The following is a 123,179-nucleotide window of genomic DNA, read 5'->3' on the forward strand; positions in this document are numbered from 1 at the left end:
CTCTCCATTCCCAATAACTCATGTGTTTAACTCTTGAATGCCAATGAGATCCACCAAAAAATAAAAAATAACTTAGGCTGATTCCTTGGGATAAAAATTCCCCTTATCTCTCTTCTTTAATCTCTCCTGGAATGTAGCAAAATCTTAACTGCTTATTAAAAGTGCATATGGACATAAAGCAATCAATATGCAAAACAGCTGAACACATGGTTAGGAATGTTGGAAGCTCGAGTCTATTTGTCCTCCATTCCTCTTGACCTAAGATGCTGATTTTATCAGCACTGGGATATTAAAAACACTGTGCGTAAATCAAACCATAAAGCCTACTCCTTAGGCTGAACTGTGTGCATCTGCCCAGCCACATGTGGGGAGAAAGGTCCTCAGACACAATCAGCAGAGAGTCACAAGGTCATCTTGGATGTGGGCAAATCTCTTTTTAATTGCAAAAGACTTCATTTATAGCACATTCAATAATGAACCAACAGGAGAGTTGCTGACTTTGGAAGAGATGAATATATAAAAATCCCTCACCGTTCCGGTAGTCAACAAGCGCATATAAGGAAAGCAACCTTCAATTTTCTGAAAACGTTTACATTTTAAAAGGACACTGGGTATACTTGGAAGTTCAAAGCGGTAGAATGTACCTGGGAGGGAAAGGAGGAGGAAAACCCTTTTCCGTGTTGTCAGGCAAATGTATATGAAATATATCCCAGTTCCGCTTGGTAAAGTCAGCTGGACGACCTCCTTGAACCAGGCTGGGGCAGAACACTTAGTGAAAGCGGGACCCTGGGTCGGGATGTGAATCCAGGAGAGGAGCAGCAGATCCCGTGCAGCGCCAAACACACCCGTCCCACCCTCTAACACAGACCAGGCACGTCACCCCATGTCCCTGGACCCAGATGCACGAGAACAGTCATCAGATGGTTACTGCTCCCACGGCCTAGCGCTTTCTAATGGTCTTGATTTAGGCCATGGAGAAAAATCCTTTACCACCAAGTGCAAATCGTCATTGAACTTAAGCCATAAGGGATGCTGTGGGGCAAATTCTTGTGATACATATATAAGGACTTCTATTTACCTAATTAGACCAATGATTACACAATTGACATTCCTGTTTTCATAAGGGTTTGTTCTCTACACTGGAATGGCTTAAGAAAAAGTTGTCGGCTGGGCGCAGTGGCTCATGCCTGTAATCCCAGCACTTTGGGAGGTCGAGGCGGGTAGATCACGAGGTCAAGAGATCGAGACCATCCTGGTCAACATGGTGAAACCCCCATCTCTACAAAAAATACAAAAAATTAGCTGGGCATGGTGGTGCATACCTGTTATCCTAGCTACCTGGGAGACTGAGGCAGGAGAATTGCCTCAGAACCCAGGAGGCGGAGGTTGCAGTGAGCAGAGATCGTGCCATTGCACCCCAGCCTGGGTAACAAGAGCGAAACTCCATCTCAAAAAAAAAAAAAAGAAAAAGTTGTCTACTTTTGGTTTTATTTCACACTTTCAAAATAGAGGGAGTAGAGAGAAAAAGTGTGACTAACTGCCTAACTTTGGAGCCCAGCAGGTACAAAAGCGAACTTCTCTGACTTTCGGTCCATCAGATTTGGGGGAAGTTTCAGTGCTTGGGGAAGGTTAGTGAAGCCCATTACACCCCGAATCCTACAGAAAGAACTCTACAGCTCATCTATCACAGTGTTCTAGCAAAAGATATGCTGAAAAGTACAGGTTTCAACCTAACATCTAAACTTTTTTTTTTTTTTTTTTGAGATGGAGTTTTGCTCTTGTTACCCAGGCTGGAGTGCAATGGCGCGATCTCGGCTCACCGCAACCTCCGCCTCCTGGGTTCAGGTAATTCTCCTACCTCAGCCTCCTGAGTAGCTGGTATTACAGGCACGCACCAGCATGCCCAGCTGATTTTTTTGTATTTTTAGTAGAGACGGGGTTTCACCATGTTGACCAGTATGGTCATGATCTCTTGACCTTGTGATCCACCCGCCTCGGCCTCCCAAAGTGCTGGGATTACAGGCTTGAGCCACCGTGCCCGGCCGACATCTAAATTTTTAAAAGTAGCATTTCAGCAACTAACAAGCTCAGAGAGCTCATTGCAAAAGTGAAATAACAGAACTACTGCTCAGATGTCAAAAAAGTCAAGCTGCTGCCCTCAGCTCCGCTTAGGCAGACACGTAAGGTGGTGGCGGCTCCTTGGCAGCACCATTCACAGTGGCATCATCATACGGGGGTAGCAGCACCTGAGAAGAAAGAGGGACGGTAAGTTAGCGTTTAAAGAGCACGCACGTTCCCCAAGGTTTAGCTGTCACTGAACTTTTACCCAACTAAACACGTTCCACAACTTGTACCAAGTTCAATTTTCTAGTAAGTGGATACACTTCGTTAAACGACTTTCTGAAACCTTCAAGAAACAAACGAAGAGAGACTCTCAAGCCCTGAGTTTTTCTAACCTTGTCCATGCGTACCTGGATGGCCAGAGGGCTTTGACTCTAGGAATAAAGAAATGGTCATGGCTCTGAAGAGGAAAAAGGACCCCTAGGTGAGTGTCAGTGTACACACACAAACAGGACAGGCACTTGACCGACCACCGGCAAACACTCATGGCGAGAGCTGCAAAATGTAGTGAAAACACCAAGCTTTTGGCGTCAGCCTGGAACCAAAGCCGGGGTCAATCACATATTATCAGCGCACTCTTGGGTAAGTTACTTAACATCAGTTTCCATGACTATGAAATAGGGATACCTGAGAGTTAGCGGTCTATACACTGGCAGATTTGGGCTTTCTTGGAGTAGAAAATGGAACACAGAATAGATCAAGTCAATCTAATCACCATTCAGTTGTGGGGGACATTCCCGTGTGAGACCCCCAAAAGGCGTGGGTCTCACCATACAGTGAGTTTGATCCCAAACACAGTTTCCTACTGGAGGCAGTCAAGCTATCGGGAAGAAGGAACTGAAAGATGGATGATCAGTTTCTAATATCAACCACGATATCGTTTGGGCCTAAACTATGCGGTGCTGCTAGACCAAGTGACTCCCTACCAGCAACCAGTTTCCGCTTTTAATCTTTATGACTCTTTCTTTAAGTATAGCTCTAATCTTTTCTTTACTTGCATGACTGCCTTGTAGCCTAGATAATGGTTTAACTGTGGGGATACTGGCAAAGCAAATGCCACCTTACGGATGGCTTTGATCCCAGACTCAGAGACTCCTGAATGGGGAAGTTGAGATAAGTTGAGTCAGGAGCAGACAAAGGAGAATCTGGTTAAAAGATATTCTGATGAGCAAAACCAGAAAACCTTTTCACATTTGAGTTCTAAAACAGGATCAAACCAAAAATACCTGCAGCCATGAGGAATAATGTCTGGATGTAAATAAGCTTTGTGATCATAGGAAATTCTATTACTTTTTACAACCACTGATTGTGTATCTGACATCTCTATTGTATAGGCCATGTAAGGTACAGATTTGCATTTCCTGTAGCAACCACTCATTGTGTATCTGACTTCTCTATTGTATAGGCCATGTAAGGTATAGATTCGCATTTCCTCTTGCAATGACGTAAACCAGAGCAAACAAAGTGTATTTATTCCTGGCCTTTGAAAAATAAAGGCTGCTGTTTAGGCACAGCCTATCCAGCCCTCCAGACCCCTGCACTTCCTGTCTTTCTTTATTTCTTTAAGCGCATGCTCTCTTCCAGGTTTTGAGACCCTCTTGCAGGTCAAGAGACCCCCAGCAGACGTGCCGTCCCGGACCGTCCCCGACATTGAGTAAACTAACATTTATTATGCCTCCAGTATATAACAATCATTGTGGGTACAAGATAATTAAGGTAAAAGACAGTCCCTGCCCTTTAGGAGTTCAGAGATGAGAAGACTAAATAAAACCTCACCTACCTCAAGTGATTGGTGGAAAGGGAAAGACTAGTCACAAGCCGGGCGCGGTGGCTCAAGCCTGTAATCCCAGCACTTTGGGAGGCTGAGGCGGGTGGATCACGAGGTCAAGAGATCGAGACCATCCTGGTCAACATGGTGAAACCCCGTCTCTACTAAAAATACAAAAAATTAGCTGGGCATAGTGGCGCCTGCCTGTAATCCCAGCTACTCAGGAGGCTGAGGCAGGAGAATTGCCTGAACCCAGGAGGCGGAGGTTGCGGTGAGCCGAGATCGCGCCATTGCACTCCAGCCTGGGTAACAAGAGTGAAACTCCGTCTCAAAAAAAAAAAAAAAAAGACTAGTCACAAACAAAACCACACCTGGTTAGATTTTCTATTAGGGACATCACTTATGCTCAGAGCGGTATTCATCAATTTCATGAATTCTCATTTATCTGTCCCTTTAGCTCCTACAAGAACACTAAAATTTTAAGTTTCTGTTTCCAGTTTCTGTCACACTGCACTCTCCCAAACACACACCCGCCTCCTCTCTAGCTCTGCACACTTCATTACCGCTCTCCTCCCAGTCCTGGAGCTCCTGTGGGGCTGAAGCTGGGTCTCACTTCCCTGAGGGTGGTCCAGTGCCTCTTTGACAGCAGGAACTCAGATGTTTGCCGAGTGACAGAAGTGCCATTTAGGCTGGCCCCTGAAAAGCCTGGATGGTTCCTTCAGCCAACTAGGCAGAGGGCATCTGTGTCAGCTGGGGTCCAATCAGAACACAGAGGCCACACAGTGATGTGAATGAAGTTTAATGAAGAATTAACAGGGGCCTGAGGAACAGGGAACTGACTAATGGGCGGAAGAGAGCACTAATGGGTATGAGGATTGAAGGAGGGCACCAGGGGGGCTAGGACGGAGGTCCCCAAGGCTGGGCTGAGACACGGCGGGGGAAGGTGTGGCTGAAGCCCCCTGGACGTGGAGAAGCCTCCTGCTGACCCAGGTGCGCACAGAAGCATCGGCAGGAAGCCACCCGAGAGGCAGGGGGTGCTGGCAGGCCTGTCACGAAAAGGTGCTGCCGCCACTGTCCCCACTTGCACTGGGCCCTGGGGGGCACTGCCAACAAGGTCCGAACACCACAGAAGCACACAGGAACGGGAGAGCGGCTTCCTCCTGCAGCGACCCCTGCTGGCCTGGCTGAGCAGGGTCAGGAGGTAAAGGAGCAGCATCCGCAAGGCCCAGCCCCAGTCAAGCTAAATGGGACTCTGGAACTGTGATGCAAGAAGCAGATACACAGCCGGCAACACACAGGCAAAGGAATGCGCTAGAGTCACGCCCGGCAGCAGCTCCCTAGCCTTTGTCCCTGAAAGAGGTAGTGGCCTTTGCCTATGTGCTAAATACTTTATACTTCAGGTACTACCCAAGGTACAGACGCTGGGGTAATGTTCAGCATTGCCCACGTGGAAAAGGAATGGAGATACGCTCCATGTCCTGAGCAAGATACGCTCAGGACAGAACACACGCTCAGGACAGAACACACGCCGGAGGCAGGGAGGCACAACAGGAAACCACGCCCAACAAACCAGCACCCCCTGAGCACCTACATGTCCAGGGCACTCACTCACAGCGACTCAACCCTGAAGGCATGTCTCTGTCTGCTCAGGGACCTGCAGTCTAGCGGAAGGCAGACACTGTAAGACTGAACATGAGCCCTGTGTGGATATAGACAAGATATTAACCAAGGAGACAGGGACGACCAACATAGGCTGCAGAGTCGAGGAAGGGTGCTCAGTAGGATGAGAAGGAGGTTACCTGGTGTGGCGCGGCGTAAGGAGGATGACATTGCAGTAGGGAATTAAGAGGGAAGCACACGACGAGGCACTTTCTGGGAACTGCAAGGGGTATGCTACAGTGAACACTGAAGGGAGAATGTGGCAGAGATGAAGCTGGAAAGACGGGCTCTCTCAGCACATGAGAGAGCCTCACGGACGAGCTTGACAAGTTCTAGCCAGTATCTAACAAGAGCATCTCCACTAGCAGTTCCACAGGGTCAGCTTGAGCTGAGGGAAGAAAAAAGTCTTCTCTAAAACTAAGCAACAGCTCTCTTCTTTGCGTCTGCTTATCTGACTTTAGGACTGAGCTTCCAGCCCATATACATGTATGTACATTAGATACAGCAAATTATAACAAGTAGAAACAGCTGTGTCCAGCACCAGAAATTAAATTTAGCATGACTGAGCTTCAGCACAATGCCCCACCACTGCGTTAAACAATTAACTGACTCATATACTTACTATTAGATAAATTATCCTAAAACACAGTAGAGCTACTTAAACGTTTAACACATAGAAATGGGGTCTTCCCTGTTGCCCAGGCTGGTCTAGAACTCCTGGCCTCAAGTGATCCTCCCACCTCAGCTTCCCAAAGTGTTGGGATTACAGGCATGAGCGACTTTACCCAGCCTTTAAAGCCACTTAAAAGGTAAAAATCAGCCATCATACCCACCATTTTTTTCTGAGCAAAACACAATATTCAAATTTAAATCTCCAAAATGTTCACAGCACATAAAATATTCTTAAAAAGAAAAAAAAAAGTGCTGGAAATCTGCCTTTTGTCAAAATAAAACTTTCACATTTCATTTGGCAGTCTGCCACTATTTCTTGTTACTCATCTTCAAACTTGTTTTAAAGTTTCATTTTAAATCAATACTTTAACATCTTTTTTTGGTGGGGGGCTGGGGGGAGACAGAGCCTCCTGAGTAGCTGGGATTACAAGCATGAGCCACCACGACTGGCTAATTTTTGTACATTGTGGTAGTTTTAGTAGAGATGGGGTTTCGCCACATTCGCCAGGCTGGTCCCAAACTCCTGACCTCACGTGATCCTTCCTTCTCAGCCTCCCAAAGTTCTGGGATTACAGGCGTGGGCCACCGCACCCAGCAAATACTTTAACATCTTGATAATCTTTTCTTTCAAATATTCTGTTGCCTTGGACCCGTAATCCAAAACTCAAGAGGCCTGGAGAAGAATTTCTCCTTTCATGAAAGTTTCTGACACCCTCCCTTGTTTTCACTTTTCCTTCAACACGTACTAAATACTGATTGCAAAATATTCCCCAGATGACGCCTTTGGACTAGTTTCAAAAGGTCTCCACATGGAATTGGCTTTAACTCCTTGTAGGGGCAGCATCATCTTTTTATCTAAGTGATGCTGATACTAGTGATGATAAAAGCGAAGGGCTGGTGAAGGAAGCATTGCCACAGTTTCCACTGCAGTCTATTGACTAAAAGCACTTGCTATTTCTCTTTACTACAAGGATCTGTAAAGTACTCCAAAATCTGAGAAAATAACTATAGGATCAATGAACACAGAATGTGCCCATTAAGATGCCGTATGGCTGGGACCAGGGGTTCACACCTGTAATCCTAGCACTTTGGGAGGCAGAGGCAGGCAGATCACTTGTGGTCAGGAGTTCGAGACCAGACTGGCTAACATGGTAAAACCCTGTTTCTACTAAAAATACAAAAACGTAGCTGGGCATGGTGGCGGGCACCTGTAATCCCAGCTCCTCAGGAGGCTGAGGCAGGAGAATCACTTAAACCCGGGAGAGGGAGGTTGCAGTGAGCCAAGACTGCACCATTAAACTCCAGCTTGGGCAACAAGGGCAAAACTCTGTCTCGGGGGGAAAAAAAAAAAAAAAAGATGCCGTATAAGAAAACTGGCGACAACTCCATTATTTCAACATTTGTGGAATCTGGTGTTACTTAAAACCATTCTTTTTAATTTTATTTTTAAAAACTTAATCATTCACAATCAATGGCCAAAAATAATTTCTGAGAACTAAGAATACAGGGCATGTCCTACTCCTGAAGTCACATCCTGACAAGCAGCATCTACTCAAGGGGCATCCAGATAAACATACTCATGAGCTTAATACCACAACCACAGACCTCTTTAGGTCAAGCAGTGCTCAATACAATCAAATGCTAATCTAAGCTCAGTTTCTTGGACTTGATCTTAACATGAGTTCAGTCATGGAATGGCTGGATGATAGTGGAACTCTCTTCCACACAAAAGGGAAAATCCCTCCTGCTAATAATCTAAGAAGTTCATTAGAAAGACTACCCTCCACTTTGGGAGGCCGAGACAGGTGGATCACGAGGTCGAGAGATCGAGACCATCCTGGTCAACATGGTGAAACCCTGTCTCTACTAAAAATACAAAAAACTAGCTGGGCCTGGTGGCGCGTGCCTGTAATCCCAGCTACTTAGGAGGCTGAGGCAGGAGAATTGCCTGAACCCAGGAGGCGGAGGTTGCGGTGAACCGAGATCGCGCCATTGCACTCCAGCCTGGGTAACAAGAGCGAAACTCCGTCTCAAAAAAAAAAAAAAAAAAAAAAAAGAAAGAAAGAAAGACTACCCTCTATCTGTACATAATGCCTCTTCTATTGAAGTTGTCATGCTAGGTGACAGCCTGCTGGTGGGAAAGAAACTCATCATCCATTTCAATTTAACTCAACAGAGATTCAGAGTGTTACCAGAGGTAACTTCACACTCCTCAGTTACATCAACATATACAACAGTTGGAGAGAGAAATAAGTCAAAGTCAAAGGTTGCAAAATCTGACATCCTAGAATCAAAGTGATTCTAACTAGGCAAAAATCCACAAGATATTAATAATTTGAGGGAACTGGCTGGGTATGGTGGCTCATGCCTGTAATCCCAGGAGTCTGGGAGGTTGAGTCAGGTGGGTATATGTTTGAGCTCACGAGTTCAAGACCACCCTGGGCAAAATAGCAAGACTCCATCTCTATTTAAATTGTAAAACATTTTTGGGAAAACGAATTCACTCCATCAAATAATAATAAATAACAACATGCTCAGGAGGAAAGAACTATTTACTGGTAAAAATAGAAAATGTTTGGATACTATGGTTGGAACTGGACTTTTCCTTTAATATTAGTTAAGTCACTAAGGGCTTATTCGGAATTCTACAGTTGCTAGCATTACATTCCCCAAAGTATGGAGTTTAAGTTACATAAGGGTAGGGCCAGGCACGGTGGCTCAGGCCTGTAATCCCAGCCATTTGGGAGGCCGAGGCAGGTGGATCACGATGTCAAGAGATTGAGACCATCCTGGTCAACATGGTGAAACCCCGTCTCTACTACTAAAAATACAAAAAATTAGCTGGGCATGGTGGCACATGCCTGTAATCCCAGCTACTCAGAAGGCTAAGGCAGGAGAATTGCCTAAACCCAGGAGGCAGAGGTTGTGGTGAGCCAAGATCGCGCCATTGCACTCCAGCCTGGGTAACAAAAGCGAAACTCCGTCTCAAAAAAAAAAAAAATGTTACACAAGGGTCTTCACACATTCGTAAGAATATATCACAAAACGTTAAAAGATATGATTGTGTTAGTGTGGTAGCTCACACCTGTAACTCCAACACTTTGAGAGGCCAAAGCAGGAGGACTCCTTGAGCTCAGGAGTTCCAGACCAGTATGGACAATATAGAAGACCCAGTCTCTACAAAAAATACAAAAATTAGCCTCAGGAGGCTGAGGTGGGAGAATTGTTTGAGCCCAACGGGTTGAGCCTGCAATGAACCATGATTGTACCACTGCTCTCCAACCTGGGTAACAGAGCAAGACCCTGCCTCAAAAAAAAAAAAAAGAAGCCGGGCGCGGTGGCTCAAGCCTGTAATCCCAGCACTTTGGGAGGCCGAGGCGGGTGGATCACGAGGTCAAGAGATCGAGACCATCCTGGTCAACATGGTGAAACCCCATCTCTACTAAAAATACAAAAAATTAGCTGGGCATGGTGGCGTGTGCCTGTAATCCCAGCTACCCAGGAGGCTGAGGCAGGAGAATTGCCTGAACCCAGGAGGCGGAGGTTGCGGTGAGCCGAGATCGCGCCATTGCACTCCAGCCTGGGTAACAAGAGCGAAACTCCGTCTCAAAAAAAAAAAAAAAAAAGAAAAAGAAAGAGATGCTGATTGTGATCATGGATTCTTGGGGATCCACAAATGGACTGCAAGGAATCTACGAGTCCCCTGAAATTGCAGGCCAAATTTTCCATCTACATGTTTATTTTCCCGGGGAGGGTGTCTAGAGTTTTCATCAGACTTTCAAAGAACCACCTTGGAGATTCCGAGGTCTAACACTGGGTGTGGGGGCAGTATAAAGCACAAGGTAATTGCACCGAAAGTCTGCTCACTGGTCCCCACATCCTGGTAAGGGTGAGGTAAAGCTATAACAAAATCAATGCCCAGCTGACAACCGTGTGGCCCCTCACCTGGTCTGGAACAGGGTGAGGCGAAGCCTCGGGAAACAGAACTGACAAAGTGTCTTACAGATCAAACCTTTGGAAAACAATATTAATAGGTAACTCACAGCTCTGAGAGCCACCTAGAAAAGTCTGGGGCTAGATAAAAGGTAAAAATAAAAAATAAAAAAAATCTTAGGATTGAAAAAAACAAGGCAAATGATAGTCTTGGAAAACCGAGAGTTGTATGAGGAAGGAAATGTACACTGCAGAGCTCTGCGCTGAAGGATATTCACATATTCACAGAGGCAAAATGAGCACTAGCTGATGACGCAGGCAAAGCATGAGATGAAACTAAACGAGGAGATGAGAAGAATGAGAGTTACATCCTATTCAAAAGGCATCTCACATTGATCATCAGCAACTAGCAAAGGAGACGATTTTAAACTATGGAGGTAAGTACAGAAGAAATGCATGAAAGAGTTTTCTGCTGGGTTCAAAAAGTGGAGGATGGGGGAAGGAGTGACGGGCGATTAAAAAGGAAATATTTTGATTCTGTGATTTTTAGGAATGTGTGTGCAATATGGCATTAAAAGCAACATTTTCTTTGGTTTTCTTTTCTTTTTTTTTGAGACAAGAGTCTTGCCCTGTCACCCAGGCTGGAGTGTAGTGGCGTGATATCAGCTCACTGTAACCTCTGCCCCTCGGGTTCAAGCAATTCTCCTGCCTCAGCCTCCTGAGTAACTGGGATTACAGGCACCCACCACCACACCTGGCTAATTTTTTTTGTTTATTTTGTTTTGTTTTGTTTTGTTTTTGAGATGGAGTTTTGCTCTTGTTACCCAGGCTGGAGTGCGATGGCGCGATCTCAGCTCACCGCAACCTCCACTTCCTGGGTTCAAACAATTCTCCTGCCTCAGCCTCCTGAGTAGCTGGGATTACAAGCACGCGCCACCATGCCCAGCTAATTTTCTGTATTTTAAGTAGAGACAGGGTTTCACCATGTTGACCAGGATGGTCTCGATCTCCTGACATTGTGATCCACCCGCCTCGGCCTCCCAAAGTGCTGGGATTACAGGCTTGAGCCACCGTGCCCGGCCCTAATTTTTGTATTTTTAGTAGAGACAGTGTTTCACCATGTTGGTCAGGCTGGTCTCAAACTCCTGATCTCTTAATCCACCTGTCTCAGCCTCCCAAAGTGCTGGGATTACAGGGGGGAGCCACTGTGCCCAGTCTTAAGTATCGTTAATAAATGTATTTATGTGGCTCACACCTGTAATTCTAGCACTTTGGGAGGCCAAGGCGGGCAGATCATCTGAGGTGGGGAGTTCGAGACCAGCCTGGCCAACATGGCAAAACCCCGTTTCTACTAAAATTACAAAAGTTAGCCAGGCATGGTAGCAGTTACCTGTAATCCCAGCTACTGGGGAGGCTGAGGCAGGAGAACTGATTGAAACCCGGGGGCAGAGGTTGCAGTGAGCTGAGACTGTGCCACTTCACTCCAGCCTGAGCAAACAAGCAAGACTGTGTCTCAAAAAAGAAAAAAAAAAATTTACATTGGTTATACCACATTTGCCTATTTTGATGTGAGATTCCATTACTCAAGCGAAACAGGAAAGGGGAGGTAAGTATATAATGTCTGGGCTTATCTTTATGATATCTGGTTGAAGTAGCTCACACCTCTAATCCCAACACTTTGGGAGGCCAAGGCAAGTGGATCACCTAAGGTCAGAAGTTTTGTTTTGTTTTTTGTTTTTTTGAGACGAAGTTTCACTCTTGTTACCCAGGCTGGAGTGCAATGGTGAGATCTCGGCTCACCACAACCTCCACCTCATGGGTTCAGGCAATTCTCCCGCCTCAGCCTCCTGAGTAGCTGAGATTACAGGCATGCGCCACCATGCCCAGCTAATTTTTTGTATTTTTAGTAGAGACAGGGTTTCACCATGTTGACCAGGATGGTCTCAATCTCTTGACCTCGTGATCTACCCACCTCGGCCTCCCAAAGTGCTGGGATTACAGGCGTGAGCCACCGCGCCCGGCAGGTAAGAAGTTTAAGACCAGCCTGGCCAACGCGGTGAAACCCCGTCTGTACCAAAACTACAAAAATTTTGGTACATGCCTGTAATCCCAGCAACTCGGGAGGCTGAGGCAGGAGAATCACTTGAACCCAACAGGGAGAGGTCGCAGCAAGCCAATACTGCGCCACTGAACTCTAGCCTAGGCAACAAGAGTGAAATTCTGTCTCAAAAAATAATAATAATAAGATATCTAGAATAAGCCAGGCACGGTGGCTCACACCTGTAATCCCAGCACTTCGGGAGGCTGAGGCGGGTAGATCACGAGGTCAGAGGTTCGAGACCAGCCTGACCAACATGACGAAACCCCATCTCTACTTAAAAATACAAAAATTAACTGGATGTGATGGCAGGCGCCTGTAATCCCAGCTACTTGGGAGGCTGAGGCAGGAGAATTGCTTGAACCTGGGAGGCGGAGGTTGCGGTGAGCCAAGAGTGCACCACTGCACTCCAGCCTGGGTGACAGAGTGAGACTCCGTCTCACAAAACAAACAAACAAAAAATGATATCTAGAATAAGGTTTCCAAACTTTTTGAATGCCCCTACCTATGATAGACACTGTAAGTAAATACAAACAACTCCGTATTTTTTATTCTAAGGTATACATTTTTGTACATCTTAACATCTCAGAATTTTGGCTGTGCCTTGCAACTGACAGCACCTCACAGTTAGAAGCACCTAAAATAACAGTGCTATTGACAACTGATAACACCTTGTATTCAATGAATCTAAGACACCAGGAGATGAGAATATAAACACATTCTGGGGAGTTCTTTTTTTTTTTTTTTTTTGAGACGGAGTTTCGCTCTTGTTACCCAGGCTGGAGTGCAATGGCGCGATCTCAGCTCACCGCAACCTCCACCTCCTGGGTTCAGGCAATTCTCCTGCCTCAGCCTCCTAAGTAGCTGCGATTACAGGCACGCACCACCACGCCCAGCTAGTTTTTTGTATTTTTAGTAGAGACGGGGTTTCACCATGTTGACCAGGATGGTCTCGATCTCTCGACCTCGTGATCCACCCGCCTCGGCCTCCCAAAGTGCTGGGATTACAGGCTTGAGCCACCGCGCCCGGCCTCTGGGGAGTTCTAATGAGAAACTCTCCTCTCATTTGAGTAAAGAGTCATTTCCAGAGGCAAACAAGACAGAAGTTGATTTTATCCTCAATTTACTGTAAAACTACTGTTTTCTTCACTTCATAATAGGAGGCAGCCTATTAAATCTAAATGTAGGGAACTTTAATTCACAGCAAAGGCGCTATCCAAATTATTTGATACAGATTGTACCCAAAATATAGAATTCACATTGCAAATATTTTCAATTGGCTCCAAAAATTAGAAAATACCAAAATAATAGTGGCCCAAACTGAAAGGTAAAATGGTTCTGCACACTTAAGTATTTTAACAGTTAAGTAAACATTGGATATTTAAATATTGAGGAAATGGAATGAGCAGTGCGCTATCACCTCGGGAACCCTATCAGAGGCATCCCAGCAGCTGCCTCTCCATGTTCCCGAAGCCCGAATGCACGACGCCACCTACTGTACGTGACAACAGCCGTTCCAGGGGACTCCAATCCCAGGACACCCAGTTGCTGGTGCAAAACGTTGGCTGGAAAAGGAGGGGTGCAGGGACTGCTCAGAACCTTGGATATCAGACTCCCATTTCACCTGCCTCCCCGCCCCACATCCTTCCCTGCCACCTCCCTTGCAGTAATGGAAAGGGAAATACATTCCCAGAAACCTTTCCTAAACTGTAAAAAGATAAAATGCCATGCCTCATTTGTCCCTACAGTAAAATCAATATGGACTCTGAGGCACCTTATGAAATATGTTCTGTGTATGTTTTATAGTAAAACGGTTCACAACGAAAACTAAGTTTATTTCAAGTTCCAGAACTTTAAGTTTCAAACATCCATGTGTTGATCTGACTGCTCCAGATATCTTCTCTAACACACTGGGATCCCCCAGATGCAAAGCCTCCTGATGTTTACAAGGGCTCATGTAGTTTTCTCTAATGCCGCTCTGAGATGAAATAATTGGAAAGTTATATGGCTCGGAGATAATTTCCAGCAGACCAGGATTTTAAAAAATTTTATTGTTGGAAGAACATTATGCAGAAGGAAAGAAATGGAAGCCGAGTTAACATCACATGCGCTTGAATCTCGGAATTACAGCCAAGGAAAGGGTTTTGGGAGAAAAATCTCGGGCATGTAGTCCAATCTCACCCATGAGATGCTTTGATACTGGAACCAATAGGTAAGTCTATCTGAAGCTGTGTGTATGACAACGTCAGGAAATGGAGGGGTTGGGGTGTGGGAGGCAGGACTGTGGACAACAACTATATAGATAAGAAAGCTGCCCTGGTATGCAAAATTGACATACATTGACTTATTTACTTAACCTCCAAGGTTCAAGCGATTTTCCTGCCTCAGCTGTAGCTGGGATTACAGGCGCCCACCACCACACTCAGCTAATTTTTTGTAATTTTAGTAGAGACAGGGTTTCACCATGTTGGTCAGGCTGGTCTTGAACTCCTGACCTCATGATCCACCTGCCTCAGTCTCCCAAACTGCTGGGATAACAGATGTGAGCCACCACACCTGGCCGCAAAATTGACTTTCAACTTTTCTTTTTCTTCCAACTCTTTTCTCTGAGTCACCCATGCCTCCCTTCTACCGTGTGAAAAGTTAAAAACTAGGAAACAAACAAAATCCAGAAAACTCCACTGCTTCAACTGTCTAAATGAATAAGTGTCCACATGTTTCGCTTCTCATCCTGGGCAATACAGCCAGACACTGCGGTGAGAACACGTGGCCCCAGCTGCAGCCCCAACTAGACAACAGGAGGAGGTGAGTGGGTCAGAACAGCCTGCAGCCAGGCTGCTAAGGTGGCAGTCCCCCTCCTGCCACTCAAGTAGCAGAGTGACCTGAGGAAGTTACCCTCTTGGTGCTTCAGTTTCCTCTTGTGCAACGCAGGAATAGGACCTAGTCTGTGAGGGACTCTTGTGTGACTGAGTTAATGCACGTAAAGCACTCGGCACAGGGCCTGGCGGGCAGCACCCCCATGTCTGTGGAGAAACCTACGATACAAACGCTAGAGCAGGGAGGTCTAAGAGATGCAGGGAGGAGCGGAGTATCACTGCCGTCACTCAGCCCTCGCTGGATGGCACCAGTGGGCACACTGTTGAGGAGGGGAGGGCATCAAAAAGTGGCTGGAGGTCGGGCCTAGTGGCTCACACCTGTAATCCCAGAGCTTTGGGAGGCTAAGGGAGGCAGATCACCTGATGTTACGAGTTCAAGACCAGGCTGATCAATATGGAGAAACCCTGTCTCTACTAAAAACACAAAATTAAGGCCAGGCGCAGTGGCTCACATCTGTAATCCCAGCACTTTGGGAGGCTGAGGAGGGTGGATCACAAAGTCAAGAGATTGAGACCATCCTGGTCAACACGGTGAAACCCCGTCTCTACTACTAAAAATACAAAAAATTAGCTGGGCATGGTGGCGCATGCCTGTAATCCCAGCTACTCAGGAGGCTGAGGCAGGAGAATTGCCTGAACCCAGGAGGCGGAGGTTGTGGTGAGCCGAGTTTGCGCCATTGCACTCTAGCCTGGGTAACAAGAGTGAAACTCCGTCTCAAAAAAAACAAAACAAAATTAGCCAGGCACGGTTGTGCATGCCTGTAATTCCAGGTACTTGGGAGGCTGAGGCAGGAGAATTGCTTGAACTCAGGAGGTGTAGGTTATGGTGAGCCAAGATCATGCCATTGCACTCCAGCCTGGACAACAAAAGCAAAACTCCATCTCAAAAAAAGATGGCTGGGTCAGATGACGTTCAAGGTGTTACCCTACCCTGCAAGTGCCTGATTCTATTTTAAGTGACAGTCACACATAAGACAGCTCCTGTCACTCCAGTTCCCTCAATGATCAACTATTAACTACTTCCGACAGCTCTCCCATCTGCCCGCCTCACTCCCCGCACTCTTGCCCTGGGCCACACCTTCACCGCCTCTAACCCTGCCTCTGAAAACAGTCTCCTAGTGCTCTCTCAGCTTATTTGGGATTTTACCAAATCTATTCCATATCAACCTGTCACTTTTGTTTTGGGCTTTTAAAATCAAAAGAAAAGAAAATGCTTGTAGAGATTACATTACTAAATTACAAGGAAAAAGTAATACCTAAAATTGAGATATTGGTAATTAGATCTCTCTTCTGTATTACAGTACTTAGTAGGCAAGAAGCCTGAAAGGCAATAATGATGGGCTAGAGTTTCAAACTCTTCCAGTCCAATTCCTGAAGAATCTTCTTTCTCTTCCCGCTCCCCTCACTGTCCCCCGGGCCCTCTGGTTCATTTACACAGATGACAGTGGTAAAACTCTGTCTCTTTGTGAGCTGTTTTTAATGTGCATGAATTTTGTGTGTACGAGACTGAAAGGCATGTTAAATTAATAGACAACCCAGTAACCACTCTTAGGCAAAGCCTTCAAACCATTTTAGAAAGTTAATTATGACTTTTATGAAGTGAAAAAAATAAACAGAACTCATTATGCAGTCAAGAACTTGTTTCTAACCATATCCAACCTATACTAGGAAGTAAAAACCTGCTATTAAAAGTGGCAGGAGTGCTTTGGGAGGCCAAGTTGGGCAGATCACCTTAGGTCAGGAGTTTGATACCAGCCTGGTCAACGTGGTGAAACCTTGTCTCTACTAAACATACAAAAATTACCTAGGCATGGTGGTGTGCACCTGTAATCCCAGCTAATCAGTGGCTGAGGCAGGAGAACAGTGTGAACTCAGGAGGCAGAGGCTGCAGTGAGCTAAGAACGCACCAATGCACTCCAGACTGAGCGACAGAGTAAGACTCTTATCTCAAAAAAAATAAAAAAATGAGGCCGGGTGCGGTGGCTCAAGCCTGTAATCCCAGCACTTTGGGAGGCCGAGGCGGGTGGATCACGAGGTCGAGAGATCGAGACCATCCTGGTCAACATGGCGAAACCCTGTCTCTACTGAAAATACTAAAAAAAAATTAGCTGGGCATGGTGGCGCGTGCCTGTAATCCCAGCTACTCAGGAGGCTGAGGCAGGAGAATTGCCTGAACCCAGGAGGCGGAGGTTGCGGTGAGCCGAGATCGCACCATTGCACTCCAGCCTGGGCAACAAGAGCGAAACTCTGTCTCAAAAAAAAAAAATGTGGCAGGAGGGAAAACATCAAATTTTTCATGCACAATTTTTGAAAGTCATGGCAACCACTGTTAAATCCAACTCCACTCCCATTCCGCTTAGTCAGGCAACACCTTGTTCTGTGGTTTTTGACAGCCCAAGGTCAGCCTTAATTAATCTCAGGTGCATCAAAGAGAATTTATTGGGAAATGGATACTGGGAAGATAAACTGGCCTTTGCCCCAGTCACCACTCACCGTGTGTGTGTGTGTGTGTGTGTGTGTGTGTGTGTGTGTATTCTTTATATTTATGAAACCAAAGCAGTCACACTCACCTTTTTTCAATTGTGTTTTTCAAGCAGTTAGACTCAAAAGAAGGCCCCTATGTATTGAAGGGGCCTTTGAATTCAAGGTTGAATTAAATTATTTTGATTTTTGAAGTCAAAACAATACATTTGCATGTAATGTTAATCTGGATAAGTGCCTACAATATGACATGGCATAATAAATACCATAAAGTTAAAAATTTTTCTGTTTTTCCCTAAATAGGAATTTTCCTGCATTACCCAAGACTATGATTCTTTTATGCAGAATCAGAATTCTTTTTTTTTTTTTGAGACGGAGTTTCACTCGTTACCCAGGCTGGAGTGCAATGGCGCGATCTCGGCTCACCGCAACCTCCGCCTCCTGGGCTCAGGCAATTCTTCTGCCTCAGCCTCCTAAGTAGCTGGGATTACAGGCATGCGCCACCATGCCCAGCTAGTTTTTTGTATTTTTAGTAGAGACGGGGTTTCACCACGTTGACCAGGATGGTCTCAATCTCTCGACCTTGTGATCCACCCGCCTCGGCCTCCCAAAGTGCTGGGATTACAGGCTTGAGCCACCGTGCCTGGCCCAGAATCAGAATTCTTATACCATCTTGGCTAAATATCAATCTCACTGCTTTTTCAGCACCACAATTCCAGAGGAATCAGGGTCCCTACATTTAGATTTAACATAATACTGAAGAAGATAATTAATAGCAGCAATAGTAAAAATAAACCTTATAATTTGTAATTGCTATATAATAAATTTTGCTGTGCAGTGTATTGTTTAATAGAAAACCTAACCCCCAACTCTGCTTAAAATTAACTAATTCCCTGTAAAACCTCCCTTATCTATTCTCCCCACATTCTCAGCAAAGTTCCCAGACAACTCAAGACTCCAGGTTTTCTTGCTCACCAGCTGCAAGGTCACAGGGCAAGATAACACCCAAAGAATATACAGTGCATTTGTAAACATGCTATTTTTCTTTTCTTTTTTTTTTTTTTTTTTTTTTGAGACGGAGTTTCGCTCTTGTTACCCAGGCTGGAGTGCAATGGCGTGATCAGCTCACCGCAACCTCCGCCTCCTGGGTTCAGGCAATTCTCCTGCCTCAGCCTCCTGAGTAGCTGGGATTACAGGCACGCACCACCATGCCCAGCTAATTTTTTGTATTTTTAGTAGAGACGGGGTTTCACCATGTTGACCAGGGTGGTCTCGATCTCTTGACCTTGTGATCCACCTGCCTCGGCCTCCCAAAGTGCTGGGATTACAGGCTTGAGCCACCACGCCCGGCCTTCAACATGCTATTTTTCAAATGTACACCACAAGACATGTTACAAATTACTTAACTGTTCTCTGTTCTGGCTTCTGTAAACCTGTTAGTGGCTACATCATCCTGGATGTATAAAAAGTACCCCATTTTCTTTCTTGGGGCTCAGCCTTGGGATGCTAATCTGCTGAGCCATCGGCCACCTTAATAAAACCCTACTGCTTCACCCATTGGTCTCTCCAGTCTCCTGGATATTCTATAACAGTATTGAATGTCACCACTATCTAGGCCTTTTATTAGTGTTAGTAAATAAGGTTGCACAGGTTTTAAGAAACAGTTTTAGAAACGTTCATTTGTATCCGGGCACAGGTAGCTCACGCCAGTAATCCCAGCACTTCAGGAGGCCAAGGCAGGTAGATCATCTGAGGTCAGGAGTTTGAGAACAGCCTGACCAATATGGTGAAACCTCGTCTCTATTAAAAATACAAAAATTAGCCGGGCATGGTGGTGGCATGTCTGTAGTCCCAGCTACTCAGGAGGCTGGGGCCAGAGAATTGCTTGAACTTGGGAGGCGGAGGTGGCAGTGAGCGGAGATCGTGCCTCTGTACTCCAGCCTTACAGAGCAAGACTCAAACAAAACAAAACCCCAAAAAACTTAATTTGCATAAAATTAAGTTACCATAATCTACATCAGCAGTCCTCAACTTTCTGGCACCAGGGACTGGTTTCATCGTAGACAAGTTTTCCAAGGGGTTGTTTGGGAGAGGGCGTGATGCTAGTTTCGAGATGAAACTGTTCCACCTCACACCAAGCATTAGCTTCTCATAAGGAGTGTGCAGCCTAGATCCTTGCATGTGCGGTTCACGATATGGTCTGTGCTCCTATGAGAATCTAATGCTGCTGCTAATCTGATATAGGTGGCCCTCAGGTTGTAATGCTCGCTGGCCCACTGCTCACCTCCTGCTGTGAGGGGGCCCGGACTTGAGGGCCCCTGATCTATACGATTTGTATATAAATGTTTTTCCTTCTATGGCCAAATTTTGGTAGCAGTAGAGAGTGTGGTATTACACAATATACACCCACCATGTCATTTCCATAACACTTCCCTAAGAGAAAGGGTCCTCCAAGGCACTGCTGAGGCCACAGGGAGCTGCAGGAACTCAAAGGGCACCTTGGTATACTTAAAATGTTCAAGGAAAATGTGCCAGTGCTTGTTAGGTACTGTCCCAATGACTACTATTAAGTCATCTGGAGATGATTACTCAATAAAATGAATAGTTACATATTTATTTCAAAGGCCTAAAGGTGCTAGGGGGCAGTTGTCAGGGGATGACTCTAAAGCATCATAAACAGTTTGTGACCTTCTGTCTTAGGCATTTCTTTCAAAACATGTGGTTTGGTTTAGCTGGAAAACTGGAGGAGACATTAACCCAGGGAATGACCTCTGATATCTAGTAACTCTTCTCTATCCTCCCTCTGAGAAGAATTTGGGAAAGAACACATCTGGATAATAACATGCATACTGCTTTAGAGAAGAGGAGAAAAAAAGCACTTTTATTTTCTACCGGCAAAAGCCCCAGTATCTTTCCACAGAGGTCAACCTGAAACTGTTCAGCCTGGGAGAAAAGCTATCTGGCCTAATATTTAAAAGTAAGTGAAAGCAAGGCATGGCATGTTACCACATAACTGTGGATTCCCAACAAAGATGTGAACAAACATTATTACACATGGTGAGGTTCTTCACATAGCTATGGAGACCAGGAAAAACGACAGATCTAGATCATTCCAGCCCCCATTAGTGTCTCAGGGGGAGGCTTCAGTAACTTTGGTTTTCTTAATTGATAATACTAACACTAACTGCTTTAGTTCTAAGCAATCTTTAAACATGCAGAGCCCTGCTTTAAAAAGCCAAAACAGCCGGGCGCGGTGGCTCACGCCTGTAATCCCAGCACTTTGGGAGGCCGAGGCGGGTGGATCACGAGGTCGAGAGATCGAGACCATCCTGGTCAACATGGTGAAACACCGTCTCTACTAAAAATACAAAAAAATTAGCTGGGCATGGTGGCGCGTGCCTGGAATCCCAGCTACTCAGGAGGCTGAGGCAGGAGAATTGCCTGAACCCAGGAGGCGGAGGTTGCGGTGAGCCGAGATCGCGCCATTGCACTCCAGCCTGGGTAACAAGAGCGAAACTCCGTCTCAAAAACAAAAAAAAAACAAAACAAAAAAACAAACAAAAAAAAAAACGCCTGTCCTCTAATCCTAGAAATCCAGATTATGGTCTACAGAGGTCATTTCTTATGAAACATAGGCAGGGCTGCCTGGAGAAATGGTTCATTCCATGTCTGGGGCAAGAAATATACAAGATGAGCCTAGAGCATCTTGTCATACCAGACAGTAAGAAAGTGATCACAGACTGGCTGGGCACAGTGGCTCACGCCTGTAATCCCAGCACTTTGGGAGGCTGAGGTGGGTGGATCATGAGGTGAGGAGTTTGAGACCAGCCTGACAAACATGGTGAAACCCCCATCTCTACTAAAAATACAAAAATCGCTGGGTGTGGTGGCATGTGCCTGTAGTCTCAACTACAACGGAGGCTGAGGCAGGAGAGTAACTTGAACCCGGGACGTGGAGGTTGCAGTGAGCTGAGATCATGCCACTGCACCTCCAACAAGCAGCGGACACCAACTGGGTCTATCTACCTGGAGATAGAGTCAGATTCCACAGGTTAAGGGCTCAATCTGCAAAAGTGTCCCCTCCCTACTCAGACACACTCCAAGTCCAGGCCTCAGGAGCTTCTGACCAACCAGCCTTCAAGCTGAGGTTCCCATGACATTTTGGACTCTTTGGATCCGATTACCTTGCTACAGCAGCTCACAGAACTCAGAGAAACCATTACTAAGGTTTACTGGTTTATTGTAAAGGATACTGTTATGGGGGAACGGTATGGAGTTTCTATACCCTTCCTGGGTGTACCACCCTCAAGGAACCTCCAGGTTCCTAAGGATGGTCAGCTTTCCTTCCCTGAGGGTATGAGGCTGGACTGTCTCTAGGCAAGGTCTTAAGACTCATATTTAGAAAGGAAAGGGGAGATTAGAATCCTGCCTTAGGGTAGGAGTAAGTCAGAGATTCTTTGGGGCCTGATGCACCTAGGGTAATAACCAAAGACTAACAATGGCTATGAAGTTGTGAGTTAGGAACTGTGGATGAATCTCCTTCCCTTTCATAACACTACAGTATCAAAACAAGCACCTGCAATATGGACATTATTCTCTGCTCTGAGATATTTCTAAAAGATGGTGATATTATAAGCCCCATGCACCATGAAACTTACAAAGAAGTTCTGATGTATTTTGTTTCACAACTTCATTGGTTCCTCAAACTTAAAAATCTCAAACCTTGCTTACATTTTTTTTATTAGTTCAGTAGGACACTAATTATGGAGGTTTTTTGTTTTTGTTTTTGTTTTTTTTGAGACGGAGTTTCGCTCTTGTTGCCCAGGCTGGAGTGCAATGGCGCGATCTCGGCTCACTGCAACCTCCACCTCCTGGGTTCAGGCAATTCTCCTGCCTCAGCCTCCTGAGTAGCTGGGATTACAGGCACGCGCCACCATGCCCAGCTAATTTTTTTGTATTTTTAGTAGAGACAGGGTTTCACCATGTTGACCAGGATGGTCTCGATCTCTTGACATCGTGATCCACCTGCCTCGGCCTCCCAAAGTGCTGGGATTACAGGCGTGAGCCACCGCGCCCGGCTTTTTTTTTTTTTTTTTTAAGAAAAAGCAGGAAAAAAATACATAGATAAACACCAACAATTTGCCTTCTGCAAAAATTAATGGGTAAAATAGGCCAGCCATAGTGTCACGCCTGTAATCCTAGCACTTTGGGAGGCCATGGCAGGTACATCACCTGAGGTCAGGAGTTTGAGACCAACCTGGCCTAATTGGCAAAAGCCTGTCTTTACTAAAAATACAAAAATTAGCCAGGCATGGTGGCAGGCACCTATAATCCCAGCTACTTGGCAGGCTGAGGCAGGAGAGAATCACCTGAATCAGCAGGGGCGGGGGGGGGTGGGGTCACTGAGGAGGCTGCAGTGAGCCGAGTTCATGCTACCTAAGTCCAGCCTGGGTGAAACTCAAAAACAGTTAATGGGTAAAACAAACAAACAAAAATATTCGACAACTCAGAGAAAAGGGGAAACATTCCTAAACCAGTAATTTAATCAAAATCATACCAAAAATTTTGAGCAGATATTTCTTTGAAGAGAGTTACAGACCCAGGAGTGATTTTTTAAAGGGGTTGAATGGAACACGTGATTACTGTAATTAATACACAGAACTCTGCAGACTCCCAATCCGAGCCTCCTCAGCATCTGGGTATGCCAGGTTTTGTGAATCTGGTCACGGCTGTCCATTAAACCATTGCTCATGTGTATTTGATTGAACTCAAGAAATGTGTGGTGAGCATAAAGGAAAACTGTTCATGCATAACATGCTTTAAAAATCCCACAGAGTTCTCAGTAATACAGCAGCTTATGCCCATATATTTAATACAAAGTCTGTAACTGTTTTATTCTCATTTTATACACAAGAAAGTAAAGCGAGGAACAGGCTGAATGATGTTGGTAAGGTCAGAGTGAGCAAGTCACCAGAGAAAACAAAAACACAAAACTCTGCTCTAGAATGAATGTGACCTCCTACCATCTGTGTTCCTTTCACATGTCCAGTCCATTCTGTCCTGTCTGATCCTATCCATTTTGACCCACCCATCTTGTCCCGTGCCACACAGTGACAAGTCATCCATTGCCATCATTGTCACTAACCTCGCATGGAGCACTTCCTGGTACTGAGCATGACATCAGGCCCTGTGCTGAAAACACTGATGATGGAGACACCCTAAGGACTTATACCTTCATCTCAGCACGAACCAGAAAATTCAAGATAATTTACATGAAGTCCGTATGTTTTCATGGACTCTTCCAGTGAAGACACATTTTCAAAGATCTTTTATGACAGGATTGTCATTTTAAGCTATGAACAACTAGTAGCAGAACAGAGATCATTTAAATTCTTTTACTAAGAATATATACATAGGGTAAGTTATGAAGACATAATAACCTTGTAGTTTTTTTTACCTACCTGTAAACATCACATTTCAGTTTATCTTCACATATAAAGTGAGATAACATAATGCCATACAATACAGAAGCGATATCTAGAATTATATACCATGGTTTAGTAATGTAAGTTTAAGATACATAATTATGGTAAGGTACACACACTATCTATCTGTAATATGTTTTAAAATAAACCAGGGTTGAGCCACCTACATGTTACTGTCCTGTAAGAAAAACAAAATACATTTCATTTCACTTTAAAGTTAAATGAATGTTTTGATAATGAAGATGAATCTTTTCATAACTAAGCAGCTCATGAGTATGTTTCAATAACACTGAAAATATAGCAGACCCTAGAAACATTTAAAGATCATCATACAGTAGAGGTGTGGGCGAGAGCTCTACCATAAGTGACATCATACCTACCGTATTGTCATTGCTGGTAACGTAAACCAGGACATCGGAGGAGTTCCTGCCGTTGATGTATCGGTAGCAGTTCCAAACACAGCTAATCAAGTAACCCTGAAAATGAGGAGTGATTATCAGATTTTTAATTTTCAAACTGCAGGTGATTTCAAATACCACACAGATGAAGCCATATCATAAAACTTTTATTGACATAAGCAATAAATTCACATACTCTAACAACTCTACTCAACCAAAAGTCCTTAAAAGCACACATGTTGTGTACAGTAACTTCTTGGCACTGTGCTACTGGAGCCGTATTCTATCACACAATGGGGGTGTCCGGGTGGTACTGCGGGAAGGTGGCAGGGAGAGGGGTTGAGAGTTGAACAAGAAATTTCTAAGACTAGGTGTCTGGAAAGAACAAGCACACAATTAACATTTATTGCCCCTGAATTCACAGAACCATCAAATGTATTAATCCATTTATCACCATACATTAACTGCTTCTTTGGAAATTTTTATTCTGTATGATCATCTGCAATTTTATTACACAACCAATTTTTGTTTTTAAAATTTCATAGCATATAAATTTATCTCAGTCAATAAAATACACTAAAACATTTCCCTTTCATTAATAAAATATCTGACAAAGATACTTAAAAATAATTACCAAAATAAACACTGCTTAGAAATAAAACATGAGTTCATGGGAGATGCTTAAGCTATGAACTCTGTACTTTCATTTCATCATTTGTAATTGGATTATCTAAATACCTTAACATTAAAATTCTCTGATTAAAAGAAGTTCAAACACATAGAGAAACTAGATTGCTAAAATCCAGGAAATACACTGCTTATGAGAATGTAAAATGGTTGTAGCCACTCTGGAAAAGTCCAGCAGTTCCTCAAAAGGTTAAACAGAGTAGCCGGGCGCGGTGGCTCAAGCCTGTAATCCCAGCACTTTGGGAGGCCGAGGCGGGTGGATCTGAGGTCGAGAGATCGAGACCATCCTGGTCAACACGGCGAAACCCCGTCTCTACTAAAAATACAAAAAACTAGCTGGGTGTGGTGGTGTGTGCCTGTAATCCCAGCTACTTAGGAGGCTGAGGCAGGAGAATTGCCTGAGCCCAGGAGGTGGAGGTTGCGGTGAGCCGAGATCGCGCCATTGCACTCCAGCCTGGGTAACAAGAGCAAAACTCCGTCTCAAAAAAAAAAAAAAAATTTAAACAGTTACAACATGACCTAGCAATTCCACTCCTAGGTATTACATATGTAGTACATATATAGATACACAAATATATATAATATACATATATACATTATATACCCAAGAAAATGAAAATATACATCCCCACAAAACTTGAACATTCACAGCAGCATGATTCATAAAAGCCAAAAAGTAGAAGCAACCCAAATGCGCCTCAACTGATGAATGGATAGACAAAATGTGGCACCATCCATACAATGCAGTATAACAGCAATAAAATAAACGGGTCGGGTACAGTGGCTCACACCTGTAATCCCAGCACTTTCCGAGGCCGAGGTGGGTGGATCACTTGAGCCCAGGAGTTCTAGACCAGCCTGGCCAGCATAGTGAAACCCCGTCTCTAACGAAAATACAATAATGAGCTGGGCATGCCTGTAATCCCAGCTACTTGGGAGGCTGAGGAAGGAGAATCAATTGAACCCTGGAGGCAGAGATTGCAGTGAGCCAAGATCATGCCACTGCACCTCACTCCAGCCTGGGTGACAGAGAGGCTCTGTCTCAAAAACGAAATAATAAAGTGAAAAAGACAACATATTGTATCTGCATGAAATGCCCAGAATAGGCATTCTCAAGGGCCTTTGCAAGGCCACATGCATTCACTTACTACACACTCCGAAGGGGGAAAAATGTTGACCTGCTGTCTTTAAAAGCCTAGGTACTTCTTTCAATAACCTGATTTCTTTTTTTTTTTTTTTTTTTTTTTTTTTGAGATGGAGTTTTGCTCTTGTTACCCAGGCTGGAGTGCAATGGCGCGATCTCGGCTCACCGCAACCTCTGCCTCCTGGGTTCAGGCAATTCTCCTGCCTCAGCCTCCTGAGTAGCTGGGATTATAGGCACGTGCCACCATGCCCAGCTAATTTTTTGTATTTTTAGTAGAGACGGGGTTTCACCATGTTGATCAGGATGGTCTCGATCTCTCGACCTCGTGATCCACCCGCCTCGGCCTCCCAAAGTGCTGGGATTACAGGTTTGAGCCACCGCGCCCGGCCAATAACCTGATTTCTTATTTAACACTTCTACAATATTGGTTAGAACTATTTAGTGTATTTCCCAAATTAACTGGCACTGATACAGTCTTCCCATCATCTATCTGTAGAGTTAGGTGGTAAGCACTATCCTTTTCTGTCAGGACAGAGCAAAGCTGACAAGTGTCTTGTTTGGGGGCTTCAAAGAATCACTGTGGTAGTAACACTTATCACAGAATAAGAGCAAATTTTGGTGATGAGAGGCATTAATCCAGTGAACCAATACGTGAAACCAAAACATGCATATACCTATTTAAAACTAACAATTACTGAGTCTTAGCCAGGCGAGGTGGTTCATGCCTATAATCCCCGCACTTTGGGAGCGGCAGCAGGGGAATCACTTGAGCCCAGGAGTTCCAGAGCAGCCTGGGCAACATGGCAAAACCTCATCTTTAATAAAATGGAAAAATTCACCTGGGTGTGGTAGTGTGTGCCTACAGTACCAGCTACTACTGGCCAGGCGGGAGGATCACCAGAGTCCGGGATACAGAGGTGCCAGTGAGCTGAGATCGCACCAGGCCACTTCTCTCCAGCCTGGGGCACAGAGGGAGACCCTCTCTTGAAAAAAATAAAAATAAAAAAATAAACTAACAATTACTGAGTCTCTATGTGCAAGGCATCAGTTTAGTGTCGGGAGGAATGTAAAAATGAAGGCACTGGCCAGGGCCTGCTGGCTCACACTTACAATCCCAACACCGAGGGAGGCTGAGGCAGGAGAATTACTTGAGGCCAAAAGTTTGAGACTAGCCTGGGTAACATTAGTGAGACCCCCTCATCTACAAAAAATTATATTTTAATAAAAATATATACAATAAAATTTTATCACACATGTACACTTTTCTCCCAAGTTGGAGACATTGCTGTGAACAATTTGTATGGTGCCATTTATGAGACAATATTTGTGTTTTGCAATTTATAAAAGCAACATAGGGCAGGTTTTTCTTATTCACTACCAAACCCCAGTACTAGAATAGAGCCTGCCACATGAGAGCTTAATAAATATTTGCTCAATAAATGTATAATGCACCTTCCCATCCATTATCTCTGTCATGCTGCAGAATGTTTTATTAATTAGTATTGCTATTTAGTAAATAAAGAAACCACGGCTCTGCCCACAAACCTAAAGGTAGTACTCGTAACACTGAAAAGTAACTAAAAGAGTATAACTAAATGTCTGAGGGGATGGACACCCAAGTTTCCATGATACGATTATTCTGCACTATATCAAAATATTGCATGTACTCCATAAATATATACACCTACCATGTACCCACAAAAACTTTTAAAAAATTAAGTGCATTCAAAAATATCTTTTAATGTCTATATTAATATATTTTATTTTGCTATTGTTTTGCTAATTTAGACTATATGACTAGTAATGATGAACACGGTTGTACCTTTATAAATAAATAAAAGTCGTAGTGATAGAAGCCAACCCTAGGTCCTTTGACTCAAAGTCTGATGTGGGCATTTCAAGTAAGTTCAAGTGAAACGATTTAAAAGATTTTAAAGGCCTGTTTAAGGATAACTGGGCCAGGCATGGTGTCTCACATCTGAAATCCCAGCATTGTGAAAGTCCAGGGTGGGCGAATCATGAGATCAGGAGATTGAGACCATTCCAGCCAACATGGTGAAACCCCATTTCTACTAAAAACACAAACACTTAGGCCGTAAAACCCCATCTCTACTAAAAATACAAAAAAATCAGCCGGGTGTGGTGGTGTGCACCTGCAGTTCCAGCTACTCAGGAGGCTGAGATAGAAGGATGGAGGAAGGAAGGAAGAAAAGAAAGAAAATTGGGGAGGTGATAGCTTCCAAGTTTCTGGTAGTGGCAGAGTTAGCTCAGTCAGACAAACCTTCCTGCAGCAAAGATTTTAAAAATCTGGAAAAATTGCGGCAGTCATACAGGCAGCGGACACAGGAAGCCAGATTCCAGGCATCACGTACTACAAATTTAGTGGCTTCACACAGAAGTTGGCGGGAGCATGGGCTTTCGGAGGCCTAGAGCCCTCAGGGAAAGCCCGTGGTTTTCGCAGAAGCACCACCTACCATATTTTCCACACCAACTAAACTGACCTCCGATTCCACGGCATAGGATTATGCTGGGAAAAACAAAGTTCAGAGCTGCAGATTTTTTTCCAGAATGCTGATGGTGTGCTCACCCACCTGAAATGAGGCCTGCCTGACCAAATGCTTTACCGACCACCATGGTGCTGACCGTGGGAGGGACCAGCTCCTGCCTGATCGCCCTCGACGTGGCTTCGCAGTCCAAAAGCAAATGAGTTAGGCTGCAGAGGACTGGTTGTTTTTTGGCATAAAACCTTTGAATTTTCCTTTTCCTTGTTAAATTAATTTTAGTTTTTTATTTTTATTTCTTTTGGGACGGAGTCTTGCTCTTTCGCCCAGGCTGGAATACAGTGGTACAATCTCGGCTCACAGCAAGCTCTGCCTCCTGGGTTCCAGTGATTCTCCTGCCTCAGCCTCTTGAGTAGTTGGGATTACAGGTGTCCACCACCACACCCAGCTAATTTTTGTATTTCTAGTAGACACAGGGTTTCACCCTGTTGGCCAGGCTGGTCTTGAACTTGTGATCTTGTGATCTGCCTGCCTCTGCCTCCCAAAGCTCTGGGATTAGAGGCGTGAACCACCACAACTGGCCTAAAAGATTTTTTACTTGGATGGCTTAACATTTTTGCAAGAAAATTAGGAAGATATGAAGACGATATTTTGGTTTGTTTATGAAAGGCATACTGCTTGCCAGAGCTCATTTGACAGTTAAAGCCATTGTTTAAGCCGGGCGCGGTGGCTCAAGCCTGTAATCCCAGCACTTTGGGAGGCCGAGGCGGGTGGATCACGAGGTCAAGAGATCGAGACCATCCTGGTCAACATGGTGAAACCCCGTCTCTACTAATGGTGCAAAAAATTAGCTGAGCATGGTGGCGCGTGCCTGTAATCTCAGCTACTCCGGAGGCTGAGGCAGGAGAATTGACTGAACCCAGGAGGCGGAGGGTGCGGTGAGCCGAGATCGCGCCATTGCACTCCAGCCTGGGTAACAAGAGCGAAACTCCGTCTCAAAAAAAAAAAAAAAGAAATGGTGCTAGGCTGGGCACAGTGGTTCACTCCCATAATGCTAGCACTTTGGAAGGCCAAGGCAGGTGGATAGTCTGAGCTCAGGAGTTCAAGATCAGCCTGGACAACACGGTGAAACAGCATCTCTACTAAAATACAACAAATTAGCCAGGTGTGGTGTGGGTCTGTAGTCCCAGCTACTCAGAAGCCTGAGGCAGAAGAATTGCTTGAACCAAAGAGGCGGAGGTGGCAGTGAGCAGAGATGGTGCTACTGTACTCCAACCTGGGTGACAGAGTAAGAATCCATCTCCGAGAGGAAAAAAAAGAAATGGTGCTGTGTGTGTCTGTGCTCCTGATTTCTTTGGAGGTTGTGGATGAAGGTTACACACAGGCTCATTAATGTCAGTCTGTGCTGAGGACCTCCAGGACTTCAGGTTACATTTTTGAGCATGGGGTGCAGAAGCTTTTCTGGATTGGGATGTGGCTGTGGAAAGAACACACAGCAAAGGCCAGGCACATGAAATGAGGGGTTCGAGTTGGTAGTCACCTCTGGGATTTTTTCCATTTTGCAGTAAAATCTTAAAAGAATTTGTAGCCTGCCTCTATTCACTGGGCATTTCATTTCAAAGGGTTATTTGCCTCACTGCCTATCTTCAGAGAAATCCTAATGTGTAATTGTGTGGATTTACTCCACCATGGGAGCAGAGAACACCTGTTTAGTGCTGTACTTTAGACTGGGGTCTGTTTTGTTAATGCAGCTGTGCCACAAACTTTCTTTTATCTTTTAAAAATGGTATAGCTTTAAATTACAAACATTTTGGCTGTGGAATAAATACATGAATGAAAAAAAATCTAGAAAAATTACTCACACATGTAAGTCATGGGAGAGTGACCAAAACCAGGCAAAAGTCAAAAGGGAGTCTACCCTTCAAAGACAAACTACAATGAGTGAGATGTGACAGCCTGTGGCCTTTCTCCAGGGGGCACTGCCAGCTCTGCCTGCAGCCTGGATGGCAGGCAGCCCAAGCCTATGTGCGGCCAAATACCAGCCATGAAATTGGAGCAGAGTGAGAGCTGCAAGGCTATAAGGCCCAACATCCATCTGTAAAATTCACGCACATCCTTAACCACTGAAGGACACAAAAAATCATGGTGCTTTGTGATGGACATTTAGACTCAATTGATTTCATTTATTTATTTATGAGACACAGTCCCTGGCCAGGTGTGGTAGCTAATGCCTATAATCCTAGCACTTTGGGAGGCAGAGGTGGGCAGATCACTTGAGGTCAGGAGTTTGAGACCAGCCTCACCAACATGATAAAACCCGGCCTCTACTAAAATGCAAAAATTAGTTGGGTGTGGTGGTGCAAACCTGTAATCCCAGCTACTTGGAAGGCTGAGGTTGCAGTGAGCCAAGATCCCACCACAGTACCCCAGCCTGGGTGAAAGAGTGAGACTCTGTCTCAAAAAAAAAAAAAAAAAAAAAAAAAAGGCTGGGCGTGATGGCTCACGCCTGTAATCCCAGCACTTTGGGAGGCCAAGGCAGGTGGATCACAAGGTCAGAAGTTTAAGATCAGCCTGGCCAAGGTGGTGAAACACTGTCTCTACTAAAAATACAAAAATTAGCTGGGCACTGTGGCAGGCACCTATACTCCCACCTACTCAGGAGGCTGAGGCAGGCAAATTGCTTGAACCCAGGAGGTGGAGGTTGCAGTGAGACAAGATTGCGCCACTGCACTCCAGCCTGGGCAGCCTGGGCAGCCTGGACACCCTGGACAATAGAGAGACTCTGTCTCAAAAAAAAAAAAAACAACAACCTGGCATCTCACTGTGACTTGGGCTGGAGTGTAGTAGTGTAGTGCCACTGTCGTAGCACACTACAGCCTCACATACTGGACTCAAGGGATCCTCTCACTTCAGTCTCCCGAAGTGTTGCCATCACAGCTGTGAGCCATCTCACCTGGCCAAATGATTTCCAATGAACCATTTTCTTTCTACTCCTTTTCATCATAGGACCCATATGAATTTTTTGCCTTAATGCAGCTTTCCAAAGTTTACTGAGGAATGATTTTTGAAGAATGAGCTAATTTTAAGACAATGAAAAGCACTGAGATTTAAAAATTCGAAGCATGGGCCGGGTGCGGTGGCTCACACCTATAATCCCAGCACATTGGGAGGCCGAGGCGGGTGGATCACGAGGTCAAGAGATCAAGACCATCTTGGTCAGCAAGGTGAAACCCCGTCTCTACTAAAAATACAAAAATTAGCCGGGCATGGTGGTGCACGCCTGTAGTCCCAGCTACTCGGGAGACTGAGGCAGGAGAATTGCTTGAACCCAGGAGGCGGAGGTTGCGGTGAGCCGAGATCGCGCCATTGCACTCCAGCCTGGGTAACAACAGCGAAACTCCATCTCAAAAAAAAAAAAAAAAAAAAAAAAAAAAAAATTCAAAGCATGCTCATCGCAGTGGCTCACACCTGGAATCCCACAACTCTGGGAGACCAAGGCAGGAGGCAGCCTAGGCAACATGGAGAGATCCTGCCTCACAAAAAATGCAAAAGAAACAAGAAAAGGAAACAACAGTTCAAAGCATAAAGAACCAGGGAGTTTTCTACCTTTTAGTAGCTCACAAGCACAAGTTATCATAATGTTTTTACAGATTGACCAAGATGAAAAAGAATTGATGCACTCCTGCTGGAAGTAGAAGTCATTTAACTTTGGGAGGCATCAATCTGACAACCTATCAAAGGCTTTCCAACCATCAATACCCTGATTTTAAGAAATTTACCTTGAGGAAACAGATGCATAAATATATGGTTGTACTTAAATATATTCACTGCAGCCCTATTAAGTAAAAAAGTAAAAAATGTCTCAATGTTCAACAACAGGTAATTTATTAAATGATGATATTCATATAATGGATTGAGACAGAGCAATGTTCAGAAAATATTACACTTTAGCAAAAAATTACAAAAGAATATCTGTTACACAGATCTTATAATGGATGTTGCAGTATTGTATACTGCATAATGTATAACATTACGTTAACTTAACTCTGTCCAAATATATTTTGGACTCCTTGATCAAGCTGTGGAATTTTGGTTAGTGCTTTCCTCTAATGTAGACATAAAGAACTGTTATCTTAGGAAATCAAAAAGCAATTTGGATGTCCAAAGAAAGACAATAAACTGACCAAAGTTTTTTTACTTCTTTGGTATTCAGGAATACACTTAATATTTTTAGACGACAAGTAAAATCTTCATGCTTACCTTGAAAGTCAAGATGATGCTAATAAACAGAAGAATAATAAGGACCAAACAGGTAGGATTCACTGACATGACATCATCTCTGTAGGGAAAAGTAGGAGGCTGCAAAAGAAAAAGGCCTCGTTAGCAAATCTCTCTCATCACTCCAGAGAGTATTCCTTGGGCAGCAATTCAGACATGCTTATCAGAAAGCAACGGATTAAAGCAGAGAGCTAATATTTAGGACCAGTACAAAAGTTCTAGAGTGACTCTGCCCTCCTACCACATACAAGTTAGAAGTCACCGGTCTGGATCCAGGGACATTTTGTACATCCGGGGACCTCTGAAATGTGGATTCTCTGCAAGTTCAGAACTTTTTTTTTTTTTTTGAGATGGAGTTTCTCTTTCTTGCCCAGCTCAGCTAGTTGGGAGATTGAGGTGAGCAAATCACTTGGGCCCCGGTGGTGGAGGGTGAAGTGAGCCGAGATCATGCCACTGCACTCCAGGCTGCCTGGGCGACAGAGCTAGACCATGTCTCAGGAAAAAAGAAAAAAAAAGAAAAAAGATTTGGATACATAAGCTTCCAAATACTTAAGAATTCTGTTTGGCTTCAGCTGCTGTCTGTCTGAGCCTCATCTATACTTTTTTTTTCTCCCTTCAGATGGAGTTTCACTCTGTAGCCCAGGCTAGAGTGCAGTGGCACAATCTTGGCTCCCAGCAACCTCTGCCTCCTGGATTCAAGTCATTCCGTTGCCTCAGCCTCCCGAGTAGCTGGAACTACATGCATCTACCCCCACATGTGGCTAATTTTTCTGTATTTTTAGTAGAGATGGGGTTTCATCAGGTTGGTCAGGCTGGTTTTGAACTCCTGACCTCAAAAGATCCACCCACCTCAGACTCCCAAAGTGCTGGGATTACAGGCATGAGCCACCGTGCCCAGCCTAGTTCTGAACCATTAAAGGGTGTATGCAGGGCAAGGGACAGAAACCTATTAAAATGCTGTTTTCTTTGCAAAGAGCATTTTTGTTGATGATACTTCCTTCAACACCGCATATTCTCTTATAACTGGCAAGTACTTCTGGGGCAGTGAGGGTGGAGGAATTAAGCCCTACCATCTGACCACAACACCAGGTCAAAGGGAACCTCTTTAGGAGGATCAAAGTCTGCTACTATGGTTAGAGGGAGTTGCCAGACTTTCCCCACAAAACACTCACACAGCATTGATCAACGCCTACATCACTGGCCTAGGGAAGTGAACGGGAAGGCAGCCTACTGTGCTATCTCATCTTTTCTTTCTTCCTCACCATTCAATACTATGTGTTTGGATTCCTGAGCAAGATTCCAAAGCAAAGTTGTTTCCAATGTTGAGGAAGAACATGGAGAAAGCCCATGACTCCTGTGCTTGGCTCCTGCTCACCAGGGTGAACACCACCTAATGGTTTTCAGAGTCTCCTTGCACGTAGGACAAAATATCGAAGAAATAAAACTGACAATCATTGTGATCAGATCATGCAATTTTATTCTTTTATTAAGAATTAAAGGCCAGACACAGTGGCTCACGCCTGAAATCCCAGCACTTTGGGAGGCCGAGGTGAGTGGATCACAAGGTCAGGAGTTCGAGACCAGCCTGGCCAACATGGTGAAAACCCCATCTCTACTAAAACTAAAAAAATTAGCCAGGCGTGCTGGCAGGCACCTGTAGTCCCAGATACTTGGGAGAGGCAAGAGAAATGCTTGAACCCGGGAGGTGGAGGTTGCAGTGAGCTGAGACTGCACCACAGCATTCCAGCCTGGACAACAGAGGGAGACTCTGCTCCAAACAAACAAACAAACAAATAATAAATAAATAAATTGGCTGAGCATAGTAGCTCACACCTGTAATTTCAGCACTTTGGGAGACTGAGGTAGGCAGATTGCTTGAGTATAGGAGTTTGAGACCAGCCTGGACAATGTAGTAAAACCCCATCTCTACTAAAAATACAAATTTAGCCAGGCATGGTGGCACATGTCTGTAGTCTAAACTACTTGGGAGGCTAAGTGGGAGGATCACTTGAGCCCAGAAGATTGAGGTTGCAGGCCAGGCATGGTGGCTCACACCTGTAATCTCAGCACTTGGGAGGCTGAGGCAGGCAATCACCTGAGGTAAGGATTTCAAGACCAGCCTGGCCAACATGGCGAAACCCCATCTCTACTAAAAAAAATATAAAAGACAGTGGGGCGTGGTAGTGCATGTCTGTATTCCCAGCTATTCAGGAGGCAGTGGCAGGAGAATCACTTAAACCGGGGAAGCAGAGGTTACAGTGAGCCGAGACTGCATCACTGAACTCCAGCCTGGGTGAAAAGAATGAGACTATCTCAAAAAAAGAAAGAAAGAAAGAAAATTAAAAGAAGACAGGTTTTGGTAAGCCTAGGTCACACCACTGCACTCTAGCCTGGGTGACAGAGTGAGGCCCTGTCACCCTGACCCCAAAAAAAGAATAAAATAACTTGGTATTGTTGAGAAATCACACTGTTTCTGTGTCTAATTTTTTTTTTTTTTTTTTTTTTTTTTTGAGATAGAGTCTGCTCTGTCACCCAGGCTGGAGTATAGCAGTGTGATCTCAGCTCACTACAACCTCCACCTCCCAGGTTCAAACAATTCTCCTGCCTCAGCCTCCAGAGTAGCTGGGACTACAGACGTTTGCCACTATGCCTGGCTAATTTTTGTATTTTTAGTAGTGACGGGTTTTCACCATGTTGGCCAGGCTGGTCTCAAATTCCTGCCTCAAGGGATCAGCCCACCTCCACCTCCCAAAGTGCTGGGATTAGCCACCGAGCTGTGTCTAATTTTATTTTATTTTATTATTTATTTATTTATTTATTTATTTATTGCTCCTTTAGCACTTGAAGTGGCTTCAGAATGTGTCTAATCTTTAAAAGAGATTAAAATGCAAGTATGTGGCCGGGAGTGGTGGCTCACACCTGTAATCCTAGCATTTTGGGAGGCTGACCCAGGTGGATCCCTTGAGGGCAAGAATTCAAGACCAGCTTGGCCAACATGGTGAAACCCTACCTCTACTAAAAATACAAATTAGCTGGGTGTGGTGCCCAGCACCTGTAATCCCAGCACAACGGGAGGCTGATTTGGGTAGATCCCTTGAGGCTAAAAGATTGAGACCAGCCTGGCCAAGATGGTGAAAAACCATCTTTACTAAAAATAGAAAAATTAGCCAGGCATGGTAGCAGGTGCCTGTAATCCCAGCTACTTGGGAGGCTGACGCAGGAGAATCGCTTGAACCAGGGAGGCAGAGGCTGCAATGAGCTGAGATCAATTGCACCTACTGCACTCCAGCCTGGGTAACAGGGCAAGACTCCATCTCAAAAAATAAAATAAAATTGGGCCAGGCACAGTGGCTCACACCTGTAATCCCAGCACTTTGGGAGGCTGAGGTGGGGGGATCACCTGCGGTCAGGAGTTCGAGACCAGCCTGGCTAACAGTGAAACCCTGTCTCTAATAAAGATACAAAAAAATCAGCCAGGCATGGTGGCACGTGCTTGTAGTCCCAGATACTTGGGAAGCTGAGGCAGGAGAATCACTTGAACAAGGGAGGAGGAAGTTGCAGTGAGCCAAGTTTGCACCACTGTACTCCAGACTGGGTGACAGAGCGAAACTCCATCTCAAAAAATAAAAATAAAGCTGGCCTGGTACAGTGATTACACCTATAATGCCAGCACTTTGGGAGGCCAAGGCTGGAGGATCACTTAAGTCCAGGAGTTTGAGATAAGCCTGGACAAGATGATGAAACCCCATCTCTACAAAACATATGAGAAAACAACAACAACAAAATTCAGCTGGGCATGGTGGTGCATGCCTGTAGTGTCAGGTACTCAAGAGGTTGGGATGTGAGGATCACGTGATCCTGGGAGGTCAATGCTGCAGTGCACCAAAATAACACCACTGCACTCCAGCCTGGGTGACAGAGACCCTGTCTCAAAATAAATAAATAAAGTTATAGAGGTATCCCAATCTCATAATCACTATAAGTTTCTTAATACCCAGACACTAATATTCACTCATATGGTCACAAAGAACATTTAACCATAAACTAGTCCCAAAATGATACTTGGGAAAGAAGGGATTCTAGGGTCAAACGAATTTGGGAACTAGTATAATGCAGAGGCGCACGTTCTTTTGATTTTTCTTCGTTTTTGAGACGAGGCTTCGCTCTATTGCTCAGGCTGGAGCACAGTGGCGTATTCTTGGCTCACTGCAGCCTCCAACTCCCAGGTTCAAGCAATTCTCCTGCCTCAGTCTCCTAAGCAGCTGGGATTACAGGCATGTGCCACCTCTCCCAGCTAATTATTTTGTTTTTGAGCAGAATTCCATGTTTTTTCTTTTCCTTTTTTTTTTTTTTTTTTTTTTGAGACAGAGTTTCGCTCTTGTTACCCAGGCTGGAGTGCAATGGCGCGCGATCTCAGCTCACCACAACCTCCGCCTCCTGGGTTCAGGCAATTCTCCAGCCTCAGCCTCCTGAGTAGCTGGGATTACAGGCACGCGCCACCACGCCCAGCTAGGTTTTTGTATTTTTAGTAGAGACGGGATTTCACCATGTTGACCAGGATGGTCTCAATCTCTCGACCTCGTGATCCACCCGCCTCGGCCTCCCAAAGTGCTGGGATTACAGGCTTGAGCCACCGCGCCCGGCCCTCTTTCTTTCTTTTTTAAAGCTAGTCAAGTGAAGCAGTGGGAGTGGAGAAGGAACAAAGAAACCTGTAACTGGTTGTGATCAATTAGTTGTAAACACCACTGCACTCGGACAGGCCGAGTTCCACTTTCAATATACTAGCAGAGGCAAAAACCTACCCTTTGTTGATAACTGAGAAAACTACATTTTACCAAAACAAGACTCTCAGTAACTAGACTATAATTTAGGTAGGCACATCAAACACCACCATCACTGCCACCAATAATAACCCCGGCACTCAAAAATTTCTTATCAGGCCAGGCACAGTGGCTCAGGCCTGTAATCCCAGCATTTTGGAAGGCTGAGGTGGGTGGATCACCTGAGGTCAGGAGTTTGAGACCAGCCCAACCAACTAAAAATATAAAATTAGCCGGGTATGTTAGTGCGTGCCTGTAATTCCAGCCTCTTGGGAGGCTGAGACAGGAGAATTGCTTGAACCCAGGAGGCAGAGGTTGCAGTGAGCTGAGGTCATGTCATTGCACTCCAGCCTGGGTGGCAAGAGCAACACTCCATCTCAAAAATAAATAAATAGGCCAGGCGCGGTGGCTCAAGCCTGTAATCCCAGCACTTTGGGAGGCCAAGGCGGGTGGATCACGAGGTCGAGAGGTCGAGAGATCGAGACCATCCTGGTCAACATGGTGAAACCCCGTCTCTACTAAAAATACAAAAAACTAGCTGGACGTGGTGGCGCGTGCCTGTAATCCCAGCTACTCAGGAGGCTGAGGCAGGAGAATTGCCTGAGCCCGGGAGGCGGAGGTTGCGGTGAGCCGAGATTGTGCCATTGCACTCCAGCCTGGGTAACAAGAGCGAAACTCCGTCTCAAAAATAAATAAATAAATAAATGAATGAAAATTGTATCAATTTCAGCTGCAAACTAAAAATCCTGAAATTAATGTTTGTGTCTCTCTATAACTCTACATCCCTTACTTAACCGGCTCTCCCTAATGAAAAGAAACAGTAAGAGGCCCACATACCAGTTGTTGCATGTATTCCTGAATGGAGTTTGGATAAACAAGCACAGTGATTGCAACCAACGTGTTCAGGGCAAAATCAAAGATCTGGTAACAGAAGAATGGGATAATCCAGGCTGCGTGTTGCTAAAAAGAACAGAAAACAGAAAGTTAATGTGTTCAATATTATAAAATATTATTTTGTTAAATTCAAAGGAATATTTTATTACTCTGAAAAGAAATGGAAAAATTGAAATTCATTAACCCAGGTCATGATGGAAACTGGTATGACAAATATAAGCAGTCAACAAACAAGCTTCCATGAATATTTCCAGGAGGCAGGGTGCGGTGGCTCACACTTGTAATCCCAACATTTTGGGAGGCTGAGGTGGGTGGATCACTTGAGGTCAGGAGTTTGAGACCATCCAGGCCAACATGGTGAAATCACATCTCTACCAAAAAACACAAAAATCAGCAAGGTGTGGTGGTGGGCACCTATAGTTCCAGCTACTCTAGAGGCTGAGGTGGGAGAATTGCTTGAACCTGGGATGCGGAGGTTGCCTGTGTGACAGAGTGAGACCCTGTCTCCGGAAAAAAAAAAAAACAAAAAACAAAGAAACAAAAAACATTTCCAGAACTATAATACTGATTTTATTGCTTTTCCTAGTACCATCTAATACAAATGAGAGATATAAACATTATTCAGAGATTCTTACAGAAAACTGGAAAGTCCCTTCTTTCTTAATATAGATAGCAGCACAGATGAAACATGTAAGAGACCGAGGAAAAGGCCAGCAGCTAATTGCAAGCTGCTTACCTTGTATACTCCATAAGTAGCCATAGCACATATCAGAATCATGAGAAGAGAAGTCTCAGTGGCAATGCACATGTCTGCCAAAAGATTAAAAAGAAATTTTTTAAAAAGGCACTCAGTAGTGGATCCACTGTTTGAATACTTTCAGTCTCTTCTTAAAGATATTTTGTAAATAAACTAGTATAAAGTTAATTTTAAAAACTTTATATTAAGTAAGAGATTATTTCAAAATAGAGAAAAGGATACTGGTTTACAGGTATTTTTTTAATGTTTGGTCTTCTCGTCCTCTAAATTATATAAATAATGATTAGGTATTACTTTATAGATACATAGGTGTCTAACTTCTATTTTATAAACCCATGTGTGCCTCAAAGCTCTAATAAAAGTCTTCACAGATTCCCATCTTATTTAAAATAAAACCTCCACTTCTTATCAAGGCCTTGATGATCCGATTTCAGAGCATGTCTACCTCTCTAATTTTGCCTCACCTCATCCCACTCTCTTGCTCACTATAAGAGATCCATACCATCTAATTCATTTTATTTAATTTTTATCTATCTATCTATTTATCTATTTATTTATTGAGATAGAGTCTCACTCAGTCACCCAGGCTGGAATGTAGTGGTGCAATATCAGCTCAACACAACCTCCACCTCCCAGGCTCAAGTGAGTCTCCCACCTCAGCCCCCTAACTAGCTGAGACTATGGGTGTGCTCCACCATGCCCAGCTAATTTTTGTATTTTGGGTTTCAACATGTTGGCCAGGTGGGTTGTGAACTTCTGATCTCAAGTGATCTGCCAGCCTCAGCCTCCCAAAGTGTCGGGATGACAGGCATGAGCCGCCACGCCCAGCCTTATTTTCTTTAGTCAGTCTCTGATAAATAAGGGCTGTTGTTCTGTTTCCCAAGCTGGAGCTGCAGTGGTGTGATCATGGTTCACTGCAGCCTCGATTGCCTGGGCATTGCCACTATGAGATTACAGACATGAACCACTGCACATGGCGAAACACTTCTTAAAACAACTTGGCAGGTACACAATTGCTTGTAGCACCATTAGTTGCTACAGGAAATAAATATTTCATAAATATTCTTTCAGCCGGGCGTGGTGGCTCACACCTGTAATCCCAGCACTTTGGGAGGCCAAGGCGGGTGGATCATGAGGTCAAGAGATTGAGACCATCCTGGTCTACATGGTGAAACCTCGTCTCTACTAAAAATACAAAAAATTAGCTGGGCATGGTGGCACGTGCCTGTAATCCCGGCTACTCAGGAGGCTGAGGCAGGAGAATTGCTTGAACCCAGGAGGCGGAGGTTGCAGTGAGCCGAGATCACGCCATTGCACTCCAGCCTGGGTAACAAGAACAAAACTCCACCTCAAAAAAAAAAAAAAAAGAAAAGAACTCCAAACTACTGGGTTTTTAAAACTGCTTTTCTTAGATCTGGCAGAACAAATTATTGTTAATGAGAAAAATAATACTGGTTTTTATTGTACATGCAACTTTTTTAAATAAAAGCTTTAAATAATTTCAACATAAAGATCTAGAGGGGAGCCGGGCGCGGTGGCTCAAGCCTGTAATCCCAGCACTTTGGGAGGCCGAGGCGGGTGGATCACAAGGTCAAGAGATCGAGACCAACCAGGTCAACATGGTGAAACCCCGTCTCTACTAAAAATACAAAAAATTAGCTGGGCATGGTGGTGCGTGCCTGTAATCCCAGCTACTCAGGAGGCTGAGGCAGGAGAATTGCCTGAACCCAGGAGGCGGAGGTTGCGGTGAGCCGAGATCATGCCATTGCACTCCAGCCTGGGTAACAAGAGCAAAACTCCGTCTCAAAAAAAAAAAAAAAAAAAAAAAAAAAAAAAAAAGATCTAGAGGGGAAAAAAAGGATCCTTATACTAAATCTCTGCTAAATTGCAAATCACATCCTGATTTCAAAAACATTAAAATGTAAACAACAACAACAATATGCATCGGAGAAGCAGCTGCTGAGAACAGAACAGGAAAAGAGGAATACTGGACACCAGAGCTGATCTAGCTCCTGCTCAGCCAGTGGAGAGTAGGCTTAGTGCATCTGTGATGGTTAATACCGAGTGCCAACTTGACTGGACTGAAAGATGCAAAATATTGTTCCTGGATGGGCCTGTGAGGGTGCTGCCAAAGGAGGTGAACAATTCAGTCCGTGGACTGGGAGATACAGACCCACCCTCGATCTGGGTGGGCATCATCTAATCAGCTCCCCGCCCGGCTAGAATAAAGCAGGCAGGAGAAGATGGATGAGCAGACTTGCCGAGTCTTCTGGCCCTTCATCTTTCTCCAGTGCTGGATGCTTCCTGCCCTCGAACATCAGATGCCAAATTCTTCAGCTTTTGGACTCTTGGACTTACACCAGTGGTTTGCCACGGGTTCTCAGGTCTTTGGCCACAGACTGAAGGCCACGTTGTCAGCTTCCCTACTTTTGAGGTTTTGGGACTCAGACCTATCCACTGGCTTCCTTGCTCCTCAACTTGTAGACGGCCTATCATGGGACTTTACCTTGTGATTGTGTGAGTCAATTCTCCATAATAAACTCCCTTAAATATACCCCATTAGTGCTGTCCCTCTAGAGAACCCTAATACAGCATCCAAAGATTTCAGTAAGACATTTAGCAGAGCTTTTCATAGTATTCTTGTAGGCAAAGTAGGGAAATGTACACCCAGTAAACAGCTTGGTTAGGTGGAACGTCAAGATAAGTAGTGGAGTGGCTCATCCAGCTGACTTCCAGTGCTGTTCCAAATCCACTCTTCAATACCCTGTTCTCTGCCCCGGCAGTGATCTGTACGGGCTCTCGATATACAGCTTCTCTGCCCTCCACCCTCTGGTGAGGGAATGAGATCAGATGAGGGAAGAGAGTGAGGGTGCCTCCCACTCTGAGCTCGTCTTGGGTTGGTGATAGACTTAGTCCAAATGCCACTGCCCCTCACAAAGAGGTTAAACCTAGGTGGCTGTCTCATTCCCAGCTCCAGTAACTACGGCCTTCCAGGATTATCCAAGTGACTTTACCATCTCTAGTGGTCTTCTCATACATACAAAGGTGTACCCTTGCAAAAAATCTTGAAAATGATCATCCAGGCCAAGCGTGAGCCAGTGGCTCATGCCTGTAATCCCAGCACTCTGGGGCCAAGGCAGGCAGATCACTTAAGGTCAGGAGTTCAAGACCAGCCTGGTCAACATGATGAAACCCCCAACTCTACTAAAAACACAAAAGTTAGCTGGGCATGGTGGGGCACACCTGTAATTCCAGCTACTCAGGAGGCCAAGACAGGAGAATCACTTGAACCTGGGAGGTGGAGGTTGCAGTAAGCCAAGATAGCAACACTGTAATCCAGCCTGGGTGACAGAGTGAGGCTTCAACTAAAAAAAAAATCCAAATAATTTATTGAATTATCCTTTAAAAAAAAGTCAAGGCCGGGTGCGGTGGCTCAAGCCTGTAATCCCAGCACTTTGGGAGGCCGAGGCGGGTGGATCACGAGGTCGAGAGATCGAGACCATCCTGGTCAACATGGTGAAACCCCGTCTCTACTAAAAGTACAAAAAATTAGCTGGGCATGGTGGCACGTGCCTGTAATCCCAGCTACTCAGGAGGCTGAGGCAGGAGAATTGCCTGAACTCAGGAGGCAGAGGTTGCGGTGAGCCGAGATCGCGCCATTGCACTCCAGCCTGGGTAACAAGAGCGAAACTCCGTCTCAAAAAAAAAAAAAAAAAAAAGATAAACAGTTGAAAGAATAGGAGGGAGGATGGACAGAAATACACAGCCAGGCCAGGCACGGTGCTCACTCCTGCATTCCCAGTACTTTTGGAGGCGAAGGTGGATGATTGCTTGAGCCCAGGAGTTCAGGACCAACCTGGGCAACACAGAAAAATCCATCTCTACTAAAAATACAAAAATTAGCCATGTGTGGTGGTGCGTACCTATGGTCCCAGCTACTGGGGAGGCAGAGGTGGGAGAATAGCTTGAGCCCAGGAGGCAGAGGCTGCAGTGAGCCAAGACTGTGCCAGTGCACTCCAGCCTGGGTGACAGAGCAACATCCTCTCTCAAAAAATAAAATTAGACTGGGCGCGGTGGCTCATGCCTGTAATCCCAGCACTTTGGGAGGCCAAGGCAGGTGGATCACGAGGTCGAGAGATCGAGACCATCCTGGTCAACATGGTGAAACCCCGTCTCTACTAAAAATACAAAAAACTAGCTGGGCATGGTGGCACGTGCCTGTAATCCCAGCTACTCAGGAGGCTGAGGCAGGAGAATTGCCTGAACCCAGGAGGCGGAGGTCGCGGTGAGCCGAGATCGCGCCATTACACTCCAGCCTGGGTAACGAGCGAAACTCCGTCTCAAAAACAACAACAACAACAACAACAATTTACCTAGCTCTAGCATAACTACCAAAACCAGGAAATTAACATTGGTACAACACTATTAATTAAACTGCACAACTAATTTGAATTTCACCTGTTCCCCCACAATGTCCTTTTTCTTTTCCAGAATCTAATCCAGGATCCCACACTGTATTTAACTGTGTCTCTTCCAATCTGTGACATTCTTTCCCAGTACTGTATAGTACAGGCGTCCCCAAACTTTTTACACAGGGGGCCAGTTCACTATCCCTCAGACCATTGGAGGGCCGCCACATACTGTACTCCCCTCACTGACCACCAATGAAAGAGGTGCTCCTTCCTGAAGTGTGGCGGCGGGGCCAGATAAATGGCCTCAGGGGGCCGCATGCGGCCCGCAGGCCATAGTTTGGGGATGCCTGGTATAGTCAATTAAAGCTGGGTAGGGTGGCTTATGTCTGTAATCCCAGCACTTTGGGAGGTCAAGGAGAGCAAAGTGCTTGAGCTCAGGAGTTCAAGACCAGCCTGGGCAACATGGCAAAACCCCACCTCTACAAAAAATTAGCCAGGTGTGGTGGCTTACACCTCAAGTTACAGCTACGTGGGAGGCTAAGGCAAGAGAATCACTTGAGCCTGGGAGGTAGAGATTGCAGTAAACCCAGATTGTGTTTACCAAACCCAACAGCACTCCAGCCTGGTGACAGAGTGGGACCCTGTCTCAAAAAAAATTTTTTTAAGCTTTTTCCTTGCGTTTTCTTTTTTTATTCCAGTAGATTCTCCTATATGCCTTGTTTTAATATAAACAGGAATTTAGCTTTCTTCTACCAGATCATGGGGGAAAAAATCATATGTAAAAGTGAGAAAGAGTTGTGCTCTGTCTAGCTGGATGAAATCTTCAGACAACTGTCACCACTGCAAAAAGATATCAAGATCAAATTGCTATATTAACTTTCATAATTTTTTTTGTTTTTTTGAGACAGGGTCTAGCTCTGTTGCCCGGGCTGGAGTGCAGTGGCACAATCTCAGCTCACTGCAATGTCTGTCCCCAGACAGATTGTCCTCAAGATCTTCCCACCTCAGCCTCCTGAGTATCTAGGATTACAGACACGCACCATCACACCCAGCAAATTTCTGTATTTTTAGTTGAGCAAGGTTTCACCATGTTGCCCAGGCTGATCTCGAACTCCACAGCTCAAGCAATCCACCCACTTCAGCCTCCAAAAGTGCTAGGATTATAGGTGTGAGCCACTGCACCTGGTCTAACATTTCTTATTCGCTCTATTCTGAATGACCCCCATTACTCATATGAATTCTTCCAGAAAGAATAATGAGTTTAATTAATAAATTAACGTCACTCTGCTTTATTTCCCTCCAGATTAAAGCTACACAATTCCAGTAGCAGGATTCCCTTTCTTAGGTAATTGAAGTTAGGAAAAGAAGTTGTAAATGCTAATGCTATGGTTCTATCTGGATCGAATATGTAGTAACACTGCATGCCTTATTCTCATCACCAGAGATTAAGCTGGGTAATGACCATCTGACATCATAGGCCAAATTTAGCTAACTTGAAAGGCTTGCTGGTACTTAAGACTTTAAAATATTAAGGCTGGGCGTTGTGGCTCAAGCCTGTAATCCCAGCACTTTGGGAGGCTGAGGTGGGTGGGTCACCTGAGGTCAGAAGTTCGAAACCACCCTGACCAACAAGGTGAAACCCCGTCTCTCAAAAAAAAAAAAAAAAAAAAAAAAGGGCGGGCCGGGCGCAGTCGCTCAAGCCTGTAATCCCAGCACTTTGGGAGGCCGAGGCGGGTGGATCACAAGGTCAAGAGATTAAGACCATCCTGGTCAACATGGTGAAACCCCGTCTCTACTAAAAATACAAAAAATTAGCTGGACATGGTGGCACGTGCCTGTAATCCCAGCTACTCAGGAGGCTGAGGCAGGAGAATTGCCTGAGCCCAGGAGGCGGAGGTTGCGGTGAGCCGAGATCGCGCCATTGCACTCCAGCCTGGGTAACAAGAGCGAAACTCCATCTCAAAAAAAAAAGGAAGAAGAAGACTTTAAAATAGTAATTGTTTTACAATGTCCTGGATGTTAATTCCAGGACATTTGTAGTATCTCTTGTATTTTATATATATGAAAGGATTGAATGAATAGTTTGTAATTACTTTCTTTCCCCTCCACCCCAAGAGTCTTCCTCTGTCACCCAGGATGGAGTATAGTGGCATGATCTCAGCTCACTGCAGCCTCTGCCTCTCAGATTAAAACAATTCTCCTGCCTCAGCCTCCCAAGTACCTGGGACCTCAGGCACATGCTACCATGTTCAAACAATTTTTGTATTTTTTGTAAAGACAGGGTTTCGCCATGTTGGCCAGGCTGGTCTTGAACCCCTGACCTCAAGTGATCTGCTGGCCTTGGTCATCTAAAGTGCTGGGATTACAAGTATAAGGTACCACACTCAGCCTGTAATTACTTTCTATCATTTAAATCACGTGGTTGACTGGGCGGGGTGGCTCATGCCTGTAATTCCAGCACTTTGGGAGGCCGAGGTGGGGAGATCACAAGGTCAAGAAATCAAGACCATCATGGCCAACATAGTGAAAACCCCATCTCTAGTAAAATTTAAAAAAAAAAAAAAATTAGCTGGGCATATAGTCCCAGCTACAGGGAGCCTGAGGCAGGGGTTCAATTGCTTGAACCCAGAAGGCCAAGGTTGCAGTGAGCTGAGATAGGACCACTGCACTCCAGACAGGGGACAGAGCAAGACTCTATTTTAAAAAAAAAAAAAAAAAAAAAAAATCAGGTGGTTATAAAGAGTCACCTTTCCTCCCAGTTCCCAACAAGTTCCTCATCTCCATCTGAGACCACCTCAGCCTGGAACTTCTTATTCACACCACTATCAGCATTTTTGTCAAAGCCATTCAACAAGTCTCTAGGAAGTTCCAAACTTTCCCACATTTCTTTTTGAGATGGAGCCTCCCACGATATCCACTCACTGCAACTTCTGCCTCCCGGGCTCACTGCATCCTCTGCCCCCGGTCAAGTCATTCTCCAGCCTCAGCCTCCTGAGTAGCTGGGATTACAGGTGTGCACCAACACACCCAGCTAAATTTTTGTATTTTTAGTAAGGATGGGATTTCACCATGTTGGCCAGGCTGGTCTCGAACCCCTGACTTCGTGATCCACCCACCTCGGCTTCCCAATGTGCTGGGATTATAGACATAAGTCACCTCGCCTGGCCGCTTTCCCACATTTTCCTGTCTTCTTCTGAACCCTCCGAACTGCTCCAACTCAGTTCCAAAGTCACTTCCACATTTTCAGGTATCTTCCCAGTAACACCTCGCTCTACTGGTATCAATTTACTCTATTAGTCCATTTACATGGGGCTGATAATGACACACCCAAGACTGGGGAAAAGGTTTAACTGGACTTACAGTTCCACTTGGCTGGGGAGGCCTCAGAATCTCGGCAGAGGGTAAAAAGCACTCCCTCCATGGCAGTGACAAGAGCGAATGAGGAGAAGCAAAAGCGGAAAGTCCTGATAAACCCCTGAGATCTCGTGAGACTTATTCATTATCACAAGAATAGCAAAGGAAAGACCAGATCCCATGATTCAATTACCTCCACGTGGGTCCCTCCCACAACATAGGGGAATTCTGGGAGATACAATTCGAGATTTGGGTGGGAACACGCCAAACCTATCAATCCCTAACAACTGTGCTCAGCTAGTTACTGAAATTAAAGTCGAGTTTTGCCCCCCAGGTCTGTTCCCACCTCCCGACTCCCGACTTTCTCAGCTCAGTAAAGACACAGGTCATCTCCTCAAGCTGGAAGGCAGAAGTTATCTTTGATTCCTCCGTTTCCTTCACCGCCCAAACCAGCAAATTCTGCCAAATCTCTCCCTGTTCTCTAACCCCAGTGCAGCCTAGGTGCTATCCCCAATACCACTCTCCCAGCCTCTGTGCTCACACACACAGCCCCCAAATGCACCCTCCACTCAGCAAAAAAAAGGGATCTTAAATGCACACATCAGTTCATGCATTCAGTTAAAACCACTGGGGCTGGGCGCGGTGGCTCACGCCTGTAATCCCAGCACTTTGGGAGGCCGAGGCGGGTGGATCACGAGGTCAAGAGATCGAGACCATCCTGGTCAACATGGTGAAACCCCATCTCTACTAAAAATACAGAAAATTAGCTGGGCATGGTGGCGCGTGCCTGTAATCCCAGCTACTCAGGAGGCTGAGGCAGGAGAATTGCCTGAACCCAGGAGGTGGAGGTTGCAGTGAGCCAAGATCGCGCCATTGCACTCAAGCCTGGGTAACAAGAGCGAAACTTCGTCTCAAAAAAAAAAAAAAAAAAAACACTGAACAGCTCTTTTTCTCACGTGGAGAAACAGCCCTCACTATGTCTTTCGAATGCTTCCTATCTAGCTCTAAAACTGCGTGCTGAGCCACTCTCTCCTATTCCTCCAACGCTTTTTATGAAAAACTCACTTGAAGTTCTCCAAAGCCAATGAAAAATAAATCTGTACTATCTTCTGTTTGAGATTATGCACAGTACTGCCCCTCTCCTTTGCCATGGACTCAGCATGATTATGATTATAAAATGATTAGGCAGCCGGGCGCGGTGGCTCACGCCTGTAATCCTAGCACTTTGGGAGGCCGAGGTGGGTGGATCAGCTAAGGTCAAGAGTTCAAGACCAGCCTGGCCATCACGGTGAAACCCCATCTTAAAAAACAACAATAATAATAATAAATAATAAATAAAATGATTAGGCTGCAGTGACCTTTAAGCTGGGAGCCTAGCTTCCTCCCTACATACCCCACATCCACACCTCTGGACATATTTCCATTCACTGCAAACACATCCTAAATTCCCCCAAATAATCTGCAACATCATTTCTAGAATGGAAAAGAATCACTTCCTATAATAAAAATAAATACTGAAACATAATAGAAGACACAAGGAGATAAGCACGAGCTTTTCACCTTCCTTCCTGCCATTTATACCTCTTCCTCTCAAAAAAAGGCCAAAAGGCTCAGGGTAGAAAGTCTACGACAATGCAATAGTTTTTTATATGAGTAAGTTAACACGAGATGAAAAAAGATCTTATTTAGACTCTTGCACCTAGAAGACAGTCAGAACGTGGGACGCACACAAGTATTTGTTGATTTGTGATGACAGGAAGTTACATATCAGCTCAAATGGGCTCACGAGTCAATATTTGTAATTTAATAGGAAGTACTGGATTAAGATTCCCTGCCCTTGAAAATACCAAAGTATCTACTACTTACTGGCATCATCCATGAACTCAAAGTCACCGCCCAGTTCAGAACTTGAAAAAGTGATACTGATCAGGATCAGCCAGGGCACTCAACAAAATTAACAGTACCACGGCATTGATGATCTGCAATAAGAAGAAAAAAAAAAGGAATTTAAGTAACTCCAGGAGGCGGTCCTTTATCAAAGAAAATTACACTGACCACATGGAGTCAAGCTGGTCACAGGCAACTTCCTCAGTGGCTTGACTCTCAACACTAAGCCCCACCCATGGAGGGAGCAGACAAACATTCCCAAGGCAGAAATCCTGCCAGCCCATTCAGTTGCAGCCAAGGGCACAAGGCTTGGAGTGAAGACAACAGTGGGATTTTACCTCGTTCTCCCCTGGCCCAGGCACCACAGAGCAGGGAACACACACACACACACACACACACACGCAGCAGCCCTGGCGCCAGTGGTTGGAAAAAGCACAAAAACTTTCCAGTTAGTCAACTACAGTCTGGAGCTAAAGGTGAGTAACCTCAAGTTGTCTCAGTTCATCAGACATTTTTCACAGGTTCAAACCGGTGGAGCTTTGGGAGCTTTGAAGCCATCTAGGAAGCAGTTTCAGAGAATGAATGCAAAGCTACATCGTGGATCCAGCATCATCACTCCTGCAACAACCCAAGTAATTCCCTTTCCCGGCCAGGCCGGCAGTCCTGTCTTCTGGATACTGCCCTTGGCTACTTTAAACTCAGCTCCTCTAAATGAAAATCATCTTTAACATCTACCTCTGCTCCTCCTTGTTTGTTCTCTAGCTTAAAAAGTGACCTTGCTATTAAAAATTAATTAAAAAAACACTCAGGCACTAAGCTAAGTACCTTATATGGACTTTCTCTAAAGCCCCACAATAACCTAATGAAGTGGGTACTAAATTATTCCCATTTATACATAGCAAACTGAGGCTCAGAGGTTTAAAAACGCTGCCCAGGAACAAACAGCTACCAAGCTGTAGAGATGGGATTTGAATCTAGAACTCTAGTTCCAAAGCCTAATCTCTACAAGTCTCCCGTCCATACATGAAACTTCATCATCTGAGTTTACCATCTTTATCCTGCATACCCAACCAACTGCAAAACACTGACCATTCTACCTCTTCATTTCTATTTCCTTTATTCTTCCTAACTGTCATTGCTGAATAATACACAGCATATCAACTTTGATGGGACTGGGGTAGCAAGGACCACAGAGTTTAAGTGAGGGATCAGCTAAGAGCGGGTTGTTGTTTGTTAAGAGACAAGGTGTTGGCTAGGCGGCTCACATCTGTAATCCCAGCACTTTAGGAGGCTGAGGCAGTTGGATCACGAGGTCAGGAATTCAAGACCAGCCCGGCCAAGATACTGAAACCCTGTCTCTACTACAAAAAAAAAATACAAAAATTAGCCGGGTGTGGTGGCACGTGCCTGTAGACCCAGCTACAGGAAGTTGAGGCAGGAGAATCGCTTGAACCTGGTAGGTAGAGGTTGCAGTGAGCTGAGACCATGCCATTGCACCCCAGCCTGGGTGACAGAGTTAGACTCCATCTCAAAAACAAAAAACCAGGAAGACTCCCCTCTACTCTCAGCACAGAAGGTACACTCCTTAGTATGGCATCCCCTGCCCTCATGGCAGGGCCCCATCCAGCTCTCCAGCCTCACACTCTGCAAGGACACCTAGACCCCAGTTCCCTCAACCCTCCATGACTGGGTTCAGATCCCTGTTTGCCCTGGATAGACCCGGCATGCCATCCCGCTGGAAGCTGTCTAATGCCTGCTTGTTTTTAACACTCAGGTTGGGGCCTCTGGAAGAGTTTGCTGCCTCCTGGACCCCGTTGCTCCAGCTGAGCGTGGACTCTTTCTCTAGGTTTTTCCTCCCAGGACCCTGTTCATTTATCCCATCGTTCCCTCCCACACAGCCGGCTCTCATCCCTTTTCAGGTCTCAGAAAAGACCTGTGAACAAAACTCATTGAGTCTGATTTAGTGTGGCAGTTCCCCTAAGAGTCCTGTTCTCCCTAGGTGTTCTGCGCCCGGCTTAATGTCAGCCTGGCATCCAGTGGGCCATTTGAAGGAATGAATGATGAATTAATGATTTGCCCAATCCTTCCAGAACTAGGCTGGAGGTCGCGGTTGGGGCCCATCTCTCCGCAGGACAAGGACCCCGGGTGGCACTACTCTCACTGCGTCGGCAGGGGGCGCTGCACAGCTGCCGAGCGGAGTGGCTGAGACCAGGAGCGTCCGGCAGAGGCCCGGGGCCCAGTGTGGTGGGCGGGGTGTCCCGCCTGCCTGTGGACCCCACGCAGTAACTACGAAAATGTCGCTTTCGCTTCGAGCGGAGCTGGAGGTCGGCGGGCGGTCCCAAGACGGCTGCAGCCGGACATCCCGGGTGTTAAACCGAAAGTTCCGCAAGCTCCGCGGGCCGGCCGGGCCGCACGTGTCACCGAGAAGCTGATGTAAAGACGGACAGAGAGATAAAGAAAGCAAGAGACCAGAGTCCCGGGAAAATCCTGCCGCGCCTCGAGACAGTTACAAAATGGTGGCCTCCTCGGCCAGCCTTGCAGCCACCGCCCTCACCTGCCGCGGCCACAGTTCTGCATCCAGCAGCTCGGCCAGTGTCCCTGCAGTGCTGGCCCAGCACGTGTCCAGCGCCCAGTGAGAACCAAGCCGGCCCGGGCTCCCGCTCGCTCGGTGCGGAGGGGCGGCTGCCTGGGAAGAAAGGGGAGAAAACTCGGGTCTAAGGAGAGACTGGAACAGCAACAGACGTCTCCTGCAAAGAATAAATAGCGGTCTCACCATTCGCTAAATAAGGCAAGTCTCTTTTCATCTCCAAACAGCCTGATGAGCTATCATTATGCCCACTCATAGAGGAGAAACTGAGGCCCAGCGTGGGAGATTTCCTGCCTTCCGGCCTAGGGTCCCTCAGCTACAAATAGTAGGCAGATCCTAGCCAGCTCTAAAGTCAGGCTTGGCCAGATGCAATGGCTCACGCCTGTAATCCCAGCACTTTGGGAGGCAGAGGGCGAATCACCTGAGTTCAAGACCAGCCTGGCCAACATGGCAGAACTCCATCTCTACTAAAAAATACGAAAATTAGCTGAGTGTGGTGGTGGGTGCCTGTAATCCCATCTACTGGAGGCTGAGGCAGGGGAAACTGCTTGAACCCTGAGGCAGAGGTTGCAGTGAGCCAAGATCATGCCACTGCACTCCAGCCTGGGCCACAGAGCAAGACTCCATTTTAAAAAAAAACAACAACCACCAAAAAAGTCAGGCTTTCTCACCCCTCTGTTTTTAAAACACTGGGTCACGAAAAAATAATAAGAAGAAGAATAAATATAAAAAAATAAAATAAAACACTGGGTCACAAGTCTGGCGCAGCCACTTCACCATCTGGTCCGGGTTTCCCTGATCAAAACATGGAGGCTTTCTCTGGGTGAGCTCAGGGTTCGACACCCTTGTCCAAGCTCATCCCCAGACCTTCACAGGGAGCTGGCTTCTAGCCCTAGAATAGAGTGGTGCTTTGTAATAACTCGAGTGATTTCTCAGGGGTTGAAGGAAAAGTGTTGGAAACGGGTGGAGGGAGGATGTCTTTGGATGAGGGAGTGCCAAGCAGAAAAGGATGGGCGAAGGTGGCCAGAATGGAGGACAGGTGGTACAGGCAGCCCATCCGGGCTGAAGCTTCTCTTCCTGCCCCTTCCCTTCCCTTCCAGGCCTCCTCCTTGTGGCCACCCTGGTTCTCCTGGACTGCCTCAGTTTGCTCAGAAACCTCCCCCGAGGCCACCCCAGGCCCAGGAATGTTCCTGTGCCTGCACCACTCCCAAACCCTGCTAAGGACCATCAGCAACATGCTCCAGAAGGCGAGCTTTTCCCGTCCTTCTCGCTGTGCACCTGCACCCTCCCTGAGGAAGGGGCCTCTGGTCCTATCTTCTTGCACCTGACAGAACTGCAGAGAAATTGCGGAAGTTCATTAGTAGCTGTCAACAGCAGGAGAGGGAACTTTACAAACGGCCCAAGTATTAGAGAGTCCTGGTAAAATTGTGTCTCCAGAAAAATTAAGAGTAGTAATCAATTATACTGATTGATTTTGGCTGTGTCTACACAGAGTAAAGTGGATATTTACAGTGTTGTTGTAGCCTGCCAATGCAGCAGGAGCGGCCGCGGGAAGGATCTCTCGGACACCGAATCCTGGAGGAAGGAACTTTTATTACAGCTGGTAGCCTGGTAGCATGTGTGCTTAATAGCCAAGCTCCCCTAACAAAGGGAGATTCAGCCTTTATATAGGCTTATACTTTAGATGTTACACGTGGAAGAATCTTAGGTTCATAGTTTTTAGGGCTCACATGTGAAAAGGATTCTGTTTACAGTTTCAGGAATCACATATGAAAGGGTTCCGGTTTACAGTTTTAGGACTCACATGTGAAAAGGTTTCTGGTTTGATCTTGTTTTAGGTAAAAATAGTACCTTCTGAAGTTTCCCCAAGGCCTAGCCTGTTGTTTTCAGGGAGAAGACAGGAGGCGCCAGCGGGCCTGCTCTCTCTCCTCTTTTTTTTTTTTTTTTTTTTTTTTGAGACGGAGTTTCGCTCTTGTTACCCAGGCTGGAGTGCAATGGCGCGATCTCAGCTCACTGCAACCTCCACCTCCTGGGTTCAGGCAATTCTCCTGCCTCAGCCTCCTGAGTAGTTGGGATTACAGGCATGCACCACCATGCCCAGCTAATGTTTTGTATTTTTAGTAGAGACGGGGTTTCACCATGTTGACCAGGATGGTCTCGATCTCTTGACCTCGTGATCCACCCGCCTCGGCCTCCCAAAGTGCTGGGATTACAGGCGTGAGCCACCACGCCTGGCCTGCTCTCTCTTCTCTTGAGATGCACAGTGGATGTGACAGAGGGGGAGGGAATCCTAAGTGCCTGCGACTCCCTCCTCAGAGGAAGTTTGGTCTCTTTCGTGGTCTGTAAGAAATACATTCCTGGGTTTGTTGTTGTCGTTGTTGCTGTTGTTGTTTACAAATTACCCAGTCTTGGGTGTTTTGTTATTACAGCACATAAAGATTGACACAAAGGGCCAGCACCATTCTGGACAGGACAGAAAGCTCCCTGTCACCCTGATTGAAGGTGGACACTCTGCAGCTGGACTTTTTTCGCTTGGGGACCGCAAGTCCCACAGGCGGTCCCTTATTCTCTTCTTGGGATCCGTAAATCTCCTGAAATACTATGCCATGTTTTACATCTAAATTCAAGTGCCTGGAATGAGGGACAAAAGCTTTTTATCCAATTCAACATCTGTGACACCCTCCACTGCCCACTCCCCACCCCGACTCCACCCCTCCAACCCCCACCAAACCTGTAAAAATGATTAATTAAACCAGTAGTACCCAAACTTGGCTGCACATTAATCACCTAGGGAGTTTTGTTTTGTTTTTCTGAGATGGAGCCTTGCTCTGTTGCCCAGGCTGGAGTGCAGTGGTGTGATCTCTGCTCACTGCAACTCCCACCTCCCAGGTTCAAGTGATTCTCCTGCCTCAGCCTCCCAAATAGCTGGGACTACAGGTGCACGCCACCACACCCAACTGATACTTGTATTTTTAGTAGAGACAGGGTTTCACTGTGTTGGTCAGACTGGTCTCCAACACCTGACTTCCTGATACACTTGCCTCGGCCTCCCAAAGTGCTGTGATTACAGGCGTGAGCCACTATGCCCAGCCAATCCAGGGAGTTTTTTTTTGGTTGGTTTGTTTGTTTTTGTTTTTTTTTTTTTTTGAGACGGAGTTTCGCTCTTGTTACCCAGGCTGGAGTGCAATGGCACGATCTCGGCTCACCGCAACCTCCGCCTCCTGGGTTCAGGCAATTCTCCTGCCTCAGCCTCCTGAGTAGCTGGGATTACAGGCATGTGCCACCACGCCCAGCTAATTTTTGGTATTTTTAGTAGAGACGGGGTTTCACCATGTTGACCAGGATGGTCTCGATCTCTTGACCTCGTGATCCACCCGCCTCGGCCTCCCAAAATGCTGGGATTACAGGCTTGAGCCACTGCGCCCGGCCAATCCAGGGAGTTTTTAAAAGCTGGAAGCCCCGAGTGGAAGCCCAGGTCACTTAACTCAGTGGGATGGGACCCCAGCCATTAGAGTTTTGAAAGATTCACAGGCGATTCCAGGGTACAGGCAAGTGTGGACATCACTGCCATCACCGAACACTACATGCTTTTACAGTTTTTCAGCTAGACTGTTTGCGTCTCTGCCTTTTTCATGAGGTGCTGGGTGGCACAGTATCTAGCCCAGCTCTGAGATGCGCTACGTATTTGCTGCATGAAGGAGGCAAAGGCAGAGCACAGGATAGGGCATGTAACTTGCAGGCCCCTCTTTGCTGTGTCCAAAATTCTCCCCGGGCTGAAATACCACTGACCTCATGTAAATAACTTCATGTAATGTCTGAAGCCAAGGAGGAAAATGTGTCATTACTCCTTGATGGGACATCTGTCTTTTAGCCTCTCCAGAATGCACCTACCTGTGTCACTGTGGCTCAGAGGTCTGGGACGGCATTTGGGTATGCACCATCAGAGTCATAACCCCTGTGGTTCCAACACCTGTGAGTCCAGCCCTGGGACGGATACCTCATATTCTGCAATAGATCTGGCCTGGTTCTCTTGCCAAACATGATCATGAACAGTTTTCCACAACACTGTTAGACAAGACTTCTCTGTGACCAGGATGGATCTAGACCAGAATAAGACCGCTCCAGCATCATAACTGAAAACAGACAAAGCATAAACATTGTTCAACCCACAAATATCGCGGTTGTTTTGACTAATAGAACTATCTGCTGCTTCATTGCCAATTGTAGCTTTTATTTTGAGACAGCATCTCACTCTGTCAGCCAGACTGGAGTATAGTGACAAAATGACTTCCTGCAACCTTGGCCTCCTGGGTTCAAGCAATCCCCCTACCCCAGCCTTCTGAGTATCTGGGATCGCAGCACATGCCATGACACCTGGCTGATTTTTTTTTTTTTTAAATTGTGATGGCTGGGTGCGGTGGCTCATGCCTGAAATCCCAGCACTTTTGGAGGCCGAGGGGAGCGGATCATGAGTTCAGGAAGTTGAGATCCTCCTGGCTAACACAGCGAAACCCTGTCTCTGCTAAAAATACAAAAAATTAGCCAGGCACAGTGGCATGCACCTGTAATCCCAGCTACTTGGAGGCCGAGGCAGCAGAATTGTTTGAACCCGAAAGGCAGAGGTTGCTGTCGGCCAAGATTGCACCACTGCACTCCAACCTGGGAAACAGTGAGATTCCATCTCAAAAAATAAAAGTGTTTTTCCTGGAGACAGGGTCTTGCTACATTGCTCAGGCTGGTCTCAAGCTCCTGGGCTCAAGCAGTTCTCCCATCTCAGCCTCCTGAAGTGCTGGGATTACAGGCATGGGCCACCACACCCAGCCTAATTACAGCTTTAGACCTGATATAGAGTCTACTTGCCCTGTGGGTAAGATTTATGAGGATATACATTCATAGAATTGCCAGTTTCCTGACCCTATCCAACTCAGAAAAAAGCTATGCTTTCTTAAACTTCTCTCAAAGAAGATAACAAAAACCCAGATCCTTTAATAACATTTTCTAACATCCTCTTACTGAACACACCCCCAGGTTTCCCATTGTTTGCATTTTTCCCTCTTTTCAATGGTAATTCAACTCAACTTTCTTAACTATAGGTGTGTTCCTAGTGGTTTCCAGCTGGAGAGCATTGACAAATTATCTCACATACATATCCCAACTCCAGTGCAAGAAAAGTATCACACCCCCTTCCCACAGGAGCTCACTGAGGTTCTTTTAGATTACACAGCTCACACAGGGCTGCTGGGCTTTAAGTGAAGAGCTAGGGTTCATATTCACATAGTTACGGTGGAAGACAAGCTAGCATGTTGCTTACTTACATTAACTTTAGCTGCTAGACTAGCGGAGTTCCAACCCAGCACTGCCCTTTTCTGGCTGTAGGAACTTGAGGAAGTCATGTAACGTTTCTCGACTTCCTTAACTAAAAAAAAGTGTTACTGTTGTACCAGAGTGAGTCAAGGAATGTGCCACACTCTGAGATTGAATTATGAGTCCTTTATTACGCCCGAGAGGTGGCTAATGCCCAAAATTCTCTTGGCCCTTAAGAAAAAGTTAGGTAGTCTTTTATACCTTAGATTTTTTTTTTTTTTTTTTTTTTTTTTTGAGATGGAGTCTCACTCTGTCGCCAGGTGCCAGGCTGGAGTGCAGTGGTGCAATCTTGGCTCACTGAAATCTCCGCCTCCTGGGTTCAAGCAATTCTCCTGCCTCAGCCTCCCGAGTAGCTGGGACTACAGGCGTGAGCCACCATGCCCAGCTAATATTTGTATTTTTCAGTAGAGATGGGATTTCACCATGTTGGTCAGGATGGTCTCGATCTCTTGACCTCATGATGTGCCTGCCTCGGCCCCTCAAAGTGCTGGGATTACAGGCGTTAGCCACTGCGCCCGGCCTATACCCTAGTTTTTTTTTTTTTTTTTTTTTTTTTTGAGACGGAGTTTCGCTCCTGTTGCCCAGGCTGGAGTGCAATGGCGCGATCTCGGCTCACCGCAACCTCCGCCTCCTGGATTCAGGCAATTCTCCTGCCTCAGCCTCCTGAGTAGCTGGGATTACAGGCACACGCCACCATGCCCAGCTAATTTTTAGTATTTTCAGTAGAGACGGGGTTTCACCATGTTGACTAGGATGGTCTCGATCTCTTGACCTCGTGATCCACCCGCCTTGGCCTCCCAAAGTGCTGGGATTACAGGCTTGAGCCACCGCGCCCGGCCTATACCCTAGTTTTAAAAGGGAGGGGGACCCGGGAGCCTGTAATCCCAGCACTCTGGGAGGCCGAGGCGGGTGGATCACAAGGTCGAGAGATCGAGACCAACCTGGTCAACATGGTGAAACCGTCTCTACTAAAAAAAAAAATACAAAAAATTAGTTGGGCATGGTGGCACGTGCCTGGAATCCCAGCTACTCAGGAGGCTGAGGCAGGAGAATTGCCTGAACCCAGGAGGCGGAGGTTGCGGTGAGCCGAGATCGCGCCATTGCACTCCAGCCTGGGTAACAAGAGCGAAACTCCGTCTCAAAAAAAAAAAGGGAGGGGGAACCTAGCTGAAGCAAATTTTTCACAAAAGCAGAGTAAGCAAAAAGTTAAAAGATAAACTAGTATATGAGAAATAAAACAGTGCCAGATGTGCGGGGTGAAGTTGTTAGGAAAGACATACAGCTTATAGATAACGAGGGCTCTGGGCGCTCGACAGCACCTGCATTCCCAGGCTCTGCTAGTACCAATTAATTCGGCCTCTTATCAACAAATGCATTCCTGGAGGCGCCCAGTGTCAGCCTGGGTGCATACATATATACGATAGTTACATACTTAATGGTGCAAAAATAACTAAAATGAAGAAGCTAAGATAGAGTCTGTCCATCTCAAGAAGCTAAAAAAGCCTGAACAGCTTTTAGTCTGAGAGAGTTAGTTTTAGCTGGCATCATTACCAAGATGCCAGGAGTTTGATATGGGTACCATCGCTCACCGCACGGAAAGCCAATCACTGAACAATGAGTATTGCCGGGCAAGAAGGCTTAATCAGGTGCTGCAGCTGAGGAGAAGGACGATCAATCTCAAATCCATCTCCCTGACCAACTAAAATCAGGAGTTTATATAGCAGGGAAGAAATGTTAACTACAGTAGTAGGAAAACAGGAATTAGAGAAGCGTTAAGGAAGAGGAGTTGCTCAAGAGGAAACAGGTGGTCTGTTAGGTAATCATGACCGGTGAGGGGTCTGGCTTCTCGTTGTGATAATGTGGTGTCAGTTCCTTGATATTGTTACTGCACTGGAAGGTCTTGAGCAAGTGTCCAGAAACTACGGCCCGCGGGCCGCATGCGGACCCCTGAGGCCATTTATCCAGCCCCACCGCTGCACTTCAGGAAGGGGCACCTCTTTCATTGGTGGTCAGTGAGAGGAGCACAGTATGTGGCGACCCTCCAACGGTCTGAGGGACAGTGAACTGGCCCCCTGTGTAAAAAGTTTGGGGACGCCTGGTCTTGAGTGTGAGACATTCAGGTTCTTGGTGTTTTGCATGAATAATTGGATGAAACACACATACAATACAACAAAAAAATGAAGCAGCGGCCGGGTCAGGTGGCTCACACCTGTAATCCCAGCACTGTGGGAGACTGAGGCGGGTGCCTCATGACGTCAAGAGATTGAGACCGGCCGGGCATGGTGGCTCACGCCTGTAATCCAAGCACTTTGGAGGCCAAGGCAGGTGGATCACCTGAGGTCGGGAGTTCAAGACCAGCCTGACCAACATGGTGCAACCCCGTCTTAAAAAAAAGAAAAAGAGGCCGGGCGCGGTGGCTCAAGCCTGTAATCCCAGCACTTTGGGAGGCCGAGGCGGGTGGATCACAAGGTCAAGAGATCGAGACCATCCTGGTCAACATGGTGAAACCCCGTCTCTACTAAAAATACAAAAAAGTAGCTGGGCATGGTGGCACGTGCCTGTAATCCCAGCTACTCGGGAGGCTGAGGCAGGAGAATTGCCTGAACCCAGGAGGCGGAGGTTGTGGTGAGCCGAGATCGTGCCATTGCACTCCAGCCTGAGTAACAAGAGCGAAACTGTCTCAAAAAAAAAAAAAGAAAAAGAAAGAAAAAAGAGATTGAGACCATCTGGCTAACATGGTGAAACCCCCCTTTACTAAAAATACAAAAATTAGCTGGGCATGGTGGTGCACGCCTGTAGTCCCAGCTATTCAGGACTCTGAACCCCGGAGGCAGAGGTTCCAGTGAGCTGAGATCATGTCACTACATTCCAGCCTGGGTGACACACAGTTAGATTTCGTCTAAAAAAAAAAAGTGCAGTACATACAATTATGCACAGTATATAATACTTGATAATAATAGTAAATGATGGCCAGGTGTGGTGGCTCATGCCTGTAATCCCAGCACTTTGGGAGGCCAAGGCGGGTGGATCAGGAGGTCAGGATTTCAAAACCAGCCTGGCCAATATGGTGAAACCCTGTCTCTATTAAAAATGGGAAAATTGGCCGGGCTCAGTGGCTCATGCCTATAATCCCAGCACTTTTGGAGGCCAAGGTGGGTGGATCACGAGGTCAAGAGATCGAGACCAACCTGGTCAACAAGGTGAAACCCCATCTCTACTAAAAATACAAAAATTAGCTGGGCATGGTGGCGCACGCCTGTAGTCCTAGCTACTCGAGAGGCTGAGGCAGGAGAATTGCTTGAACCCAGGAGGCGGAGGTTGCGATGAGCCACGATCATGCCGTTGCACTCCAGATTGGCTAACAAGAGCGAAACTCCATCTCAAAAAAAAAAAAAAATGCAAAAATTAGCCCGTCATGATGTCAGGTGCCTGTAGTTCCAGCTATTTGGGATGCTGAGGCAGAAGAATCACTTGAACCTGGGAGACAGAGGTTGCAGTGAGTTGAGATTGCATCACTGCACTCCAGCTCAAGCGACAGAGTATGACTTTCTCAAAAAAAAAAGATATCAAGAGAAGACGAAACACAAGTTTTTTGTGGGTTTTTTTGGTTTTTTTTTTTTTTAATTTTTTTTTTTGAGACAGAGTTTCGCTCTCATTACCCAGGCTGGAGTGCAATGACACGATCTAGGCTGACCACAACCTCCGCCTCCTGGGTTCAGTCAGTTCTCCTGCCTCAGCCTCCTGAGGAGCTGGGATTACAGGCACGCGCCACCATGACCAGCTAATTTTATATATATATATATATATATATATATATATATATATATATGTGTGTATATATATATATATGTGTGTGTATATATATATATATGTGTATATATATATATATATATATACGTATATATATATATATATATATTTTTTTTTTTTTTTTCTGAGACTTAGTTTCGCTCTTGTTACCCAGGCTGGAGTGCAATGGTGCGATCTCGGCTCACTGCAACCTCCGCCTCCTGGGTTCAGGCAATTCTCCTGCCTCAGCCTCCTGAGTAGCTGGGATTACAGGCACGCGCCACCATGCCCAGCTAATTTTTTGTATTTTTAGTAGAGACGGGGTTTCACTATGTTGACCGGGATGGTCTTGATCTATTGACCTCGTAATCCACCCGCCTTGGCCTCCCAAAGTGCTGGGATTACAGGCGTGAGCCACAGCGCCCGGCCAAAACACTAGTTTTTTTTTTTTTTTTTTTTTTTTTAAAGAAACACCATATTTTCCAGCCATATATGAAAATAATTCTAACTCCTTGGTGATTAATAGATAAATTTCATTTTAAAAATGTTTCTTGGCTGGACGTGGTAGCTCACGTCGGTAATCCAAACACTTTGGAGGCCAAGGCGGGCAGATCACCTGAGGTCCGGAGTTCAAGACCAGCCTGACCAACATGGTGAAACCCTGTCTTAAAAAATAAATAAATAAATAATAAAAATGTTTCTCTTGGCTGGACATGGGGGCTCATGTACTGCCTGCACTCCCAGCACTTCGGGAAGCTAAGGGAGGAGGAGGAGGCCAGGAGTTCAAGATCAGCCTGGGCAACATAGTGAGATCTTGTCTCTAAGGAAAAAAAAATGTTTTTTTGAGACAAAGTCTTGGTCTGTCACCCAGGCTGGAGTGCAGTGGTGAGATCTAGGTTCACTCCAACCTCCACTTCCTGGGTTCAAGTGATTCTCCTGCCTCAGCCCCCAGAGTAGCTGGAACTGCAGGTGCTGGCCACCAAGCTTGGCTCAGTTTTGTTTTTGTTTTCCTTTATTAGAGATGGCGTTTCATCATATTGGCCAGGCTGGTCTTGAACTCCTGACCTTGTGATCTGCCAGCCTTGTCCTCCCAAAGTACTGGGATTACAGGCCTTATAAACAGTGTCCAGCCAGAAAAAAAATTTAAAAATAGTCAGGTGTAGTACCATGTGCCTGTAATCCCATCTATTCCAGAAGCCAAGTGGGGAAGAACCATTTGACCCCTAGAGGTCAAGGCTGCAGTGAGCCATAATAGCACCACTGCACTCCAGAGAGACTGTCTGTCTGAAAAAAATAAAACAGGCCAGGTGCAGTGGCTCATGTCTGTAAACACATGACACTTTGGGAGGCCAAAGTGGGAGGATCATGAGCTCAGGAGTTCAAGACTAGCTTGGGCAACATGGTAAAACCTTGTCTCTACTAAAAATATAAAAATTTGCTGGTTGTGGTGGTGGTTACCTGTAATTCTAGCTACTTGGGAGGCTGAGCAGGAGAAGTGCTCAACCCGGGAGGCGGAGGTTGCAGTGAGCTGAGATCCCACCACTGCACTCCAGCCTGGGTGACAGAGCAAGACTCCACTCCATCTCAAAACAAACAAAATATGCTTTGCTCTTCAGCTATAGTGTATTACTGAGTACTACTAAAAGTCTGGCAAGATACTAGGAATAGCTACCCCTGAAGTGAGACTAGACTTCCACCTCTTTGTTTCTTGTTCCCACTATGTTCATTTGACATGGTGGAGAATTGCAGATGGTTGGTTTTTGTTTGTTGGTTTTTTGAAACAAGATTACACTCCATCACCCAGGCAGTGATGCAATCAGAACTCACTGAGCCTTCACCTCCCAGCTCAGGTATGCTCTTATCTCGCCTCCCAAGTAGCTGGGACTACAGGTGTATGCCACCACACCTGGCTATTTTTTTTTTTTTTTTGGAGACAGAGTGTCGCTCTTGTTATCCAGGCTGGAGTGCAATGGCGCGATCTCAGCTCACCGCAACCTCCGCCTCCTGGGTTCAGGCAATTCTCCTGCCTCAGCCTCCTGAGTAGTTGGGATTATAGGCACGCGCCACCATGCCCAGCTAATTTTTTGTATTTTTAGTAGAGACGGAGTTTCACCATGTTGACTAGGTTGGTCTCGATCTCTCGACCTTGTGATCCAACCGCCTCGGCCTCCCGAAGTGCTGGGATTACAGGCTTGAGCCACCGCGCCCGGCCTTTATTTATTTTTTTTAAGGCTAGTCAAGTGAAGCAGTGGGAATGGAGAAGGAACAAAGTATGTTTTTATTTTTTGTAGAGATGAAGTTCTCACCATGTTGCCCAGACTGGTCTCAAACTCCTGAGCTTAAGCACTCCTCCCACCTGGGCCTCCCAGGGTGCTGATATTACAGGCATGAGACATCACACAGCCTGCTACTTACTGATGAACTGAGGTAATGTGGGAAATAAGAAAAAACAATCCATATTTAAACATTTTATTTTAAATTTGACACTCTTTTGGTGACTTTTTCCACATATATCTGTTGTTTTCTTTTTGTTTGTTTTGAGATGGAGTGTGGTGGTGCAAATCTTGGTTCACTGCAACCTTGACCTCCCAGGTTCAAGTGATTCTCCTGCCTCAGCCTCCAGAGTACCTGGAACTACAGGTACCTGCCACCAAGCTGGCCAGGCTGGTGTCAAACTCCTGACCTCCTGTCGCCTGGGCTGGAGTGCACTGGCACATTTTCGGCTCACTGCAACTTCTGCCGCCCGGGTTCAAGTGATTCTCCTGCCTCGGTCTCCTGAGTATCTGGGATTCCAGTTGCATGACATCATGCCAGGCTAATTTTTATATATTTTTAGTAGAAACTGGGTTTCACTATGTTGGTCAGGCTGGTCTCGAACTCCTGACCTTGTGATCCGCCCGCCTAGGCCTCTCAAAGTGTTGGGATTATAGGTGTGAGCCATTGCACCCGGCCTATTTTTGTCGTTGTTTCTGAGATGCAGTCTTGCTCTTGTTGTGCAGTCTGGAATTCAACGGCACAGTCTCGACTCACTGCAACATCCGAATTCTGAGCTCAAGGGATTTTCCTGCCTCAGCCTCCTTAGTAGCTGAGATTACAGGTGCCTGCCATCATGCCTGGATGATTTTTGTATTTTCAGTAGAGATGGCGTTTCACCATGTAGGCCAGGCTGGTCTCAAACTGATCCACCCACCTCGGCCTCCAAAGTGCTGGGATTACTGGCGTAAGCCACCATGCCCAGCCTCGCATATATGTTTTTAAAAGCTCTGAACTCTTGGTATTATTTATTTATTTACTTATTTTTTGGAGACAGGGTCTCACTATCGCCCAGGCTGGAGTGCAGTGGCACAATCTTGGCTCACTGCAACCTCCTCTTCCTGGGTTCAAGTGATTATCCAGCCTCAGCCTCCCGAGTAACTGGGATAACAGGCACATGCCATGACGCTCAGCTAATTTTTATATTTTTTCTAGTAGAAACTGGGTTTGGCCATATTAGCCAGGCTGGTCTGGACCTCCTGACCTCAAGTGATCCACCCACCTCAGCCTCCCAAAGTGCTGGGGTTACAGGCACGAGCCATGATCCCCAGCCCATTCCTGCTATCATTTACATTGTATTATTTTTCATTGTCAGACAATTAGGAAATTTACATTTGCAATTGATATTTAGCTTGGTTTGCAGCATAGCTTTCAGCTGTCCTTTATCTTGGACTAGGTTTCTCAAGTATTGCTCAGAGAGTTGCCAATCATGGTTTAGAGTGCCTATGGGATTGGGGCCAGATGGGCTGGGAGCAGGCATTGTCTGAATTAGATATTGGAGTTGATGACCCTTCACCCCCAGGCACCTTCTATTCAAACGACTGTAGTTAATGGGATAGTGACAACTCCTACGAAATCTGTATCTTTGCATACAGCAGAGGGCCTGAAAAAGAGTCAGCAATGAGTGAATATTTACTGGCTGGCTGTGATTCCTGCAAAAGCCTAACTCTGTTAAAAGATTCTCAGGTGAATGCCCATGATGACTTTGAAGTTCTTACACAGTTCACAAACTCTATTCACATGTGCTGCAGATAATTTTAAGAATTCAGGGCTGGACAGGTAGCTCACACCTGAAATTTTAGCACTTTGGGAGACTCAAGCAGGAAGATCGTTTGAGTACAGGAGTTTGAGACCAGCCTGTGTAACATAGGGAGAGCCCTTCACCCCGCCCTCTGCAGCCCCCATCTCCACAAAGAAAAAAAAATTAGCCAGGTGTGGTGACAGCGCCTGTAGTGCCAGCTACGGAGGAAGCTAAGGTAGAAGGATCACTTGAACCTGGAAGGTTGAGGTTGCAGTGAGCCATGATTGTGCCACTGCACTCGAGTCTGGGCAACAGAGGGAGACCCTCTGTCAAAATCTAAATAAACTGTTGTATCTATGTCTGGCTATCAAATTCTATTATTTGAACTCAGGACTCTTTTCATCAAATCCTGTATTTACACCATTGAAAAATAATTTATTTGATGGAATGAAACCACTGTGAGTCCCCTGTGGTTCTAGGAGACAGCACCTTTTAACACAGGTGCCTGTCCTTTGCACCCTGGTCTCTATTAAATAACAAGTCACTTAAGCCCCAGGGTCTGAGAAAAGGAGACAGTGTGAGCCAGGAGTCCCCAAACTACGGCCTGGAGGCCGCATACGGCCCCCTGAGGCCATTTATCTGCACTCCCCCACCCCACTTCAGGAAGGGGCACCTCTTTCATTGCTGGTCAGTGAGAGGAGCACAGTGTATGGCGGCCCTCCAACGGTCTGAGGGACGGTGAACGGGCCGCCCCGTGTAAAAAGATTGGGGACGCCTGCCCTTAACCCTACTGGGTGGCTTTCCTATTGATTTCCCAGCCTGGGGTTACTGAAATAGTCCTTTACTGAGCTGGATTTAGATACCTGGTTTTAACAACCTGGCCAAAGTCAGCCAACCTTATTAACCTGTTTGCATTCACAACCTTATTTATTTTCATAGTATGACGAATGTGACATCATTCGTCTGGCCTTATTAACCTCCTTGCCCTACTCACCCAGTCTTCATGGCTTTCACTAAAAATCCTGGCCTCACGGGACTGGCCATAACTGCCTGCCATTGTCCACGTGTTCTTACTCTTAATTGGATGTAATTGGCTGGACTGGATCTCCAGGCCCAGGCCCACTCAGCCCCAGTCCCATCTTTTTTTTTTTTTTTTTTTTTTTTTTTGAGACGGAGTTTCGCCCTTGTTACCCAGGCTGGAGTGCAATGGCGCAATCTCGGCTCACCGCAACCTCTGCCTCCTGGGGTCAGGCAATTCTCTTGCCTCAGCCTCCTGAGTAGCTGGGATTACAGGCACGCACCACCATGCCCAGCTAATTTTTTTGTATTTTTGGTAGAGACGGGGTTTCACCATGTTGACCAGGATGGTCTCGATCTCTCGACCTCGTGATCCACCCGCCTCGGCCTCCCAAAGTGCTGGGATTACAGGCTTGAGCCACCGCGCCCGGCCCCAGTCCCATCTTTAACCCAAACTCCATGTCTTAGCCTGAGCCTCAGTCCTAGCTTTACCAGGAACGCCATGGTAAAGGCCCGGGTCCAGGACCAGCCCCAGCCCCAGCCCGAGCCCTAACTTGACCCCTAAATCCATGTCACAGGCCCAGGCACAGGCTCAGGTCCAGGCCCGGCCCTACTGCCAGTTTTTCTCCCAACTCCATGTCGGAGGCCCAGGGCCAGAGGCAGGTCCAGACCCAGGCCCAGCAAGAGCCCCAGCTTTCCCCCCAACCCCATGTTAAGTCCCCGCCCCACCCCCAAACCCAGCTTTACCCCCAACTGCATGTCCCAAGCCCAGGCCTGGCCCAGTCCCTGCCCTAGCTTTACCCCTAACTCCATATCCCAGGCCCAGGCGCAGGCCAAGGCCAATGTCTAGCCGAAGCCCCAGCTTTACCTGGAACTCAATTTCCCAAGCCCAGGCTAAGGCCCGGTCCCAACCTCAGCCCCAGACCCTGCCCTAGCCCCAGCTTTCCCCTTAACTCCCTATCTGAGACCCTGGCTGAGGCCCAGCCCCAGCTTGAGATTTACCCCCCACTCCATGTCTCAGGCATAGGCACCTGCCCAGGTCCGACCCCAGCCCCAGCCCCAGATTGACCTCAACTCTATGTCCCAGTCCAAGGCCCAGCCCAAATCCCAGGCCCAGCCCCAGTCCCAGCTTTACCCCTAATTCCATGTACCAGGCTCAGACCGAGCCCAAAACCCAGCCTCAGCCCCAACCCCAACCCCATCCCTAGCTTTAACCCCACTCCATGTTGCAGCTTGAGGCCCAGGCCAAGGCCCTGGCTCACCCCCACACTTAGGCTCACCCCCACACCCTGCCTCTGCCCTAGCTCTACCCCCAACTCCATGGCCCAGGCCCAGGCCCAGGCCCAGCCCCATCTTGAGACAAAACCGCGTGTCCCGTCCCTCACCCCATCCCCATATTTACCCCAAACTCCATGTCCCAGCCCCAGGCCCAGCCGTAGCTTTACCCTCAACCCCATGTCCCAGTCACCTCGCCCAGGACCAGGCCAAGTGCGAGATCCAGGCCCTTGCAGCCCCAGGTTTACCTCCAAGTCCATCGCCCAGGCCCAGCCCCAGCTTTACCCCAAATCCAGGGCGCAGGCCTAGTCCCAGCCCCAGCCCTGGCCCTAGCTTGACCGCTACTTTCATGTCTTAGGCCCAGGCCCAGCCCCAGCCATAGCTTTACCCCCAACTCCATATACCTGTCCGTGTCCCTGCCCCAGCCCCAGCCCCAGCCGCAGCCCCAACCCCAACCCTAGGTTTACTCCCAACTCCATGGCCAAGGACCAGGCGCAGGCCAAGCCCCAGCTCCAGCCCTAGTTTTACCCCCAACCCCATTTCCCATTTCCTGGCCCAGGGCTAGCCCCAGGCCCATCCTTAGCTTTACCCCTAACTCCATGGCCCAGGCCTAGGCACAGCACCATCCCCAGTTCTACCCCGAACTCCATGTCCCAGTCCCATCCCCATCCCCATCTTTCCCCCCAACTCCATGGCCCAGGCGGACTCAGGCCCAGGCCTAGCCCATGTCAGCTTTACCCCCAACTCCATGGCCCAGCCCCAGCCCCAGCCCCATTACCCAGTGATATCTTGGGTCATCATTTGGCTGGCTTGGAGAATTGCCTTTCATCCGACTGGGTGTTTCCCTCATTGATTTCTTGGCCTGGCACTAGTCTTCTATTCTGCTGGATTTAAACACCTGGTTTTAACAACCTGACTGCATTCGGCAGAACTTACGAAGCTCATTGGCTTTATTATTTTATCTTATCTTATCCTCATGGTATTATGAACCTGGCATTATCTGTCTTTATTAATGTCCTGACTATACTCACCAAGTCTTAATTTCCTGACCTAAAAGTCCTTCCCTTGCCCACCTGACCATTACTTTCCCCTCAACATTGTCCACCTGTTCTTACTCACCTGGCTTTAACTTGCTGGCCTCAATCTCTGGTCAAGACCTACCTTAGTTGATCTTGTTCATGAGGCCTTATTGAGCTGCCTAACTGACTCCCTGGCTTTATGCAGCACATTTTACATCCCTGGGCAGACCCCATTCGCCTTCCCCGGCTAGTTGAACCCTATGGGACTTAACGTCATGGCCCTAACAACTTGGGATTAGCCACCTTGTAGTCCCACCTAGCCTAACCCTGTGGGACTTAACGTCATAGCCCTAACAACTTGGATTAGCTACCCTGTTTTCCCATCTAGTCTTACCAACCATCTGTGACCCACGTGGGCACTGCACTTGGTTAACACAACTGTCCTTAGCCTTTTGGTTTTACCTACCAGGCCTTAAACCACTGGATTTTCACCCCTGGTCTTATCACCCCCCTACTTTTATTCCCTAGCTTTATCCCCAACTGCATGCCCTCATCCCAGACACCTTGCATTACCCATGTGGCCCTAACCTCATGGCCTGACCAACGTAGCTTACAATCTAGCACCCCCACGTTGCCTTCAGCGTTTGGTTTTACTCATACAGCCTTAACCTCCTGGCCAAATCTGCCTAGCTTTAACCTCTAAGTATTGACCAAGTGGAGTTAGCCATCTAGCTCTATTCCGGGAGGCCTTAACTTACTGACTTTAGCCACCCAGCCTTTACAATTGCTTGGCTTCCTGACTAGTCTTAAACTCATGGATCTGTTAACTCAGATTTACCTACGTGCCTTATGAACCTCCTGGCCTTACTATCCAGTATGAATCTGCTGGCCTTATGCAACCAGTGCTGTGATTTCCAGTGGGTGCCACCATGCCCTACCTGAACACCTGGTTTTAACAACCTGACCGCACTCAGCAGAACTTTCTAAGCTCATTGGCTTCCTCACGTCACCTTATCCTCATGGTATTACTAACCTGGTATTATCTATCTTGCTTTATTAACCCCCTGGTGTCATACTCACTGAGTTTTAATTTCATGGCACTAATCATCCTGGCCTTACTCACCTGGGGAAAACTTCCCCTGCTCGCCATTATCCACCTGTTCTTAGTCGCCTCGCTTTAATTTGCCGCCGGTGATCTCTGTTCAAGACCCATGTGATATTGCCATGAGGCCTTACTCCACTGCCATTACTCCCCATTTTGTTTATGGCTCCGGCCACGCCCCATTAGTCTTACCCACCTGGCCTAACCCTATGGACCTTAACCCCATGGCCCTAAAAACCTGGATTAGCCCCTAGTGTTCCCACCTAGTCTTACCAACCTTACATGACCCACATGGCCTCCACACTTGGTTTACACAAGTGTCCGTAAACTGCTGGTTTTATCTGCCAGGTCTAAACCACTGGATGTACCTCTCTAGGTTTACTTCCCTGGACTTATCCCTTTGCCCTTATTCCCCAGACTTACCTCCACCCCACCGCCAGACTTAAGTCACCTGGACTTACCCACCTGGCCTTAACCTCATGGCCTCATTCACCTAGATGATCAGTGTAGCTTACCAACATGGCATTCCCACCTGTCCTTAACCTTTTGTTCCAACTCACATGGCCTTAACCACCTGACCTAGCTTTAACCTCTTACTATTACCCAGGTGGAGTTACCTACCTACATATATTTAGGGAGGCCTTAACTTATTGGGCTCAGCCACCCCACCTTTTCAATCTCTTGGCTTCCTGACCCAGTCCTAACCTTGTGGTGTTGCCAACTTAGAATTAACTACCTGCCTTATAAACCTCCTGGCCTGTTGCATTCAGTATGAATCTCCTGGTGTTATGCACCTGCCTTACCCACCTGTCCATACCCCACTGATGTAAAGGTCATGTCTTAACCAACCACTAGTACCCAACTGATCTTACCTTCATAACCTTCCAGTTGCTATTCACAATTCATCTCATTTTCTGGTCTTTTGTACTCTACGGCTACTGGCCTCAAGTAGGTATCATTATCCTCTGGCCTTACCCCGGTCTGAGTTTAGTGGCTTTTTACTCATTGTTCTTAACGCACAGCCTCATATCTACATGGCCTTAGCTACTAGTTCTTTGCACCCTGGCCTTGATTCTTTGGCCTTACTTATCTATTGTCATACTCCTGTCCTTGTTCACCTGTCCCTACTTACCTGGATTTATAAAACCGGCCTTACTATCTTTCCGTTTAACGTCCTGGATGTGACCTCCTAGGCTTCCCCAGGAAGACGTACACCCCTAGTGTCAGCTACCTAGCTTCACATAGCTAGCATCAGGTACCCGGGCTTGTTTCCTGCATTAACCTGCTCGTGCTAATATGCTTCCCTTGGGTACACAGTATGGAACTCTGGCTTTGTATTGGGTCTTAATGTTTTCGCCTTGTCAATCCCCAGGCCTTACTCATCAGATACTATCTTCATGGTTTCTACCATCTGGCCTTCAATATTGGCTTCATTAACCTCCTGGCCTCACGCTAGTAATGTGTGGCCTGACATGGATTTCTCCATCTATCCTTAATTTCTTGGTCTTCCCCTGTGACTTTATACTACACTAAACCCCAGGGCTTCGGCTTCATGGATTTACCTTTTTTGTCTTACCTGCCTGCATATATGTCCATCTGGATTTACCAACTTGGACTTGACTTCTTGAGTTAGCCAATTTGCCCTTACTAATTTTTTTTTTTTTTTTTTTTTTTGAGACGGAGTTTCGCTCTTGTTACCCAGGCTGGAGTGCAATGGCGCGATCTCGGCTCACCGCAACCTCCGCCTCCTGGGTTCAAGCAATTCTTCTGCCTCAGCCTCCTGAGTAGCTGGGATTACAGGCACGTGCCACCATTCCCAGCTAATTTTTTGTATCTTTAGTAGAGACGGGGTTTCACCATGTTGACCAGGATGGTCTCGATCTCTTGACCTTGTGATCCACCCGTCTCAGCCTCCCAAAGTGCTGGGATTACAGGCTTGAGCCACCGCGCCCGGCCTGCCCTTACTAATTTTACGGCCTTAGCCACATTGGTGTTAATTTCCTGACCTTAAAAAATGGGCTTAGCCATCTGCCCATAACCTCTTCATTTCAGGTGTTAGGCCTTATGCCCTTGCCCTCGACTATATCTCTTCATTCTCTAAGTCGTAACTGCTTCTTAGAAGGCTGTGGCATTTTGGTCGGTGGAAGTAACCACAGCTTTGGCATTGCTCTAAAGATCTAGGTGTCCTCCTGGTTGTTGCTGGAGTCCTCTGTCTGACAGTGACTTTTTTGTCTTTTTATGATGTTATTTTGTAGAATCCTCTAACAAAGACAATTTTGGCCGGGCGCGGTGGCTCAAGCTTGTAATCCCAGCACTTTGGGAGGCCAAGACGGGCGGATCACGAGGTCGAGAGATCGAGACCATCCTGGTCAACATGGTGAAACCCCATCTCTACTAAAAATACAAAAAATTAGCTGGGCATGGTGGCGCGTGCCTGTAATCCCAGCTACTCAGGAGGCTGAGGCAGGAGAATTGCCTGAACCCAGGAGGCGGAGGTTGCGGTGAGCCGAGATCGCGCCATTGCACTCCAGCCTGGGTAACAAGAGCGAAACTCCGTCTCAAAAAAAAAAAAAAAAAAAAAAAAAGACAATTTTGGTTTAAAAAAAAAGTTTGCTTTGTAATTCCTGTAGATATTGTTAATTAATGTTATTTTCTGCAGGCTCATCTAATTGAATGCAATAGACAAGACTTGTTTTGAGATAAGGTCTCGCTCTGTCACCCAGTGGAGTACAGTGGCACAATCTTATCTCCCTGAAGTCTCGCTGAACTGGGCTCAAGCAATCCTGCCTTCTCAGCCTCCCGAGTGGCTGGGAACATTGGCTAATTTTTGTATTTTTGGTAGAGACAGAGTTTCGCCATGTTCCCCAGGCTGGTCTCAAGATCAGACCATCCACCTGCCTCCCAAAGTGATAGGACTACAAGCGTGAATCACTGTGCCCTGCCGAGAAGTAAGTCTTTATAGACCAAACCTTAGTCCGAGAAAGGGTAAGTGAACCTGCTTTGGAACTATGTCTACTGATACATGTTTTAAGTTTGATGTGTTTATGCATTTGATGATGGTGTAGCCTCTTGTTCACTATGGAAACTAGCACTGGAGGAGTTTTCTTGCTCTGGGAACCCTCACAGGTGACGTTGGGGCCTCATAACATTTAGGAGACACCTGCAGATGCACACCAGTAGCTGTGTTTATTCTCCTTTCTAGGTTGTATATACTATTTGCAAAAGTTCCGAAAATGAGGAGAAAGGTACAGAAGAAACAGCTCACCAATGCTGTGGACTCTTCCAGGAGGATCCCGTGTGGCCAGCAACAGCAATACCATTTGAAATGAAAGAAGGATCCACCAGGGGCTGCCTCAGTGCACAGCTCATTCAAAGTGGGTGTCTTCTTTGCCAGGGAATCTTCTCTGTAGTGGATCTTAAGGAGTTGATATTTTTCTTTTCCTTGAGGAATCTGAGGAGGACTTGAGCTGGAGAGATTAAAGTCACAGTTCATCAATGATCGTGTAATTTGCAGAAATTTCATTTTAGACCTGAAAGTGCCGCTGCCGTGAGTCTCTTTGTTTGTGTCTGTGCTTTTGCTTGCTTCTTCAGGCAAACTCTTAGAGAGAATTGCTGGATGCAAAGAACCCACATGTTGGAAGCACTGCCAGACAGTGTCTCTCCCAGCGTAAGACTGCACTGGTATCAAGCTGTGATATTTGCACAAGAAAACTGTAGTGTATTCTGTTACAATATTGGGGGGTAAAAGATCAGCCTGTAGAGAAGCCTACCTTTCCTAAGAAGAATTGGCTTGCAGAAGGCCAAGTCATTGTGAGTGCTCTGAGCCATCTCATCCAACTCACATGTGTCAGGCAGACTAGGAGCCCAATGGCCTTGAAGTGTTAATGGTTTTAAGTTCTGTTTAAGCATTATGATTTCTGATTTTTCTACTTATTTCTGTACATAATATCTTTTTACTATGAACAGTCGCTGCTCCCAAGTGGTTTCTTGACTTTGGGGAGGTTGGAAAGTTATGACCAGGTAACTCCATGTCATCTTCTGCCTCGTCTGTGCCCCTGCTCATCCATTCTTTTCTGCCTGGCACTCGTGGAAATGAAAGCTTGGTATGTACCTCCAGCCACCACTGTCCACATGAAATCAGGTGCACATGCTTCCTTGGGCACTTTCCGGTATCCTGGTTGTATCTCTTCCCTCAGGCAGTCAAGAAAGGCTTTGAGGACTTGACTTCATGACCTGAGCAAGGTCTCTGCCAGTGCCTTGCAGAGGTCAGGAGCTGCAGGCCCAGCAGAGTGCAGTGTGGACTGCACTCTGCTGGGCCTGCAAAGTGGCTAGAGAGATCTGTGCTGCACTGATCTTTCTGGCCACTTAGTCCCCCTGGACTTGAATCTCCAGGCAGTGGGCAGCCCTCCATGTGTGCTCCCTTCATGAGGTGGGTGGGGGTGGTGTGGTTGATCCTGCTTTCCTGGTGAGGCTGATCCTTGATCCTTTACTGCTTGTTTTCCAAGGATAGAGATTACATTTAAAAAGTCCTCTTGGGAGGAAGGTACAGTATTTTTGAGCTTCCCCTCTTTGATCTGTAGCATTCACAGATTGCTTGAGAGAAATTCTGTTTCAGTGTAACTAATCGAACATTTAACATTTTCGGAAATTTCAAACAACATCTTTTATTCAAGTCATCAAGGTGAAATAATAATGAAAAAGATCACCACTGCGTTTCCTTGGAAATGACAGTCTCATCTGGTGTTGATTTTCAACTCCTCCATCGCCTAGATCTACCCGAATAGGCTTTCTTCTGATCGCTTGGTGGTTATCCCCTTCGAATTTCCTATAACAAATCTGTGGTTAAACCTACAGTGAATTCAGCTGTCAACCAGAGTTGAAATGGAGGGATTAGGAAAGAAAATACTCTGGCGTGAATCGCTTGCACTGTGGAAACCCTTCTGTCCCCACATCTCACCTCCCTTTTTGCTTATTCAGAGTGTTTCTGCAGCCTCAGTTGTTGGTCATGGCTGTTCCGCTTCCGCCTGAGCGTCGGGACAGGTCAGCTGTGCTCGCGAGGTCAGTGGGCAGTGACCGCCTCAGCCCCTGCAGCTCACCTTGCAGTTCCCTCTTGCTTCCTGCCAGGCACCAGGACCCCTGCCCGAGCACTCCATCTCATCTGACTTCCAGCTCAGAAGCTGCTATGTTAACGTTACTTTAAAACAGTAAGTGACATGCTCATGTTGCTTGAACGTTTTGAAGTTTGTAAAGGTCAGCGACATCCCCCTCTGCTTCATTCCCGGTTCTCTCCTACCAGAGCAGGTGAGCACTGTTGCTTCAGTGTGTTCATTCCAGTGGATTATTTTTTTTTTTATTTTTATTTTTTGAGACGGAGTGTCGCTCTTGTTACCCAGGCTGGAGTGCAATGGCGCGATCTCGGCTCACCGCAACCTCCGCCTCCTGGGTTCAGGCAATTCTCCTGCCTCAGCCTCCTGAGGAGCTGGGATTACAGGCACACGCCACCATGCCCAGCTAATGTTTTGTATTTTTAGTAGAGACGGGGTTTCACCACGTTGACCAGGATGGTCTCCATCTCTCGACCTTGTGATCCACCCGCCTCGGCCTCCCAAAGTGCTGGGATTACAGGCTTGAGCCACCGCGCCCGGCTCCAGTGGATTATTTTTAACAAAACTGAGTGTGTGTATGTTGGTTGAGTGTGCAGTCGTCGCTTCCCCAGCAGATGCTGTTCTGGGCAGTGGGGACATGGGTACCGGAGGGAGCGTCTCACCCCCAAGTGCACTGTGTTCGTGGACCTGAGGATGCCTCAAGGTGGGAGCCGAGGTGCTATTGTCCGCACAGCCACTGCCTGCCCCGAGCCTCAGGAGCCATGGCGCTTCCTAATCAAAAATTACTGCTTCTCCTTGTGTTCTGGCCCCGAGTACCCTCCACCCCTTGTGCTCTTCCGTCCCGTCGTCCTCAGGCACAAGAGCTTGGGCTGCACCTGGGCCGTTTTCACCCTCCTGTGCTGACTTCATCAGCAGATTCGTTTATTTGTAGTCCAGGAGTTTTGAGCATGACTGTAGGGTGTGTTCTAGCTCTGTGAGCTGCTCGCTTTGGTTATTTATTAGTATTTCCTTAGATGAAGGGTCCAGTGGGCTCCTGCTGGTAGTCCACACTGTGGTGTCCTTCGATGGGTCTGTCTTATGCTCACAGGTCATCACCATCTTCCCTGGGTGTCTTAGATTGGTAAGTAAAGTTCGAAAAGCTGGAGACGCACCTTGAGTCAGACCTTTTTTGAGTCGGAACCTTGCTCTGTCCTCCAGGTTGGAGTTCAGTGCTGCAGTCTTGGCTCACTGCAACCTCTGCCTCCAGGTTCAAGCGATTCTCCTGCCTCAGCCTACTGAGTAGCTGGGACTACAGACGCGCATGCCACCACACCCAGGTAGGGTTTTTTTTTTGGTTTTTTGTTTTTTGTTGTTTTGTTGTTTTTTTTTTTTTTTTTTTTTTTTTTTTGAGACGGAGTTTCGCCCTTGTTACCCAGGCTGGAGTGCAATGGCGCGATCTCGGCTCACCGCAACCTCCGCCTCCTGGGTTCAGGCAATTCTCCTGCCTCAGCCTCCTGAGTAGCTGGGATTACAGGCACACGCCACCATGCCCAGCTAATTTTTTGCACTTTTAGTAGAGACGGGGTTTCACCATATTGACCAGGATGGTCTCGATCTCTCGACCTCGTGATCCACCCGCCTCGGCCTCCCAAAGTGCTGGGATTACAGGCTTGAGCCACCGCGCCCGGCTTTTGTTTTCTTTTTTTTTTGTATTTTTAGTAGAGACAGGATCTCACCATGTTGGTTAGGCTGGTTTTGAACTTCAGATCTCATGATCTGCCCTCCCCAGTGCTGTGATTACAAAAGTGAGCCACCATGCCCAGCTATTGAGTCAGATCTTAAGGGTGAAACAGAAGCTGTCCAGGTCAAAAGGGTGGGGAAAGCATAGGCCAGTGTAAGACTGGAGCCCAGGGACTGGGCTGGCTTGGAGCAGGGGACTCACAGTGTGTTGCTTTCTGTCTTTTTGTCTCCTCCACAAGGTCCCTTCAGCGTTGCTTTCCAGCTGTCAGGACTGATGCATTCAGAATTCCTCCAGAGAATTCCAGGAAGAGTTCAGCCCCCGAAAAGCCAGGATGACATCACCAGGCTGAGAAGACGCCAGAACTGCCTACTTCGTCCCTTCTCTAGGGTTCCTGGGAAACTGGGTCCTCTTGTGCTCCTGCTGGGAACATGGGCTGGATGTAGAGCAGCTTTTCATAAACCTGTTTGCCATTTATATGTCCTCTTTGGAGATTCAGAGATTTTGTCCATTTTTTTTTTTTTTTTTTTTTGAGACGGAGTTTCGCTCTTGTTACCCAGGCTGGAGTGCAATGGCGCGATCTCGGCTCACCGCAACCTCCGCCTCCTGGGCTCAGGCAATTCTCCTGCCTCAGCCTCCTGAGTAGCTGGGATTACAGGCACGCGCCACCATGCCCAGCTAATGTTTTGTATTTTTAGTAGAGACGGGGTTTCACCATGTTGACCAGGTTGGTCTCAATCTCTCGACCTCGTGATCCACCCGCCTCGGCCTCCCAAAGTGCTGGGATTACAGGCTTGAGCCACCGCGCCCGGCCGATTTTGTCCATTTTCGAAATCAGATTGTTAAACTGTTTCCTCTAAAGTTGTTTGAGCTTCTTATATATTCTGGTTATTAATCTGTTGTCAGATAGATAGTTTGCCCTTTTTGTGTCCTCGACCTGGTTTTCTAAATGTTTTTGCACATCACAGCCTCCCAGAAGCATGTTCAGCTTAGGGACGGTTATGTTTCTCTTCTTTCTTCTGCTGCTCCTGTGAGTGGTCCATTTCCAGATTTCTCTTGTGCCTATGAGGGTTCTCCAAAGAAACAGAGCCATTGAGAGAGGTGTGAGATAAATAAAAGATCCATTTGAAAGAACTGGGTCTGTGTGATTGGGTGAGGCTGGCACGGCTCAAATCTTGATGCTGATGTCTTAAAACAGAATTTCTTTTTCCAGAAGCCTCAGTCTTCGTTCTAAAAATTTTCACCTGGTTATATGAGCCACACAGACATGACTGAGATAATGTCAGGTGTGTGTATACATACATCTGTATACACACATACAAATACATGTGAAATTACTTCTTTGTAAACCAGGAAATATGTGTAAATCAGTGCCTGGCACATAGTGGGTGATCAAGAAATCTGCTATATCCTCATGGAGTGGTTTCTGCCAATATTCCCAGTTACTTGGGATGCTGAGGAGGGAGGATTGCTTCAGCCCAGGTGTTTGAATCCCACTCGGGCAACATAATAAGACCCTATCCCCTATCTCTCTCTCCTTTTGAGATGGAGTTTTCATTCTGTCTCCCATACTGGAGTGCAGTAGTGTGATCTTGACCCACTGCAGACTCCACCTTCTAGTTTCAAGGGATTCTCTGCCTCAGTCTCCCAAGTAGCTGGAATTACAGGCACGCACCACTGCTCCTAGCTAATTTTTGTATTTTAGTAGAGAAGGGATTTTGTCGTGTTAGCCAGGCTGGTCTCGATTTCCTGATCTCAAGTGATCTGCCTGCCTCGGCCTCCCAAAGTGCTGGGATTACAATTTTGAGCCAATGTGCCTTGCCCTCCATTCTGTTTTTTAAAAGCCACTATTAGGTGCAAGTATTACTGTTCTCAGCATTACTCACAAATCTTTTTGTTCTTCTATGTGTCTGCTGCTGTTCCTTGGTTCTGGTTGTCTATAGTTATGTAGAGGGAGGGAAAGATTTGAAAATAGTGCTAATATCTTATATTTCCTCACTTAATCCTCAGCCTGATTTGTGAGTCAGGTCATGTCAGTAAAAAAGGGAGACGTGGGAGTTAGGCCATTAGCTTGTGCTGGGCAGCAGTATACCTGGGCCCCATCTGTGAGATTGGCGAGGAGAAATTACGGATGCTTCTGGAAGTTGAGGTCCTACTCACTGATTGGGGAGTAGGTTAGATGCCCTCCCTGAGCTCTCAAGATGGAAAGAAGGCTGGAAGTGGGCAGTGGGGCCTGGGGTGATTGGGGCCTGGGTAACAGAAAAGAGCCAGTGTGGTGATGGAGAAATGGCATTCCTGCTGAAGCTTTCTGCACTGTTGTATCACTGACTTGTGCATGTGAACCATCTAGATGTACAGGTACAGGGGTAAGACTGGTGGAGCAGGGCCAAGTCAAGTTTGGATAGTACTTGGGTGGCACCACATGAAACTAGTATTACAGGGTCGCATGGTGGCTGATGCCTGTAGTCCCAGCCAGCACCTTAGGTGGCTGAAGTCGGCTAATCACCTGAAGTCAAGAGTCTGATACCAGCCTGGCCAACACGGTGAAACCTGGTCTCTATTAAAAATCAAAATAATCTCTCGACCTCGTGATCCACCCGCCTCGGCCTCCCAAAGTGCTGGGATTACAGGCTTGAGCCACCGCACCCGGCCAAAAATGTATAATTTATAAATGATCATTTCATCCTTTAAAAAAAAAAAAAGTCAGTGTGTGCATCTCCTGTCCTATGTTTTCATTTAGGATAGGACAGGAATTCTGAGAGCAATCCTCAAGGGGAATTTGGCTGAATACATACAAATTTTATTAATTACAAAAATAACAAAGTAATCTTTGCTTTCATTTTAAAGTAATGCACATGTGACTTACTGTTTCCGGTTACATTAGTTGCTAGCATTGGTTTAGACAGCAGTGAAAGAGGACTTACATGGTAAATCATGTATAGTGGGTGAAGAACGTGGCAACAGGATGAGTTAAAGCAAGAAATCTTGAGTCAGTATTTCAGAACCTTAGGATCTAGCCTAGAATCTTCTGAGACAAGGGTTCTGAAGACTTTAGTTAACTTGTTTTTTATCTTTAATGCTCTTTGTTTGTTTGTTTGTTTGTTTGTTTGTTTTTGAGAGGGAGTTTCAGTCTTGGTTCCCAGGCTGTAGCGCAGTGGCACAATCTTGGCTCACTGCAACCTCCACCTCCCGGACCCGAGCAGTTCTCCTGCCTCAGCTGCCCGACTAGCTGGTATCACAGGCCTGTGCTACCACGGCCATCTAACTGTTGTATTTTTAGCAGAGACAGGGTTTTACCATGTTGACCAGGTCGGTCTCAAACTCCCGACCTCAGATAATCTCCCCACTTCAGCCTCTGAAAGTGCTGGGATTGCAGGTGTGAGCCACCATGCCTGGCCTTCAGTGCCGTTTTTAGAAGCTTGTTCTCTTGCAACCCCTGGTACCTCAGACACTGCCCTGTTTGGTCAGCAGTCTAGACACCATGTGTGGCAGTGCCTGAAATCACCTGCACCTTCTGGATCTTGTCAGATCATGCTGAGCAGGACTGCCTAGCTTCCCCTCAGGTGACTCCCAAAGGTGGCTCTGATCTGCAAGATCCATAGTTTTCTTGTGACACGTTAGGTGTATCCCTCCCCCAAGTGAGAGGCTGGTTGTCTACTTTTGAAGCCTTGCATTTTTACATGGTCCCCACCCATCTCCATAACAAAATAATGGTTAATGTCTGTTAGCTAAGTTTAGACAGGCACAATCCCCACGTGTGAGTTAGTCTCTCTGTTCCTCCTTTTCCTCATCTGTTAATTGGGAATTACAGTAACGTCGCCCCCACAAAGTCATGCAACATGTGGCCAGTGCAAATAACAGGAACATTCCCTGCTGTTCCTTCATAATACATCTTAATATTATGCAAGTGTGGTCCTTGAAAAAGTGGTCATTGAGCACTTACCAGGCTCTAGGGACACAGTTCACCTGCAGCTTGCATTCTAGTGGGGAGAGGGAGGAACAAATGGTAAAATATGCGGGATGCTAACAGGGGTCTATGCCCTAAAAGAAAAGGGAGGGGGAGACCCATTGTATCAGGAGAGTCTCTCTGATAGGGCAGCAGCAGAGCAGAGATCAGGGGATAGAAGAGAGTGAGCACCAGGGCTATTGGTGGGGAAAGACAGTAGTTCCAAGGCCCTGAGGCTGTAGCATGCCTTGAGAAATGGCAAGAAGTGGCTGGAGGACAGCCTAGCGGGCCCTGGCCACACAGAACAGCTCATGTGAGACGGAGACTCTTGGAATCACTCCCATTTGCAGTCACCTGAAACCAGGTGTCAGTGCCCTTCTTATGTCCCAAATACATGTCTCTGAACTGCATAAGGAGCCTGGAAAGCTGACGGTCAGGACTACAGGTGCGCACAACCACACTGGGCTACTTTTTGTATTTTCTTGAAGAGACAGTGTTTCAACATGTTCCCGAGGCTGGTTGAGCTCCAGAGGCAATCCAACCAGCCTCACCTTCCCAAAGTGCTGGGAAGTGCATGTTTGCCTCCGTACCTTGCCCACTAAGGTTTAATTTGTGGGCATGTGCATGCGTGTGAGCAGATGCACTTGCACAGTTTCAACACAATACAAAGCCTGTAACACTTCATTATCTTCATGGTTTTTTTTCTGTTTTGAGATGGACGCTCACTCTCACTCAGACTGGAGTGCAGTGGCATGATCTTGGGTCATTGCAACCTCTGCCTCCGGGATTCAAGCATTTCTCATGCCTCAGCCTCCTGAGTAGCTGAGCCCACGGGTGCCCACACCTTGACCTGTTAATATTTGTATTTTCAGTAGTGAAGGACCAGGCACCATGTCTCACACTTGTAATCCCAGCCCTTTGGGAGGCTGAGGCAGAAGGATTACTTGAGGCCAGGAGTTTGAGACCAGCCTGGGCAACACAGTGGGACCCAGTCACTATAAAATAATTTTAAAAATTAGCTGGACATGGTGGTGTGTTTCTGTTGTCTCTGTTACTCCAGAGGTTGGAATTGGAGGAAGACTTGAGGCCAGGAGTTTGAGGTTGCAGTGATCCAGGATTGTACCACTGTACTCCAGCCTGGGTGACGAGGAGAGATTCCATGTCTTAAAATAAATAAATAAACAAATAAAGGAAGCAATGAAGAGCTTCTCCTCCAAATACTCCCACATCCTTTGGGGCAACTACAAGATTCCAGAAAACATGGAAAACCTACCTTGGGTAACTTTTTGGATGTTTGCTTCTGAGAAACAAAAATCTCGTTAATTAACTCATAGAACAACTAAGATGAAAGGATCCTGAGGGACATGTGGTTTTACTTACCTATTTTATTCACTCATTCATTTATTTAGATGGAGTCTCTCTCTGTTGCCCAGGCTGGAGTGCAGTGACACAGTCTCGGCCCACTGCAACCTCCACCTCCCAGGTTCAAGTGATTCTCCTGTCTCAGCTTCCCGAGTAGCTGGGATTATAGGCACCTGCCACCATGCCCGGCTAATTTTTGTATTTTTAGTAGAGACAGCGTTTCACCATGTTGGCCAGGATGGTCTTGATCTCTTGACCTCATGATCTGCTCACATTGGACTCTCAAAGTGCTGGGATTACAGGTGTGAGCAAAGGTGCCTGGCTCCCTAATTTTAAACTTGAAAAAATTGGGTACCAAAGAGAGGAATTAATTCACCAGGTAGAGAGAGAAGAGCCTCTCTTATGACAGGGGGTCTCTCATCGGGAAACCGGCAAAACTTGTTCCTTGCCTGCATTCTCCAAGATCTTAGCCCAGCGTGGAATATAAATGTCTGCACTGCAGAGGACAGCCGGTTTGTCCTTTGCCTTTTACACCCCTTTCAGCAAGTAGTGTTTCTCAACTTTGTGTACGTGTAAACTCCTGAGCAGCACAAACCCCTCGGCTAATATACACTCCACCCTGTTTGCAGTTGAGGGCAAAGGCTGGGATCCTTGGGCACAGCTCCAAACTCCTTTTCCAGAGGTCTGGGGTGGCAGGGGGAAAAAGTATTAATTAATTAATTAATTAATTAATTTTGAGGCAGAGTCTCACTCTGTCACTCAGGCTGGAGTGCAATTGTACCATCTCTGCTCACTGCAACCTCCACCTCCTGGGTACCAGCTATTCTCCTGTGTCAGTCTCACAAGTAGCTGGGATTACAGGCATGCACTTAAGGTTAGAAGTTTGAGACCATCACACGGCCATGTGTGTACCTTTGCAACAATCTTGCAATGTTCTTCACATGTACCCTAAAACCTAAAATGCAATAAAAAAACATTAAAAATAGCCGGGCGCGGTGGCTCAAGCCTGTAATCCCAGCACTTTGGGAGGTTGAGGCGGGTGGATCACAAGGTCAGGAGATCGAGACCATCCTGGTCAACACGGTGAAACCCCGTCTCTACTAAAAATACAAAAAATTGAGCCGGGTGTGGTGGCTCAAGCCTGTAATCCCAGCACTTTGGGAGGTTGAGGCGGGTGGATCACGAGGTCAAGAGATCGAGACCATCCTGGTCAACACGGTGAAACCCCGTCTCTACTAAAAATACAAAAAATTAGCTGGGCATGATGGCTCGTGCCTGTAATCCTAGCTACTCAGGAGGCTGAGGCAGGAGAATTGCCTGAACTCAGGAGGCGGAGGTTGCAGTGAGCCGAGATCGTGCCATTGCACTCCAACCTGGGTAACAAGAGCGAAACTCCATCTCAAAAAGAAAAAAAAAAAAAAAATACAAAAAATTAGCTGGGCATGGTGGCACGTGCCTGTAATCCCAGCTACTCAGGAGGCTGAGGCAGGAGAATTGCCTGAACCCAGGAGGCAGAGGTTGCGGTGAGCCGAGATTACACCATTGCACTCCAGCCTGGGTAACAAGAGCGAAACTGTCTCAAAAAAAAAAAAAAAAAAAAAAAAAAGCCGGGCGCGGTGACTCAAGTCTGTAATCCCAGCACTTTGGGAGGCTGAGGCGGGTTAATCACAAGGTCAAGAGATCGAGACCATCCTGGTCAACATGGTGAAACCCCGTCTCTACTAATGGTGCAAAAAATTAGCTGAGCATGGTGGCGCGTGCCTGTAATCCCAGCTACTCCGGAGGCTGAGGCAGGAGAATTGACTGAACCCAGGAGGCGGAGGTTGCGGTGAGCCGAGATCGCGCCATTGCACTCCAGCCTGGGTAACAAGAGGGAAACTCCGTCTCAAAAAAAAAAAAAATGCTTTACTTTTAATTTTTATGGATACATAGTAGGTGTATATATTTATGGGGCACATGAGATGTTCTGATACAGTTATGCAATGTGTAATAATCACCTCAGGATAAATGGAATACACCTCACCTTAAGCATTTATCCTTTCTTTGTTTTAAAAACAATTCAGTTATGCTCTTTTCTTTCTTCCTTCCTTTCCTTCCTTCTTTCTTTCTTTCTTCCTTCCTTTCTTTCCTTTCTTTCTTTCTCTCTCTCTCTTTCCCTTCCTTCCTTCCTCTTTCTCTTTCTTTCTTTCTTCTTTTCTTTCTTTCTTCTTTCTTTCTGATGGAGTGTAGCTCTGTCTCCTGGGCTGGAGTGGAGTGGTGCAATCTCGGTTCACTGCAACATTCATCCCACCCCCGCAGGTTCAAGTGATTCTCCAGCCTCCTGAGTAGCTAAGACTACAGGTGCATGCCACGGAGACCGAATAATTTTGTTGTTGTTGTTGTTTTTTTTTTTTTTTTTTTTTTTTGAGACGGAGTTTCGTTCTTGTTACCCAAGCTGGAGTGCAATGGCACGATCTCGGCTCACCGCAACCTCCGCCTCCTGGGTTCAGGCAATTCTCCTGCCTCAGCCTCCTGAGTAGCTGGGATTACAGGCACACACCATCATGCCCAGCTAATGTTTTGTATTTTTAGTAGAGACGGGGTTTCACCACGTTGACCAGGATGGTCTCGATCTCTCGACCTCGTGATCCACCCGCCTCGGCCTCCCAAAGTGCTGGGATTACAGGCTTGGGCCACCGCGCCCGGCCGAATTTTGTATTTTTAGTAGAGACAATGTTTCGCCATGTCAGGCTGGTCTCTAACTCCTGACCTCCAGTGATCCTCCTGCCTTGGCCTCCCAAAGTGCTGGGATTACAGGCATAAGCCACCACACCTGGCTTCTTAGCTATTTTTAAATATACAATAAATTATTATTTACCATTGTCACTCTGTTGCACTACCAAGTACTACATCTTGTTCATTCTAACTGTATTTTTGTTCCCATTAATTACTCCTTTGCACCCCCTCCAGCCCACTACCCTCCCCAGCCTCTGGTAACCATCATTCTACTCTCTATTTCCATGAATTCAATTATTTTAATTTTTAGCACCCACAAATGACTGGGAGCATGCAAAATTTATTTTTCTGTGTCTGGCTTATTTTAGTAAACATAATGATCTCCAGTTCTACCCGTGTTGTTGTAAATAACAGGATTCTATTCTTTTCCATGGTTGAATAATATTCTATTTCGTATATGTATCACATTTTCTTTATCCATTCACCTGCTAATGGACACTTAGATTTTTTCCAAATCTTGGCTACTGGGAATAGTGCTGCAATAAATATAGAAATGTAGATATTTCTTTGATATACCGATTTTCTTTCTTTTGGGTATATACCCAGCAATAGAATTACCATGTCATAAAGTAGCACTCTTTTTAGTTTTTTTTTTTTTTTTTTTGAGACAGAGTTTCGCTCTTGTTACCCAGGCTGGAGTGCAATGGCACGATCTCGGCTCACCGCAACCTCCGCCTCCTGGGTTCAGGCAATTCTCCTGCCTCAGCCTCCTGAGTAGCTGGGATTACAGGCACGCGCCACCATGCCCAGCTAATTTTTTGTATTTTTAGTAGAGACGGGGTTTCACCATGTTGACCAGGATGGTCTTGATCTCTCGACCTCGTGATCCACCCGCCTCGGCCTCCCAAAGTGCTGGGATTACAGGCTTGAGCCACCGCGCCCGGCCTCTTTTTAGTTTTTTGAAGACCCCCCAAACAATTCTCCATAGTGGTTGCACTAATTTACATTCCCACCAATAGCGTGCCAGTCTTCCCTTTTCTCCACATTCTCATTAGCATCTGTAACTGCCTGACTTTTGGATATAAGCCATTTAAACTGGGGTGGGATGGCTGGGCTCAGTGACTCATACCTGTAATCCCAGCACTTTGGGAGGCCGAGGTGGGTGGATCACCTGAGGTCAGGAGTTCAAGACCAACCTGGCCATCATGATGAAACCGCATCTTAAAAAATTAAAATTAAAATAAAAAAAAAACTGAGGTGGGTTGATAGCTCATTGTAGTTTTAATTTGCATTTCTCTGACGATGAGTGATGTTGAGCACCTTTTCATATACTAGTTTGCCATTTGTATGTCTTCTTTTGGAAAATGTCTATTCTGATCTATTGCCCATGTGAATCAGATTATTAGAACTTTTTTTTTTTTTTTTTTGAGACGGAGTTTCGCTCGTTACCCAGGCTGGAGTGCAATGGCGCGATCTCAACTCACCACAACCTCCGCCTCCTGGGTTCAGGCAATTCTCCTGCCTCAGCCTCCTGAGTAGCTGGGATTATAGGCACGCGCCACCATGCCCAGCTAATTTTTTGTATTTTTAGTAGAGACGGGGTTTCACCATGTTGACCAGGTTGGTCTCGATCTCTCTTTTTTTTTTCTTTTTTTTGAGACGGAGTTTCGCTCTTGTTACCCAGGCTGGAGTGCAATGGCGCGATCTCGGCTCACCGCAACCTCCGCCTCCTGGGTTCAAGCAATTCTCCTGCCTCAGCCTCCTGAGTAGCTGGGATTACAGGCATGTGCCACCATGCCCAGCTAATTTTTTGTATTTTTAGTAGAGACGGGGTTTCACCATGTATGGTCTCGATCTCTCGACCTCGTGATCCACCCGCCTCGGCCTCCCAAAGTGCTGGGATTACAGGCTTGAGCCACCGTGCCCGGCCTAGAACTTTTTTTTTCTGTTGATTTTGCTTACCCTGAGCTCCTTATAGATTCAAGCGTTATTAATCCCTTGTCAGATGGATTCAGGATTGGGTTTTGTCTATATTTTAGACTCAATTCTAAACTGTTAAATGCTGTCAGGTGGAGAAGTGACACAATATTATATTGGAAGATGACATTGTGTATTTACTACCTATTGCTGTGTAACATACCAGCCGGGTATGGTGGCTCACACCTGTAATCCCAGCAGTTGGGAGGCCAAGGCAGGTGGATCACGAGGTCAGGAGTTAGAGACCAGCCTGGCCAACACGATGAAACCTTGTCTTTACTAAAAATACAAACAAGCCAAATGTAGTAGCACATGCCTGTAATCCTAGCTACTCAGAAGGCTGAGACAGGACAAGCTCTTGAACTCTGGAGGCAGAGGTTGCAGTGAGCTGAGATCACACCACTGCACTCCAGCCTATGGGACAGAGTGAGACTCCATCTCAGAAAACAAACTCACACACACACACACACACACACACACCAACAAGAACAACAAAAACCACCCAAAAGTATAAAGTTACAAGGATGCTTATTAGTCTTCTCATAATTCTGGAGGCTGACTAGACTCACCTGCGCAGTTCTGGCTCGGGATGTGGTTGCCTTCAAACAGTATGGAGTTAGAATAGTGTGGAAGGTTTCCAAGAACAGAAAATCAAACACTGCATATTCTCACTCATAGGTGGGTGTTGAACAATGAGAACACATGGACACAGGGAGGGGAGCACTACACACTGGGGGCTGTTGGGGGGAAATGGGGGAGGGATGGGGGTGGGGAGGTGGGGAAGAGATAGCATGGGGAGAAATGCCAGATAGAGGTGAAGGGGAGGAAGGCAGCAAATCACACTGCCATGTGTGTACCTATGCAGCAATCTTGCATGTTCTTCGTGTGTACCCCAAAACCTAAAATGCAATAAAAAATAAATAAAAATAAAAAACAAGCATGTCAAAACCATTATTCATTTTCATTTTACTTTACTGGCATTAATAGAGGTAAATTCACATTTTTGTTGTTATTCAGAAAGTCAGTTTAATTGAGAACCTATTTGTGATGGTGCATAAAATAATGTCTGTTAATCATTAGCATCTTAGATTAGATGAAATATGTTCACTCTGTTAAGCTTTATTATTAACCCATAACAGGAATTGAGTTTCTTTCTTTTTTTTTTCTCCTAGGCTTTAGCTATTTAAAATGCACTCAAGCATCTCCTAAAGATGTGGATACTTTCTGAGAAATTTGTCCTTAGTGATTTCATCTTTGCACAAACATCATAGAGTGTCCTCATAAAACCTAGATGGTGTAGCCTACTCCACACATAAGTCATATGGTATAGCCTATTGCTCCCAGGCTACAAACCTGTATAGCACGTCTCTGTACTGAATCCTGTTGTCAACTGTCACACCATGGTGATTGTGAATTATGATCCCAGAATATCTGAGTCAGGTCTCAGTGAATTAGAAAGCTTATTTTGCCAAGGTTAAAGACATGCCCATGACACAGCCTCAGGAGGTCCTGACAACATGGGCCCAAGGTGGTCAGGGTAGACCTTGCTTTCATACATTTTAGAGAGGCAGGAGACACCAATCAATATGTGTAAGATGTACAGTCCTTTGGTCCAGTAAGGTGGAACAACTAGAAGTAGGAATTGGGATGCTTTTAGGTCAGAAGTAGATAAAACAAAAGGTTGCATTCTTTGGAATCTTTGATCAGCCTTCCACTGAATACAATTTAGTCTGGTTCAGTGAATCTACATTTTTACATATACAGTAGGGCAGAGGAATGCTGTGATCTTGGCCCACCGGGAGAACCCTGTCTCCCGGGTTCAAGTGATTGTCTTGCCTCAGCCTCCCGACTAGCTGGGATTACAGGCATGCACCACCACACCTCAGTAATTTTTGTACTTTTAGTAGAGATGTTTGTCAGGCTGGTCTCGAACTCCTGACCTCAGGTGATCTGCCTGCCTTGACCTCCCAAAGTGCTGGGATTACAGGCATGAGCCACCATGCCTGGCCAGGAAGCTTATTTTAATTCTGATATTGTCAACTGTATTTCAGGCATAACTTGTTTTCCTTGGAGCATAAATAATGCTTTGGTATTTTATTACACAAATAAAACACAGGTCCCTTTTAATCATATTCATTGCTAGTGATACTGACATCTGCGGTTAGAAACATTCTAGAGTCTCGGCTTCCAGTAATTCTTTGTGAGCCTCTAAAAGGTAAATTATTTTTTCTCACAAGACACAGTGACACCTAAAGTCACATTCAATGTCCTGCCACTTTTGTTTCTCTAGTTTCATCAATTTCTGCAAAGCATCTTTGGGGGAATAACTTTGACTATCCCTTTAAACTCTTCTGTGTTAGAAAGAATTCTGATAAAACATTGAATAATTGTAGTCACAAATTCCATTTACAGTCTTCCTGTCTTTGAATATTTTTTTCAATGGCAAATATTTGCTTTTGTTGTATTGTAGCTAAAAGAAATGCTGGAAAACAAAACAAAGACAAGCATTCATTAGAATAAGTGATTCGGTCACAATCAATTTGCTATTTTAACTTATTTTTTTTTTTAAAGTTGCCTGGCACAGTGGCTCAAGCCTGTAATCCCAGCACTTTGGGAATCCGAGATGGGTGGATCACGAGGTCAAGAGATCGAGACCATCCTGGTCAACATGGTGAAACCCCGTCTCTACTAAAAAATACAAAAAATTAGCTGGGCATGGTGGCGTGTGCCTGTAATCCCAGCTACTCAGGAGGCTGAAGCAGGAGAATTGCCTGAACCCAGGAGGCAGAGGTTGCAGTGAGCCGAGATCATGCCATTGCACTCCAGCCTGGGTAACAAGAGTGAAACTCCGTCTCAAAAAAAAAAAAAAAGAAAAAAAGTTATACTTGTGAAAATGTCCAGCTGTAAATTGAAATAGTCTCCAAAATACGAATTTCTTCCCTGGTTCTAAGGTGACCAGCTTTCCTAGAGAGTGACCCACACCACAAGGATCTGATAAATATGTTTACATGTGTGTGTTGTTTTAATATAAAACATGAAAAGGAGAGATTTCATTGAAATTATATATGTTTGCATAATTTACTTTGTAGCATCATGAATGCTCCAAAGAGTAGTTAGTGTCAAGTACTACTTATTATTATTACAAATAATTAAGCAGATATTTGAAAAAATTACAATTTTTAAATATTTTATTTTAAATTAGTTTTAGATTCACACTGACATTGGGAAGAAAATGCAGGTTTCCTATGTAGCCCCAAACTAGTCTCCCCTCGTATTAACATATCAACACGTAGCATATATGTTATTAACATCTTTTTTTTTTTTTTTGAAATGGAGTCTTGCACTGTCACCCAGGTTGGAGTGCCGTTGCACGATCTCGACTCAATGCAACTTCTGTCTCCCATGTTTAAGCGATTCTCCTGCTTCAGCCTCCCAAGTAGCTGGGATTATAGGCGCCCACCAGCACATTTGGCTAATTTTTTTTTATTTTTAGTAGAGACAGATTTTTGCCACGTTGGCCAGGCTGGTCTGGAACTCCTGACCTCAGATGATTTACCTGTCTCAGCCTTCCAAAGTTCTGGGATGACAGGCATGAGCCACCATGCCCAGCCTACTATTGATATATTTGCTTTGGTTGGGTATCTGTGCAGATATTTACCCAGTTTTTAAATTATGCATGTATTTTATAAATATCTTCTCACGTCTGTCTTGTCTTTTTGTTCTCTGAATATCGTTTTTTAAAATTTTATTTTGATTTTATTTTGATTGAAGAGATGTGTGATGCTGAATATATTTTTTCACAGAATACTTGGTTTTATAAAATCTGTTATCAATATTTTCATGAATTGGCATTTGATGTTGTGTGTAAAAACTCAACACCAAACCCAATGTCACATAGATTTGTCTTTTAGATTTTTCATAGTTTTGCATTTCAAATTACAGTCTCTGAACTATTTTGAGTAGGTTTTTGTTTTTCTCAATTTGGGTATATATTCATTTAATTCCACATGGCTTCCAAAGTCTTCCATCACCATTTTTGGGAAGGATAGGGCTGCGGTGGGCTTCATTTTGGTTTGAATTTCCAAAATTATTAAATTGAATAAACTGAATATTGAATTTTATAGGTATTTCAGGACAGCCAGGCGGGGGTGCACGTCTGCCGAGAAACAGTGTCTGTGCTGAGCTCTTGCGCCACCAGAGGGCGCGCGAACCCAGACCTGACCAACTTCCCTCTCAGGTGCCAGAAGCAGCGAGGAGCTTCGACTTCCTCAGAGCACGAGGGTCATGTCAACTAAGTGTTGTTCATTGGTGAGTAAAAAGGTTCCTTTCCACGGCCCTGAGTGCAGACAAGAGACTCTTTAGAGTACTCAGCAAAGGAAAAAATTCATCTAGAAAATGAAATCCCGGCCGGGCGCGGTGGCTCAAGCCTGTAATCCCAGCACTTTGGGAGGCCGAGGTGGGTGGATCACGAGGTCGAGAGATCGAGACCATCCTGGTCAACATGGTGAAACCCCGTCTCTACTAAAAATAAAAAAAACTAGCTGGGCGTGGTGGCGCGTGCCTGTAATCCCAGCTACTTAGGAGGCTGAGGCAGGAGAATTGCCTGAACCCAGGAGGCGGAGGTTGCGGTGAGCCGAGATCATGCCATTGCACTCCAGCCTGGGTAACAAGAGCGAAATTACGTCTCAAAAAAAAAAAAAGAAAAAAAGAAAAGAAAAAGAAAAATGAAATCCCCAAATCTCATTGTTAGGACTACACCCTGATAATATTATGAAAGTCCCAGACACAGTGGCTGCTAAGATATGTTCTCACAGTGGCCTCCAATATAATAATCACGCCATGCCCTAACATTACTATGATATCCATACCGTGCCGTAACACCAATATAATATCCACACTGTACTCTAACGCTAAGCTAATATCCACATATAATACTAATGTAATACTATCCACACTGTGCCCTAATGCTAATGTGATATCTAGACTGTTCTCCAACACCAGTATAATATGTACACCATGCTCTAACCGTAATATACACACCATGCTGTAACACTAACGTATCCACACAGTAAGTAGCCTCTAATACTAATAAATATAATAATATCTACTAAGTAGGTCTGTCGACATTGAGGCTTTTATAAGGGTTCACAGCTTTAAATGAAGCATAGCCTCTATAGTGGATTTTGATGATGTTTCTGCTTTTCTGGAATAGTATTGATATGGTCGTTTTAAAAAGTAATTTACTTTTTAATAACGTCATACTTCTAGGAAACTTCCAGTAGCAGCCGCTCAGTCTCATCGGTGTGGATGCAGAGCGCCCAGCGCAGGAGCCCAGGATCCGGAGAGGTGTCCAAGAGGAGCGGACCCTCAGGCCAGATGGGCTGTGCACTCCGCGACCCTGACGCCACCTAAGGGAAGGGCCACCATCCCACACCAGTACGAGCTGCACCTGCAAACTGCGCATCCGGCATGGGCAGCAGTAGGGGCCGGTGGGGGAAGGAGCAACCCCTGACTTCCCACGCATCTCCCGCTCCCTGACACCGCCAGGCAGACCCCAGGGCCGGAGTCTCAGCGCTGAAGCCAGGCCATCAGCGAAGCTGCTCCAGTGCCACGGAGTGCCCACGCCAGACCTGATCTCCCTTTGAGGAGGAGTGGGGCGGCCACAGGGTCAGACCGGCCTCCTCCTCCTCCATTATATGAGATATATGTAAGGATTGGTAATATTCCATTAGGAACTCATGTTTGTGGTATCAAATGCGCGCCTGCGATCCTGCGTATCTGTGGTCCTCCAGCAGCCCGGGCGAGCCCGGGAGAACCCAGAGCCCAGCGGCGCCGGCCCTAGCGGCAGCGCCACCTGCCCGCGCGTGCGTGGCAGCGGCTTCCGGGAGCCGGGCGGGCACCGTGGCGCAGGCGCGCGCCTAACGGCTGCGCGGAGCTCGCTCGGGCTGCGAGGTCGGAGGCTGTGACGGACCCGGCTGAGAAAGCAGATGTGGGATCGCAGATTGCGGGTTGGTGCTGGCTGGGGGTGGGAGGAGCCGCAGCTCAGCAGCTGGTTGTTGGGGATCTGAGAAGTCACACCTTGAAAAAGTTCCTCGGCTTTGGGAGCCAGGGGCCAAGGTAGAGCAGACCCTCAGGTGCTGGGCTCCCTAGACCCCGTCTTCACCGCTTCCGGTCTCCGAATCCGGGAGGCGGAACCACGGATGATCCACAGGGCGGCTGCCGGGGGCGACGCCGCGGAGGTGGAGCTGCCTGGCGCGGAGGAGCGGAGACCTGGACGCGCGGGACAAGCCGCACAGGTAGCGGGGCCCAGCCCGGGGTGGGAGGGTTCCCTCGGCCCGGCTTCCCCGCTAGGACAGGGCCTTGGAGGGCGCCGGGCACCCTCGGAGCAGCGGAGCCGAAGGAGCCTCAGCTGCTGTATCCCTCCTCATTCCCCAGCTGGACCGCCTGGTGGAGAACGTGAGTGATTTAACTCACAAAGTGGGGCGTAGACAGCGTTGTTATTTTTAACGTTCACGTTTAAAACATGGTGTTTTAGACATTATAGGAGGTCCCTACTGAGAGAACTCATTCCCCTATCAAAAATACCGGGAGTCATTTTCAGTAGGCGAAAATGTCTCAGATAAAACTACCCGTTTTACGTAGATCGGTTCTTTACTGAAAGGACTTAGAGGGAAACTTGGAAATGGGAGGCGGGTTTTGTGTTCTTGAATGAGAAGACACATTTTTCTCCAAATGTGAGCTCTTTTTCTGTTTATCAATTTTACATAAACCGAATGAAAATATCAAGGTTTTAACATTTTTGCACGACACCTGCTGTCTTTTACTATTGTTATGACATTTAAAATAATTTTATGTCTACGGCCATACCACCCTGAACGCGCCGATCTCGTCTATTGTTAATGACATTTAAAATAATTTTATAATGGACTGAAAAAATACTGGCTTCTCTAGATATTAAAATGTGCTATTAATTTCTGTAATTAATTGTTTAATAACAGCTGAACATACAGATACATATGTGGAACAGAATAGGAAATCCAAGGCCGGGCGCGGTGGCTCACGCCTGTAATCCCAGCACTTTGGGAGGCCGAGGCGGGTGGATCACGAGGTCAAGAGATCGAAACCATCCTGGTCAACATGGTGAAACCCCGTCTCTACTAAAAATACAAAAATTAGCTGGGCATGGTGGCGCACGCCTGTAGTCCCAGCTACTAGGGAGGCTGAGGCAGGAGAATTGCTTGAACCCAGGGGGCGGAGGTTGCGGTGAGCCGAGAGCGTGCCATTGCACTCCAGCCTGGGTAACAAGAGCGAAACCCCGTCTCAAAAAAAAAAAAGAATAGGAAATCCAGAAACACTGATATAAGATGTTGAAATAAATTTCTGTTGCAGCCATAGGATGGCATAATATGTGACCATTGAATGTGACAATAGATACAGAAGTATGTTGATGTGCGAAGATGTATTTTGTTATAGCCAGCAAGGAAAAAAGGATCAGTTTGATTATACATACAAACATTCTATGGTCTTGTGTTAACAAAAAATGTGCACAAAATATGATAACATTGCTCATTTCTGGGCATTTGCATTTTAAGTAAAGTTTTTCTTATCTGTGATTGCTGCAGTGAGCACGTACAACACTTTTAGTACAAGTTTATTATTAATGGAATAATTCTTGGGAAGAGGAATATGAATATTGCCCCGATAAAAATAATCTCTATTTTTTATCATCATCATTATTATTATTGTGTATTATTGTCTTGGAACTTTTAGCGTCTTCACAAATAAAAAGGGAATGTTTTTATCTGTCTCCAGATTTTATGTATATATTATGTACATATATTTTTCTTACATGTAGATTTATCTCATATGTGCAAACAATGATTAATCATTTCATTTAACTTTTATTCTTTGAAAGTAAAAATAACATAAATGATTACTATTGCAAAAATACTGCTTTATGGGAGTTAATTTAAAAATTGAACTCTCCATCTGTATTTATCCATTCTTTCATTCAGTTTATTCATCAAACATAACCTTAGTACCTATTACGTAGCAGACATAATCTACTATCTCTCAGGACTCTTCCATCCTTAAGAACTTCGTGTTTACCTGCCCTGTCTTCACAAGCTGAGATATTTGAAATGGGGATATTAGGACTTAATCTCATTTAAACTTTATCTCCCATCTTTCAAACAAAAGAATTTCTGAAGTTAGAAAATAGTAGAAGATAACCTTTAACTGCACTTCCAAAAGTTTATCAGTCTCAAACACTAATATTAATCACAGGAAAGTCTAATTTGCATATATTCTCTAAATATAAGTACTGAATTAAATGATCCATACATATTTATTTGAATTATGAGTTTCCTTTGGCTTCAAGTTGTTTGAAAAGTCCAATAATTAATTTGTTTTAAAAAATGTGTTACTGTTATTTCAATGTGTTTTCCCCATAGTGACTTTAAGAACTAAAATGTATTCAAGTGTTAGTATATCCCTAGAACTGCCCTAGACCTGCTGTGTATACCGTATGTTACTTAATGTAAGGACTCATGGATTGTGTGATGCACTATTATTATATATATCAATATAAAATAATTTTTAAGATGCTACCAATTATAGTTGTAATAAATCATGAATTATAAGTGCCATTCAAATATCAGAGGTATTAAAATGTGACCTACTCTTTAAGTCATCCTACAAAGTAGGTATAATTGTATTATTTTACTTAATTAAAATTTTTTTTAAGTATTAGTAATAGAAATAATCCCAGAACTCTGGTAGGCTGAGGTGGGAGGATTGCTTGATGCCAGGAGTTTGAGACCAGCCTGAACAACAAAATGAGATTCTTGCTCTACATAAAATTTTAAATTAGTAGCTGGACATGCTGGTACACATCTGTAGTCCCAGCTATTCAGGAGGCTGGGTATGGAGGATAGCTTGAGCCCAGGAGTTCCATGCTACAGTGAGGTATGATTACACCATTGCACTCCAGCCTGGGTAAAAGAGTGAGACTTTGTCTCAAAAAAACAAAAATCTAACAATTTTGAGTTGTTGCTGTAGGAACGATTTTAAATACATAGTTTTTTTTTTTTTTTTTGAGACAGTTTCGCTCTTGTTACCCAGGCTGGAGTGCAATGATGCGATCTTGGCTCATTGCAACCTCCACCTCCTGGGTTCAGGCAATTCTCCTGCCTCAGCCTCCTGAGTAGCTGGGATTACAGGCATGCGCCACCATGCCCAGCTAATTTTTTTTGTATTTTTAGTAGAGATGGGGTTTCACCATGTTGACCAGAATGGTCTCGATCTCTTGACCTCGTGATCCTCTCGCCTCAGCCTCCCAAAGTGCTGGGATTACAGGCGTGAGCCACCGTGCCCGGCCTTTACATAGTTTCTCTTTTAAGCATCATGATATCCTATGAGATAGCTATTACTGTTGTTTTTATTACTGAGGAAGTTGAGGCACAGAAAAGCTAAGTAATAGCTGGTAAATGACACAGTTTAAAATAGGACTGAAACCCTAGTTGAACTGAATCTAAAGGCCAAGCTCTTTCTATTCAAATAGGCTGCTGTTTTCATTAAGGCAGTGAGCAAGAAAAGCTAATAAGTATTGTTGTTTCTTCAAGAAAAATAAGGAAGAGGAAAAACATGCTATTCAGTGTTTACAATTACATGAATGACTGTATGTTTTAAGATATTGCACTGCAGTTTTCTAAAAGGTCCTCTTACTTTTGTACTACTGCTCTACATTTGCCCTGTGCCAGTGGCTGTGTGGAAGTGGTCACTTTCCTGGTGAACAGAAAATGCCAGGTTGACATTTGTGACAAGCAAAACAGAACACCTTTAATATAGGTATATAGTAGTCAACTCTTTCAGCATGATATGGGTTTGATTTATATATATATATATATATATATATATGTGTGTGTGTATATAAAATTAAATGTATCTTATTTAAATATGACTAGTTGGTGAAACCTGTGCAATGTGTATTTTGAATTCTTAGAATTTACAATCTGTTTCTTGATCTAATATGGACAGGCTATACATTGCCAGGAAGAGACTTGTGCCATCATTCTGCTGAAACATGGCACCAACCCACATCTTAAGGATACCTATGATGTCACTGCTCTCCATTATGCTGGGTATAATGAGAGTATGTTACTGGCAGAAAAACTGCTTTCTCGTGCTGCAAATATTGAAGCAATGGAAAAGATGTAGATCAATCAACTTTCTTTTCAAAATATTTGTTTTCTTTTTTTTTTTTTTTTTTTTTTTTGAGACGGAGTTTCGCTCTCGTTACCCAGGCTGGAGTGCAATGGCGCGATCTTGGCTCACCGCAACCTCTGCCTCCTGGGCTCAGGCAATTCTCCTGCCTCAGCCTCCTAAGTAGCTGGGATTACAGGCACGTGCCACCATGCCCAGCTAGTGTTTTGTATTTTTAGTAGAGACAGGGTTTCACTATGTTGACCAAGATGGTCTCGATCTCTCGACCTCGTGATCCACCCGCCTCGGCCTCCCAAAGTGCTGGGATTACAGGCTTGAGCCACCGAGCCCGGCCTTCGTTTTTTTTTTTTTTTTTTCGACCTAAACAAGCCCTTTTTTGGGAGGGAAGGTTGACTAAAGTTAAAAATGGGCTTGTTGCTTTTTTTTTTTTTAAGAAAGAAAAAAGAATAATAAGAAAAAGAATAAAGAAGAGGAAGAAAGAGAAAGAGGAAGAGGGAGAGAGAATGGGGGTGTTGCATAAAGCCCGGGCTAGAATGCAGTCTAAATATGGGTATGCCTATAATTGTCCTTAATAATGGAGACAAAAGACAATGAGGGAAGAAAATAACAAACAAGGAGCCAACCAACATTTCGTTTAAACTTCTAAGTTGATATGATGTGGTACTGATAAGCGTGTATATTTTGTGTATTTAAAGTGGAGAGTTCTATAAATGTTAATTACGTTTACTTGTTCCAGATCTGAGTTCAAGTCCTGGATACGTTGTTAATTTTCTGTCTCGTTGATCTGTCTGAAATTAATGTTGAAGTCTCCCACTATTACTGTGTGGCAGTCTAAGTTTCTTTATTAGTCTTGTATGTCTGGGTATTCCTGTATTGGGTGCGTATATATTTAGGATCTTTAGCTCTTCTTGTTGTTTCGTTGATCCTTTTATCATTATATAATGTCCTTCTTTGCTTCTTTTGATCTTTGTTGCTTTAAAGACTATTTTATCAGAGGCAAAAAATTGTAACTTCTGCTTTTTATTTATTTATTTTAGCTCTCTGTTTGGTTGGTAAATCTTTCTCCATCCCTTGTTTTGAGTCTTTGTGTATCCTTGAATGTGAGATAGGTCTGGATGCAGCATACTGATGGGTTTTAGTTTTTTATCCAAATTACCTGTCTGTCTTTGGATTGGGGGATTTAGTCAATTTAAATTTAAAATTAATAATGATATATGTGAGTTTAATACTGCCATTTAATATTAGCTGGCTATTTTGCCCGTTCGTTGATGTAAATTCTTCATTATATTGATGCTTTTTACTTTTTGGTATTTTTTAGAAAGGCTGATACTGTTTGTTCCTTTCTGTGTGTAGTGGTTCTTTCAGAAGCTCTTGTAAAGCAGGCCTGGTGGTGATGAAATCTCTGAGTGCTTGCTTGTTCACAAAAAACTTTATTTTTCCTTCACTTATGAAGCTTAGTTTGGCTGGATGTGAAATTCTTGGTTGCAAGTTCTTTTCTTTAAGGATGTTGAATATTGGTCCCCACTCTCTTCTGGCTTGTAGGGTTTCTGCTGAGAGATCTGCTGTAAGTCTGATAGGCTTCCCTTTGTGGGTAACCTGACCTTTTCTCTCTGGCTGCCCTTAGTATTTTCTCCTTCATTTCAACCCTGGTGAATCTGATGATTATGTGCCTTGGAGTTGCTCTTCTTGAGGAATATCTCTGTGGTGTCCTCTGTATTATCTGGAGTTGAATATGATCCTGCCTTACTAGGTTGGGAAAATTTTCCTGAATAATATATCCTGAAGCGTATTTTCCAGCTTGGATTCATTCTCTTCGTCACATTCAGGTACACCTATCAAGCGTAGATTAGGTCTTTTCACATAGTCCCATATTTCTTGGAGACTTTGCTTGATCCTTTTTATCCTTTTTTCTCTAATCTTGTCTTCTTGTTTTATTTCACTGAGTTGGTCTTCGACCTCTGATATCCTTTCTTCTGCTTGATCAATTCGGCTGTTAAAACTTGTGCATACTTCACGTAGTTCTCGTATTGTGTTTTTCAGCTCCATCAATTCACTTATTTTCCTCTCTAAATTGTGTATTCTTGTTAACATTTCGTCAAACCTTTTTTCAGAGTTCTTAGTTTCTTTCGATCGGGTTAGAACAAGTTCTTTTAATTCACAGAAGTTTCTTATTATCCACATTTTGAAGCCTGCTTCTGTAATTGGAACACATTCGTTCTCCATCAGACCTTGTTTCATTGCTGATGAGGAACTGTGATCCCCTGCTGAGGGAGAGGCATTCTGATCTTGGGTGTTCTCAGCCTTCTTTGGCTGTTTTCTTCCCTTCGTTGTAGATTTATCCATCTGTGGTCTTTATAATTACCGTCCTTGTAATTGGGTTTCTGAGTGGACGTCCAACTTACTGATTCTCAGCACCGAAATCTGAGCCACCCACTGCGCCGACTAAATCAGCGGCGTTAAGACTGATGGTGCTTTTCTGACTCTGCACCAAGAACCGACGCTCTGAGGTGCCGGCAAATCTGCCTCGCTGGCCGCAGGAGTCGTGCTGGCAACCCGTGGGGCTCCTCTGCTGGGAATCTCCTGGTGTGTGAGCAACAAGAATTCATGTGAAGGTGTGGCGTCCTCTCGTTCTCTGCGCTTTCACTGGGAGCTACAATCCCGAGCTGCTAGTGATCAGCCATCTTGGATCTCTCTCCTGTAGATAGCTTTTATCTGACTCCTAGCTGATATGAATTACAACATATCAGACTAAGAAAGCCATGGGGAAATCTTCATTTAAATCTTTGCCTACTCTAGATAAATGACCTCAGCACATTTTCTTGGCCATTGAGGGATTATAAGTTAGCAACTTGTACTATGTCATACCCCAGTGGAACAAGAGACTTCCTTGTCATTCCTTTCTTTTAGCCTTGGTGATAATTTACAAAGATGAACACTTGAGCACCCAAGATGCTTATAGATACAAGCTAGTACATATAAATAGTTATTATGTCTACGTTGACAGGCAGGATATTAAATTGATAGAGTGTATCAAACTAGCTGTTTAGTAATGACTTTATTAAAGTTCTTGAATGGAGTTATTTCTTTGTTATTTTAGAACAGCCTTCATGCTTTTCTGTACATTATGGCTCATCAGGTATTGTCAATATTTTTCTTCAGCAAAATATTAATGTCTTTACTCAAGTTATGTGTGTTTGAGATGCAGAAGATTAAGCTATTTATCATGGTTTGACAAGGTATGTGTTTGTATTAAAAGGCCAGTTAATACTAAATTGATGTTTAAAATAATTGCAAGCATTGAATCTTATACGTCAGGTGAGAGTTCATAGTTTGGTTCAGGTAGTTTGAAATAGCAAGTGTTAGTCCATTTTTTAGATAGAAATCAAGCAGAAGGCTAGATTAGTTAGAAGTGGAATGTAAGATTCTTTCAGGACTTTTAAGAGCTTTATCCCTAGGGATCTCAATGTGGTTCATTTTATTCTAAGTATAATCCCCATGCATCAGATAAAAATAGACACATCTTTGACTTCTTTTTTCTTCATTTTCTTCTTCTTTCTTTCTCTTTCTTCTTTCTTCTTCTTCTTTTTTGTAGAGGCAGGATCTCACTATGTTGCCTAGGCTGGTTTTGAACTCCTGAGCATAAGTAATCCTCCTGCCTCAACCTCTCAAAGTGCTAGCTACCATGCCTGCCCTGACTTTTCTAATGAGTTACTGGGTTTTGAAATGTTCAATTTAGCAGAAAATCTTGTATTGTCCCCTGGGGCTATATCTCCTATGTCTTAATTCTTTGAATTTTCCAAGAAGCTAAGGTGTTTTCTAAGTCTAAGAAAGGTGATCTTTCTTAACAAGTCGGAAGGGGGAAAATAGGCCATTCTAATTATTCTGTTGTTTGCATGGATTCACTTGCTGTATTGTTGCCATTGTAACTGGTCCTGCAATCTGATAATGATTGACCTTTGCCACCAGGATGCATTCACTGATTCAGACCCCTCGGTTTTCATGGTGATTCATACGTAGAGTTCAAAGCTATGCTGTTTTTTTAGTTGATGTACTTATGCTCAGCCATTGTGCCCAGCACCCTGCTCTGGGAACCAGGCCTTCTAGCTTTACCTACACAAATAGTGAGCAGATTGATGCTTCCCCTACACTAAAAACATTATTTGGAACCTACATTTTTTTTTTTTTTTTTTTTTTTTTTTTTTTTTTGAGACGGAGTTTTGCTCTTGTTACCCAGGCTGGAGTGCAATGGTGCGGTCTCAGCTCACCGCAACCTCCGCCTCCTGGGTTCAGGCAATTCTCCTGCCTCAGCCTCCTGAGTAGCTGGGATTACAGGCACGTGCCACCATGCCCAGCTGATTTTTTGTATTTTTAGTAGAGACGGGGTTTCACCATGTTGGCCAAGATGGTCTCGATCTCCTGACCTCGTGATCCACCCGCCTCGGCCTCCCAAAGTGCTGGGATTACAGGCGTGAGCCACCGCGCCGGGCCTGGAGCCCACATCTTAGCTAGACTTGGGCTAGGCCTTCATGGCAAGTTATCCTTTGAGACCCCTGTTGGTCTTTTCTCTAACAAATATTAGTTGAGATTGTTCCCACCAGTCAGAGGTGTTAAAATAATGTTGCAGGAAGTGATTAGAGTTCCCTTTCCCTTTTGCTATCAGATTTGTATCTTTTTTTTTTTTTTTTTTTGAGACGGAGTTTCACTCTTGTTACCCAGGCTGGAGTGCAATGGCGTGATCTCGGCTCACCACAACCTCCGCCTCCTGGGTTCAGGCAATTCTCCTGCCTCAGCCTCCTGAGTAGCTGGGATTACAGGCACGTGCCACCATGCCCAGCTAATTTTTTGTATTTTTAGTAGAGACGGGGTTTCACCTTGTTGACCAGGATGGTCTCGAACTCTCGACCTCGTGATCCACCCGCCTTGGCCTCCCAAAGTGCTGGGATTACAGGCTTGAGCCACCGTGCCCGGCCTAATCCTTATTTTTTAGAAGAGACCATGGAGCCTAAGAGAAGCATCTTGTCTGAACACAAATACTTATTGGTTACAGAGCAAGGACTTGTTCTGAGTGCAGGACACTTTACATACATGATGTCCAGCTAACTATAGTTAATTTACTGAGCTGTGTTCCCTCCATTTATGAGTACTTCACTTTTTTCTTTAATTAAAGAGTTAATAAACTTGTAAACCTTAAAATTTTGAAATGTATGCGACAGAAATTAAAGTTCTGATATTAGTGCTGATATTGCCTGAAATGGTTTAAGAATTTAATATGTTTGGAAATATTTTTTATTTTAATATTAAAATAGCAATTTTATTTGTTACCTTTTTTTTTTTTTTTTTTTTTGAGACGGAGTTTCGCTCTTGTTACCCAGGCTGGAGTGCAGTGGCGCAATCTCGGCTCACCGCAACTTCCACCTCCTGGGTTCAAGCAATTCTCCTGCCTCAGCCTCCTGAGTAGCTGGGATTACAGGCACGCGCCACCATGCCTAGCTAATTTTTTGTATTTTTAGTAGAGACGGGGTTTCACCATGTTGACCAGGATGGTCTCGATCTCTTGACCTCGTGATCCACCCGCCTCGGCTTCCCAAAGTGCTGGAAAGTGCTGGGATTATAGGCTTGAGCCACAGCACCCGGCCCTATTTATTACTTTTTTAACATAGAATTTTACACCCAACTTTGGAACATAAAAAGAAGATACTTCTATGCAAGTAAGACTTCTGATAGTAAATTTCTCATTTATCGTGTTGGTCTACTCTTTTTTTTTTTTTTTTTTTTTTTTGAGATGGAGTTTCGCTCTTGTTACCCAGGCTGGAGTGCAATGGCGCGATCTCGGCTCACCGCAACCTCCGCCTCCTGGGTTCAGGCAATTCTCCTGCCTCAGCCTGGTCTACTCTTGATAAAAAAGAAAGTAAGATGTAAGATTAAGATAGTTTTAATGGAGAAAGATGAGTTTAAAAATATGTGTAAATTGCAAGTATACATATGTATATACATATATGTAAATTAATTTTCAAAATTTAACTTCTTTAGTTTGGAATTCAGAGTTATTTAAGAAGGTAGTTGTATCTAATTTATAATCTGAAACAGTATTGTCTGAAAAAAAAATTTACTTAATTACAATCCCTAAAATCCTGTGTATTTTTTTGCATAAATAAGAAAAAAGATAATGTTAAGTTAGTATGTTGTATGTTTTCTCTATAGTCACATTATAACAAATTGAACTTGTTATACATATAGATCTTCTATTTCATTTTTATAATAAATTGTTTGTATTTAGAAAATAAATAATTATAGTTGACCTGTGAATAATATGGGGGTTAGGGACTCTAATCTCTGTGCAGTTGAAAATCTGAGTATAAATTTTAATTTCCCCATCTTAGCTACTAGTAACCCACCATTGACTGGAAGCCTTCCTGATAACATAAACAGTCCATTAAAACCTATTTTATTTGTGCTGCATTATTATATACTGTGTTCTTACAACAAAGTAAGCTAGAGAAATGAAGCTGTTAGAAAATCATCAGAAAAAATATACTGAATTTTCATAAAACATAAGTGGATCCTCACAAAGGTCTTCATCTGTTTATGGATTTCAGAGGCAGAAGAAAATCTGCATATAAATAAACCCCGGCAGTTCGAACCCTTGCTGTTCAAGGGTGAACTGTACTATGTATTAATTTATGTCACTAAGAAAATAACTATCTTTAAACTGGGAACTCAACAATCCCTTTCTCATACCATAAGTAATTGGCAATAAGAACTGTAAAATTGAACCAGCATGCACCCATACAAATTGGAAATTATGTTTTGGAGATACCTACTGAGTTCAGAAGAGAGAAAAACAGTTCCTTCGTGAGAAGTACAAGTTATGCCACATATTCTTATGTAAGCAAAATCGTTTTATCTGTCGCAGTTTACACACACACACGCACACGCACACGCACATATGCACACACATACATGTGCTCTTACATGTGCATATGTACACACTAATAAGTTAAAAGTCCTGCTGATTCTTTATGACCAAATCCACTATTTGCAGGGAGCAGTGGATAACACATCCTACATTTTGGATGCAGTTCTTTTGACTTTTTGACATGTTCTGTGATGAACTGCCTTTAATGGGTGAACTATGTTTCTAGTTTTATAAGAAATAAAAAGATTAGAAGCAAGTAAAAGGAACTCTATGATCAGTAGTAGACTGTTGTACTTTATTCAGTGGTTATGTGTTTTTCTCCAGGTATACAAGTTACTTGAATGATTAGTTCTCCAGTTATACAAGCTACTTAAATAATTAATTATTATTGTTATAAGAAATGGGGTATTTCTATGTTGCCCAGGCTAGAATACAGTGCCTATTCAGTGGTACAATTACAGCTCACTGTAGCCTTGAACTTCTGGGCTAAATCAGTCCTCCTGCCTCAACCTCCTGAGTACCTGGGTCATAGTCATGTGTGGTTACATCTAGCTGGATACACATTATTTATTGGTTGATTTGTTTATCTGTTTATTTTTGAGACAGTGTCTCCCTCTGTTGCTAGTACTTGAGTGTAGTGGTGCACTCTTGGCTCCCTGCAACTTCTGCTTCTTGGCCTTAAATGATCCTTTCACCTCAGCCTCCCAAGTAGCTGGGACTACAGACATACACCACCATGCTTAGCTATTTTTCTTTTTAAGTTATGTATGTATGGATGCGTGTATGTATGTGTTTTTTAGATGAGGTCTCACTATATTGCCCAGGCTGGTCTGGAACTTCTGAGCTTAATTAATCTTTCTGCATCAGCCTCCCAAAATGCTACAATTTTACAGGTGTGAGCTACTGTACCTGGCCTGCAAAATTGTTATAAAAAGAAATTAAGCCCCAATTTAGTGGCAAAAATTGACTACCTTTTCTTTTTCTTTTCTTTTTTTTTTTTTTTAGGAACATTCATATTGTAGAACATACTGTCAATCATCAAGATTCTCTATTTTCTTTCTGGTTAAACTAGGATTACTGCTTATTTCACATTATTTTCTGAAATAATTGTTTTATTTATTCCTTTTATGGCTTTATGCAATTAGATATAGAAGTACAAGAATCTCCAAGTCAAATATCAAGGAGAAAAAAAAAAAGAAAAACAGATTAGGGAAAGTTATTCTGTGAAATAACCATCTGATGACAGTCACATATATCATATCAACTTAAAAATCTTATATGATGTATTTCTATCAAGGGTTTCCAAGACCACCTCCAGGTTTGGTGATTCACTAGAAGGTCTCACAGGACTCAGAAATTAATCATACTCACATCTTTAATTTATTACAATGAAAGGGTACAGGCAAAATTGGAAAAGGTGCATGTGATCAAGTCTGGAAGAAACTAGGCATAAGTTTCCAGGAGTTCTCTCCTGTGGAGTTCCCAGGATCTGCTTAATTCTCCCAGCCTCACATTTGACAACACATGTGCAGTGATGTCTACCAGTACCAGAATCTCATTAGAGACTCAGTACCCAAGTTTTTAAAATGGAGGTTACTCTCCCTCACGTGTACCCAAATTCCAGACTCCCAGAAGGAAAGCATCTGTTCAGAGTAACCACATTGTTTCTGTAAACACTTTAGATACGGTGAGCCATTCTTCTCAGGGAATGGTGGGAACCCTCTGAATTTCAACAATCTTTTGTCTGCTATACGAAATCTTTACTGCACAAAAGTTTTAGCCTCAACTTAATTTTTGGTGGTGTTTTAAAATTTCATTTTAACAGCACATAATATAAGATAAGGTAACTTCATACTAGTTTCTGTTATATGACCCATCCTTAGTTGCAATGCTGGTTACTTTTTTGAGTTTTGATGACTAACAGGTATTTCTTTATAAGTTACCATAGCATTATTAGGTAATTACAATCTATCCCCCTTATCTCATTAGCCTTTCAGTAAAATTGTTAAATAAGCCTAATAATATCTGAGTTACAATCAAAATTGTCTTTTATTTTCATTACATGAATAATCTAGTTTTCATATTGTGCTAAATCCATGTTTAGAATTGTGAAATAATATAAAATAATGATTGTATCAATATTTTCTTGCCTGAGCATGCAATTAAATGTATTTGTTTTACATATTTTATATACTTCAATTTAAGAAATAATGCCTACATGCTATTGCTTTGGTCTTTAATGATCTCCAATATTGGGGGTCACTATGTCTTGCTTAAATATGTCATAATAGGTTCAGTGAATATCTTTTATTTTTCATTTTAGTTTTTGTTCTGGAAATTCTGGGATGCATAGACAATGAGTATCTTTTTTAGGTCAATAACTTTATTTCTTAGAGCAGTTTTAGGTTCACAGCAAAATTGAGAGGAAGGTACAGAGATTTCTCATTATTTTCCATGCCTCCCTCACATGCGTGGCCCTTCCCATTATTAGTATTTTCCACCAAAGTAATACATTTGTTACAACTGACGAACCTACATTGACACATTAAAGTCATTCAAAGTTCATAGTTGACATCAGGCTTTATTCTTAATACTGTACATTCTGTGAATTTGGACAAATGTATAATATGTATCTATTATTTTAATATGATAGAACAGTTTCACTGTCCTAAAAATTCTCAATACTATGCCTGTTCATCTCTCCCTTTCTTCCTAGCAATTCCAACAACTGATCTTTTCTATCTTCATAGTTTTACTTTTTTCAGAAGAGTCATATAGTTGAAATAATGCAGTGGATATATTTTTCACTAGTTAAAAAATTAAAGTTCTATTGTAATTGAGTGTAGTCATTTAAGATATCCTTTGTCCTTTTGCTTTTCTTCTGTTTTTTTATCATAAGATCTGATGACATGTGCTTTACATATTTAGAAAACATAATTTGTGTAGACATTTGCCACGCAATGGAAAGCGTTGAGGAAAATGACATCATGATTACCACACAGCACAAACTGGAGCATCTTGGTTTATGGGGTGGGTTCAGACAGACTCTCTGTTCCTTGGAAAGGAACAAGTTCAAGAGGTTGTACTTTATAAAACTGGAATCACAAAGTCTTCATGCATACTTTCAGTTGGAAATAAGACCAGACAGTAAATGCTATAGGTAAATACCCATGCTTCTCACTGATACTCTTCCTTTGAGGGATGAGTTTAAAAACAGTCTGTATTATGATGACATGACTCACCTATGACTAGATTCTCTGTAATGAGGGATGGCAAGGAAATCATACAATTTTGCTTTATATGAGGTTAAAAAAGAATTTTTTTTTCTCCTACTAGGGAGAGGGGAAAGCATTGGCACATTCTGGTAGCAAGAGGGCATTGATAGTTTTCTTTCTATATATTTTTCACATCAGATGGTACTGCCTAGAGGCCTGCCACACCTCACCAGTGTTTCTTAAGCTTCTCTCTGATTGTGAGGTGTGATTCGGAGTGGATAAGCTCTTTTTTTTTTTTTTTTTTTTTTTTTTTTTTTTTTTGAGACGGAGTTTCGCTCTTGTTAACCCAGGCTGGAGTGCAATGGCACGATCTCGGCTCACCGCAACCTCCGCCTCCTGGGTTCAGGCAATTCTCCTGCCTCAGCCTCCTGAGTAGCTGGGATTACAGGCACGCGCCACCATGCCCAGCTAATTTTTTGTATTTTTAGTAGAGACGGGGTTTCACCATGTTGACCAGGCTGGTCTCGATCTCTTGACCTCGTGATCCACCCGCCTCGGCCTCCCAAAGTGCTGGTGGATAAGCTCTTAAAGGAGTGATCTTTCCAGTGGTTCTTTCTGTGGGAGGTAAAATGGCAGGTGAATTTGGGCCTTGTTATATATGTCGAGCTGAGCATATAGCTACAACCAAGTAAATGACCCAGCATGTTCCCAGAAGAGTATTAGCCAGAGTAACACATAGATCTCCCTTTAGTTCTTCTCCGCTGGCAGCTGGAAAGTTTTTGCAAGGATCCTTGTTTCTGGTCTTATTCCTCTGTTTTGCTGGCTTCTGGTGATGTGTCATTTTATCCTAACCTAAACAGTTTTAACTGCAGAGCTAGGGAGGCTGTGTTGTGTTCAACAAAATAAGTGCAGTAGTTCCCCCTTAAATGTAGGAGATACATTTCAAGACTCCAAGTAAATGCCTGAAACCGCAAATAGTATTGAATCACCTACCGTTTCTTTCTGCACATGTATATCTATGATAGCATTTAATTTATAAATTAGGCACAGTAAGAAATTAGCAACAATAACTCATAATAAAATATATTATTATGGTTCTCACCCTTTTTCCTGTGACGATGTGAAGTGATACAATGCCTGTGTAATGAAATGAAGTGAGGTGAATGAGGTTGGCATTGTAATGCAGTGTTAGGCCACTATGCACCCCCTGAATCTAAGTCAGAAAAAACTTCATGAGCTGTGAGTGACCCCAGATCTTCAGGCCTTAATGATGTTGATAGCTGGCAACAGAAGGAGAACGTGTTGATGACTGATGGGTGAACAGCATATGCAGTGTGGATGTACTGAACAAAGGGATAATTCACATTCTGATCTGGATGGAGGGGTTCAAGGTTTCATCGCACTTCTCAGAATGGCACACTAAAACTTATAACATGTTTATTTCTTAAGTTTTCCATGTGGTATTTTTGGAATACAGTTGACTATAAGCTGTAGCCACAGGGAAAAAACTGTGAATGTAAAATCTGTGTTTGAGCGTTGACTCATTTCTTGGTGTACAATTCTTAAAATCATTAGAACTTGCAAACTGATGTCTTTTTGTATGCTATGATTGATGGCTGAAAGCTCCTATGTAGATTCAGGATTGCAACTGGTCATTATCGTGAAGACATTGATTAGAGGGTTAAGATCTCCTGTCTCACTCTGCAGACTCTGGAGTGAAGAGAAAACCTGAAGGTTTTCAGTCACCAATGGCCAGTGATTTACTTAATCAGTGGTGCATATGTAATAAAGTTTTCATAAAGACCCAAAGGGACTAGGCTTAGAGAACTTTCAGTTCGCTGAATACATTGAGTTTCCTGGAGGACGGTGTGTCCTGGGAGGGCATGAAATCTTCATCCCACTTCCCCCACACTTTGCACTATGCATCTCTTCATCTGTAGCTTTTGTAATGCCATTCATAGCAAACTGGTAAATGTGTTTCCCTGAGTACTTTGAGCCATTCCAGCAATTCTGTTTAACCCTTGGGAGTCCTGGAAATCTCGATTGAACCCTAAATTGAAGCCAGTTGGTCAAAAGTTCTGGAGTTTCAAACTTAGGACTGATGTAGGGAGGCAGTCTCATGGGACTGAGCCCTTTACCTGTGGAATCTGATGCTATCTGCAGACAGTGTGAGAACTGAATTAGAGGACACCCAGCTTGTGTCATCTGCAGAAATGATTGCTTGCTTGCTGGTGGGGAAAAACCCTCCCCACGTTTGATCACTGAAGCCTTTGTTGATGATTGTTTCTGTGGTGTAAGAGCAGAGAAAAATATGGCAAGTGTGTCTTATCCATACAGGTCATGGATAAGGGAACTACTGTATACTCTGTTTTAACGGCTCTTCTTATTTTGAGTCAGAAATCATGCTCTTTGACACTGGTCACTCATCACACCTGTTCTGTTAACAATACCATATTTAGTCAATCCCATATGGTTTGTCTAAGATGACTTGTATACTGCAGTTCACTTGTAGATATCAAATTTCGATAAATTTATTCTTTGCATTTAATAAATACAAAGTAAGGGAAGTAAAAGTTCTTACTGCACTAATCACATACCAGTAGGTATAATTTATATTCTAAGATCTCAGGTATGCTCCCAAAGGAATGCTTTGTAACAAAGCGTCAGTCCTATACTTTAAAGAAAAATGGTCTAACGCATGCACACAAGTGTGCATAATTTTTGTGTGTGTGAAGGTAGAGTCTTGTTATGTTTCCCAAACTGGTCTCAAACTTCTGGGTTTCTCAAGTGATCCTCCTGCTTCAGTCTCCCAAGTAGTTGAGATTAAAGGCATGCATGACTGTGCGTTCTTATGTTTTTAATATTCTATATATTTATTATTGATTTACAATGCACTTTACCTTTTCCTTTAATACATTCTGGGAATTCTGATGAATCTGCAGTCAGGTAGGATTTTACAGATGTAAAAAATTCTGTTAACTAAGGAAATACAGATGGAAGAAACTAATATCGGTTGAGTGTTGTATTCTGGGCTAACCACCCTATTATATGTTATGCATTTATCTCATAAAGACATCAAGACATCTGTGTTGTTATAACCTACTGTTTACTAAATAGGCAACTGTGGTTTAGAGAGGTTGATTAATTGGCTCACAACCCCATAGTTAACAAAGTAGCTGACTCACAGTTAACCATCAGCCTGCCTGGCTTCCAAATCTTTCTTTTGCTCCTCAGCATAGATGGATAAAGATCTGTGTAGCAATTGGATCAAGATATATGTTAGAATCAGATTAATGGATACAGTCTAATCTAGTTATATGTTAACCCTCATTTAAGGATATTGTTAGAAATGAGGTTGGTCTAAGAGTCTGTCCTAATAAATTTGACAATATCTTATCTTTACCATCAAAGGCTTTAGGGCAGTGGTAACCAATATCTTATCTTTACCATCAAAGGCTTTAGGGCAGTGGAAAGGTTTGGCCTTAGGCTTGTAATTTTACAAAACCAAGATTAGACAAGTCTTAGAGAGAAATTATTTCACTTCTCAGATTGGTTTTCCCTTTAGGCTAGTATTTCTGCCTACTTCCACAATACTTTTTTTTAGTCTTTTTTTTTCCTTTTCAATGACATTTCCATAACCTTCTCTTGATGTTTTTTGTTTGTTTGTTTCTTTGTTTTTTGTTTTTTGTTGTTTTTTTTTTTGAGACGGAGTTTCACTCTTGTTACCCAGGCTGGAGTGCAATGGCGCGATCTCGGCTCACCGCAACCTCCGCCTCCTGGGTTCAGGCAATTCTCCTGCCTCAGCCTCCCGAGTAGCTGGGATTATAAGCACGCGCCACCATGCCCAGCTAATTTTTTGTATTTTTAGTAGAGACGGGGTTTCACCTGTTGACCAGGTTCTCTTGATGTTTTAAAGTGTTCTTCTCTGCTTTTGGTGTTTCTTTTGTTCTGTTATTTTTTCAAATTCTGCTGGCTGTGTATCCCCAGTTCTCCTATAGACAATCAAAACTTTCAGAATTTTAAGGAATCATAGGACTAATTAAAATAACTGCTAGTACTTCAACGTGTGTTAAACATTCTCATCAAGTGTTTCTCTAGATAGAGAACCTGAAACTCAAATAATTAGGATAGTTTTCTTTTTGGACATAGGAAGTGGCAGAAATGAGATTTAAACTCATTTTAAAGCCCAGTATTCACCCTTCCTTTTTTATTTTATGGGCGTTTTTTGTTGTTGTTGACACAGTCTTGCTCTCTTGCCCAGGCTTGAGTGCAGTGGCGCAGTCTTGGCTCACTGCAACCTCTGCTGCCTGGGTTCTAGCCATTCTTCTGCCTCAGCCTCCCAAATAGCTGGGATTATAGCCACACCGTGGTGGCTCACACCTGTAATCCCAGCACTTTGGGAGGCTGAGGCAGGCAGATTATGGGGTCAAGAAATCCAGACCATCCTGGCCAAAATGGTGAAAATCAGTCTACTAAAAATACAAAACGAATTAGCTGGGCATGGTGGCAGGTGCCTGTAGTCCCACCTACTTGGGAGGCTGAGGCAGGAGAATTGCTTGAACCCCAGAGGTAGAGGTTGCAGTGAGCCGAGATCACGCCATTGCACTCTAGCCTGGTGACAGAGTGAGACTCTGTCTCAGATAATGATGATGATGTTGATGATGATGATGATACAAAGGAGTGAGTCTGGTGCACCCAATAGAATGAGAATGAAATTAACTGGTGAACCCAATGGAAGTGGCTAAGAATGGAATGAGCAGGGGAAGGCCAAGTTTGAAGAGAAACAACACTGGATTGGATAGGAATACAGATTCTTCGGTGAGAGATCAGAATATTGGAGTTTATGACAAGTTTAATAAAGATAAATTACAAAGATGAGAACACAAGATGTTGGGAATTTGCAAAGGCACATTAAAATAGAGGTTTCAAGGGAGCTTTAAACAGGTTGCTGCTTTTTTTTTTGATCAATAACTGACAAACTTGAAGATTTTTACTGAAAGATGCTAAAACATTTTGAGACACTGGAAAGAGTCTCTACAGCAGACAGAAATGTGGTATCATGTGCTTCCTTTCTGACTTAGAGAGAGGTGGCTTAGAGCGTCTTGAGTACTAGAGGCTGAAGATTGCTGAACTACGTAGACCTGTAGCCCAGGGCAGGTGCCTCCTCACCTCTGCTTCTTTTCATAATTCACTGATAGCCTTCCAATGTTCATGTAGGCTGGGTAAGGGGCATGATTGACTGGCCAATAATTCATGAAGTTCAGTTGGGTAACTGGAGGTATGTCTATGCTGGGGGCAGTTGATGGAGACTCCAGTTAGCTTGTTATTCAGGAGCAGGGATGTAGACAGCTATTCCCGGTCATTTGAGGCCATCCTTTCAGGAATCTGTGTTTTCATAGATTGAAGATTTGAATATTGGAGACTGCCATGGAGCCCTGCACAAGTGGAATCTGGAAGCCCATAGGAAGAAAGATATTTAGATAGTACTTAGGGAAATAGAGGTACAACTACCAGGACTCTGTTTTTCCAGCAGTCTCTCTTCTGAGTGCCTATGAAGGTTTTTGAGAGGGAGTCTCACTATCACCCAGACTGGAGTGCAGTAGCACGATCTCAGCTCACCACAACCTCTACCTCCAGGGTTCAAGCAATTTTCCCGCCTTAGCCTCCCTTGTAGCTGAAATTACAGGTGTTTACCACCACACCTGGTTAATCTTTGCATTTTTAGTGAAGACAGGGTTTCACCATGTTGGCCGGGCTGGTTTTGAGCTCCTGACTTCAAGTGATCTGCTCACCTCCGCCTCCCAAAAAGCTGGGATTTTAGGCATGAGCCACTGCACCTAGCCCTACCTGTGAAAGATTTAAGGGCTTCCTAGTTAATGTGGACCTGAAAAAGGAAGGACATACAGAGTGAGTATAATTGAATTTTTATTATTTTTAATGTGTTAATCTTTCTGGGAAGAGTATTCTCAAAGAGAAAATGCACCTTCATTATTAGACTTTTGTGCACTTAGCATTCACATATTTTAAATATTGCAGGTGATTCCCTGTACTGTTTTGGGACAAAGGAAAGCAATGGGACCTTCTTAAATGGTTTCTATGCTGAGGAATCCAGACTGCCAATTTGAAGTGACACAGACTAGTCTTTTAACCAGAGATAGATAATGGACAAGAAACAGTGGATCTTTCTACCTTGTTTTTAGGTCATCAGGTTTCTTCCAGCTTAGGTAACAAAAGTTATGTCATTTATTAGTCGAATTTTAAGTACAACTTCAGGATAGATAATTTGTCAGGGTAAATTATCATCAGGCTCTGGTATATATTAGCTGTCACTATTTGTTACGCAGCTCAAGGTCAGTTTTCAGTGAATATTGTATATATTTAGACAGGTAGAGGCAGAAATAGGTAACCGAAATCTATTTGTAGAACAGAGCCATATCTTAATTATATCAAAAAACATTATTTAATGTACAGATAGCTGACCTTTTCCCAGATTGTGTTTTTCCTTTTTGGAGGGAGAAGCTGAATATGAACGGGCAGTTAAAAATTTGTAAAGAACAGGAGGCTGAGGCAGGAGAATTGCCTGAGCCCAGGAGGCAGAGGTTGCGGTGAGCCGAGATCGCGCCATTGCACTCCAGCCTGGGTAACAAGGGCGAAACTCCGTCTCAAAAAAAAAAAAAAAAAAAAAAAAATTTGTAAAGAAATCAGCTTGCTCATTTTCATTGTATATTTTTGCTCTAAAGCATTTTCCACGAACTGTGTGTTGATCCATGCTCTAAGCCAGATGATGGCAACCTGACTGTTAACCACCAAGGTAAAGTGGCCTCTTGTAAAATTAATTTTCTCAGTCAAGTTTTGCATGATACTTATTTTTAAAATTTAGCAACGGTTTATCTTTTTTTTATGTTGGTAATACAAAGTTGGTCAGAGAAAAGCATAGACATGGCTAGTTGATTAAAAAAATTTGTTTAACCTTGTTAACTAACAAAAGATTAAGTACTGTGACGGGGTGAGGGCTGAAAGAAAATGAACTGGAAAATACATAGTGACAGGAGAATCACATTAGAAAATGCTTTCCCCAATAAAGGAAATATAAAATTTGGTTAAGGTTTATATGGATAAATATTAATGTTGGCTTTTAAATCATACTAGTGTTATTTTCATAATATTTATGCCTGTATAAATCTTCAGTGAATCAAATTACTTATAGTTATCATGGAATCTCCCTGGTACCTTTTATTGGCAAAACTGTACAGCACATAGCATATAGCTTTTTTTGGACACTTATTATTTTGGTATCACAGTTTTTAGGAGAGATTTTTTTTTTCTACTTATTAGTTCTGTAGCGAGACTAAAACAATATTAAAATTTGTAGAAAACTAGCTGGGTATGGTGGTATACACCTATAGTCCCAGCTACTTGGGGGTTTGAGACAGGAGAATTGCTTGAGCCCAGAAGTTTGAGAACAGCCTGGGCAACATAACCAGATTGTATCTGCTTTAAAAATATAAATTGTAGAAATTTCAATTTATGTTATCAAAATTTGTATTACAAATAGATTTTTGTGTGCTTTATAAGTTGTCCATAAAGTGTATATGTAAAACATTTCATCTAATGAATAACATGTATTTTACCACAAATAACCAGTTATATAAGCAGACTCTTAATACCAATATGGTAAGACTTTAACACCATACTTTTGTCATTGTAGTTTATTTAAAATATCCAAAGTCTTTATATTACATTTGGAAATTGAAAATTTCAGAAATTTTTATACTTAGTTGTTTAAATAATCATTTGAAGTTGATAGTAGCATACTATGAGCTACTGGAGGTCATAGACATATTTGTGTGTATCCTGGAGTACCTGGCATACAGTCTTCCATGTAAGAAACATTGTAATTGTTGCTTTTTCGAGATGGGGTTTCACTCTGTCACCCAGGCTGGAGTGCAGTGGTGGGATCTTGGCTCACTGCAGTCTCCACTTGGTGGCCTCAGGTGATCCTCCCACCTCAGCCATCCAAGTAGCTGGGACTGTAGGGCTTTGTCACCATGCATGGCTGTTTTGTATTTTTTGTAGAAATGGGGTTTTGCCTTGTTGCCCAGGCTGGCCTTTAACTGTTGGACTTAACATGATATGCCCGCCTCAGCCTCTCAAAGTGCTGGGGTTACAGGCATGAGTTGCCACATTGAGCCTTAATAGTTAGTTGTTTAATCTGAATAAATAGACAAATAAATTTTTATGTAATGGAATGTTATAAGTAATATACATAATGTATCTATTGATTAAATACTGCAGTTAAAAAATATTGCTTATATTTGTATTATTTTTTAATGTTTCAGGATGTATAAGTTTTGGTGTGTTATTTTGAGAAACTATGCCATAAATAAAAAGGAAATAAATTAGAAATAGGTAATTAGGGCCGGGTGCGGTGGCTCACACCTATAATCCCCGCACTTTAGGAGGCCGAGGCGGGTGGATCACGAGGTCAAGAGATCCAGACCATCCTGGTCAACATGGTGAAACCCCGTCTCTACTAAAAATACAAAAAATTAGCTGGGCATGGTGGCGCGTGCCTGTAATCCCAGCTACTCAGGAGGCTGAGGCAGGAGAATTGCCTGAACCCAGGAGGCGGAGGTTGCGGTGAGCCGAGATCGCGCCATTGCACTCCAGCCTGGGTAACAAGAGTGAAACTCCGTCTCAAAATAAAAAAAATTTAAAAAAAGCAGCAGTAGCAGCAGCAGCAAGTGTAGTACAGTGCCAGAAAAATAAAGTTTAGAATGTGCAAAAAATCACTGTCTGTTCTGAAAATAAGTTGATCTAAAATCTAAAGAATTATTTCAGGTTAAGTTGTGGCCAAATTTATCATTCTGTGGTATATCTGGATGTGCAAAATCATAAGGAGGGTTAGAGAGAAACAGTTTCAATTGCAGTTTTTATTGAAATTGGAACTTGAAAAGATAATGCTGCGATTTTAGTATGTTTATATATTTTGATTGTCCAATATAGATCTACAGTGAACATTTTTGGTTAAGAAAAAAACATGGAGAGTAGTAACTATGTGGGCCTGTAATAACAACAATGTAGGTGAGTGTTGTAGTAAGTGGAAGTCATCTTCAAAAAGGGACACACTGAGTACTTTTGTGGCAGCCACTCATAGCCGCAGAAGTATAAAATAATAATGATGTATTCTAATGTATGACTGTGGAGAGAAACAGGAGGGACGTGACTTTTCACTAGAAGCAGCTGGTGCGTAGTTTTATCAGCATCAATAGAAGTCAAAAGACATGTTAGCATCCTGGGTCTGCTACTTACTAGGTATGGGACCTTGGGAAAAATTCTTTATTTGGTTGTCATTGACCTCGTTTATAAAAATGGTACTAATGGTACCTCTCAGGTATGTGTAATGAACAAAAGTAGTGGGAAATGTAAAAACATTTGTAAACTGGAAAATATGTTTATACATGTGAAACAAAATGATCACAGCAGTATTCAGTGAGTTAGGAAAACTCGAAGAAAAATTTTTAAACCTGAAGGATGATAAAATGGCAATAGCATCAAGAAAACAATGAGAAAGAAGGAAATGGCATGGAGATTTTAAATTTGGGGTAGGGGTGTGCTCAGTTTCAGCAGGCTACTACGACTGAAGATGTCCTGCAGGAACATGGCAGTTTGGCACATGAGGCTTTCTGATGAAATTTTAAGTGTTTGGACCTAGCATTTATTTTGGTTAGAGATCACAAACTGAGCTAGTCACTGAGACACTGAATATACAAGATGAGATCTTACGCTATAGTAGTAGGAACAGAAAAAGAAAGAGCAAATACTTCTCACTATTAATGCTATGAAGAAAATAGAAAATGTTACAAGTTATCAAGGAAGTGTGTAGTTAGGATGGGAATGGGAGAGGAATGGAAATCTGTGGTCAGAGACCTCTCTGAGTATGGTATTTAAGCTGCCAACTAAAGGAGGACAGACATCCAGCCATGTGAAAGTCTAAGAGGAGGAAATTCTGAATGGAGACAACAAAGAATCACATCTAGTCATCATTTTGCTCTTAACACCCTGGAAATGGCAGAAAGCCATCATAATTATTTTTTATGATTACAATATGTACAACAAATGTGAAATTGAATCCTGGCACATTTTAGATGCTTCCTAAATAATCTTTTTTTTTTCCTTTTAAAGAAAGCTTGCTACACTTTTGAAGTTCGTTCTTTCTTTCTCTTTTCTTTCTCTTCCTTTCTTTTTCTTCTTTTCTTTTCTTTCTTGACAGAGTCTCACTCTGTTGCCTGTGCTAAAGTGCAGTAGTGCACTTTCAAATTTCAGCTCACTGCAGCCTTGACCTTCCAGGGTAATGTGATCCTTCCATCTCAGTCTTCTGAGTATCTGGGATTACAGGCATGCACCACCATGCCCAGCTAATTTATGTGTCTTTTGCACAGATGAGGTTTGACCATTTTTCCCAGGCTGGTTTGAAACCCCTGGGCTCAAGTGATCCATCCACCTTGCCCTCCCAAAGTCCACTGCTCCTGGCCTGATGTATGCAGCCAATCACCATGGCACGTGTATACCTATGTAACAAACCCACATGTTCTGCACATATACCCCAGAACTTAAAGTATAATAAAAAAATAGTTACTCAGTTGATCACATATTTGCTTGCTTTTATTTAAATACAACATGTAAATTTTATTACTACATTATTCTATTCAACCATTTTTTCTGTCAGTAAAGATTTTATCAAAAAATATGTAGGTTTTTGCAAGTCTTTGTTTACCTAAATGAAGCATCTTCTATGGTGCTCTATTGATGCTCAATATGACATATTTCCAAGTTTTCTATCATAAATATCTTGACACTGAAATATTTATGAGGATATTTAGATTTTATAAATATTCTGAGTATTACACCAAGTAATATCTGTATTATATATATTTTATATATGCGTATGTGTGTGTGTATACATAAGCTTTTGAGATGCAGTCTTGTTCTTTCACCCAGGCTGGAGTGCAGTGGCACAATCTAGGCTCACTGCAACCTCTGCCTCCCGGGTTCAAGTAACTCTCCTGCCTCAGCCTCCCAAGTCGCTGGGTTTACAGGTGTGTGCCACCACACCCAGCTAATTTTTGTATTTTTTAGTAGAGACAGGGTTTCACCATATTGACTAGGATGGTCTCAATCTCTTCACCTCATGATATGCCCGCCTCAGCCTCCCAACGTTCTGGGAATACAGGCATGAGCCACTGTGATCGACTACCAATATGTATTTTTTAAATGTTTTCCTATTTTTGGTGGAGACTGCAAAGTAGAGTTAGGTACTTTGAAGCTAGTTCCTGGCTAAAATATGCACATGCTAATATTTTGTCTGTGAATATGTTTCCTTCAGGTTGCCATGCTTGGATAAGCAAGTAAATGGACATATAAAGATAAAGATGAGCCTGATCTAGAAAGTGTAGATAATATTCTCTACTGGAATGCTTTGGTTTTCAGTACATGCTTCTGTTATTTTTTAAGTCAAATTAGTTTTAAAATACTAAATTGAAATTTCAGGCGAGACAGAGTCTTGCTCTGTTGCCTAGGCTTGAATGAAGTGGCATGATCTTGGCTCACTACATCTCCACCTCCCAGGCTCAAATAATCCTCCCACAACAGCCTCCCAAGTAGCTGGGACTACAGGTACACACCACAATGCCTAACTCATTTTTTGTTTTGTTTTTTTGTTTTGTTTTGTTTGTTTTTTATAGAGATAGGTTCTCATTATGTTGCCCAAGCTCGTCTTGAACTCCAAGCTCAAGCAATCCACCTACCCTGGTTTTGCAAAGGGCTGGGATTTTAAGAGTGAGCCACCAAGCTTGGGTAAACTGAGATTTATTTAAGTAAATTGATTAGTGCTTGGTGTGGTGGTGCACATTGGTTATGTCAACACTGGGAGGCAGAAGTGAAAGGATTAGTTAAGACCAGGAGTTTGGGCCTGGCCCAGGGGCTCACGCCTGTAATCCCTGCACTTCAGGAGGCAGAGGTGGGTGGATGATGAGGTCAAGAGATTGAGACCATCCTGGCCAACATGGTGAAACCCCGTGTCTACTAAAATACAAAAAAAAAAAAAAAAAGAAAAAAGCTCGGTGTGGTGGCATACACCTGTAGTCCCAGCTACTCAGGAGGCTGAGGCTGGAGAATTGCTTGAACCTGGGAGGCAGAGGTTGCAGTGAGCTGATATCATGCCACTGCATTCCAGCCTGGTGCCTGGTGACAGAGCAAGACTCTGTCTCCAAACAAACAAACAAACAAACAAACACCCCACAACACCAGGAGTTTGAGACCAGCCTGGGCAATAAAGTCAGATCTTGTCTCTACAAAAATAACAATAAAAAAGTAGCCTAGCATGATGGTACGCAGCTGTAGATTCAGCTACTCAGGAAGTTGAGGTGGAACGATTGCTTGAGGTTGGGAGGTTGAGATTGCAGTGAGCCATAATCATGCCATACATTCCAGCCCTCAGTAATAGAGTGAGACACTGTTTCAAAAAAGAAAAAAAATTGATAAGAAAGTCTTTATGCAACTCATTATAATTTTTTAAATGGAAACTCATGCTTGATATTACCTCAGCAGTGTGTCCCTGTAGAAAGCGTTAGAGCCTTTACCTGGACCTGCCAATGGATAAACAAAACAACAACAACAAAAACACACTATAGTTAATGTAAAAGAAGGTAAGAATACTGTTTTATTTAAAAAGTCATTTGATGGAGCCGGGTGCGGTGGCTCAAGCCTGTAATCCCAGCACTTTGGGAGGCCGAGGCGGGTGGATCACGAGGTCAAGAGATCGAGACCATCCTGGTCAACATGGTGAAACCCCCGTCTCTACTAAAAATACAAAACATTAGCTGGGCATGGTGGCGCGTGCCTGTAATCCCAGCTACTCAAGAGGCTGAGGCAGGAGAATTGCCTGAACCCAGGAGGCGGAGGTTGCGGTGAGCCCAGATAGCGCCATTGCACTCCAGCCTGGGTAACAAGAGCGAAACTCTGTCTCAAAAAAAAAAAAAAGAAAGTACCACTAAAGGAGCTGAATTATTAGTTCCCATTTTAAGATACTCTAAGATCTGAGGAAAGTCAGGAAAGAGGGAAGAGAAAATGAATAGAGAAAGAATGAGGAGGGCAGAGTGTACATGGAATAAATGAAGAAACAGCATGCAGGTGTATGTAAAGGAGGGTAGTAAAGTCAAATTGATTTGTAGAAGAAGAGCACGGGGATAGACATAGGAAAGAAGGTCACGTCAGCTTCCAGCACCAAAATGTGTCAGAGAATGAGAGTAACATCTTCCTGCTCTTGCTGTCATTCTCACTATTGGAGAGGCATTAAGGATTGAGGTACCTCACCACACAGACCTGTGTTTTATCTACCATCGATGAGTGTTACCATAAGTGGTCAGCCATGTATGGCCAGAATTTAGTTTTATAGAAAATGTTACAACTTCATCAGATAGTATCAAATAGGCCAAATTGACATAATTGAATAGTGTCATGTGATTTATGGAGAGGAAGTTAGAGAAGGTATAGCCTGATTAAAAGTTTATTAAAAACATTATGGCTTATAATGCAGAATTAAATTCAGGAATTTAATGGGGAAGAAATTGAGGCGAAGTTCCAGATGGGCAATTAAGGTAAACAAATGTGGAAGCACATAGGTGTAGAACTGGATATCCAAATTTTCATGAATTTGTTGAGGAGCTTCTGGAAAATGGACGTTCTCATTCAGCATGTGTGGGATTCTGCCCTTCTCAGGAGTACTCAGGTGGTGCTGGTGCTATTTCTTGGACACAGATCTGAATAACAAGGAAATAGCCCTCTTTAGAGAAATCTGGAAAAAGAGCCATTGGACAGCAATTTAAAAAAATGACAGAATCAGAGGCCGGGCGCGGTGGCTCAAGCCTGTAATCCCAGTACTTTGGGAGGCCGAGGCAGGTGGATCACAAGGTCAAGAGATCGAGACCATCCTGGTCAACAAAGTGAAACCCCGTCTCTACTAAAAATACAAAAAGTTAGCTGGGCATGGTGGTGCGTGCCTGTAATCCCAACTACTCAGGAGGCTGAGACAGGAGAATTGCCTGAACCCAGGAGGCGGAGGTTGTGGTGAGCCGCGATCGGGCCATTGCACTCCAGCCTAGGTAACAAGAGCAAAACTCCGTCTAAAAATTAATAATAATAATAATAATAATTGCATAGAGGCGACCAACATCATTCGCTGTTTTCCATTTCAGTACCCTTCTGAAATCCTTAACTATCTGGTGATGCTCAGAAATAACATGCAGAATTTTTATTTGTGTCCTATATCTACACTTTACATACCTTTCTGCCACTTTCTTTTGTGTACTTTTATTACATTTTCCAGATGTATCCACATTGATATGATTAGCTCTGGTTTAATTCACTTTACACATTTCATTGTATTCCCTTACACGAGGTGTGCCCAAACTTTTTACACAGGGGGCCAGTTCACTGTCCCTCAGACTGTTGGAGGGCCACCACATACTGTGCTCCTCTCGCTGACCACTAATGAAAGAGGTGCCCCTTCCTGAAGTGCGGCGGGGGGCCGGATAAATGGCCTCAGGGGGCCGCAGTTTGGGGAGGCCTGCCTTACACCATTCTACCACATTTAATTAGACTCTCCTGTTGCCGATAAATGAAGAAAGAAAAAAAAGGGCCGGGCGCGGTGGCTCAAGCCTGTTATCCCAGCACTTTGGGAGGCCGAGGCGGGTGGATCACGAGGTCGAGAGATCGAGACCATCCTGGTCAACATGGTGAAACCCCGTCTCTACTAAAAAGTGCAAAAAATTAGCTGGGCATGGTGGCACGTGCCTGTAATCCCAGCTACTCAGGAGGCTGAGGCAGGAGAATTGCCTGAGCCCAGGAGGCGGAGGTTGCAGTGAGCCGAGATCGCGCCATTGCACTCCAGCCTGGGTAACAAGGGCGAAACTCAGTCTCAAAAAAAAAAAAAAAAGGAAAAGAAAAATAGGCTGGGTGTGGTGGCTCACACCTGTGATCCCAGCACTTTGGGAGGCTGAGGCAGGTGGATCATGAGGGCAGGTGGATCATGAGGTCAGGAGAACGAGACCATCCTGGCCAACGTGGTGAAACCCCATCTCTATTAAAAATATAAAAAATTAGCTGGGCGTGGTGGCGCGTGCCTGTAGCCCCAGCTGTACGGGAGGCTGAGAGGTAGAAATCACTTGAACTTGGGAGGTGGAGGTTGCAGTAAGCCAAAATTGCACCACTGCACTCTAGTCTGGCAGCAGAGCAAGACTGTGTCTGAAAAAAAAAAAAAAAAAAGGAAAAATAATGCCAGATTAAAAGGGGCTTTTGTTTAATCAGTTTTTATCTGTGAATATTTACTATATGAGAGTTTAAGGCTGAGAAGTTCAGAATGTAAGCATGCACCACCGTATTTTACAAATGCCTTTAGAATTATGACTCATGAGCCTTTAGCCTATGAAGTTTTGACAATTCATTTCTCTGAAGAAGTTTACTGTTCACTAAAAAAAAAAAAAAAAGACTGAAAATAGCAAATGACATTGTCTTGTTTGACCTCTTGGACATCCTCAAATGAAACTGCAACTTACTCATGTCAAAATTCAGAACCAAGTTTTGAACAATATGTATAGGTTGTGAATATCTTGTGATCATGAGCCCATGATGATGAAATGACCTTACTTTTGCATTTTTTGCTTTTTCTTGACTTGTCTTACAAAAGCTTAAATTCAATAGTTTTATTTCTACAGAAAGCAGGAATATAATTTTTAAATATATTTCTGTCCTGTCTCATGGCATTGAGAACTCTTCAGATCTAGTGTGGACCTAGAGTTATTTTTACATGGGAACAATTATGTTTGTTTCTTAGTTGTTGTTGTTGTTGTTGTTGAGACAGTCTTGTTCTGTGATGTAGTTCAGAGTAGATAAGCTCTTAAAGCAGTCATCTTTCCAGTGGTTCTTTCTGTGGGCGGTAAAATGGCAGGTGAATTTGGGCCTTGTTATATGTAGGGCAGAGCACATAGCTACAACTAAGTAAAAGAGCCAGCACCTTTCCCAAGAGTATTGGCCAGAGTAACACATTAATATCTCTTGAGCTCTTCTCCACTGGCAGCTGGAAAGTTTTTGCAAGAGTCCCTGTTTCTGGTCTGATTCCTAGGTTTTGCTGACTTCTGGTGATATGGCATTTTATCCTAAACTGAAGTTTTAACTGAAGAGCTAAAGAGAATGTGTTGTGTTACAACAAATTAAGTGCAGTAGTTCCCCTTAACTGTGGGAGATACATTCAAATCCCTCAGTGAATGCCTGAAAGCACAAATAGTACTGAATCACTCACTGTTTTTTTTTCCTATACATATCTGTGTTAAAGTTTAATTTATAAATTAGGCGCAGTAAGAAATTAACAACTAAAAGTAAAATGGAAAATTATAGTAATATGCTGTAATAAAAATTACTTGAATGTGGTCTCTTAAAATATATGGCATGGTTCTCACCCTTTTTCCTGTGATGATGTTAAGTGATACAATGCTGCCTATGTAATGAGATGAAG

General features: G+C 44.4%; 1 protein-coding gene, 1 long non-coding RNA gene and 1 pseudogene across 4 annotated transcripts; 2 read left to right on the plus strand and 1 right to left on the minus strand.

Moving 5' to 3' along the window:
* Positions 1-2,102: 2,102 nt before the first annotated feature.
* On the minus strand, positions 2,103-49,260 carry LOC101053086 (lysosomal-associated transmembrane protein 4B). The gene is made up of 6 exons (XM_039464399.2): positions 49,205-49,260; positions 39,552-39,625; positions 38,759-38,881; positions 33,084-33,182; positions 24,474-24,569; positions 2,103-2,246 (listed from the first exon to the last, which is right to left on the minus strand). Exons 1-6 carry the CDS (start codon positions 49,215-49,217, stop codon positions 2,169-2,171), a joined length of 483 nt encoding a protein of 160 aa, XP_039320333.1. The 5' UTR covers positions 49,218-49,260; the 3' UTR covers positions 2,103-2,168.
* On the plus strand, positions 28,116-29,029 carry LOC101052454 (cytochrome c oxidase subunit 7A2-like, mitochondrial pseudogene; annotated as a pseudogene).
* A 2,164-nt stretch (positions 49,261-51,424) lies between the features above and the next one.
* On the plus strand, positions 51,425-76,592 carry LOC141581438 (uncharacterized). Of its 3 annotated transcripts, none has more exons than XR_012514045.1 (4): positions 51,425-52,013; positions 72,635-74,636; positions 75,735-75,853; positions 76,496-76,592. It is a non-coding gene; the product is annotated as an uncharacterized LOC141581438 (long non-coding RNA). The 3 variants fall into 3 exon arrangements; XR_012514046.1 differs by having other exon boundaries at positions 75,784-75,853; XR_012514044.1 differs by lacking the exon at positions 75,735-75,853.
* The last annotated feature ends 46,587 nt before the right edge of the window (positions 76,593-123,179 follow it).

This window comes from Saimiri boliviensis, chromosome 15 (assembly GCF_048565385.1).
Source record: "Saimiri boliviensis isolate mSaiBol1 chromosome 15, mSaiBol1.pri, whole genome shotgun sequence".
Taxonomy (NCBI): Eukaryota; Metazoa; Chordata; class Mammalia; order Primates; family Cebidae; genus Saimiri; species Saimiri boliviensis.

Excerpts from the sequence above, each read along its gene's own strand:
- LOC101053086 (XM_039464399.2), bottom strand. Across the intron at positions 24,570-33,083 it reads GCATCATCTTGACTTTCAAG|GGTTACTTGATTAGCTGTGT; the intron begins GTAAGCATGAAG and ends CCTCATTTTCAG. Across the intron at positions 2,247-24,473 it reads TTACCAGCAATGACAATACG|GTGCTGCTACCCCCGTATGA; the intron begins GTAGGTATGATG and ends CTTTCTTCTCAG.